The sequence below is a fragment of the Nomascus leucogenys genome, chromosome 18 (assembly GCF_006542625.1).
Source record: "Nomascus leucogenys isolate Asia chromosome 18, Asia_NLE_v1, whole genome shotgun sequence".
In the NCBI taxonomy this organism is placed as follows: domain Eukaryota; kingdom Metazoa; phylum Chordata; class Mammalia; order Primates; family Hylobatidae; genus Nomascus; species Nomascus leucogenys.
In genome coordinates this window covers 25,149,864-25,270,595 of record NC_044398.1, presented here as the reverse complement: position 1 = coordinate 25,270,595, position 120,732 = coordinate 25,149,864, and the positions used below count along the sequence as shown (strand labels likewise).

The following is a 120,732-nucleotide window of genomic DNA, read 5'->3' as shown; positions in this document are numbered from 1 at the left end:
GATCGTGGCTAAACAGGGGAATAATGGCAATTTTTTCCAGAGCTGAATTTAGTAAATAAATCTGAGTGCTTACATCCAAAGTCCTTTAGACCAAAGCTGCATTAGTAGGTAGTTACTACCTACCACAAGCAACTACTTTGTTTCCTCCACAGGGTAAGCAAAGTCCACTGAGACACAGTCCCTACTCTCAAGGCACTTAAAGTCAAGTGTGCGTAAAGATGCCAAGAACAGGGAGGGTCCAAAAGTTTACCCTACTTGCAAATTAACAAGTTGGCCTGCCATAGTTTCAGAGGCTCACAGATGCTAGCAGAAGACATGAGACGTATGGGTCAAGGACAAAAGACTCTGTTGTGGCACAGCAGGCAGTGTAAGCTTCATGTTTTGCCTCAATTCCCCCTGTCCTCTGCGTCCCTCAGGGGTGATGCAGAGCAGCTTAGGTGGATGCTGTACACACCATGCACTGGTGTCACAGGCCAAGGAACCCAAAGCTTACAAAACCACGTGTTTTAGAAGGAGTTGCTAACAAATCTGCCCAACCTTCATCCTGTGAAAGGAAAATATCTTGGGCCCCCAAGATCATTAAGCTAAAGGGAAAAGTCAAGCTGGGAACTGCTTAGGGCAAACCTGCCTCCCATTCTGTTCAAAGTCATCCTTCTGCTTACTGAGATAAATGCATATCTCATTGCCTCCTTTGGAGAGGCTAATCAGAAACTCATTGCAACCATTTGTCTCTCACCTACCTGTGACCTGGAAGCCCTCTCCCCACTTCGAGTTGTCCTGCCCTTCCTGACCACTTTAAGTTGTCCCGCCTTTCTTGACCGAACCAATGTTTATTTTACATATGTTGATTGATGTCTTATGTCTCCCTAGAATGTATAAAACCAAGCTGTGCTCTGATCACCTTGGTTACATGTCGTCAAGACCTCCTGAGGCTGTGTCAAGGTTAAGTGTCCTCAACCCCGGCAAAATAAACTTTCTTTTTTTTCTTTTTTTGAGACTGAGTTTCACTCTTGCCGCCCAGGCTGGAGTGCAATAGTACGATCTCTGCTCACTGCAACCTCTGCCTCCTGGGTTCAAGCAATTCTTCAGCCTCAGTCTCCGGAGTGGCTGGGATTACAGGTGTGCCACCACCATGCCCAGCTAATTTTTGTATTTTTAGTAGAGACGGCTGCTTTACTGTGTTGGCCAGGCTGCTCTCAAACTCCTGACTTCAGGTGATCCACCTGCCTTGGTCTCCCAAAGTGCTAGGATAACAGGCGTGAGCCACGGCCCTGGGTTTTTTTTTGTTTTTTGTGGGTTTTTTTTGAGACAGAGGAGATAGAGTTTCGCTCTTTCACCCACACTGCCACACTGGAGTGAAGTGGCACAATCTCAGCTCAATGCAACCTCCGTCTCCCAGGTTCAAGTGATTCTCCTGCTTCAGCCTCCCAAGTAGCTGGGATTACAGGCACCTGCCATCACACCCGGCTGATTTCTGTATTTTTAGTAGAGACGGGGTTTCACCATGTTGGCCAGGCTGCTCTCGAACTCCTGACCTCAGGTGATCCACCCACATCGGCCTCCCAAAGTTCTAGGATTATAAGCGTGAGCTACTATGCCTGACCTGGCAAAATAAACTTTCTAAATTCTCAAATATAAATTCTAAATTCTCAAATTTCTCAAATTTTCAGGATTCACAATCCCTGAGGGGGAGATTATTATACTGCTCAGGAAATAAAATCTTTTCTCTGCCCCAGAGAGAGATACTATCTTCCAAGGCTGTTTGCTAAGTAAACATCCTTGGAAAGATAGTCTGAAACAAAAGCTGCCGTAAGATGGGTAGAAACACCATGGAGAATTGGCCCCAACAAAGGATGGGGTATGGGAAAGACAAGCTCAAGATGTCACAAGTACAGTATTTTTGGGGGGAACAGGGTCTTGCTATGTTGCCCAGGCTGGTCTTGAACTCCTGACCTCAAGCAATCCTCCCATTTCAGCCTCCCAAGTAGCTGGATCACAAGTGTGAGCCACCACACTCGGCTCCTGCAAGTAGGGAGGTCATGCAGGGAGATCCAGCCCTAGACACACATTCCTCTTCCTGCCCCTGGCCTCTGTCCCACACTGGGAGGGGCACACCCTAGCCTGCACATCCAAGCTCTCTCCCCATCACATACATACCCTGCTTGACCACCCCAAGGGCTTAGGGGTGTGTCATTGGCAGTTCAGTCCATCTTCTGGAGGAGGGACCCTGGGGGAAAGTCCATGCAGGCCCCAGAAGCAGGCTCAAGATGGCTTCAAATAGGAATTCTGAGGTCTCCTGTATGCAGAGTTTGGTCTAGATATGGAGAGGGTGGGCATGGGCTCTGGTGGGCATGTTCCCTGGGCCCTGCAGGCTCCTCACCTCATAGGAATGGGCACAACTTGAGAAGGGTTCTGGTGGGGCCCTCCAAAGCATGAGACCCAGGGTGGCCCTCCAAAGCCTGAGACCCAGGGCAGGGGCCTTCCAAAACATGAGACCCAGGGGGGCCCTCCAAAACATGAGGCCCGGGGGAAGGGCCCCTCTTCCTAGGTTGAAGGGCAATACTAGGGCTAGGGACTGAGGATCTTCCTGTGATTGAAACATGTTAGGATGAAATGAGAGAGAGAGAGAGGACTGCAAGCTGGAGTTATGGTTAGAATGTGGGACACAGGGAGGCAAGATTTTGCCATGGCACATTCAAGGTGGTGAGCACCTGTAGAAGTGTGGAGTGAAGTGAAGCCCAGTGGAGCTGAGGTGATCAGGGCTTTAGCTGAGGCTAAGATGTTGAAGCTATGCATCCCCCCCACACACCCAGCAAACAGTGGTGGGGTCGGCACAGGTTATTGACAGAGGTACTGATGTCACCAGGGTGTTGCCAGGATAAGAGATGAGGAGGACAACGATGAGTCAGGTACCAAAGTCTTCAGGGGACATGGAGGTGTGACCAGGAAGCTGGCCATAAAGGATGGCAAGAAGTAAAGGATGGCAGAGCTGATGGCATGAACCTCAAAGCAGGTGATCTTATAGGAGGTGACGAGTGAAGAAAGTGGCCCTCTCCCAGCCCCAGTCCAGTCGTGGGGTGTGGGAGGGAGTCTTCCCTGGGCTCCAGTATCCATGGGGAAAGGTGAGGAGAGTGAAAGAGCATTCAGTGGTGCAGCTGAGAACTTAGGGTAGTTTGTTAACAACAGCACAGGCTTCTAGAGGGGCACAATGGGATGGGGTGAGGAGGGCAGCAGTGGAAGTTCAAACCAAGGAGAAGGAAGTGCAGACAAGACTGGGATAAAACTAGGAAGAGCAGAAATGAACAGACAAACTCATATTTTGGGGAGTTAGGGCCAACGGCCAGAGGTGAGGGGCATGCTAGGGTTCAATGGGCTCAAAAGTCAAGCCAGTGCCTGTGAAAATCCATTAAATCATGTATAAAGGACAGCGTGCCTGGTTTTGGGTATACAACCTCAGGCTGCCATTTTTAGCCACACTAAAGCATGAAAACCACTGATCTAGACTGTCTATCAAATCCTAGGAGTGACTGGGAGAAAGGAGCATTCTACAGCTTTCTAGATCACATTCAGGGTTAATCTGCTAGATTTAGTCTTTAATATACAATGTGATGATTAAAGCAGATAATGGAGTTATAGCTCAACAGTCAGGACACAAGTTAAGTACAAGCTTCATGCAGCTCCTCTCAACTGATATCCCAGTTTAACCATTCAGAGTTGATATAAAGTTTGATATAAAAGGACTTTCCTGCCGGGTGCGGTGGCTCACGCCTATAATACCAGCACTTTGGGAAGCCAAGGTGGGCAGATCACTTGAGATCAGGGGTTCGAGAACAGTCTGACCAACATGGTGAAACCCCATCTCTACTGAAAATACAAAAATTAGCTGGGCGTGGTGGCACGTGCCTGTAATCCCAGCTACTTGGGAGGCTGAGGCAGGAGAATTGCTTGAATCCAGGAGGTGGAGGTTGATGCTCCAAGATCGTGAGCCAAGTGAGCCAAGATTGTGCCACTGCACTCCAGCCTGGGCAACAAGAGCCAGACTCGGTCTCAATTTAAAAAGAAAAAAAAAAAAGGACTTTCCAGCCAGGCTCAGTGGCTCATGCCTGTAATCCCAAAACTTTGGAATGTCGAGGCGGGCAGATCACTTGACCTTAGGAGTTTGAGGCCAGCCTGGGCAACATGGCAAAACTCCATCTCTACCAAAAAATACAAAAAAATTAGCCGGATGTGGTGGCATGCACCTGTGCTCCCAGGTACTTGGGAGGCTGAGGTGGGAGGGTCGCTTGAGCCCAGGAGGCGAAGGTTGCAGTGAGCTGAGATCGCGCCATTGCACTCCAGCCTGGATGACAGAGTGAGACCCTGTCTCAAAAAAGAAAAAAAAAGGCTTTCCTATTCATTGTCCAGTCAGTAACCTGTGGCCTTGCTCAGAGTTCTGGTTGGAACACTGGTGAAACATTGTTTTGTTTCTTTAAAAAGCTCAGCGCAGCTGGGTGCAGTGGCTTACGCCTGTAATCCCAGCACTCTGGGAGGCCGAGGCAGGCAGATCACGAGGTCAGGAGTTCGAAACCAGCTTGACCAACATGGTGAAACCCCATCTCTACTAAAAATATAAAAATTAGCGGGCCGTGGTGGTGCACACCTATAATCCCAGCTACTTAGGAGGCTGAGGCAGGAGAATCGCTTGAACCTGGGAGGCGGAGGTTGCAGTGAGCTGAGATCACGCCATTGCTCTCCGGCCTGGGTAATAAGAGTGAAACTCCATCGCAAAAAAAAAAAAAAGCTCAGCACATTCTGTGGGAATGCTTAGCCCCAATAGTGGGGATAATGCAGAGGCTCCTGCTCAAGGATCTTCAGTGGCTCCCATTTACCCATAGGATAAGGTCCCTGACACAATGATGATGGAACCATGATCCTACCTTGCCTCTGTCACAGTCATGTTTCCCACCTGCCACCCGTGCCAATTCAGGTCACAGGCAATTCCTAAATCACGGTTTGTTTAGTGTCACTGCCATTGCTTATGCTCACTGTACCTAGAATGCCTCCTTGTCCCCACTGTTTTAAGTTAAATTCTCTGAATCCTTATAAAGCCCAGCTCAAATATACTCCCACCACAATTTTCTTCTGTCTTACCAGCTACAAGTTCATTTTATTTCCTCTGAAATTCTATGGAATTTGTTACCTTATAACATTTATTACATATTTTCTTTTTTTTTTTTAACTTTCTGAGTGAACATGATTAACACAATATTTTCGTTTTTCTTTTCTTCCTTTCCTTTTTATATTCTTTTTTCTTTTTTTCTTTTCTCTTTTATTTTTCAAAACAAATGCAGTGGCGCAATCTCGGCTCACTGCAGCCTTAACCTCCCAAGCTCAAGCAATCCTTTCACCTTAGCCTTCCAAGTAGCTGGGACTACAGGCATGTGTACCACCATACCTGGCTATTTTTCTTATTTTTGTAGAGACAGGGTCTCTCTATATTGTCCAGGCTGGTCTTGAACTCCTGGGCTCAAGTGATCCTCCTGCCTCGGCCTCTCAAAGTTCTGGGATTACAGGCATGAGCCACTATCCCCAGCCCACTTTTTTTTTATATTAAAAAAAACAAAAACCACAACTCTGCCTTCCCCATCAAGCTCTTTAATAGAATCTTGCCCTGCCCTGCCCTGCCCTGCCCTGCCCTTCCCTTCCCTCCTTTCTTTTTTTTGAGACAGAGTTTCACTCTTGTTGCCCAGGCTGGAGTGCAATGGCATGATCTCAGCTCACCGCAACCTCCTTCTCCCGGGTTCAAGTGATTCTCCTGCATCATCCTCCCAAGTAGCTGGGATTACAGGCATGTGCCACCACGCCCGGCTAATTTTGTGTTTTTAGTAGAGATGGGGTTTCTCCATGTTGGTCAGGCTGATCTCAAACTCCTGACCTCAGGAGATCCACCCGCCTCGGCCTCCAAAAGTACTGGGATTACAATTGTGAGCCTCCCGCGCCCGGCCGAGAATTGTTTCTTACTCAACTCTATCCCCACCACCCACCAAATATCTAATAATGATGACACTAGTCATGAATAATAAACACAATCAAAGTAGTCATGGCTAACACATATCAGGCACTTCCTTTGTGCCAGGCATTGCTCGAAACAATTCATGTGCTTTATTTAATTCTTTTTTTTTTTTAAGATGGAGTCTTGCTCTGTTGCCCAGGCTGGAGTGCAGTGGCACGATCTTGGCTCACTGCAACCTCTGACTCCCAGGTTCAAGTGAGTCTCCTGTCGCAGCCTCCCAAGTAGCTGGGATTACAGGCGCCCACCATCACGGCCGGCCTATTTAATGCTCATAACAACCCTATGAGACAGGTACCATTAAGCGTGAAACACAAGCTTACGGAGATTCACAGGCCTGGCTTGGGATGCATAGCTAGTTCTTCAAGAGCTAGAGACAGAATCTAAGCCAGCTCTCCCTGAGTGTGAGGCGCGTACTCTGAGCCACCACTTATACTGCCTCCTCATTGTCAAAGCCTTCCCCATGGAGCGTGACTAGTAATATTTATAGAACATTTAAAGAGTCCACTGCTTTGGACTGTTCCAGTCATGACTTGCATCCATTGACAGAGTTGTCTTCAAAATTCTTTCCTTTTAAATTAGTAGTGAGGACGGGAACTTCCACAATGAGGGTAAATTGGGCAGCAGGGAGGGGGCTTCTCCAAGACCTTTCACTGGGTCACCACTGAGAATGTCTCGTGACTCACATCCCACGGCTGCCTGAATCTACTATGTGGCTGCCCTGTGTCTCTGGGGCTGGTGTGGGAGGCAATGGAAGGAGGAAAAAGGGAGTGTTCTGAAGCCTGGGAAAGTCACACGGGCAATTTGGCTGGCAGCCGCCTGGACACTCAGTACAGAGGGAAGCTGATGAGGAGGCCAGAGGGACAAAGGGTCATTATTCTGGCTGTAGGAGTTTGGTCAGTTTGATACTGGGTGACCTACCATCTCTCCCACCAATTTGAGTTCTCCTAGAGCTTTGGTGGGAGGTAAAGCAATTGGATTTCAAATGAGTCACATCCTATGTCTGGAAACTGAGGCAGTGTCAGGGCTGGTTATGGCTGTAAGGACTGATCAGCCATGACTTTGAGGACCTTTGAGGGCCACCCTCTCGCTCCAATCCCCACTACACCCCACTGCGAGATGAACACAGCTCTGAGTACACGACTCCCCTTTTCAGAACCTCTCCATGAAGCAACCCACATACCAGGTAACATACAGGTTAAAGCTCTCCACGGCATGGCCTAAACTTAACTTTCTAAGCCAGCACAGCTTTGTTGAATAATTACACATGTCATTAATATAATTTACATATACAGAAAGAGCTCTGTGATCAAATAGGTTGGGGAAACTTTGGATTAAACCGAGATTAACCCATTTTGTAAGTGTAACTTCTCAGAGCCCCACTTTTGTGCAGGATGAGTCTCAGAATGCAATATGGCCCCAGTTTTTTACAGAAGGATCTTGAGAGACTAAAATGTATGCTGCATTAAATATCGTTCTCACCCTGAAATTTAACCAGTTCTTCCAAGCCCATTGTGGCAATCATAGAAAGGTGCTGTTCCGATCTGCTGTTGTGAGGAGCAGAGGGCTGACTGCTGCAGCTGCTGGGCTCTGGACATACTGATGCCAGGCAGGCTGCTCCCCGCCAAAGACCTGCACTCATGCAGGGCCATCCCTGCAAAACCCAGGACTCCTCTGACAGGCAGCTTTGGCTTGAGGATGACCTTTTGTCCTGGCTGAACTTTCTTAGAACTGTGTTGCCATCTGAGGCTCTTCCCACTTTATCTCCCCTCCTTCCTGTGTCACAATGTGCACACTTACACATAGACATATAGCTTGGAACATATATAAGCTCTGGAAAACTTTGTAATTTTGAGTTGGTCTGGTGATAATTTCCAGGCCTTTGCCCTGGTTGCAGAAATAAAAACTCTCTTCCTCCCTAGTTCATCTGCATCTTGTTATTGGGCCATGAGAAATAGCAGCCCAACCCTCAGTTTGGTCCAGGAACAAGAGGGTCTCACCATGTTGCCTGGTCTGGCTTCAAGGGATCCTCCCACTTCAGCTTCCCAATATGTTGGGATTACAGGCATGAGCCACCGCGCCCAGCCTGGTGGTGCTTGTTAAGCCCTGTTAAATACAACCTGGAAGGGCGGTTTGAGCAGTGAAAGCCTCAGACTCAAGTTCAGCAAAAGTAGAAAAAAATGGCAGAAAACCAAAGGAAGGAAATTCCAAAGGCTGGTGAGAGACAGTGTATCGATGAGGAAGCACAATGAGGACACACAGAATCCAGGCTTTCCTGGCCTTCTCCATTAGTGCAGCATGTCAGGCCACCTTGGTTTTAGAGTTTTCCCAAGGAGTCTGACTTGGCAAGGGAAACCACAGGTCAGGAGTGGTGGCTCCCAAACTAACCTGTTGCAGGTCTTTGTAGGAGGAAGCTACTGGAATTCTTAGATCTTCTGCCTATGTGTCTAGCTGTGGCCTGGCCTCTGGGGAGGCTCAGTTAAGGGCTTCACTCTGTCCCAGGAGCCCAGCATTGCTCTCAGAGGGGAGAAGAGGTTATTGTCACTTACTCCAACTCTTCCCAAAATCTCATTAGTTCTTGAAACCATAGCACCAGGACATTTTACTTCCAGCTGTAAGTCACAGCAGGAAGAAATGCCTATGGCCTTACTTTGGGGGCATAGCCCAGCCCTAAAGGCTTCCTTGCTCTTTTTTTTTTTTGAGACTGAGTCTTGCTCTATTGCCCAGACTGGAGTGCAGTGGCGTCATCTTGGTTCACTGCAACCTCCACCTCCTGGGTTCAAGCGATTCTCCTGCCTCAGCCTCCCAAGTAGCTGGGATTACAAGTGCCCGCCACCACACCCGGCTAATTTTTGTGTTTTTAGTAGAGACGGGGTTTCACCGTGTTGGCTAGGCTGGTCTCGAACTCCTGACCTCAAGTGATCTACCCGCCTCAGCCTCCCACAGTGCTGGGATTACAGGTGTGAGCCACCGCACTGGCCACCTCCTCACTCTTATAGGCAAGGGAACTCATGTGTAGCAAGGTCTCCTCCACAGGATCCTTCTGTTCTAACTGGATGATCCTCCATGACCAGTCTCTGTTTTTCTTCATTTAAGCCCTTATGTAACAGGAAAGTTCTATGTGTATGTGTATGTATACAGATGTGGGCTTTTGTGGTTGTAGTTTTTTTCGGGGGTTGGAGGAGGGGAAGGTAGGAGGAGTTCTTGTTGAGAGTTGAGGCTGCTGCCACAGCTGCCCTACAAGTAGAAAGCCACCGGGTTTAGGAAATTCAAATATAGAGGCCAAAATGTACCAGGGACGCCACCATCACCTCCAAAACAACATCAGTTTCTCTGCATTTCCAGCAATTTTATGAGACAAGCTACAAAGATACACCATTTAGATGAATCATTCTGCTCTCTGCAGTGCCAAGAACTTCAAGCATAGTTAATTCAGAATGACTAGGTCCAACTAACAAGAGTTGGTTTGTCTGAATCAAAGTATATTTAAAGAAACTCAGTTTTATTACCTTCAGGAATCTAGTGGAACTATGCTAATAAATTGCTCCTCTGTGTAGGTCTTAAGGGAAATATGTTTTAATGAACAGATGAGAATATTTCCTAATTCAGTCTATCCATTGTTTATATAGAAAGGGTTACTCATCAAGTGTTTAAGTCTACTTGAAATGCTTGCTCTTGTTTACAATCACAGTATTTTAGTTTAATGAACCCTGTGTTTATAAATGGTATAAAATAAACTATCCATCTTGTCATTCCCTCTAAATTGGTGAAGTCCCAACTGATGCCTCAATGGCTCTGTTAGCATAAAATCAAAAGTCATTGTACCAGCTGGGTACGGTGGCTCACACCTGTAATCCTAGCTCTTTGGGAGGCCGAGGTGGGAAGATCACTTGGGGCCAGGAATTTGAGACCAGCCTGGGCAACATAGTGAGACCTCATTTCTACAAAAAATAAACCAAATTATTTTTTGTGGGCATGTGCCTATGGTCCCAGCTACTTGGGAGGCTGAGGTGAAAAGGATCGCTTGGGCCCGGGAGGTCAAGGCTGCAGTGAACCATGATCACGCCACTGCACTCCAGCCTGGATGACAGAGGGAGATCCTGTCTCAAAAAAGAAAGAAAAACAAAAAAAACAAAACAAAAAAAAGAATCATTGTACCCATCACTCGAAAGAAACACTTAGCTTTTGCATGAGCTATTCTTCCAGCGGTGGAGGTTTGGGGATCCGGCCCTATTCTGTCATATTTTGTGACACACATTCTTTCTCCCTCCTTTCTATGAATGTTTATTAAGGAACTAGTAATGTGTCAGACACTGTGCTGGGGACTAAGTAACAGTCAACAATCTCACAGTCTAGAAAGGGAGACAGACACGAACAATGAGCAAGTATTGTAAAGTGCTATAGGTACAAGGATAGCTGTATGAACAGAGGACAGTGGGGTTAGAGGAGTCAGTTCACCCGGGGAGCTTCATGAAGGCTTCAGCATTGAATGGATTCTTAAAAATGGGGGATACGGCTGGGGGCGGTGGCTCATGCCTGTAATCCCCACACTTTGTGAGGCTGAGGCAGGTAGATCACCTGAGGTTAGGAGTTCGAGACCAGCCTGGCCAACGTGGTGAAACCCTGTCTTTACTAAAAATACAAAAAATTAGCCAGGCATGGTGGTGGGTGCCTGTAATCCCAGCTACTCAGGAGGCTGAGGCAGGAGAATCACTTGAGCCAGGGAGGTGAAGGTTGCAATGAGCAGAGATCGTGCCACTGCATTCATCTGGGCAACAGGAGCGAAACTCAGTCTCAAAAAAAAAAAAGTGGGGGGGAGGCTATAAGGCCGGGTGTGGTGGCTCACGCCTGTAATCCCAGCACTTTGGGAGGCTGAGTCAGGCAGATCACCTGAGGTCAGGAGTTCGAGACCAGTCTGGCCAACAGCCAAGATAGCACCACTGCATTCCAGCCTGGGTGACACAGGGAAACTCTAGTCTCAAAAAAAAAAAAAAAAAAAAAAAGGAGGATATATTTAGTTGCACCATGGGCTATTAAAAAAAGAGAGGATGCTCCAGGCACAGTGGCTCACGCCTGTAATCCCAGCACTTTGGGAGGCTGAGGTGGGCAGATCACGAGGTCAGGAGATAGAGACCAGCCTGGCAAACATGGTGAAACTCCGTCTCTACTATAAATACAAAAATTAGCTGGGCGTGGTGGCAGGCGCCTGTAGTCCCAGCTACTTGGGAGGCTGAGGCAGGAGAATCACTTGAACCCGGGTGGCGGAGGTTGCAGTGAGCTGAGATCGCGCCAACTGCACCCCTGGCTCAAGTGATTCTCCTGCCTCAGCCTCCTGAGTAGCTGGGATTACAGGCACCCACCACCATGCCTGTCACCAGCCTGGGTGACAGTGCAAGACTCTGTCTCAAAAAAAGGAGGATGTGTTTGGCAGACAGGGAGAGGAAGGGCAGCACATGAAGGAAAGGTGCTCGGGCCTGATACTGCAACTGCAAGTCATATTTAGCCAGCTGCAAACAATATGGCAAGAATGAAAATGGCAATGGATGGGATATTAGGGGAGAAGGTTCCCCAGCAAGACCAGGCTGGAGAGGTCAGCTAAGGCCCGATTGGAACCTATGCAAGACAGTGCCTGCTCAAGTTCTACCTCCTCATGAAATTAAAAGCATGAAATAAGACATAGATGCCCAGCTGTGGCTTAGCCCATATCCCCAGCCATGTCATGACCCATATATGCCCAGTCCAAGTCAAGGGAGAGCATGGGTTGGCTGTCCTCAGCACCAGACCCATATCACATCTAGAGTATCATATTTAGGGCCTCAGTGACAAATTAGGGGGCATTGATGAGGCAAAAGAGTAAATCTCATCCCTGTTACTCTGTCTGGGCCATAGGCAGATGTCTAAAAGTATGATTTCTGGCTGGGTGCAGTGGCTCACACCTATAATCCCAACACTTTGGGAGGCCAAGGCAGGGAGATCGCTTGAGCCCAAGAGTTTGAGACCAGACTGGGCCACAAAGTGAGACCCTTTCTCTAACAACAACAACAACAAAAATTTAAAAATTAGCTGCGTGGGCTGGACACAGTGGCTCACACCTGTAATCCCAGCACTTTGGGAGGCCGAGAAAGGTGGATCATGAGGTCAGGAGATCAAGACCAGCCTGGCCAACATGGTGAAACCCCATCTCTCCTACAAATACAAAAATTAGCTGGGCATGGTGATGTGCACCTGTAGTCCCAGCTACTTGGGAGGCTGAGGCAGGAGAATCGCTTGAACCCAGGAGGTGGAGGTTGCAGTGAGCCGAGATTGCACCACTGCACCCCAGCCTGGGTGACAGAGCGAGACTCTATCTCAAAAAAAAAAAATTAAATTAAATTTTTAAAAAATTAGCTGTGTGTGGTGGTGTGCACCTGTAGCCCCAGTTACTCAAGAGGCCGAGGTGGGAAGATGGCTTGATCCCAGGAAGTTGAGGCTGCAGTGAGCCATGATTGCACCACTGTACTCCAGCCTGGGTGACAGATCAAGTCCCTGTCTCAAAAAAAAAAAAAAAAATTGTGATTTCTCAATTGAAAAATGTAAAAATCATATGCATTGCTCCACTTAATTCCAGGCAAAGCCAAATGATGATGCACCAGTGAGTCACCAGTGAGATTGCATTTAAAATCCAGCAGCCTCAGAGCCAAGACCAGCCTTGTGTAAACAGAGTTCAGGGAGGAGTGAAGATAGTGGAGTGAGGCGTGCCGAAGCCAGCCGGCCTCTGGGCTCGGGGTGGGCTGACCTCTGGGGGGCCGAGTGCATCTGCTGGACTGAAGGCAGAGTAATTTTTTCATCTCATCCAGGAGAAGAAAGAAGATATGTAGCAGAGGAAAGGAACGGAACATTCTCCCTCCCTACCTTACACAGGGGAGTGGTCATCTACACTAAAGCAAAACTTCCTCATCATAGGAAGACCATTTTCCTTGACCTTTAGGTGATTTTATAGTCATCTCGAAAAGAAAACGAAACTCAACTCAGGACTTGATTGAACACAGAGAGTCCACTAGGATGCAGTATTCCTGCCCACTTCTCCAGGAAGAAAGAAGCAAATGACGTAGGTCTTTTGACATTGTTTGCTTAATTATAAAGAAATTATTTTGCAAGCTGAATACTGATGCTTTATTTGAAACAGGTGCTTAGTTGGTGGCATTTATGAATTCTTTACCTTTTGTTCCAAACCAAAAAACTAAATAAATAGCAAGTATTGGTGGGAAAAAAAAAGACTTTGCTGGGCGCAGTGGCTCATGCCTGTAATCCTAGCACTTTGGGAGGCCAAGGAGGGAGGATCACGAGGTCAGGAGATCGAGACTATCCTGGCCAACATGGTGAAACCCCGTCTCTACTAAAAATGCAAAAATTAGCTGGGCGTGATGGCATGCGCCTGTAGTCCCAGCTACTTGGGAGGCTGAGGCAGAAGAATTGTTTGAACCTGGGAGGCGGAGGTTGCAGTGAGCCGAGATCGCACCACTGCACTCCAGCCTGGGCGACGGAGCAAGACTCCGTCTCAAAAAAAAAAAAAAAAAAAAAAAAAGACTTCAAAACAGTGTGGAATTATGGAAATGGATGCCATCCAAGAAGACTGGAAAAATACAGTCTGACCTCTTTATGCAGTAGAGCTAGGCTTTTCAAGATACAGGAGACCAATGAGAAGGGTTTTTTTAGGCTGGACGCAGTGGCTCATGCCTGTAATCCCAGTACTTTGGGAGGCTGAGGCAGGCGGATCACCTGAGGTCAGGAGTTCGAGACCAGCCTGGCCAACATGGTGAAACCCCATCTCTACTAAAAATACAAAAATTAGTAATCCCAGCTACTTGGGAGGCTGACGCAGGAGAATCACTTGAACCTGGGAGGTGGAGGCTGCAGTGAGCCGAGATTGCATCACTGTACTCCAGACTGGGCAACAGAGTAAGACTCTATCTCAAAAAAAAAAAAAAAAAAAAAGAGAAGGGTTTTTTTGTTTGTTTGTTTTGAGACAGAGTTTCACTCTTGTCGCCCAGGCTGGAGTGCAATGTTGCGATCTCCGCTCACTGTGACCTCCGCCTCCCGAGTTCAAGAGATTATCCTGTCTCAGCCTCCCGAGTAGCCGGGATTACAGGCGCCTGCCACCACACCCAGCTAATATTTTGCATTTTTAACAGAGACGAGGTTTCACCGCATTGGCCAGGCCGGTCTCGAATTCCTGACCTCAGGTGATCCACCTGCCTCGGCCTCCCAAAGTGCTGGGATTATAGGTGTCAGCCACTGTGCCTGGCTTAATTTTTGTATTTTTAGTAGAGACGGGATTTCATCATATTGGTCAGGCTGGTCTCAAACTCCCGAACTCAGGTGATCCACCCGCCTTAGACTCCCAAAGTTCTCAGATTACAGGCGTGAGCCACCACACCTGGCCTCAAAGTACTTTTATAATATGAACTCAGTAGGTGCTTATAATATCCTTAAAATATGCTAATAGCAATGTTTAACATTTATAATAATAATATTTAACACTTTACATCCTTTGCATGTTATCCTCAGAATAACCCTATGAAGGTAAGTACTATAATCACCTCAAAACGGAGAGAAAGAGAGGTTACGTGATTGCCCAAGGTTACTCAGCCAGTAAGTGGAGGAGCCAAGATTTGAATCCAGGCACTTGGCTTCTGAGTCTGTGTCCTTAAACCACTATGCTATCTGCCTTCCAAATATTACCATGCATTATATCAAAGGAGGAAATTGAGACAGTGCAGTTTGGTGACTTGCCTGACCTCACACACAGTCCCATTACATCATGACTAAGAGACAGAACCCAGGTCTTCCCCTTGAAAGCCATGCCCCATTAGAGTGTGGGAGTTGAGATTAGCAGCCATTTCTACTTTAGATGGCTTTAATAGGAAGGATTGCAGAGGGTGAGGGGTTGAGTCCAGAGTGGGAGGCCAAAGGCTTGCTGATATTTGCCTTGAGAAGACAATGGCTACCTTTACATTTAGCAGCAGAGGGTGGATGAAGCTGTGTAAACGGGAGCTGCTTGGTGAGCTGACCTGGGAAGCCAGTCCACAGGACGGGGGCTTGGCAAAGGTTGGGCCAAGGGAGGTGATGCTCCCTGTGCCTCTCTATGAAGACACCCAGCAGCATATGGGGGAGAGGGCGCAAACACATTACACTGCCACCCCCCCAGACGCCATCTGCCCCCATTTCACTAATGTCCAGGAAAGGGCAAATTCACTCTCCCTGCTGCCTAGATCAGAAGCCCCGTCTCCTGCCTTCCTTTTGAAGCACTCCAAGAGAGAGCAGCTCCCAATTCCCACTGACCTATCAAGTGGGCTGAGGGCCACCTCCACCTCTGCCAAGCCCTGTTCCACCCAAGGCTTTGCCTCAGAGTCCCCTCGGATGCCACGGCTCAGATACTGGACCCACTCAGGAACTCTGGCTCAGAGAAGCAGGACTGTGCTCAAGGTGAGGCTCAGGGCTAGGCACTTCCCCACTGTGGGCAGGTAGGGGTTCCACTCGCTAGCTCTGGCCAATGAGAACAAACTATTTCATCAAGGCTAGGTCTCCTTCATTTCAGGGCCAGTGGCCTGATCATTTCAGATGTTTTCCCCCTCATTGTCCTTAGTGGTCTTTGCTAGGATTCAGAATACTGTCAAGTTGCTTTGTGAACTGGTGTGTTATCTGCCTCTAAATATCACGACAGAATGTGGTCGGCAGATCTAGTTCTGGCCAGTAGAGAAACCAGAGTTCAAAATGGAATAGGGGGAAAGATAAAACTGTTCCTATTCAGAAATGATGTGATTGTCTATGAAACACACTAACAAATCTACGAAAGAACTCCTAGAACATGACTTTGGCACTGTCACAGGATAAAAGGCCAGCAATTAAAAATCAATTGTATTTCTAGCCGGGCACGGTGGCTCATGCCTGTAATACTAGCATTTTGGGAGGCTAAGGCAGGTGGATCACTTGAGGTCAGAAATTCGAGACCAGCCTGGCCACCGTGGTGAAACCCCATCTCTACTAAAAATACAAAAACTCAGCCAGGTGTGGTGGCGCACACCTGTAGTCCCAGCTACTTGGGAGGCTGAGGCACAAGAATCACTTGAACCTAGGAGGCAGAGGTTGCATCGAGCCAAGATCACACCACTGCACTCCAGCCTGGGTGACAGAGCAAGACTTTGTCTAAAAAAAAAAAAAAAGGCCGGGCGCGGTGGCTCACGCTTGTAATCCCAGCACTTTGGGAGGCCGAGGTGGGCGGATCACGAGGTCAGGAGATCGAGACCACGCTGAAACCCCGTCTCTACTAAAAATACAAAAAAATTCGCCGGGCGTGGTGGTGGGCGCCTGTAGTCTCAGCTACCAGAGAGGCTGAGGCAGGAGAATGGCATGACCCCGGGAGGCAGAGCTTGCAGTGAGCCGAGATTGCGCAACTGCACTCCAGCCTGGGCGACAGAGCGAGACTCCGTCTCAAAAAAAAAAAAAAAAATTCTATTTCTGTACACTAAAAATGCACAATTAGATACCAAAATGAAAGGATAGGAGGGAGGAATAAAAAGCTAAGATGCTGGAAGTGATCATTTGTATGGAGATTACTAATTTACAGCGTTCAGTACTTTCACAACAGCCCAGGGGAGGGAGGAGGGAACCCAGGAGCTTGGGGAACACCTGCGTTTTCACTCCAGCTTGTTCTGAAATGCCTTTGGGGGACGCTGCGTCAAGCTGTGGGTGTTGGTGAAAGGCTCTTCAGGGGGTTCTGATCACTTCCTGAGGAAGAACCAGTCTGGGAGCTTCAGCCTCACCTGGGAACCTGTCAGAAATAAAAATTCCTCCCACTTAGGCGGAAGGTAGAGGTTAGCAATGTGTTTTAACAAGCTAGGTGATTCTGAAGCACACCTATTATGTTGTTCAAACCAGTGACTTCCTGTGACAAAGGCACAAAGGCTGCTGGAGGTTTGTGGCACCCTCTGCTGGTAACCAACAGCAAAGGTTGCCTTCTGAACCAAAAAAAGGATCTCATAACTCTAGTTTGTCAGCCTGTGCATTAAAAAAATAAAAAATTTAAGCAAAGAAAAGTTAAAAATCCTGCTTGCCGGCCAGGTGCGGTGGCTCACGCCTGTAATCTGAGCACTTTGGGAGGCCGAGGCGGGCGGATCATGAGGTCAGGAGATTGAGACCATCCTGGCTAACACGATGAAACCGCGTCTCTACTAAAAATACAAAAAATTAGCCGGGTGTGGTGGCAGGCGCCTGTAGTCCCAGCTACTCGGGAGGCTGAGGTAGAAGAATTGTTTGAACCTGGGAGGCGGAGTTTGCAGTGAGCCGAGATTGCGCCACTGCACTCCAGCCTGGGTGACAGAGCTCGAAGAAAAAAAAAAAAATCCTGCTTGCCATTCTATCCAGGGCTGCCTTGTCCCACTGCAGCACTTCTGAGATCACGCTGTATTTTCCTTTGGCTCTGCTGCAGCTTTCGTCTCCTTGAGCATCCTTCAATTCTTCCACGCTCCTAATAAAGCACCCAGAAGCATTTTATGAAACTTTCAAGGTCCAGGGCCAGGCAAACTGGCCTACACAGAAAGAGCTGGGTGGCGGAGGCCTTCTCTGCCTTGGCCTACACATGTCACTCCAGCTACAATGGAGATATGAGGTGGGGATGTGAGTCACTCCCCTGCACAAAACCCAAATCCGCCAGTGGCTTCCCGTGTCACTTGAAGCAAAGCTTAAGTTTTCACCAGGACCTTCAAGGATTGTAAGACTAGAGCCTAGCTACTTCTCTAAGTTCATGTTCAGTCACTTTTTTTTTTTTTTTTGAGATGGAGTTTTTATTCTGTCGCCCAGGTTGGAGTGCAGTGGCACGATCTTGGCTCACTGCAACCTCCGCCTCCCAGGTTCAAGCGATTCTCCTGCCTCAGCCTCCTAAGTAGCTGGGACTACAGGTGCCTGCCACCACACCTGGCTAATTTTTGTATTTTTAGTAAAGACAAGGTTTCACCATGTTGGCCAGGCTGGGCACGAACTCCTGACCTCAAGTGATCCACCCGCCTCAGCCTCCCGAAGTACTGGGATTACAGGCATGAGCCATGCGCCCGACCCACTATCAATGACTCTTCCACTTGTTTACTCTTAAACCAAACTCTTTATTGTTTGTAGAACATGCCAAGTCTGCTCCAGAGGCTTGTGCAATTGCTATTCCCTCTGCCCCACATGGCCTTCACTTCATCCAGGGCCTCTGCTCGAATGCCACCTCTGCAGAAGGACTTCCTTTAGTGCTATCTCAGTAGTGAGCATTCCCTGTCACTCTATCCTTTTAGCTGTTCTCTCTTTTTTTTTTTTGTCATAGCTGTTTGGGCTGCCTGAAGGCAATTTCTGCTAGCTAAATATCACCAGGAGCACACCTCAGTAAAACTAAGTTAGGTTTTGTTTTTGTTTTTTTTTGAGACAGACTTTCACTGTCCTCCAGGCTGGAGTGGAGTGCACGATCTTGGCTCACTGCAACCTGTCTCTCAGGTTCAAGTGATTCTCTTGCCTCAGCCTCCCAAGTAGCTGGGATTACAGGTGTGCACTATCATGCTCGACTAATTTTTGTATTCTTAGTAAGAGTCAGGGTTTCACCACGTTGGCAAGGGTGGTTTTGAACTCCTGACCTCAAATGATCCACCTGCCTCGGCCTCCCAAAGTGCTGCGATTATAGGTGTGAGCCACTGCACCCAGCCAAAGGTAGGTTTTTAATTAAACTTCCTACAGCGAGAAAGACTAAACACCTGGAGAAGGGAGGGGAATCTCAGTAAGACTGTTAGGTGGGGCTGGTACAGGATTTGGGCTTGTGTTAGGTGTTCTTAAGGAAGGTTTAGGAAAGCAACCAAGTAGGCTGCTGCTCTGGATTGAGTGCTTTCAGAAAGCTGGGGCAATTCGGAATCTTAATTCTTATGAAGGAACAAAGTAATAGTTGCCCGTGTTAATCAGGAGAGGGGTGTATGGCTATTTTTGTGGCTGCATGGTGTCTTTATTGCTGCTCAGGCATGATTACGAGTGAAGAGGATCCATTACAGCCAGGCAGGGTCCTCATCTGATGATGATATTCTATAGAATTGCTTATGTTCAGTAGGAGAATGCCACTGTACCCAGGTCAATTACTAGTTGACAACTGCCAGGAATGCTTTTTTTCTCTCTCTCTCTCTCATATATGTGTTTATTGTCTAGAAAGTAAGATTCCTGAAGGCCGGGGCTTTGTTTTGTTTACCACTGAACCACTAGCACTTAAACAGTGCCTGGCATAGAATAGGTACCCAATCAATGTTTAATAAATATTCTTTCAAAACATCTTCCATAGCTCCGATCCTACACATCTATAATGAAGCCCTCCACAGGTAAAGCTGGGTCTTTGGAATGTCTTCCAGGTGATGGTAGGGCCAAAAATAGCTACTGCAGGCAGACCAGTATCAACATTACTCTTTACAGAACTTTAAAAAGAGCAGCTGAGTCCTTTGGGCTTTCCCTTGAGCCAGACAGGACTTAGCCTCCTACAGGTGCTCAAGGAAGACAATGATCAGAAAAAAATGCTACTTTTGAATGGCAAGAGATGGCCAACGTAAAGACTATGTTAAAAATTAAACAGGAGAAACACTCCTCAATCTGCTAAATCATCTTCCTGGCTGGGCACAGTGGCTCATGCCTATAATCCTAGCATTTTGGAAGGCCGAGGTGGGAGGATCACTTGAGGCCATGAGTTCAAGATCAGCATGGTCAACATAGTGAGACCCCCATCTCCACACACATAAAAAGATTAAAAAGTATAATTTGAAAATCATCTTTCTTTTCCCCCTCAACATCTTATAGTCATATGGTCTTTAATAAGTCATAGTTGGCAGTTCAGTCTTCCAGAAAGTTTTGTATACCAACCAAGTTGTCACCACTCCACCAATTCCTTATCATTTTACTACTTTAAAAACATTTTTTTTTTTTTTTGGAGACGGAGTCTCGCTCTGTCGCCCAGGCTTGAGTACAGTGGCACAATCTCGGCTCACTGCAACCTCCACCTCCCGGGTTCAAGCAATTCTCCTGCCTCAGCCTCCCGAGTAGCTGGGACTACAGGTGCACGCCGCCACCCCAGCCAATTTTTTTATTTTAGTAGAGACGGGGTTTCACCATGTTGCCCAGGCTGGTCTCAAACTCCGGAGCTCAGGCAATCCGCCTGCCTCCCAAAGTGCTAGGATTACAGGCGTGAGCCACCGCGCCCTGCATCTTAAAAACACTTTTGGGCCGGGCACAGTGGCTTACGCCAGTAATCCCAGCACTTTGGGAGGCCGAGGCGGGCGGGTCACGATGTCAGGAGATTGAGACCATCCTAGCTAGCACAGTGAAAACCGTCCCTACTAAAAATACAAAAAATTAGCCGGGCGCGGTGGCGGGCGCCTGTGGTCCCAGCTGCTTGGGAGGCTGAGGCAGGAGAATGGCGTGAACCCGGGAGGCGGAGGTTGCAGTGAGCCGAGATCGCGCCACTGCACTCCAGCCTGCGCGACAGAGCGAGACTCCGTCTCAAAAAAAAAGAAAAAAGAAAAAACACTTTTGAAGATTACTTTTGTAGCTAGGGAATTTTTTTTTTTTTTTTTTGAGACGGAGTCTCGCTCTGTTGCCCAGGCTGGAGTGCAGTGGCGCGATCTCGGCTCACTGCAAGCTCCGCCTCCCGGGTTCACGCCATTCTCCTGCCTCAGCCTCTCCGAGTAGCTGGGACTACAGGCGCCGTAGCTAGGGAATTAAGATATCATTTTTAAAAATGTAAATTTAGACCAGGCGCAGTAGCTCACGCTTATAATCCCAGCACTTTGGGAGGCTGAGGCGGGTGGATCACCTGAGGTCAGGAGTTTGAGACCAGCCTGGCCAGCACGGTGAAACCCTGTCTGTACTAAAAATACAAAAATTAGCAGGGCGTGGTGGCAGGCTCCTATAATCTCAGCCACTTGGGAGGCTGAAGCAGGAGAATCACTTTAACCCGTGAGGCAGAGGTTGCAGTAAGCTGAGACCATACCATTGCACTCCAGCCTGGGCAACAAGAGCGAAACTCTGTCTCAAAAAACTAAATAAATAAAATCTATAAAATTGGCAAACATAAAAAAATTCTGTAATACATTGCTTTGGCAATGGTGTGGATTAAGCAATTCTCCTGCCTCGGCCTCCCGAGTAGCTGGGTCTATGAGGCGTGCACCACCACGCCCGGCTAATTTTTGTATTTTTAGTAGAGACGGGGTTTCACCATGTTGGCCAGGCTGGTCTCGATCTCCTAACCTCATGATCTGCCCGCCTTGGCCTCCCAAAGTGCTGGGATTATAGGCGTGAGCCACTGCACCCAGCTCCTCCTGCCTTGTTAAGATATATTAAGATATTCAATAATAGAAATACCCCCATCTAATCAGAACAGATTCCCACTTCAGTTAAACCTTCCCCAGAAGCTGTGTAACTCAAGCCCACATCCTATCCTTTCCAACACCTTCCCACTGAGATGCCCCACAACTCCCCATGGTGTGTACTCTCCATTATAACAAACAATAAACCCAACTTATTCAACTAAAGTGTGTCCTTCATCCTTGGCTGGAAGGCATTGGAACATGATAAGTGAAATAAGCAAGGTATGAAACCATGTGTATATGTACATATATATGTATATGCTACAATTGGAGTAAAATAATGTAAACATTTAAAATTAAAAAAATATGTTTGTAGGCCGGGCACAGTGGCTCATGCCTGTAATCCTAACACTTTGGGAGGCCGAGGCAGGCGGATCACCTGAGGTTGGGAGTTTGAGACCTGCCTGACCAACATGGAGAAACCGCATCTGTACTAAAAATACAAAATTAGCCGGGTGTGGTGGCGCATGCCTGTAATCCCAGCTACTCGGGAGGCTGAGGCAGAAGAATCGCCTGAACCTGGGAGGTGGAGACTGTGGTGAGCCGAGATCATGCCACTGCACTCCAGCCTAGGCAACAAAAGCGAAACTTCATCTCAAAACAAAACAGAAACAACAACCAAAAAAACCATCAGGTACAGACATTCACTTCATAATGTGACCCAGGGCTCCTAAGGTTGGAATATGAGCAGGTCTTGGTGGTTCCGTATTTCTGGCTCTCATGGGAGCCCTGTGAACTGAGGACATACGGCATTTAAATGTCATGCTACTCTACCAGAAGCCTTAAAACTATCATTTGGGCATCTTCAAAGTTCCAGCTGAAGGTGGCAACTGAGCTCCTCTGAGGCACTCTCTTACCTTAGCACCCTCATCTTAACATCTCCGTGAGCAAGGCTACAGTACTTTCATAAATTGGCCCTTAATACAACCTATGTGGTAGGCACTTTTTTCCACTTAAATAAGGTTAAGCGGAGGTTTGAAGAAAAACTTAATCATGTCAGAAACACAACTCATACCCAGGTCATCAGAGTCTAAACCCAGTGCATTTTCTACTCCACTAAGCTCCTTGAGGTCTCTTCTGGACTATTTTTTCCCAGAGTTCTCAAAAAGACTAGCTGGGCCAGCGCTACAGAGGCTACATATTAGCAGTGATCAAGAAGACAAGTTAAGTCGCGGATCAAGCTGATACGGTCCTGTACCTGTGACAATGCTTAGCATTCTAACTGCTCCACAGTTCTGGACTAAGTTCCACAGATTTAAAGTTGCAGAGCTCAATCATTTGCTTGTTTTTTTGGAGACAGGGTCTCACTTTGTCACCTAGGCTGGAGTGCAGTGGCATGATCTCGGCTCACTGCAGCCTTGACTTCCCAGGCTCAAGCAATCCTCCTGCCTCAGTCCCCCCAAGTAGCTGGGACTGCAGATGCGCACCACCACGCTTGGCTAATTTTTGTATTTTTTGTAGAGACGGGGTTTTGCCATGTTGCCCAGGCTGGTCTGGAATTCCTAGGCTCAAGCGATCAGCCTGCCTTGGCCTCCCAAAGAGCTAGGATTGCAGGCATGAGCCACTGCACCTGGCCAATCATTTGCAAAAACTAAAATTCATTATGTAAAAAACTGACCAGCTCCATTAATAATGCAAAGACATTTAAATAAGAAACTGCAATCCAACTTTCAAATGTTTTATTTTTAGTGTTTTTAAACATTTTAATACAACAAAGATATAAAATAATATATATTAGTTAAATCTGGATTTAATTTAGAATCAAGAATATTTACTTATGTACAAACACTGTGCTTCAAGGTATGGCTACCACAGGAACTTTCACATCTTCAAGTAATACTAGTTTCTCTGTGGATAGAGAGACATTTAGGTAGAATTCACAAAACAAAACATGTCCATTTTAGTCCACGCTAATTTTGCTTCCCCCATTAAGTACCAGTTTCCACTTTCTTTGTTCCATATCAGAAATACTTCATTTTTCTAATAATACATAGATCTTCTGAATAAAACTTAGTAAAACTGAACATTTTTAAGATGACGTTACTAATTGATAATATTGCTTGGCTATGTTCAATTCTCCAGACAACCCAGTCCTTCAGATTGAAAGAGACCTGAAGTAACAATGAAATTACCATAGTCTTCTTTCTCTTGCCGTATCAGGCACAAACTTTCCTTATGCTGAAACATGGAATACACTGAATAAAAAGTCCTTTGGTTAATTTAGGGTAGAATGTATTATAAAAACCAGAATAGCTGAAATATGGCTTACAGATTTCAGAGATATTTGTATAGAACTTGAAGCAAAGTAATTGGTCACATTTTAGTTATTTGAAATTGGTGGCATTACATCCGGGTGAGGTGATAAGGGGGTCCAAAACCTAGTTTCATACTAATTTTAGTCATATAAGTTACTCAAAGACAGGGAAAAGAAACAAAAAACCTACTCAGTCTCTTTCCGTTCTTATTAGTCACCTGAAGCATTCTGACCTTTGATGTTACTAACAATTCTCCTCGATAGCAGTATGGGGTAATTCAGGCTAAACTGCTTACAAACACAAACTGTTAAACTGTCAAGTTGGCATTAAAACTGACACCTTTGCTGGCTTAGAAACTGTCTAAATGAAACCAGTACTGTTTAAGAAAGCAATTGGACTATTCTACAAGAGAGCTTTCTTGTCTCAAATGCCTGAATACCTTAAAGAACTGGCAAATGACTATATTATCATTACCTTTAGTATGAAGAAAACTAAGTCTATAAAAGACTATCAAATAATTACATGTATTAAATTAGAGAGTTTAAAACAAGAATGTGGTTAACATTCTTAGGCAATTTAGATCTAGAATCCTTTAAAAAAGCTTACTATGAAATTAATGGTGAAACTGCCTTTTGTTGAATACAGTCAAAGCAGACTAGTGTTATAAATATGACTTTGTGAATAAATGAGTAATACTTTCCAAACAAATGTTTCTAAAACAGACTGTTTCTTATCAGCCATAAAAGAATCTGGTTCCTCTGTTTCCCATTTACAAATTATAGGATTTCTGGAATTCTTGGTAAAAACACACAGGCAGAGACAGGGCACGAAACACCGCTGCTCACAGAGTAAAGAGTTAGAATCCTTGCAGGTCTCTTGATCCAATGGGTTCTGGTCTGTCACTGACTTTTTCTTCTGAATAGCCCACATTATTATTTTATTTTATTTTGTTTTTTTGAGATGGAGTCTTGCTCTGTCGCCCAGACTGGAGTGTAGTGGCAGTATCTCGGCTCACTGCAACCTCCGCCTCCTGGGTTCAAGCGATTCTTCTGCCTCTGCCTCCCGAGTAGCTGGGACTACAGGCATGGGCGTGCACCACCATGCCCAGCTAATTTTTTTTTTTTTTTTTTTTTTTTTTTGAGATGGAGTCTCGCTCTGTTGCCCAGGCTGGAGTGCAGTGGCGCGATCTTGGCTCACTGCAAGCTCCACCTCCCGGGTTCATGCCATTCTCCTCCCTCAGCCTCCCGAATAGCTGGGACCACAGGCACCCGCCACCTCGCCCGGCTAATTTTTTGTATTTATTTTTTTTAGTAGAGACGGGGTTTCACCGTGTTAGCCAGGATGGTCTCTATCTCCTGACCTCGTGATCCGCCCGCCTTGGCCTCCCAAAGTGCTGGGATTACAGGCATGAGCCACCGCGCCTGGCCGACACCCGGCTAATTTTTATATTTTTGGTAGAGACGGAGTTTCACCATATTGGCCAGGCTGGTCTCGAACTCCTGACCTCGTGATCTGCCTGCCTCAGCCTCCTAAAGTGTTGGGATTATAGGCATAGTCCGCATTATTTAACTGACTGGTTCTAAGGATAAGTTCTGATTTCAAAGGATACAAACAAATAGAGCTAGAAGTTCTATTTTTGCCCTTGCAATTCTGGTCAGAGAACTATGGAGAGGATAGCCACATAAAGAATTCTTGCAGCACAGCCACGAAAGGTTTCCCCCAAATTATTTGGTGACAACAGCAAACCTGCCTCCTTCAAAACCTCTTACTCTCTACCAACTCTTCAATTACCCTTCAATAACATTACCCTACCTGGTCTTAAAAAAAAAAAAAAAGGAAAAGGAAAAAAAAGGCAACACTGCTCCCAGAAACACAGAAAATGCATTGAAGACTTGCAACATAACCCCCAGTTTGCATCCCCAAACCAAAAACCTTTTGGTTCCTTCCATACTAAAGTCTCCATGATGATTTAAGCCTTCACAAGTCTGCAACTATAGAACCAAATACAAGGTCAAAAAATATGTAGACCAAAGCCATGTAGCTTCTCTGCTTAGCCACATTCACAGATAAAATGTAAACATAAATACTATCTTCACTATGGTTTACATTTTAACCAGAAAAAGAAATGAAGACAAAATCTGGAAATTTCTGGACAAAACAAAAAGCAACTAAAATATAAATGTTTAAGTAAAACTGAAAATAAATTTGTCTCAATGTTTTCCAAGAAAGAGATGATTAATTTATGTAAACACTGCCTTATAATAGTTAAAACAATAAGTTATACCTAACTTACATTTTTCTCAAAACATATATGAGCAAGTGCAAGGCTGAAAAGTTATTTTACAATCCCCATTGCAGTCTGTTGTTAGGTACTCTCAATGTCAATAGCTCTGCAAAGTTAGTTGCATTTATTTTTCTATTTGGTCTTAGAATAGAATTTATATGAAGGAAAGAAGACTGAGGTTAATAGCTATTTAAGTTTTTGTTACTGATTGATTGAGACAGGGTCTCACTCTGTCACCAAGGCTGGAGTGCAGTGACATGATTACAGCTCACTGTAGCCTCAACCTCCTTGGGCTCAAGTGATCCTTCTGCCTCAGCCTCCCATGTAGCTGGGACCACAGGCATGCACCACCACGCCCAGCTAATTTTCTCAAAAACTTTTTGTGGGGACGAGGTCTCACTTTGTTGCCCAGGCTGGTCTCGTTTACCTGAGCTCAAGTGATCCTCCTGCCTTAGCCTCCCAAAGTGCTGCGATTACAGGCATTAGCCACTGCACCCAGTCTAACTTGTTTTTTTGTTTTTGTTTTTGTTTTTTTTTTGAGAAGGAGTCTCACTCTGTCACCTAGGCTGGAGTGCAGTGGAGTGATCTCAGCTCACTGCAACCTCCACCTCCTAGGTTCAAGTGTTTCTTGTGCCTCAGTCTCCCAAGTAGCTGGGATTACAAGTGCGTGCCACCATGCCCAGCTAATTTTTGTAGTTTTAGTAGAGATGAGGTTTCACCATACTGGCTAGGCTGATCTCGAACTCCTCACCTCAAGCAATCCGCCTGCCTTGGCCTCCCAAAGTGCTGGGATTACAGGCGTGAGCCATTGCACCCAGCCATGTTTTTAAGAGAATGGGTCTTGCTACGTTGCCCGGGCTGGAATGCAGTGGTTATTCATAGGCGTTATCATAACACATTCCAGCTTCTAACTCCTGGCCTCAAGCAATCCTCCTGCCTCAGCCTCCTCAGAAGCTGGGACTACAGCCTTGCACCACTGCACTCGGCTTAACATTTTAACATTAATGATGCCATAGAGTTTTTTGAACCCTTTCCCAAAAGCCAACATCAGTGCCTCCCTAGCTAAATTCAGTCTGTTCTGTCATGTAGAAAAATAACAGTAACTCATCTTTTGGCCTCAAGGGTCAAACCACTCTAACTGGCATAGGAAACATCCTTTACTTTCCATGATTATGCAACTTCTTTACATGAGATGTTGGCATTTTGTTCCTAGCATGTAACAGAATCAGCAATTTAAGATATCAGATTCTGAGGTGTGAGATTTAAAAGCATAAAAGTTGAATTGCCTTGCAGCATTTCTCAAGTGAGAAATAAAAAAATAATGTTCACAGCAGACACAAATTGGGGTCATTCAGCACTAGCTGAGACTTGTTTGCATAATTTCCTTCCTACCCAATTCATTCAGGCTCCTATGTAGCTTATACAGGGGTGGGAATATGACTCAAAGTGCAAAAATAAAATATTTCACCCAGATAAAGAAGGAGCAAGCTTCTGCTATGTGGCCTAATTGCAGGCCTCAGAATGCCAGCACCTTTTCTAAGTTTTTGTTTTAAAATGGAATGTAAAAACTACATAATTAATATCCCAAGCAGCTAAGCTCATTAGTTGGGAGTTTAAATTCCAATTCCATAACCATCCTACTGTCATAACTATTGTAAAAAATCATTAAAAATAAAGTAACAAATGTTATCATAGAGGTGAAATTATTTAAAGTACTAAATTTCTAGTGTTGTAAATAGCAGCTAAGTTATATCACTTCCTGACTGCCAAATTAAGACTAAATAGAAAGAATGTATATACACCATTATATTTAAAAGTAAAAAACAATGAAACTTTTTCATATCCAAGTATGTCTGAGACTGTTTACTTCCAACAGCCAAGAATGATAAATTTCAAAAACCAAAAAGTTATATTTTGCGTGCTGTAAGTTTCTTTTCAGGAGAAAACAATTCTTTGCATGCATACCTCCCTACTTAATGACATTAAGAACTTTATCTAACATCTGGTAAAACACTCCTATTTGGCTCATTAAATAACACCATTAAAAAGCATAAAATTGGACTGTCATCTAACAACTATAGCACAAAGAAGTTATTCTGGGTACCTATACCACCAACATTAAGCCCATTTATTTTTATGGATGCAGCCATTTTTCCCTCATGAATACTCACTGATGGTCACACTGAACCCTCAGAACAAAATAGGCACTGCATCTTTTGTTGCATCTTTGGTGAAATATGCCAGCCCTACATTTGCATTAATGAGGAGACCAATGGCATCCTAGCCAGTACTCTGTCACGTCATCTATGGCCTCTTTCATTCTCTTCTTATTTCAGGCATCCTGGTATGCTCAGTATATTTAAAGATGGTTCAGAAGGCGAAAACTGTTTGTCAGTAAAACAGATCATGTCCCATGGTTGCATTTTTTAAATTGAAACAGAGATTAGTCCAAAGAACAAGTACTGATCACTTGGTAGGGTTTCTTCTTCTAAAGGTAATAAGGAGCTTCAAAACATATTATTTCTTGACTAGAGCCCTACTGGAAATCAATGAAAATTCCTCAACCAGCAAACTGCTCAAGTTGACTTGTTTAAAGTTCAATAAGCAAATACTCAACAGGTAAGGGTACAGCCTGACTTCAATCACAACATTAAGTCTTCCTAAAGAGAAGGGGCAGAAAACATCTACTTAAGCTTTCTGTTCAAACAGCTACATAAGGACTCTTGATTGTTCTTTCTTGCTTTTTATAATCATAACTTCGCTCAGAACAGAAAACTTTACTTTGTCAACACATAAGCCAGGCATCTAAGAACAACCTAGGGGGAGAACGCAAAGTTACTCATTTTCAACAACTATTATATATTTAATCACAAATTCATTAGAAAGATAGTATTCATCCAATTAGTCTTTTCATTATTGCTGGTTTTGAAAATGGCCAACAATATTCATTAGGTACTGTGCCATTAACATTGCATTCAAAAAAAGAGAACATGGGAAACCAAATCCTTGCTCTCCTACTCTGCTGATATGCTCTGGTATTGGCTAGAGTATGGTAGTACAAAAAGAGTCTTGTTGTTATATAAAAAGCAATAAACACATCAATGGAATAATGTTCATGGGCAGCCAAGATGAAGAAGATTCCAAAGAGGTTGAGAACCCAGGATAAAGTGTGCAAGAAATTCCAGCTTCTTGGTGTATCTAGGAAAAGGACAGAAAGATCATTTTAAAGCTACATTCCTTCCAGTGCTTCTCAGTCACGTTTCTCAGGTCAGGCTGTTTTGCCATTCTTCACAGGATCTGACACCCTTCCCACAGCCTTCACTGCAGCTAGTTATCTAATATGCATAGAAGCACTAAAAAGATACTTACATTCGGTGACAAAGAAATTCAGCATAGTTAGGACGACTGTGTGGCCACTAAACATGTAATCTCCACATGTGTGAACGCCAGTCAGGGTCATACCAAAGCCACTCCAAATGGCAAAGGCTCGATGTAATTTCTCCCATACACTGCCGTATATCTACGAAGAAAAGTTATGAATTAGTGCTTCAAATGCTTAGGGAGGTGGGAACTTCCCAACATCCATTCCTATTGAAATTCAAATGCTGAATAACTTAGAAATAAGATCTAAGCCAAAGCAGCTAGGCCCTCAGTCTAACAAATTCCAGCCAGACTTCAAGAATGGGTGGGCAAAGCTTGGCTGTACTCAGAAATATTTTGGTAATTAAATGAAATCAGGCTGGGCGCAGTGGCTCATGCCTGTAATCCCAGCACTTTGGGAGGCTGAGGTGGGCGGATCACCTGATGTCAGGAGTTCAAGATCAGCCTGGCCAACATGGCGAAACCCCGACTCTACTAAAAATACAAAAATTAGCCAGGCAGGCCGGGCACGGTGGCTCACGCTTGTAATCCCAGCCCTTTGGGAGGCCGAGGCGGGCGGATCACGAGGTCAGGAGATCGAGACCACGGTGAAACCCCGTCTCTACTAAAAATACAAAAAATTAGCGGGCGTGGTGGCGGGCGCCTGTAGTCCCAGCTACTCGGAGAGGCTGAGGCAGGAGAATGGCGTGAACCCGGGAGGCGGAGCTTGCAGTGAGCCAAGATTGTGCCACTGCACTCCAGCCTGGGTGACAGGGCGAGACCCTGTCTCAAAAAAAAAAAAAAAAAAAAAAATTAGCCAGGCGTGGTGGTGCACACCTGTAATCCCAGCTACTAGGGAGGCTGAGGCAGGAGAATCACTTGAACCTGGGAGGTGGAGGTTGCAGGGAGCTGAGATTGCGCCACTGTACTCCAGCCTGGGCGACAGAGTAAGACTGTGTCTCAAAAAAATTAATTAATTAATTAAAAATAAATAAATAAATAAATGAAATCACTGTAACATGAACTCCTTTACTAGGAGTTCCTTTATAATAAAAAGTTCTCTATAACACAAAAACATCTCCAAGTTTTTAATCCTATCACAGTAGTAGTTGCTTGGCTATTCTTGCCAATAAGATGTAGGCTATGACAGACGGAGATCAATGTCTACCTTTCAACATCCACTCTCCTCTTCTTCACTGGTAACAGAATCTCAAATATATTGAGTCAGCAATGAATTCAGCCAAAATATTGCCTTTCCCAGCCTCGCTTGTAGCTAGGTGTGGCCACGTGACTAAGTTCTGTACAATAAGATCTAAGTAGAACTGTTAAGGGTTTCTGGGAAGGCTACTTATCAAGGTAAGAAACAACAGTTTTGAGGAAGTCTTTTCTAACTTTTTACCTTTCCTTCTTTTAGTCTACAACTCAGACTCATTCAACTGGAGGTGAAACTCCAGCAACCATCCTGGACCACAAAGGGCCTTGAGGATACAAGCCAAGTATTGGGATAGCAGACCAGAAAGACAGAATTATGGGGTTTTTTTGGATGACTTAGTAAAATTATCATACCAGACCTTGTGTACCTACCTTCAGACTCTTTTTTGAGAGAGAATAAACCATTGTGTGTTTATTAAACCATAGCCACTTTGAATTTCCAGTTATCAACAGCCAAACCTAATCCCAACTCTCACACATACGCCTAAAAAAGCAGTCCATTTTGAGGAAGACCTTGAGTGATAACTGCTTTACAAAAGAGGGACAGTCACTTAAAAAAAGAAAGGCATATTGCTGGGTGCGGTGGCTCATGCCTATAATCCCAGCACTTTGAGAGGCCGAGGTGGGTGGATCACCTGACGTCAGGAGTTCGAGACCAGCCTGACCAACATGGAGAAACCCGTCTCTACTAAAAGCACAAAAATTAGATGGGCGTGGTGGCACATGCCTGTAATCCCAGCTACTCAGGAGACTGAGGCAGGGAATGCCTTTTTGTGTGTGTGTGTTTTTTTTTTTTTTTTTTTTTTTTTTTTGAGACAGAGTCTTGCTCTGTCGCCCAGGCTAGAGTGCAGTGAGGCTAGAGTGCAGTGGCGTGATCTCTGCTCACTGCAAGTTCCACCTACCAGGTTCACGCCATTCTCCTGCCTCAGCCTCCCAAGTAACTGGGACTGCAGGCGCCCGCCACCTGCAGTGGCGGGAGGGGGAGGTTGTGGTGAGTGGAATTTGTGCCATCTCACTCCAGCCTGGGCAACAAGAGCAAAACTCCATCTCAAAAAAAAAAAAAAAAAGAGGCCATGCGCAGTGGCTCACGCCTGTAATCCCAGCACTTTGGGAGGCCGAGGCAGGTGGATCACAAGGTCAGGAGATCGAGACCATCCTGGCTAACACGGTGAAACCCCGTCTCTACTAAATATACAAAAAATTAGCCGGGCGTGGTGGCGGGCGCCTGCAGTCCCAGTTACTTGGGAGGCTGAGGCAGGAGAATGGCGTGAACCTGGTAGGTGGAACTTGCAGTGAGCAGAGATCACGCCACTGCACTCTAGCCTCACTGCACTCTAGCCTGGGCAACAGAGCAAGACTCTGTCTCAAAAAAAAAAAAAAAAAAAAAAAAAAAAACACACACACACACAAAAAGGCATACTAATATTATAATAATAATAAAATTTAATAATAACATAATAATGGTACAAAAAGGTGCTAAAATTTTATGTACATTTACTATGTGCAAGGCATGCTGCTAAGTGCTTTATATGTTACTGCATTTAATTTCCACAGCAATCCTATGAAGTGATTTAACTGTACAGATGAGGAAACTGGCTTAGAGAGGTCACATAGCTAGTAAGTAACACAGTCAGGATGTGAACCCAGGGAGCCCAATTCCAAAGCCCTATGTCTTAAAGATTCTATCAAATATGACCAAATAAACAACTTCATAGATATCACCATCTCATTAGGAATATCACCTGCTGATTATACACTGACCAGCTTTCCCTTTCTGCCTCATTTGAGAGAAAGAAAGGAAGAAGAATTTATTACTAGAGAGAAAGAAAGATAATACACATGGGTTTGGTTCTTCTGTGATCACTATGAACACGGGCTTAGAGATATTACTCTTGAGAAAGTAAAAAATCATGTAGTAAATAAACAGAAGAGACTGGTAGGAAAATGTCTCAACCAAGGATAGGAAACTAGTTATGCCAGTCAAAAGGCAGTTATCTCTCCATCCTTTCCCATCTTAAATATCTCATATATCCTTCCAAAAAATAAAAACCAAAACACAACAGAGCAGAATGAATAGTATGTTTTGACAAGAGAAGGTGTAGAAATATGCATTAAGTGTTTCTAAATTTCAAAAATAGGCATGTTCTTGGCTCTGTCCTCAAACCCCTTACTTCCGGGAATGCAATTTCAAGCAATTAATTTATTATAATGAAAGTACCTTATGGAATTCACTGTAAGGGATTTGATTTCTATTTATAACAATTACTGCAAATAATACGGGTCAATAAGTAGGTTATATTATAATTCAAAGCAATTAACAGTATTTAGGTCAGATTGGAGTAGAAATATCTATATATAACCAACTGATAAAAACAGTCATTAGAGACAGAAAAAGGGCTGTTTATACCATAGAAGGATGGTATCTAATTTATTTTTGCAGCATATGTTGCAGCCCTATGCACAGATATCCCTCTCGTCGGCGGCTGTCCTACAATTAAATCCCTTAGCTACAGAAAATTTTCTCTTTTCAGTGTAATAAGCTTATATTTTTCTTCTTTAAAATCTGTCCTGGCTGGGTGTTGTGGCTCATGCCTGTAATCCCAACACTTTGGGAGGGGAAGATGGAAAGAGCACTTGAAGTCAGGAGTTCGAGACCAGCCTGGGCAGCAAAGTGAAATCCTGTTTCTACAAAAAAAAAAATTAAAATTAGGCCAGGTGCGGTGGCTCACGCCTGTAATCCCAGCACTTTCGGAGGCCAAGGCGGGTGGATCATGAGGTCAGGAGTTCAAGACCAGCCTGGCCAAGATGGTGAAACCCCATCTCTACTGAAAATACAAAAATTAGCCGGGTGTGGTGGCGGGTGCCTGTGATCCCAGTTACTCGGGAGGCTGAGACAGGAGAATCCCTTGAACCTGGGAGGTGGAGGATGCAGTAAGCCAAGATCACGCCACCGCACTCTAGCCAGGGCAACAGAGAAAGACTCCATCTAAAAAAAAAAAAAAAAAAATTAGCTGGGTGTGGTGGCGTGTGCCTGTGGTCCCAGCTACTCAGGAGGCTGACGCAGGACTGCCTGAGACCAGGAATTTGAGGCTGACAGTGAGCTATGATCATGCCACTGTACTCTAGCCTGGGCGACAAAGCGAGAATCTGTCTTAAAAAACAATGACTAAAATACAATAAAATCTCCCCTAATCAACTAGAATACTATTTGGGTGAACCTCTTCATACCATGTACACAGCATACTATTTTGGAGAAACTGCACACACTATGCACAGAAACAAATTCAAAATAAATTAAACATGTAAAATATAAAAAATAAGAACATAAAAGCATCAGATATTACCTTTCATCAATCAGAATGGCACTGCTGGCAAGAGGGTGAGAGCTGACATGCATACATGTTGGCAGTAGTGAAAAACTCATCTTTTCAAGTGTGTATTTCAGCAATACATATCACTTTTTTTTTTTTTTTTTTTTTTTGAGATGGACTCTCGCTCTGTCACCCAGGCTGGAGTGCAGTGGTGTGATCTCAGCTCACTGCAACCTCTGCCTCCCAGGTTCAAGTGATTCTCCTGCCTCAGCCTCCCGAGTAGCTCAGATTACAGGTGCCCGCCACCATGCCCAGCTAATTATTTGTATTTTTAGTAGAGATGGGGTTTCATCATGTTGGCCAGCCTGGTCTTGAACTCCTGGCCTCAAGTGATCCGCCCACCTCGGACTCCCAAACTGCTGGGATTACAGGCATGAGCCACCTCGTCCAGCCCATATTATATTTTTTAATGTGCATGTCCTTTAATTCTATAATTTTACTTGCAATAATTTATCTTAAGGAGATAACTGAGTAAGTGCAAAAGCACAATGTACAAGAATGTTTACTATAGCACTGTTTATAAATAGTAAAATTTTGAAACAACCAAAATGTACATCATTTGGAGCCTGGTAGCCACAATGGAATACTGTTAAAAAGATGAATATGACCACATGTACTTCTTTAGAAAAAAGTAAACAACATACTATTAAATGAAAAATAGGCTAAAGAGTCTGGGCGCGGTGGCTCACGCCTGTAATCCCAACGCTTTGGGAGGCCAAGGTGGGCGGATCATGAGGTCAGGAGATGAAGACCGTCCTGGCTAACACGGTGAAACCCCGTCTCTACTAAAAATACAAAAAAATTAGCCGGGCATGGTGGTGGGCGCCTGTAGTCCCAGCTACTTGGGGACTACAGGAGAATGGCATGAACCTGGGAGGCAGAGCTTGCAGTGAGCTGAGATCACACCACTGCACTCCAGCCTGGGTGACACAGCAAGACTCCATCTCAAAAAAAGAAAGAAAAAGAAAACTAGGCTAAAGAACAATGTTTGCAATATAATCCTGTCTTGTTTAAAAAGTATCTATGAAAACTTATATGAAGGCCAGGCGCTGTGGCTCACGCCTGTAATCCCAACACTTTGGGAGGTCAAGGCGGGCCGATCACCTGAGGTCAGGAGTTCGAGACCAGCCTGGCCAACATGGAGAAACCCCGTCTCTACTAAAAATACAAAAAACAGCCAGGCATGATGGTCCCAGCTACTTGGGAGGCTGAGGCAGGAGAATGGCTTGAACCTGGGAAGCAGAGGTTGCAGTGAGCCAAGACTGCACCACACTACTCCAGCCTGGGCGACTGGGAAAGACTCCACCTCAAAACAAACAAACAAACAAAAAAAACAAAAAACAAAAAAACTTATATGAATGTGTAAGTATGCTTAACAATGGTCTGTGTGGCTATACGCACAACTGTTAACTGTATTAATTATAGGGTGTGGTAAAAAAGAATCAGGTGAATTTTTACTTTTTAATATATACATTTCTATATAATTTGAATTTTTATAATAAACATATAATTTTATAATTTGAAAAAATTACTTTTCCTTTTTGGAAAAAGAAAAAAAGACCTCAAAACAGCTTTTACCTTAAAAACAAAACATTTCCTTTACATGAAATCCTGTGTCATATCAACCCTTCCCCCTTTCTTACTGGTCAGTCTAAGCCTTCCTAATACCAGGAGAAAGTTTTGTCACCCTTTAGCTCAGGGGTATATTTTTAGCTCTTGATCTCCTTTGGCTGCTTAATCTTCCCTACTTCAGCTATGATACTGCAGTATAAGAAGTGAACTTGAATGCTGTTACAAACAACATTAAAATAATTACAAACGTGTTAACACATACATTTATTTGAATATGTAAGAACACAGAATTAAAGCATAGAGGCCTAGGAGAGTAGAGTTCTTTTGTCCAAATTTGTATATAATTTGGACAAAATTCTTTGCAAATCTGTATATAGATTTTAGCCAATTTTGTATATAAAGTACAGGCGATTTTCAGAGTCTTATTTTGTCCCCATCTGCATAATTTCTTCTCTCTATTTAACGAGAAGAGATGTCTACAGTACAGCAAAAGAAATCCACAAAATAAAAAATGAAAACCAAAAGTCAGCCATTATTTTGTTTATCTTAGAAAGAGTAAAGTTTAGAGTGTTGACTACGTTGTCAAACTGCAACTTTTTTTTTTTTGAGATGCAGATTCACTCTTGTTGCCCAGGCTAGAGTACAATGGTGCCACCTTGGCTCACTGCAACCTCCGCCTCTTGGGTTCAAGTGACTCTCATGCCTCAGCCTTCCGAGTACCTGGGATTACAGGTGCCCGTCACCATGCCCAGGTAATTTTCTGTATTTTTAGTAGATTGCACCATGTTGGCCACACTGGGTCTTTAACTCCTGATCTCAGGTGATCCACCCGCCTTGGCCTCCCAAAGTGCTGGGATTACAGGCGTGAGCCACCGCGCCCGGCCCTGCCTGGCAACATTTTTAAAGGAGTGAGGAGGACAGTGAAGGAACCAGAGCATGCCATATGAGAAACTTTTAAAATGCTGAGGATGGTGGGAAAGGGAAAATGCTAATTGAAAGAAAATTGTTTTCTTTCTTTCTTTGTTTCTGAGACAGAGTCTCGCTCTGTCGCCCAAGCTGGAGTGCAGTGGCACGATCTCGGCTCACTACAACCTCCGCCTCCCAGGTTCAAGCGATTCTCCTGCCTCAGCTTCCCGAGTAGCTGGGATTACAGGCGTCCACCACTGTGCCTGGCTAATTTTTGTATTTTTAGTAGAGAGGGGGTTTAACCATCTTGGCCAGGCTGGTCTCAAACTCCTGACTTCGTGATCCACCCGCCTTGGCCTCCCAAAGTGCTGGGATTACAGGCATGAGCCACTGCGCTCGGTCAAAAGAAACTTTTTTTTTTTTTTTTTTTGAGATAGAGTCTTGCTCTGTTGCCCAGACTGGAGTGCAGTGGCACGATCTTGGCTCACTGCAACCTCCACCTCCCGGGTTCAAGCAATTCTCTGCCTCAGCCTCCCGAGTAGCTGGGATTACAAGTGCCCACCACCACGCCCAACTAATTTTTGTATTTTTAGTAGAGACAGGGTTTCACCATCTTGGACCGGCTGGTCTTGAACTTCTGACCTCGTGATCCTCCCGCCTCGGCCTCCCAAAGTGCTGGGATTACAGGCATGAGCCACTGCCCCCGGCCGAAAGAAACTTGTTTTCTATAGCTCCATAGCATAAAACAAGTTTCAACAGAAATAACAGAGAGGTAGAATCTGGCTTAAGACTTTTACCAAATTATTTCTATAGTTTTTTTTTTATAGACATTGCAGATACTAAAAAGCACATTTTAATACTATAAGCAAAATTTTAGCCCTATTGCATATAGTGTGCCATCAACCCACCAAGAACAAGAATGATAAAGAAGGTAGCAGGCTACCTTTCCAGTACACTGCAGGTGTTGTCCTGGCACGGAGAGGGAGGTCACAAACATGGTAAAGCAGCGAAGCAAGAATACAGTTCCCATCAGACTACAGAGCCTTCGCAGAAGTATTGACCTGTAACAGATCAACCAAAAAGGGGGAAAGATCAGAAGAAAACAAACCAAAAAACCCCAGGCATCAAATATTTACTTCAAGGAAGAGCAAACAGAAAAATCACTAGACTCTTTGAAGAGGACAGAAATCTTAAAGACCATCAAAAGCATCATTGTCCAACAGAATTCTCTGCAATGATGGAAATGTTCCATATACTGTCCAAGAAGCTATTTATATACCATGTGGATCTTACGGACTTGAAATGTGGCCAGTATGACTGAGGAACTGAGTTTTAAATTTTATTTCATTTTAGTTAATTTAAATTTTGCCATAATGAACAATACAGACCTAAATTATAGAGCATCATTTCACTGATAAGAAAATATGGCTAAGAGTCCAAGTGTGGCAGTGCATGCCTGTAATCCCAGCTACTTGAGAGGCTGAGGCAGGAGAATCACTTGAACCCGGGAGGTGGAGGTTGTAGTGAGCTGAGATTGCACCATTGCACTCCAGCCTGGGCAACAATAGCGAAACTCCGTCTCAAAAAAAAAAAAAGAAAATATGGCTAAGAGAAAGTAAAAGAGTTATACAAGACAGAAGACAAGTAAGCCTGGTGTTAGTCCTATTACTGAAAATTGCTCTTAAATTATTTATAAGAAATAAAGTTGGCCGGGGATGGTGGCTCACACTTGTAATTGCAGCACTTTGGGAGGCCAAGGTGGGAGCACTGCTTAAGTCCAAAAGTTTGACAACAGCTTGGGCAACATAACCAGACCTCATCTCTACAAATAATTAAAAAATGAGCTGGATGTGGTGGTGCACACCTGTGATCCCAACTACTTGAGAGGCTGAGGTGGGAGGATTGCTTGGGCCTGGGAGTTGGAGGCTGCAGTGAGCTATGATTGTGCCACTGCACTCTAGCCTGGGTTACAGAATGAGACGTGTCTCAAAAACTAAAAATAAAAAACAAAAAAAAGGGGTAAAGTTAAACACCTGTGATTCCAGGGAATTTTTTGCTCATTAATAACACTGTCGGCTAGGTGCAGTGGCTCACGTCTATAATCCCAGAACTTTGGGAGACCAAGGCAGGAAGGAGGATCACTTGAGACCAGCCTGGGCAACACAGTAAGATCTTGTCTACAAAATTTAGTCAGGCATGTTGGTGTGTACCTGCAGTCCTAGGCTGAGGGGAGAGGACTGATTGAGCCTAGGAGGTCAAGGATGCAGTGAGCCACGATCATGTCACTGCGCTCTAGCCTGAGTGACAGGGAAAGACCGTATCTCAAACAAAACAAAAAAACCCATTGTAAATTAGTTAATGATAGTAGCTATCGAATACTCATTCTAACTTCTCTTAACTTAAACTTAAGCTATAAAACACTATGTTTTAAAAAAAATCTTTATATCAAGTATATATCAAATAAAAATTCTGAATAACTGTTACTTGGGTAATCATGAACTGTGACAACACCAGTACTGTTGGACTAAGATTCCTGAGGACAGGGACCATACATCACATATTTTTGAAATCATCCTCCCACCCTCAGAAAAAGCACTGAACACAAGGCTAGGTATGTTTCAAGCACTAGTGTGCACTCCTGAGATGGAGCCTAGGAATCTGCATTTTAACAAGCACCCAGGTGATTCTAATGAAAGTGGTACAAACACTTTGAGAAACACTTTCTTTGACTAAGTAAACATTAACACTTGGATTTAACGGGTTATCTCTATGCTTTGTTAAACCTACCAAGGTTTCCTGTAAAGTAAACTCCAGTTTTGAAGAGTAGATAAATTCAAATTCATGAGGTCTTGTGAAGCAAAGTTAACCAGAAAGCAGCAATGACACACATATTTTAAAACCACCTCTGGTTTTAAGCAATCCAGAATTTAAAATATTGCTGCAAAACAGGACAAAATGGGAGAGAATGAGGCTCAATGTGGCCTAAAAGTGTGATAAGAATAGTAACCAACAACCTTTCTTTTCACCTTCGGAACACTGAAATAACTGCTGCTTAGGACCTAAGGCTTATCAATGTGGTTTACCTCAAGCACTTCCTGGTGAGGAGAAAGGTCAAAACCTCGAGCAACTATCCTTGTTCCTCTCTCCAGTGTTCCAAAGACAACGGACAGCAGAAGCTACAATTTTTTTTTTTTAAGCAATCTCAAAAGCTCACATATCTACAATTTTTTTAAACCCCCTCAGGAGCTCTTATGCAATATCTACTAATTTTATCTTTAATTTTTTGCTTACAATGCCTTGTTTTTTTGCTTAAATCCACTAATTCTTCCTGCCCATTAAACTAGGAAAGGAGGCCCCCAGGCTTCCTTTTTTTAATTAAAAAAATTCTTCCTGGCTGACTGTGGGTACACTGCCTGTGAGTTAGCCCTGCTCCACAAGAAGCAGTAAAAGTAAATAAAATGAAAGTAAATAAATTCTTTCCTCTACATTTTTTGGTGAAAGTGCCAAGAAGCACTTTCCAATTTAGCAACTTCCTATACCATCTGAAGTAAACCACACAGACTATATGTACATGTTGTGCAAAATAATCTTTTTTTTTTTTTTTTTTTGGAGACAGGGTCTGGCTCTGTCACCCAGGCTGGAGTGCAGTGGCACAGTCACAGCTCACTGCAACCTTGACCTCCTGGGCTCAAGCAATCCTCCCACCTCAGCCTCCTGAGAAGCTGGGACTATAGGCATGTGCCACCACACCTGGTTAATCTTTAAATTTTTTGTAGAGACAGGGTCTCCTCATGTTTCCCAGGCTGGTCTTGAACACCCGGGCTCAAGCAATCCTCCTGCCTCAGCCTCCTAAAGTACTGGGGTTACAAGCATGTGCCACTGTGCCTGGCTAATAATCTTTTTCTTTTTTTTTTTTTTTTTTGAGACAGAGTCTCGCTCTGTCGCCCAGGCTGGAGTGCAGTGGCACAATCTCGGCTCACTGCAAGCTCTGCCTCCTGGGTTCACGCCATTCTCCTGCCTCAGCCTCCCAAGTTAGCTGGGACTACAGGCACCCACCACCACGCCCGGCTAATTTTTTTTGTATTTTTAGTAGAGACGGGGTTTCACCGTGTTAGCCAGGATGGTCTCAATTTCCTGACCTCGTGATCCGCCCGCCTTGGCCTCCCAAAGTGCTGGGATTACAGGTGTGAGCCACCGCGCCCAGCCAATAATCTCTTTTTTAATGGGCCTCCTGCAAGCAGAGAAAATTTCTTCCATCTAAACATGTGACCAAAGAATGTCCTTGGAAGAGTTTCTATCCTACAGAAAGTAACATTTCCAGTTTGTTTCTAAAGAAAGATAAGGCTTTCTTAGCTTTCTTTTTCTTTTTTTTTTTGAAACAGAGTTTCGCTCTTGTTGCGCAGGCTGTAGCGCAATGGCGTAATCTCAGCTCACCACAAGGTCTGATCCTGGGGTTCAAGCGAATTCTCCTGCCTCAGCCTCCCGAGTAGCTGGGATTACAGGCATGCGCCACCACGCCCAGCTAATTTTGTATTTTTAGTAGAGACAGGATTTCTCCATGTTGGTCAGGCTGGTCTCGAACTCCTAACCTCAGGTGATCCGCCTGCCTCAGCCTCCCAAAGTGCTGGGATTACAGGCGTGAGCCACCGTGCCCGGCCTCTTTTTTTAGATCAGAGATGATCACGATCAGCCATAGGGCATCTCTGATCTTTCCATGCAAAATGCATTCAGGATTATTACTAAATATCTAGATATTATCTTAGGCTGACTCTTACTGATCAAACTCAAAATCCTTTGTTAATAACTATGTCACAATGACCAGAGAAGGAAATTAACAAGGAAACTGCAAAGAGAAAGATAAGATTTTATGATCTTGATACAACAGTCAAAACATTTTCAGTCATTTAATGGAGTAATGAGGTACCTGTGCTTGTGAAGAAGAAGAACCAGGAGCCAAATATAGCACAGAATCATGCCACATACTTCTGTCATGGCAAAGGCCCACGGGATTCTAGGAACGCTGGAACAGAAAAAAATGATTTTGAATTGAAGAAGTATACATGTGAATGATGCTACCCTTTTCAGTAAGGTGCTCTTTTAATAATGACCTTAAAATTGGTTTTATATAACTTTTGACAGCAAATACCAGAAGAAAAAAAAAAAAAGAAGTGGCAACCCTTTTCTCCCATCCTATAGCACAGAGATCTGGATATAGGACTACCCACAAAGGACAATGGGAGAAAGGCCCATTTCTTGCATGAAGTGCTCTTTTCAGAGTGCAAACAATCAGGGTTTGAACTTGATGCTTTGTTGTTGTTGTTGTTGTTGTTGTTGTTCTTGAAACAGGGTCTTGTTCTGTCACCCAGGTTGCAGTACAGTGGCGCCATCACGGCTTACTGCAGCCTAGATAGCCCAGGGCTCAAGTGTTCCTCCCACCTCAGCCACCTAAGTGGCCGGGACTACAAGGCCCGTGAAACTATGCCTGGCTAACTTTTTGTGTTTTTTGTATGGGGTCTCACTTTGTTGCCCAGGCTGGTCTCAAACTCCTGAGCTCAAGTGATCCTCCCGTCTCAGACTTCCAAAGTGCTGAGATTACAGGTGTGAGCCACAGAGCCTGGCCCCTTGTTTTTGTTCTTCGTTTTACCTCTTTCTCTCTATCTTCCCTTGTTTTATAACCCTGGTTTTTTTTCTATTTTCAATTTGTCCCTTTTTCCTCCCCACCAAACAGCTCCTATGATTACCCACTAATAAAGGACAGGTCACTTTAAGAAAGAAAAAGGAGAGAGAGGGAGAGAAAAAGAAAGAGGCTGGGCATGGTGGATCACGCCTGTAATCCCAGTGCTTTGGGAGGCTGAGGTGGGCCAACTACTTGAACTCAGGAGTTGAGGAGACCAGCCTGGGCAACATGGTGAACAACCCCAACTCCCAGGTCTCTACGAAAAATACAAAAATTAGCCAGACGTGGTGCTGCGCGCCTGTAAGTCCGAGCTACTTGGAAGGCTGAGGTGGGAGGATGGCTTGAGCCTGGGAGGCAGAGGTTGCAGTGAGTCGAGGTTTCATCACTGCCTCCAGCCTAGGCGACAGAACCAGACCCTGTCTCAAAAAAAAAAAAAAAAAAAAAAAAGAGGAAAGAAGGGAGGGAGGGAGGGAGGGAAGGAGGGAGGAAGGGAGGAAGAAAGGAAGGGGAAGGAGACTGAAACGAATGAAATAGTCCAATAGGTCATCTCTGGGTGCCAGGATTATTGACAGTTCTTTTATTCTTTGTACATTTATACTAAAAACTTTTCTACAATGACATGTTAATTTTACAACTAGGGAAATAAAAGTATTTTAAAAAAAGAAAACATGGCTGGGCGCAGTGGCTCACGCCTATAATCCCAGCACTTTGGGAGGCCAAGGCGGGTGGATCACAAGGTCAGGAGTTCAAGACCAGCCTGGCCAACATGGTTAAACCCTGTCTCTACTAAAAATGCAAAAAAATTAGCCGGGCATGGTGGCAGGCACATGTAGTCCCAGCTACTTGGGAGGCTGAGGCAGAGAACTGCTTGAACCCGGGAGGTGGAGGTTGCAGTGAGCCGAGATCGTGCCACTGCACTCCAGCCTGGGCAACAGAGTGAGACTCTGTTTCAAAAAAAAATAAATAAATAAAACGAAAAAAAAATTCCTTTCTTGTACAACTTTTTGTAATTCTCTGGAGCTAATAAATTCTTCTTGTTTTTAGTTTGCTCTGTGTTTCCTGAGTGCTTATTACTAACTCATCCCCAAACTAGTCTATCAATTTCAATTTTTCCTCCAGGGCAATCTCTCCTAGAGCCTGCTCCCTTTTATTCCAATTTAGAATGGTTGTATTTTGCAATCCTCCTGCGTGGTTATTTCCTAGAATAAAATTAACTCTCATCTTGGCAATTCAGTTTTATTTTTTTTTTTGAGACGGAGTATCACTCGTGTTGCCCAGGCTGGAGTGCAATGGCGCGATCTCGGCTCACCGCAACCTCCGCCTCCTGGGTTCAAGCAACTCTCTTGCCTCAGCATCCAGAGTAGCTGGGATTACAGGCATGCGGCACCATGCCCGGCTAATTGTGTATTTTTAGTAGAGATGGGGTTTCCCCATGTTGGTCAGGCTGGTCTCGAAATCCTGACCTCAGGTCATCTGCCCGCCTCAGCCTCCCAAAGTGCTGGGATTACAGGCATAAGCCACGTGCCCGGCCTCACTTTTTTGAAACAGTCTCGCTTTGTCACCGAGGCTGGAGTGCAATGATGCCATCTTGGCTCATTGCAACCTCCACCTCCTGAGTTCAAGCAATTCTCCTGCCTCAGCCTCCCGAGTAGCTGGGATTACAGGTGCCCGCCACCACGCCCAGCTAATTATTGTATTTTTAGTAGAGAAAGGGTTTCACAATGTTGGCTAGGCTGGTCTTGAACTCCTGACCTCACGTGATCCACCTGCCTTGGCCTCCCAAAGTGCTAGCATTACAGGTGTGAACCATGGTGCCCGGACAATCCTGGAGGATTTTATTTTTTATTTTTTATGTATTTATTTTTTTGAGACGGAGTCTTGCTCTGTTGCCCAGGTTGGACTGTAGTGGCATGATTTTGGCTTACTGCAACTTCTGCCTCCTGGGTTCAAGCAATTCTCCCTGCCTCAGCCTCCCAAGTAGCTGGGATTATGGGCAACTGCCACCACGCCTGGTTAATTTTTGCATTTTTAGTAGAGATGGGGTTTTGCCATGTTGGCCAGGCTGGTCTCGAACTCCTGACCTCAGGTGACCCGGCCGCCTCGGCCTCCCAAAGTGCTCCCAAAGGATTACAGGTGTGAGCCACCACGCCCAGCCCCTGCTGGATTTTAAATCTCTACTTTCTTTTTTTTTTTTTTTCCAAAAGCTCTTTTTCTCTGAATTTTCTTTGGGCCTCTCATTACTGTCACATAGAATGCAACATCTCTTATTTCTCTTGAAAACATGAAGTTTTTTTTTTAAGTGTTCGTCTGCTCCCTATTTTGTGTTTTCCAATTTACTTTTTTTTTTCTGTTTGCGTTTATGTTTTTCTCAGACGTCTGGTTTCTTGACTGACCATTCATATTTGACAGTAAAGTACTAAAAAAGATGAGACATTCTGTGGGCATAGACTGAGCTTTGTCAAGCTTTGGGTTTCTCTGTGCACTCAGAGTGTGCAAAGATCTGGTTGATTAGATAAGGATATCCCAACCAGTTATTTGCAGTGTTTTTCTTCAGGTTTTCTAAGGAAAGGAATCTTACCCTTCTTGGACGACTGGGGTTGGGTAGGAGGGGAGATGAGAAATAAGTCTAGTTACTTAAGGAAGGGAGCTAGAAGTCTCTGTAATTGGTATATAGACTTTTAATGAATCCTCTTGAAAACATGGCAGCTCTGTTCTCATCTGGACATGGTATCCCTAAGTCAACAGTGCTTCATATTCAACTGCTCTGGAGAACAGACCACTAGTCTTCTGTCAGAGTAGAGCAGGTCTAAAAGCTTAAGTAGATTTTTTTTTTTTTTGAGACAGGGTCTCGCTCTGCTGCCCAGGCTGCAGTGCAGTGGCACGATCTCGGCTAACTGCAACCTCCACCTCCTGGGATCAAGCCATCTTCCTACCTCAGATTCCCCAGTACCTGGGACTACAGGCACACTCCACCATGCCTGGCTAATTTTTGTATTTTTTGTAGAGAAAGGGTTTCACCATGTTGCCCAGGCTTAAGGAGATTTTTAACCAATTCTCCCCTATTTAGCTCCTATCTGTACGTGGCCTTGAGTGATGCTTGGTACTTTCTGTTTTATGGGAGCTCTGAAATACAAATAAACTTACCTCTTGGGCAGGGCCACCTTCCACCAACCTCACAACAGATACTTAGCATTCTACTTTCCAAACTTTCATTATTAGCACTGTTTTTGCTTTCATGGGATTATACAGTTTCTTCACTCTTTTACTGCCATTTTAGTGGACTGTTGTGAGGAACCTGTCAAATGTGTATTCAATCCCTCATATTATTTTTGAGCTAAGCTTTTAAAATGCATTATACATAGATATGCCTTTTTTCTGGATACAATTTAATTTTCTTGGCCAGGCGTGGTAGCTCACACCTGTAATCCCAGCACTTTGGGAGGCCAAGGTGGGCGGATCACGAGGACAGGAGATCGAGACCATCCTGGCTAACACAGTGAAACCCCGTCCCTACTAAAAAATACAAAAAAAAAAATTAGCCTGGCGTGGTGGCGGGCGCCTGTAGTCCCAGCTACTTGGGAGGCTGAGGCAGGAGAATGGCATGAACCCAGGAGGCAGAGCTTGCAGTGAGCCGAGATCGTGCCACTGCACTCCAGCCTGGGCAACAGAGCAAGACCCCATCTCAAAAAAAAAAATTAATTTTCTTTAGTAATTTAGTGTCATCACTATGAACACTGATTATTACACTGTATATGGTAATGACCTCAGAGAGTACTGAGAAATGAAAGGCAGTTAAGCCCCAGATTGATGTAGTTTTTCCATTATTTATGTTTGCTTTTTATAGTGCTTTTGTTTCCTCCCTGGCTGTTATGGTTATCAGCTCTCACTTCTCACTGCTGTAGGTGGGCCTGCTTCTAGAAACATTCCTATCTGCTTCTAATTTTCTGTTTCTATGTGCTGAACATATTGGATTTGTGTAAAATAAGCTTCAGAAGCAGACCCTGAAACAAACATCAGTGTGAAAGTCAATTACAGGGAAATGTTCTCAAAGAAAACCCACAAGGTAGTGGGTTATGAGATTAGAAGGCAAGGAAGCAAAGCAAGGGTGAGACATCAAGCAAAGCCCTGTGGAGAACTCAGGAAAGGGTAACTTTGGCTCAGGCTTATGAGGAATTTGGGACAGTGTAGGTCCAATCTAAATGTCGTCCCAATTAGGGCAAAGAGAAATGAGTCACTGGTTAAAGACAGCTGCTGGTGGGAAGTAAATTTCCAAGTACTTTTTGGATTTCTCTTCAAGCAGGCAAAGTTGCTCCAGCAGCCCAAGAGCAGCCCTCCAGCAGAGACATATCTGCTGGATGTTGGGAGCATCCATGTGCAAGAAAATGGAAAAGAGATCTGAGGGGATACAGAAGGAACACTGACAGTATCTGCTACCATTCTCCAATGATTAAAGTTTAGATGTTTAAGACCATGGAGTTTTAGTGAGTGGCATATTAAGTAAAAAGAGTTAGGCAAAATTTGGTTTGAAATCCTCACTGCAAATTGATAATGTATGTCCCGCTGGGTGTGGTGGCTCACACATGTAATGCTAGCACTTTGGGAGGCCGAGGTGAGTGGATCTCTTGAGGTCAGGGGCTTGAGACCAGCCTGGCCAACATGATGAAACCCCGTCTCTACTAAAAATGCAAAAATTAGCTGGGTGTGGTGGTGTGCACCTGTAATTCCAGCTACTCAGGAGGCTGAGGCATGAGCACCGTTTGACCCAGGAGATGGAGGTTGCGGTGAGTTGAGATCGCACCACTGCACTCCAGCCTGGGCAACAGTGTGAGACTCTGTCTCAAAAAAAAAAAAGAAAAGAAAATATTTGTCTATACAAAACTTTGCACGTGAATGTTCATAGCAGCATTACTAATAGCCAAAAAAGTAGAAACAACACAAACACCTATCAACGGATAAATAGATAAACAAAATTGGTATATCCATACAATGGAATATTATTTGGTAATAAGAAGGAAGGTAGTGCTGATACATGCTACAGTATGGATGAATCTTGAAAATATTATGCTGAGTGACACAAAAAGACCTGATATTGTATGGTTCCACTTATATGAAATGTCCAGAATAGACAAATTCATAGAAACAAAGTAGATTAGTGGTTGCTAGGGTCTGGAGAAAGGAATGAATAGAGTATGACTGCTAATGGGTATTTCTTCCCAGAATGATGAAAATGTTCTGGAATTAGTGGTGATGGCTGTATAACTTTGTAAATACACTAAAAACCACTGAATTGTATACTTTATTATTATCATTTTTTATGAGAGAGTCTCGCTGTGTCAACCAGGCTGGAGTGCAGTGGCATGATCTCGGCTCACTGCAACCTCCACCTCCCAGGTTCAAGCAATTCTCCTGCCTCAGCCTCCTGAGTAGCTGAGATTACAGGCATGCACCACCATGCCTGGCTAATTTTGAATTTTTAGTAGAGATGGGGTTTCTCCATGTTGGTCAGGCTGGTCTTGAACTCCCGAGCTCAGGTGATCCGCCCGCCTCAGCCTCCCAAAGTGCTGGGATTATAGGCGTGAGACACCGTGCCTGGCCTTACTTCTTTAGCCTCATCCATATCAGTCCATGGTTCCTCATTATAACCACTCCCTTGCCACTTTTCCCTTCATTGTACTGCCTAGCAAAACTCAACCCTGCTTAAATCCAGTTCTCCACCTATTCCATACCTGTATCTGTTGTTGAATGAGGCTGGTAAAAACACACAATGCTAATATGACTACTAACCTCAAGGAGACCATTAAGTGCTGCTAATGCATTACACAAGTCTATTCACTCTCCTACTCTCCTAGATAGCTTATTTTATACATCTCATCCTTCCTCCTCAAGCCTCCATCCTCCTCTCCATTCTGTCTTTAAACAGAGAAAATAAAAACAATCAGGAGAGCATTTCCTTGTGCTCCACCATCACATATGGCAACCCTCCACCTGTTTTCCTATTTTCTACCTTCCCCTCTGTTATGAAGGAACAGCCCAAGGGCCTAAGGCCAGCCTCTCCCAGCCACAAGGTACCATTCCTTTTCATCTACTCAAGGGCACTATTCTAACATTGTACCCTCTCTTTCCTCTACCATCATTACCCCCCTACATTGAGTCATTCTTATTATTAATACAATAAACATACTATCATATAGCCAATCAAAAAACCAAAAACGAACAAACGCCCTCTTGACCTTAGATCCTTCCCCACTCCTGCCCAAGCTACAGCTCCCTTTCTCTGCTGCCCTTCCAGGAAAACTTGCCCCTACAGGAAAGACTTTGTCCCCAATTTCTCTGTTCCTATTCTCTCTCTCTCTCTCTCTCTCATCACTTCTTTGCCTAATTCTTTTAACTTGAAAAATTCTGATCCTACAAAAAAAGTTAAAAGAATCAACACTATATTCTTCACCTAAACTCATCATTTACAATAATTAACATTTTGCCACATTTGCTTGCTTTCATTCTTTCTATACATACCTACATACATATACATATATACTCTTTTCGGGGAAGTGAACCCCTCCCCGAAGGAAGTTGCAGACATTATGACACTTCTCCCCTTTGTTTCTCTAGGAACAAGGATATCCTCCTCATAACCTAATACACTATTACACCTAGGAAACTGTAACACTGATTTAGTATCATTATTTAACATGCAGTCCATATTCCAATTTTCCTAATTGTCCCCAAAATGTCCTGTATAGCATTATTTTTGTTTTCTTGATATAGGATCTAATTAAAGTTCACGTGGCTCTTGGTTGTCTCTTCAATTTCCCTTACATTTCCCCCTGGATTTTGCCTGCCATGACACTAACATTTTTAGAGTCCATGTCAGCTGTCTTGTAGAATGTTCCATGTTCTGGATTTGTCTGATTGTTTCTTCGTGATTAGATATAGGTTAAAGTTTTTCTTTTTTGGACAAGATGATTACATAGGTGATGCTGTGGACATCGCGTCCAATGCACATAATGTCTGTTTGTCCCACTGTGATGCTACATTTGATCATTTGGTTAAGGTGATGCATGTCAGATCTTGCCATTGTAAAGCTACCTCATTCCCTCTGTAATTAAGTAATAGGTGAGATGAAACTTTCAGATCATGTGAATAAGCTCCCCCTCAGTGGCCTTTCACCTAATAGATTTTATCATCTACTGATGACTTGCCTGAATATACTGGAGGAGGCAGAATAATCATGCTGTCCACATTTATTTGCTCGTATTATTCTTGAAGAGCTTCCCCTCTCACCCCACAATTTTTGTTTGCTTGGTCTCAGCCCTGGCCTAGTTCATTTTCATGAGGAATGGTATGTATTTATTTGTTTACTTACTTACTTACTGAGACAAACAAAAGGTCTCACTTTGTTGCCCAGGCTGGAGTGCAGTGGCATGATCACAGCTCACTACAGCCTTGATCTCTTGGGCTCAAGTGATCCTCCTGCCTCAGCCTCTGAAGTAGCTGGGACTGCAGGCATAAACCACCACACTTGGCTAATTTTTAATTTTTTGTAGAGACTGGATCTCACTATGTTGTCCAGGCTGGGCTAGAGCTCCTGGGCTCAAGCAATCCTCCCGCCTGGGTCTCCCAAAATGCTGGGATTACAGGAGTGAGCCACCATACCTGGCCTGGGAACAGTATTTTAAAACCATGATCTGTGTGCTCATAGTGCTATTGTTGCTGAGTTTTTCCTGCAAATCATTTTGTATCAGTTCACAGAAATTGTCTTCATTCTTTTCTATGATTAAATAGTATGCCACTGTATAGACGTATGATAGTCTATTCAACCAGCTTCCCATGGGTAAGCATTTAGATTATTTACAATATTTATAATTATTACAAACAATGTCACAACAAATACTGTTGTGCTGATGTTGTTTCATATTTGTGGAGTACCTTCATGTAAATTCCAATACATCTCACATTCTCTCCTGAACCTATTATAACCCATTTTTGCCCTTATTAACTCGTCATAGTCACTGATGACCAACATGTTGCTAAAGCCAATGGTCAATTATCCTCATCTTACTTGACCTCTCAGCAGCATTTGATACAACCAATTGTTCCTAACTTCTTAAAATACTTTTTTTTTTTTTTTTTGCTTGGCTTCTGGCATACTGTTCTCTCTCTCTGCCCATTCCCAAATCTTAGCCTAGATTTCTGTCTCTCTCAATCTCTCTGGACTTCTGCTCATATTTCCATCTCTTACTTGACATCTGATTTTCCTGTAAAACATATCTCAAACCTGACATGTCAAAAACCAAGCCCTTAATTTTCCCTCCAAGACAGCTCCTTCCACAGTTTTCTCATCTCTGTAAATGGCAACTCCATCTTTACAGATGCTCAGGTTAAAAATCTTGGAATAGGCTGGGGGTGGTAGCTCACACCTACAATCCCAGTGCTTTGGGAGGCAGAGATGGGAGGATCACTTGGGCCAAAAGTTTGAGACCAGCCTAGGCAACATAGCAAAACCCCATCTCTACAAAAGATCTAAGAATCAGGCAGGTGTGGTGGCACACACCTGTAGTCCTAGTGACACAGGAGGCTACAGAAGGAGATCACTTGAGCCTAGGAATTTGAGGTTACAGTGATCTATGAATGCACCACTAAACTCCAGCCTGGAGAACAGAGTGAGACCCTGTCTCAAAAACAAAAAGCAAAAAACAAAAAACATGTTGGAATAATATTTGATTTCTCTCTCTTAATTCATCAAATCCAAATTCATCAGCAAGTTCTGTTAGCTCTAATTTCAAAATATATATAGAATTTGACTCTTTCATACCACCTCTACCACTGTTCTCATCCAATCTAAAATTTTCTTTGTCTAGATGAATTTAATAAATTCTTAAATGATCTCTAGATCCCCACCCACACCCCCAGGGTATTCTCAATACAACAACTAGAATGACCTTTTAAAATAGAAGTTAGATCCCTCAACTCTTGTCCTCAGTACTTTCCAGTGGCTTCCCTTTTCATTTAGAATGAAAGCTGAAGTCCTTACAATGGTCCTCAAGTCCTTACACAACCTGGCTTCTTGTCTCCTCTCAGATCTGTTCATCTCTTACTGGTTGTTCCTTAAACCTGCCAGGAACACTCCCAGTTCAGATTTTTGCACCCAGCTGTTTCCTTTGCCTAAAGTACTATTTTCCCGAGACAGCCACATGATTTCTTCCTTACTTCCTTGTGGTCTTCTGTTTACAGCTGGAAAAACTGTATAGAAGGGGAGAGGAGATACATGGATATAACTTCTTATACAGCTTTCAATAAGTTCTCCTTACTTTGGAGAAATCTGCAATATAAACTGGGTTGGTTCTCAGTTTTCCCCATTGCTCAAATTTTATAATTAGGTTAATTTTGGGTTTGTCAATTGCCACTCATCCATCCGTCTCCCAACTTCCAAAAATAGTATGGCTGTTTTCTCCTATTTTATCCACTCCATCCTGTGGGCATACTTAAAAAACAAAAACAAAAAACTCTTTACTACAGTTCACCGGGCATGGTGGCTCACGCCTGTAATCCCTGTACTTTGGGAGGCCGAGGTGGGTGGATCATTTGAGGTCCAGAGTTCGAGACCAGCCTAGCCAACACAGTGAAACCTTGTCTCTACTAAAAATACAACAAAATTAGCTGGGCATGGTGGCACATGTCTGTAATCCCAGCTACTTGGGAGGCTGAGGCAGGAGAATAGCTTGAACCCGGGAGGCAGAGGTTGCAGTGAGCTGAGATTGTGTCACTGCACTCCAGCCTGGACTCTGTCACAAAACAACAAAAACGAAACAAAACAAAACCTCTTTACTATAGTTTCAGTTGAGGTTTGACAGGGAGCAAAATGAGATGTATACATTATTCTGGCATAGGAACATGGACATTTTAAATTCATTTCATTTTCAAATACAAATACTACATGGCAGTTTTATTTTACTTTATGTATTTATTTTTTTTTTGAGACAGTCTGGCTCTGACACCCAGGCTGGAGTGCGATGGCGCAATCTCAGCTCACTGCAACCTCTGCCTCCCAGGTTCAAGCAATTCTCCTGCCTCAGCCTCCTGAGTAGCTGAGATAATTACAGGTGTCCGCCACCACATCCAGATAGTTTTTGTATTTTAGTAGAGACGGGGTTTCACCGTGCTGGCCAGGCTGGTCTCGAATTCCTGACCTCAGGTGATCCCACCCGCCTCGCCCTCTCAAAGTGCTGGGATCACAGGTATGAGCCCTAACGCCCAGCAAAGGCACTTTTAGAAGGGCAAAATGTTTTATAAAAAACAAACAAGGGGCCAGGCGCGGTGGCTCATGCCTGTAATCCCAGCACTTTGGGAGGCTGAGGTGGGCGGATCATCTGAGGTCAGGAGTTCGAGACCAGCCTGACCGACATTGTGAAACCTTGTCTCTACTAAATATACAAAAATTAGCTGGTCGTGGTGGTGGGTGCCTGTAATCCCAGTTACTCGGGAGGCTGAGGCAGGAGAATCACTTGAACCCGGGAGGCAGAGGTTGCAGTGAGCTGAGATGGTGCCATTGTACTCCAGCCTAGGTGACAGAGCAAGACTCCATCTAAAAAACAAAAACAAAATCAAAAACTAACAAACAAGAAAGTAATACCCAAATTTTTAAAAGATTTAAAAATCAAAAATGTGAAAACAGTTCTGAGTACTTGTTTACTGTTTTATTATTGTTGTTGTTGTTGGAGACAGGCAGGGTCTCACTGTGCTGCCCAGGCTGGAGTGCAGTGGTGCAACTATAGCTCACTGTAACCTCGACCTGTTAGGCTCAAGTGATCCTCCCACCTTGGCCTCCTGAGTAGTTAGGACTACAGGCATGCGCCATCATGCTTGGCTAATTTTTAATTTTTTGGAGAGACAGGAGTCTTGCTATGTTGCAAGTCTTGAACTTGAAGGCTAGTCTTGAACTCCTGGACTCAAGCAATCCTCCCACCTGGGCCTCCCAAAGTGCTGGGATTACAGGCATGAGCCACCATGCCTGGCCCACTGTTCTATTCTTATTTTTCATGTTATACATATACTATATTTTTTATGTATTCAATATTTAATAAAACAGCATGCTATCACTGAATCCATTTGTCCTCTTTGTGATAGTTCCAATTCATTTGGTGATATGACACCATCAATATTTTTGAGAAAGCAGAACCCTATTCTTCATTTAAAAAAAAAAAAGGCAACCAAGTTCCATTTATTACAAATATCATTCCAGATACCCTCTTAAAATCTAAGGTACCTGGCCAAGCGCGTTGGCTCACGCCTGTAATCCCAGCCCTTTGGGAGGCCGAGGTGGGTGGACTGCCTGAAGTCAGGAGTTTGAGACCAGTCTGGCCAACATGGTGAAACCCCATCTCTACTAAAAATACAAAAAAAGTAGCCGGGCCTGGTGGCATGCTCCTGTAATCCCAGCTACTCGGGAGGCTGAGGCAGGGGAATGGCTTGAACCAGGGAGGTGGAGGTTGCAGTGAGCCAAGATCATACCACTGCACTCCAGCCTGGGTGACAGAGCGAGACTCTGTCTCAAAAAATCTAAAGTACCCAAGGAGCTATAACTACACAAAAATAAATTAAGCAGTCCAGGCCATGATGGTTCATGCCTGTAATCCCAACATTTTGAGAGGCCAAGGTGGGAGGATCGTTTAAGCCCAGGAGTTCGCCTAGCGTGGGCAACACGGTGGGACTCTATTTCTACAAAAAACTTAAAAATTAGCTGGGTATGGTGGAACATGTCTACAGTCCCAGTTTCCTGGGAGGCTGAGGTGGGAGGATTGCTTGAGTCCGGGAGGTTGAGACTGCAGCGAGCCATGGTCGTGCCACTGCATTCCAGCCTGGGTGACGGTGCAGTGTGAGACTGTCTCAAAATAAAAAATTAAATTAAAATTAAAATTAAATTAAATTGAAAAATTAAAAGAGCAGTGGTTTTTCTCACTCACCTAGGCTTAAGGCCTAATTTACTCTAAGTGAAAAAGGTAATTTCAAAGCATATCTTTTTATACCACCAGATAAAGCAAATGGAAAGTATACATCTACCACAATAAGAAACAATATAATTATCATAAATATAATATCATTGCTGTTAATTATAGCAACATCCTACAAACTTGCAACTAGAAACAAAACTTACCTGTCTAAGAATATATCTGGGAGTGGTGGATAGGTCTGCATGTCAGGCACTCGCTCATGGACTATAACCATAATGAAAGATGTAAATCCAAATACTATAAAAACATATATACAACTCAGTATAGTCTTCCAGTATTCTGGGTCCAATCTTTGAACAGAATGTTTGTTTTTACCATTCATGTACTGGTACTGATCAGAATTCAAGTCAGTTATGGGTCCATCACAGTCATGGGAAAGCTCCCCATTACAGAGCCAGTCTGTACTCTGAAGAGCACTGATGAAAGGGGTCATGGAACCCATGGGACTGTCACTGTTGTAGCCCATCTCTTCTAAAACATCAATATGTATTTTCTGCAATTTTCGGACTGAGAGCATTAACCTTTTAATGTCCCCTAAGACTTTGATTTCCAGAGGAGGAGACCGGAGATCATATTCAGTCAATGTTAGCAATGTGATTCCATCAAGTCGGTGCTTATTGCATAAAACGTCCACATATTCAAAAAAGCCTTCATCCTTCAGCCACACAGCTACATGCTTGGTAGTCCAGCGGCGAATGCAGAGCTGATTAGGACCTGCCATTTCTTCCTCCGCTGCCTGTCGAGAGAAAACAGGAAAACAAAACAAAAGCTTCAGTGTGTCCTAACAATTTCTTCAAAGACAAACACACTTAAATACACTAGAAACAGGCCAGGCGCAGTGGCTCATGCCTATAATCCCCAGCACTTTGGGAGGCTGAGTTGGGAGGATCACTTAAGCCCAGGAGTTCGAGACCAGTCCTGGCAACATAGCAAGACCCTATCTCTACCAAAAAAAAAAAAAAAAATTTTAGCCTGGGCATGGTGGGACACCTATAGTCTCAGCTACCTGGTAGGCTGAGGTGGGAGGATCACCTGAGTCTGGGAGGTCAAAGCTGCAGTGCGCCACAGTTGTGCCACTGCACTCCAGCCTGGGCAACAGAGGGAGATTGTCTCAAAGAAAAAAAAAAAAAAACCATATATATATATATATATGTAGAGAGAGAGAGAGAGATACACACACACACAGACGCACACATATGTATATACACACATGCACCCCAGAAACAGTAATTTACCTACACTATCCTATCGGTTTCTAGAGTAAAAGAAACAAAAATTATTCAATAATGAACGGTTTTCAATAGATGAACATACTAATAATTTTATGCATATGACTCCAACAGCAGAAGAAAATTTAATAACCAAACATTTTTACAGAAAGACATTTTACAAATGGCTTTTCCACTGCATGAGTCATAATTTAATTAAAAAGCCTACTCGAGAACTGAGAAAAATCCCATTTTAATACTTTTCATAAAATCAAGAAATATAGGAAGATTTGTTATATTTTTAAAAATCAAAGAAAAGAGAAAAAAAATCAAATTTCTGAAATCTCCATGTTCACGGAAAACGTTATCTCCCCACCTGGGGAAATAAACATAAAAGAAAGTAGATAACTGTAATTCCAGGGAACACTTTAGATTAAGCGTATTTCTAACTACTATACACATAATTATTTCTATAACAGATATGAAGCCTTTAAACTAGACATATATTTGAATCTCAATAATAACTCAGTTCTTTCTACAGCTTTGAATATTACATCATAGAACTGAATAGGGCATTTTATTCTTAAACTATCACGGACTTTAGCAATAAAATTTTTAAAAGAAAACTGTCATTTCCATGTACTCACAAATTTGATGACCCAGACTTTATACTGCAGAGTAAAAGGCCAATAATGTGATATGTTTTAAAAACTACCAATAATTTTTACTACTTTGATTTCACACAGCTCTATTTATGTTCTTCTTTTATTGTAAAACATTCAGTTACTTGGGCCTTCTCAGGTTTATAAAGTATATCAGATACATAGGAGACAAAGGCCTACATGGAAAAAAACACTATTTCTCAAAAGTACTTTCTCAACTATTAAAGCCTGTAGGTTTTCTGACACTTATTTCCTCCTGAGATAATTTTTAAAAAATGGTAGGCAAAATTTAAAGCATAAAAGAACAAAATGATACAACGAACACCTATGTGCCTATTTCCCAGCTTGAAAAAAAAAACTGTTCTAATACAAATGTTCTTTTTTAAAAATCTGCATATTAGTTATATGAGTTTGTTCCTTTTGTGAAAATTCATCAAGCTGTATAATTGTGACCTATACTTTTCTCTATATATGTTAGGTTAAACTTTATTTTCGAAGTCTTGAAAAACCAAACGAAACATCAATACAAATGAATATCCTTCTATCCTGAAGGACAAATGAATGAGGACAGCATCCTCTTCCTTTTCCCACAATGTAATAATTCTTGATTTGAGTGTTTATCATGGCCTTATAAATGCATTGTTGGCTATGAAAAACTTTCTGTGCTTCCTTACACCAAGCAAAGTTAAAAGCTGGTACTGCGGCTGGGCGTGGTGGCTCACGCCTGTAATCCCAGCACTTTGGGAGGCCAAGGTGGGTGGATCACAAGGTCAGGAGATCAAGACCATCCTGGCTAACAAGGTGAAACCCCATCTCTACTAAAAATACAAAAAATTAGCCGGGCGTGGCAGCGTGCACCTGTAGTCCCAGCTACTCGGGAGGCTGAGACAGGAGGATGGCATGAACCCGGGAGGCGGAGCTTGCAGTGAGCCGAGATTGTGCCATTGCACTCCAGCCTGGGCGACAGAGCGAGACTCTGTCTCAAAAAAAAAAAAAAAAAAAAAAAAAAAAGCTAGTATTGCTCTGCATTCTTTCCCTACCCACATAAACTCTTGCCAAGAAGACTTACAATCACTTGGCAAAGGCAGACACTAACTACATGAGCACTACTTGTATCATCAAAACTATTTAGAAAACAAGAAATAAGCTTGATAAAATCCACCCACAGATGAATGTCAGGGAAGTGTCAGTTAATCATTAAGTATTTATTTCTTTATTACTAAAAGCAATCGTAATTTTTGGAAGACTTAAGTCATATTTTGTTTCACAAAAGAACTTACATTATTGACTCACATAGTTTCCCTGTCTTTGAAAATTATTATAACATCCATTTACAAGGAGTCTGTATTTTTTACAAAGTTGTCTAATTCTTATGCATTATGGAATAACAAAAACTCTTAACTCTTTTTAGCTATAGCATATCATCACCACCTCAAATGTCAAAGAATTATGATTTATTCACTTTAACACATGGAACTTACAAATTTATTATATTATTTTATATCATTTATATCATATATACAATTCCACTAGAAATATGATTTTGCTGTTTTAGTTCACGTGGATAACTAGATGCTTTCACCCTACCTACTACTATACATACCTTCTTTTACCCAAGGTATCTCTGACTAAATTACTTCATCCTTGGATATCCAACAAGCACATGCTATAATCTCTGTAGCAGTTATGATATAGCAAATCTGAGAGACAAGTTTCCTTCACATAAAACAAAGCCAGCCGGGCGGTGGCTCATGCCTATCCCAGCACTTTGGGAGGCTGAGGCGGGTGGATCACGAGGTCACGAGTTCAAGACCAACCTGGCCAAGATGGTGAAACCCCGTCTCTACTAAAAATACAAAAAAACTACCCAGGCATGGTGGCGGGTGCCTGTAATCTCAGCTACTAGGGAAGCTGAGGCAGAGAACCGCTTGAACCTGGCAGACGGAGGTTGCAGTTAGTGGAGATCACGCCACAGCACTCCAGCCTGGGCGACAGAGTAAGACTCCGTCTCAAAAATTAAAAAAAATATATAAAAAAAATACAAGGCTAGATTTCTTCAGTCACATTATTTCTAGTCTGTTAACATTCCCCTTTCTCTAACAGCTTACCACCAATGGGTTCCATGTCACTCCCATTCTTGTAGCATTATTCGTTAGGACAGTTTCCTCTCATACTGTGTTCAAAACGATTCTTCTCTTCTTTTATATGTTTTTTTTTCCACTGTCTTAGCTCACCAGTTCTTTACAACCTCAATCAGGCTAACAGGCTCTGATGCTGACGTTTTAGCTGCTAGAAAATATGAGTTATACATGGAAGTCTCTTGGAAGTCTTTGAGCCTGCTGTGGGAATGCCCTACAAGCATGACACATTTCACTGTTCTGCTTTATCAGGTCAGTGCATGCCCTTTAATTGTATGCTACTATATAATAGTTAAGAGGCCCACACTAAATCACTACTTAGCTAACACTGTGAAAGCCTGCATGAGAGAGGTATATTAAAAGATGATAAAAAGCTTTAGGGCCTATTTAATATTTATGTTGTACCAAAGGAATTACAGGGAACAGGAGACTTTGAGTGACAAATATAAATTGATAAAATAAGGAAATTAGATTAGTAAATGTTTAAGAACTCAGCTTTTATCAATAATTAATACAAATAAATGATCTGTTAAAGCACATGTGCTTCTGACCAAGATTTACTAACAAGAACCAGATTTATCCTCTGACCTGAAACAACCAAAAAACAAACAAAATATATGGGAAAAAAAAGTTTCGGCCAGGTGCGGTGGCTCACGCCTGTAATCCTAGCACTTAGGGAGGCTGAGGTGGGCGGATCACTTGAGGTTGGGAGTTTGAGAACAGCCTGACCAACACGGAGAAACCCTGTCTCTACTAAAAATACAAAAAATTGGCTGGGTGTGGTGGCAGATACTTGTAATCCCAGCTACTTGGGAGGCTGAGGCAGAAGAATGGCTTGAACCCGGGAGATGGAGGTTGGGGTGAGTTGAGGTCACGCCATTGCACTCCAGCCTGGGCAACAAGAGCGAAACTCCGTCTCCAAAAAAAAAAAAAGTTTCAAGACACTGGACATCAGGAAAATCCCTGAGAGCCAGGAAACAAATAAGGTAAACCCTACTGCCCCAGGTTATGGCCTTGAGTTTCCCAGCCACAAGGGGCACAGAATGGGAAACTCATGTGAGGCCTGGCAGGCTCACTGAGTTGAAGAGATGGAGCTGAGAGTTTGGGGCAATCAAGATGGCTAGTGTTTATGGGGCACAATACTGGAGACGAGATACACAGACAAGAACTCCAGAGATCTGCAGGTCTCTCTTGAATATTTAGCTGAATGCCTATCAGCACATGTATGTAAGGAAACTAACCAAGACCAAGGAAAGACCACCCAAATGAATTCCCAGCACTCACATGAGGCCAAGAAAAGTACCTATTCCAAATAGCCAGACTGAAAAAAGGTCTCATGAACGGCTTTGGGTAGAGTACATAGAAAGATCTTGCCATAGTAGTGAGGCAAACTAACCCTAAGGCAGCAACTCTCAACTGGGGGCAATCCTCCCCACTTCCTGGAACATTTGGCAATGTCTGAAGACATTTTTTGGTTGTTACAACTTTGCGGGGAATGCTGTTAAACATTCTATAATGCACAGGACTATCCCCTCCCTCAACAAAGAATTATTCGGCCCCAAATGCCATGGTGCTGCTATTGAGAAACCCTACCCCTGACTAAACATGTCTCTGGGTTCATCCTAACAAATCTTAAAAGGAAGACTCAAAAGGATCAAACTCTGTTCAAGTAGTTGAACAGCATCCCACTAAAAGCTCAAGAATATTAATAGAAATACCAAAGTATCTAGAGCCCAACAATGAATTCATAATGTCCAACGATGAATTCATAATGTCCAACAATGAATTCACAATGTCTGGAATCTAGTCAAAGACTGTTAGGCATGCAAAGAAGCAGGAAAGTATCACTTGTAATGAGGAGAACAATCAATCAATCAAGAACTGACACATATAATAAAATTAGCAGATAAGGAAATTAACTCAGTTATGATAATTGTGTATTACACTTGTCCAAAAAGTTAAATGAAGAAATAGACACATAATGGCCAGGTGGTGGCTCACGCCTGTAATCCCTGCACTTTGGGAGGCAAGGCAGGAGGATCCCTTGTGGCCAGGAGTTCAAGACCAGCCTGAGCAACAAAGGGAGATGCCCCCTGCCCCTGCACCATCTCAACAAAAAAGGAAATAGATAGGTAAAAAAAAAGATTAACGCAACTCCAAGTTCTAGAGATAAAATGAAATAATCTGAGACGAAAAATACCCTGGGCTGGGCGCGGTGGCTCTCCCTTTCTTAGTCACCATAGGAGTGATATCCCATGATTACGTGGGATTACAGGTCCCTCCCATTATACAAAAGCATAGGTCATTAGGGGTCATTTTAGAATTCTGCATCTTGGCAGGGTGGGGTGGCTCCAGCCTGTAATCCCAGCACTTTGGGAGGCTGAGGCGGGCGGATCACGAGGTCAGGAGATCGAGACCACGGTGAAACCCCGTCTCTACTAAAAATACAAAAAATTAGCTGGGCCTGGTGGCGGGCGCCTGTAGTCCCAGCTACTCGGAGAGGCTGAGGCAGGAGAATGGCGTGAACCCGGGAGGCGGAGCTTGCAGTGAGCCGAGATCGCGCCACTGCACTCCAGCCTGGGTGACAGAGCGAGACTCCGTCTCAAAAAAAAAAAAAAAGAAAAATACCCTGGATGGGACTAACAGCTGCTGAGCCACTGCAGAAGGTAAGGGCAATAAATGTAACTAAGTAACAATAGAAACAATTCAAGGGCGCTGGTTGCAATCCCAACACTTTGGGAGGCTGAGGTGGGAGGATTGCTTAAGCCTATGAGTTCAAGACCTGCCTGGGCAACATAGTGAGACCTTGTCTCTATAAATAATTTTTTAAAATTAGCCAGGCATGGTTGCCCATGCTTGTAGTCCCAGCTACTCAGAGGCTCAGGCAAGAAGATCACCTGAGCCCAGGAATTCAAGGCTGCAGTGGACTGAGATCACGCCACTGCACTCCAGCCTGGGCAACAGAGCGAGAGCCTGTCTCAAAAAAAGAATGAAAAGAAAAGAAACTATTCAAAATAAAACACAGAAAAAAAAGAGAACTTTAAAAAAGAGAATATTATTCAGCCTTAAAAAGGAAGTTCTGACACATGCTACAACATAGATGAGCCTTAAAGACATTATACTAAGTGAAATAAGCTAGTCACAAAAGGACAAATACTGTATGATTCCACTTATATGAGGTAACTAGAGTAGTGAAATTCACAGAAACAGAAAGTAGAATGGTGGCTGTCAGGGACTGGGAGCAGGGAGAATGAGTCATTTTTTAATAGGTATAGAATTTCAGTTTGGGAAGATTTTTTAAAAGTTCTAAAGATGGATGGTGATAATGGTTGCACAACACAGTAAATGTACTTAATGCCACTGAACTATATAAAAAAATGATTTCAGCAGGGCGCAGTGGCTCACATCTGTAATCCCAGCACTTTGGGAGGCCGAGGTGGGTGGATCACGAGGTCAAGAGATGGAGACCATCCTGGCTAACAATGTGAAAACCCCGTCTACACTAAAAACACAAAAAAAGAGCCTGACATGGTGGTGGGCGCCTGCAATCCCAGCTACTCCGGAGGCTGAGGCAGGAGAATCGCTTGAACCCGGGTGGCAGAGGTTGCAGTGAGCCGAGATCGCACCACTGCACTTCAGCCTGGGTGACAGAGCGAGACTCCAACTCCAAAAAAAAAAAAAAAAAAGTTTAAATTATAAATTTTGTTGTATATATTTTACCACACACACAAGCACACCAAAGAAAGAACATCAGTGAGGGGTGGAACAACATCAAATGGCCTCCAAAAGACAAGAGAGAACAGAAAAAAATATTTGAAGTAACAATGGCCAAAAATTTTCCAAATTTGGTGAAAACCATAAACATGTGTATCCAAGAAGCTTAACAAACTCCAAAAATAAGAAACAAGAAGAAAGCTATACCAAGGCATATAAAAATCAAATTACTTAAAAACAGTGACAATGAGAAAATCTTAAAAGCAAAAAGAGAAAACAGACACATTAGGAACGAAGGTAAGAATGATGAAGAGATTTCTTACTGGGCACAAGCCAAGCTAGAATACAGCGAAACAACATATTTAAAGTATTGAAAGAAAAAAAAAGTCAACCTATAACTATATGCCCAGTGAAATATCATTCACAAGCAAAGGCAAATACTTGTTCAGACACACAAAAGCTGATTTCATCACCAGCAGACATGCACTACAAAAATTTAAGGTCCTTCAAGCAGAAAGAAAATGTTACCATACCAAAATATGAATCTACACAAAGAAATGAACACCAAAATGGTAGCCACATGCATAAATATATACATTTTTTCTTATTATTTAAGTTAGTTAGTTTATTTATTTATGAGACAGAGTCTCACTCTATCGCCCAGCCTGGAGTGCAGCGGCATGACCTCGGCTCACTGCAACCTCTGCCTCAGGGTTCAAGAGATTCTCCTGCCTCAGCCTCCCCAGTAGCTGGGATTATGGGCCCGTGCCACTGCACCAGGCTAATTTTTGTATTTTCAGTAGAGAGGAGGTTTCACCATGTTGGCCAGGCTGGTCTTGAACTCCTGACCTCAGGTAATCTGCCTGCCTCGGCCTCCCAAAGTGCTGGGAGGCACTGCACCGGGCCTTAAGTTTCTTTAAAAGATAATTTAGGCCAGGCGGTGGCTCATGCCTGTAATCCCAGCACTTTGGGAGGCCGAGGCGGGTGGATCACATGGTCAAGAGATCGAGACCATCCTGGCCAACATGGTGAAACCCTGTCTCTACTAAAAATACAAAAATTAGCTGGGCGTGGTGGAGCACGCCTATAGTCCCAGCTACTCGGGAGGCTGAGGCAGGAGAATCACTTGAACCCGGGAAGCGGAGGTTGCAGTGAGCCAAGATCGTGCCACTGCACTCCAGCCTGGTGGCAGAACAAGACTTCGTCTCAAAAAAAAAAAGATAATTTACTGTTTAAACAAAAAGCAATGTACTGTGGGATTTATCATACGTAAAACATAAGTTAACAATAGCACAAAGGTTGGGAGAAATGGAAATCCACTAATATCAGCTAAAATAATACCACCAAGAAGCTAAAGAGAAAATTAAACCCAAAGCAGAAGGAAATAATAATGATGAGGGCAGAATTCAATAACAAAGCCTAGGCATGTTGGCTCATGCCTGTAATCCCAGCACTTTGGGAGGCTGAGACAGGTGGACCACCTCAGGTCAGGAGTTTAAGACCAGCCTGGCTAACATGGTGAAACCCCATCTCTACTAAAAATATAAAAATTAGCCAGGTATGGTGGTGGGTGCCTACAATCCCAGGTACTAGGAAGGCTGAGGCAGGAGAATTGCTTGAACCCAGAAGGTGGAGGCTGCAGTGAGCCGCCTGGGCAATGGAGTGAGACTTTCTCAAAAACAAAAATAAAAATAAAATTTTTTCAAAAAGCAAGTGTAAGGAAAAAAAAAAGATGCAAGGCAAGACCGTCACTCTCACCACTTCTACAAAACATCAGAAGTTCTGGTCAGTGTAATACGATAAGAAAAAGAAGTAAAAGGCAGGCCAGGCATGGTGGCTCACGCCTGTAATCCCAGCATTTTGGGAGGCTGAGGCAAGTGGATCACAAGGTCAGGAGATCGAGACCATCCTGGCTAACACGGTGAAACCCCGTCTCTACTAAAAATACAAAAAATTAGCCAGGCGTGGTGGCAGGCGCCTGTAGTCCCAGCTACTCGGGAGGCTGAGGCAGAAGAATGGCATGAACCCAGGAGGCAGAGCTTGCAGTGGGTGGAGATCGCACCACTGCACTCCAGCCTGGGAGACAGAGCAAGACTCCGTCTCAAGGAAAAAAAAAAAAAAAAATGTAAAAGGCATACAGATTAAAAAGGAAGAAATAAAACTCTATTTGCTGACAACTTGTTATTTATGTTGAAAATTGAATAGACTATACCAAAAACAGTTACTAAAATAAGTCAGTTTAGCAAGATTGCTACATATAATATCGACAAACAAAAATCAATTGCCTTCCTTTCTTTCTTTTTTTTTTTCGAGACAGGGTGTCACTTTGTCACCCAGGTTGGAGTGCAGTGGCATGATCTCGGCTCACTGCAACCTCCACCTCCCAGGCTCAAGCCATTCTCTCACTTCAGCCTTCCAAGTAGCTGGGACCGCAGGTGCGTGCACACCACACTTGGCTAATTTTTAATATTTTTGGTAGAAACAGGGTTTCGCTATGTTGCCCAGACCCATCTCGAACTCCTGAGCTCAGGAGATTCACCTGCCTCAGCCTCCCAAAGTGTGGGATTACAGGCATGAGCTATCACACCCAGCCATCAATTGTATTTCCATATATTAGCAACAAACAATCAAAAATTAAAATGTATAAAATACCATTTATAATAGCATAAAAAATATGAAATACTCAGGGATAAATCTGACAAAACATGGGCAAGACCTATATGCTGAAAACAACAAAAAACACTGCTAAGACAAATACCTAAAAATAAGAAATGAGTAGGTCAGAAGAACCAATACTGTTAAGAGGACAATTTTCCCCAAACTTATCTGCACATTCAACCCAATTCCAATCAAAATCCCAACGGGCCTTTAATTTTGTAGATATTGATACATTTCATAAACAGCTGATTTAAAGACTTATTATACAACTACCTGTATTTGTTTTCTATTGCTTTGTAACAAATTACCATGAGCTTACTGACCACTCGAATTCTTTACTACGTGGCCTCCTCTTTTCCCGAAAATCAGCAGCTTCTTCTGTGTTGAATTCCCTTCCCTTGTACTTGGATTATTTCTCCAGGAAAAGCCCAGTCCCTTTTAAGGGTTTGTCTGATTAGATCAGGTCCACTGAGGATAATCTCCCTTTCTTAGTCACCATAGGAGTGATATCCCATGATCAGGTGGGATTACAAAGTCCCTCCCATTATACAAAAGTATAGGTCATTAGGGGTCATTTTAGAATTCTGCATCTTGGCAGGGCGGGGTGGCTCAAGCCTGTAATCCCAGCACTTTGGGAGGCAGAGGCGGGTGGATCACTTGGGGTTAGGAGTTCGAGACTAGCCTGGCCAATATGGCAAAACCCTGTGTCTACTAAAAACACAAAAATTAGCCCAGCTTGGTGGTGCTTGCCTGTAGTCCCAGCTAATCAGGAGGCTAAGGCAGGAGAATTGCTTGAACCTGGGGACTTCTGCCTATCTCAGTACTCAAATCAAGACAGTATTAACATAAATCAAGGAAACGGAATATAGAGTCCAGAAATAAACCTATACATGTATAGATATCTGATTTTCTACAAATGTGCAAAGGCAATTCAGTGGAGAAAACACAGTCTTTTCATTAAACGATGCTGGAACAAATGGATATCCATATGTAAAAACCTCAATTCATACTTCTACCACATATAAGAATTAACTGAAAATGGATCATAGACCTAACATAAAACCTAAGACTAGAAAATTTCTAGGAGAAAATCTTTCTGACCTGGGTTAGGTAAAGATCTCTTAGATGTGACACCAAAAACAAAATCCATATAAAAACAAATTGATGAATTGGTCTCCATTTCTCTAGGTCGGGGACAGAGGAAGGATTTTTAGGGTTTTTAGTCTGCAAGTTTCTGCATGGTTTGAATCTTTTATAATTAAGTCTCTCTATAATAAAAAGCCAAATATATAGAAGCAATATATATTCATTGAAGAACAGAAAATTTGAAAACTAATCCCTAGAGAATCGCTCCTTATAATTTGTTATATTTCTCACACACAAAATTTTCTATAAAAAGAAATCACATCATACATAATTCTGTATCATTTTGCTTAACATTATTGCATGAGTCCTCTCTAATGCTATTAAACATCTTTTGAAAAGATAGTTTTAAAACATTCCATTGTATGACTATACAATAATTTATCCATCTCCCCATTGTTAGCAATTGTTCACTATTTTATTATTATTATAAATGGCATTGCAGTGCTTTAGGTTAAATTTCTAGAAGTGGAATAACTGTATCAACAAATCTGATTTAAATACTAACTCTTATTACACCATTAAAGTGTGGTCCACCTTAAAAAGCATTTCATGCAAAGCTTGGTACTTGTCCAAAATGTTAATGGATGGTGATCCACGCCTAGAATTCCAGCACGTTGGAAGGCCAAGGCAGGCAGATCACTTGAGGTCAGGAGTTTGAGACCAGCCTGGCCAATGTTGTGAAACCCTGTCTGTATTAAAAATACAAAAAAAAAAAAAATCAGTCAGTCGTGGTGGTGCATGCCTGTAATCCCAGCTACTCAGGAGGCTGAGGCAGGAGAATCGTTTGAACCTGGGAGGCGGAGGTGGCAGTGAGCTGAGTTCACACCATTGCCCTCTAGCCTGGGCAACAAGAGTGAAACTCCGTCTCAAAAAAAAAAAAAGAAAAAGAAGAAATCACTTAAGCATCAAAGGTCAATACCTATCACGGTGCTCAGAGAACAGCCATTCCTGCAGAATCTGATTATCAATAGGAATTATTCAAACTTAGTTTTAAGTCACAAATAACAGATAAAAACACCTGACTGTTCTGAACAATATGAAATATCTTATCTTTTGGGTGACCTCTGGTTAGAATTTTTGAAAACTGTTTTTAAGAAGTGCAATTTTCAGCAAGTAAACGCTTTACTAGTAAATTTGTTTCTTTTCTCTCCAAACAAATTTAGTTCATACTAATTAGAGATTTCAGTAGCCTAAGAGCAAAAGAACTCAGTATATTTTCTATTATATTCTTATATCCATACTTGATGAAATGAAAAAAGCTTATCATAAACATAACAACCTTACATTTGGTACTCTTAAACATTAGCCCAGATACTCTTTAGTCAATGAGTCTTTAATGCATCCCATTAGAGTGACCCAAATCTCTTTACAATAATTTAAATAATCTAAATGTGTTCTACCACATTAAAACTGCAAATACCATAGCACAATCAGCCCATTAACTGCAAAAAGAGATAATGACTTTGTCCCCACCCTACCTCTCCAACTTATCAGCTGCAGGACATTCTCAATACTACTGGAAACGGTGACCTGACTAAAAGGAGCACTGCCATCTACGAATCACCTCTGACTCAGTGCCTGTGGCAGATATGATGAAGTAGCACTCAGTATCCTTTCTAGTCTCCCTCTAGTCATTTCCTCCTACTACAGAGTCTGAAAAGCTAATCATTATTCTTCAGGGTCCCTTGCAACTAGGATTCAAATGTGAATCAGGTTCAGCCAACTAGATGCTCATGAGATGCTCATGAGATGTGGAAAACAGATGGTGAAATGGGAGTTGTTTTACTGAAGTTTTGGCTATCCACAAGGATTATGGAAATGTTGGCCAAGTGCACATAATTCTCCAGTTTTCAGTCACTAACTTTGTAAGGGTCATGAAGCAGCTGCAGTTGTGGGGCAAGTAGTAGTGGTTTCCTAATACCTGCATAACAGATATATGCTCTTTTCTGTGTGTGTGGTTAACTATACATAAAATTTACCATTTTTACCATTTTAAGTGTTATAGTTCTGTTTCCTTAAATACATTCACAATGTTGCGCCACAATTACCACCATCCATCTCCAGAACTTCATCATCACTCCAAGCAAAAACCCTGTAACCATTAAGCAATAACTCACTATCCCCCTCACGCTCAGTCCCCGGTATCCTCTAATCTACATTCTGTTGCTATGAATTTCCCTACTCTAGATATTTCATATAAGTAGAATCAGGCAATATTCGTTCTTTTGTGTCTCGCTTATTTCACTTAGACTTCAAGGTTCATCTATGTCGTAGTGTATGTCAGAATTTTTTTTTCTTTTGAGACGGAGTCTCACTCTGTCACCCAGGCTGGAGTGCAGTGGCACGATCTCAGCTCGCTGCAAGCTCCGCCTCCCGGGTTCAAGCAATTCTCCTGCCTCAGCCTCCCAAATAGCTGGGACTACAGGCACCTGCCACCGCACCCAGCTAATTTTTGTATTTTTAGTAGAGGCAGGGTTTCACAATGTTGGCGAGGCTGGTCTCGAACTACTGACCTCAAATGATCCACCCACCTCAGCCTCCCAAAGTGCTGGGATTACAGGCATGAGTCACCATGCCCGGCCCAGAATTTTCCTTCTAAGGCTGAATAATATCCCCTTCTATGTATATATCACATTTTGTTTACACATTCATCCGTCCATGGACACTTAAGCTGCATTCATCTTCTGGCTATTGTGAATAATACTGCTTTGAACATAGGTAAACAAATATCTGTTCAAGTCCCTGCTTTTACTTCAGGTATATACCTAGAAGTGGAATTGCTGGCTTGTACAGTAATTCTGTTAAATTTTTTGAGGAGTCACCCTCTCATTTTCCACAGCAGCTGAACCATTTTACATTCCTACTAGAAATATGCACGAAGTGTTCTAATTTCTCTATATTCCTGCTAACACTTGTAATTTTCTGTTTTTTTTTCTTAATAGTAGCCATTTTATGACGTAAAGTAGTATTTCATTGTGATTTTGATTTGATTTCAGTAATGATTAGCCATGTTGAACATCTTTTCATATGCTTACTGGACCTTTGTATATTTTGCTTGGAGAAACACCTATTCAAGTCTTTTGCCTATATTTTTACTGGGTTTTTTTGGTATTGAGATGGCGTATTCTCAAACTCAGCCGTTTCATGTTGGCCTCCTAATGCCAACCTTCTGACTGTAGCAAAGGTAGCATTCCTCTGACAGGCCAATTTAAATATTGTAGTAGAAGTCATTCCTAGCCCAGACCAGAGAAGTTTCTCTCTCTTGCAAGTAAACCCTGACTGATTACCAAAGGCTCTTTAGTCCTCTGAATTGTTGTCTTTCAGAGCAAGCTAAGTACCTGAAGTTCAAGGCTTCAAGGTGTCTCATATAAGGTCCACATTCTGGTCCAATTCTAGGTAAGGCAAGGTAAGTTTATGTTTTTTTCCCTTAGTTTCCTGGGAAACTAAGCAGGATATGTTTTTCAGCTCTCTTCTCATTAACTGTATGTACTTTTGCATTCTTTGGAATGAATGACATGTTTTATTTCAAACAGCTATTCGATTATTTTTTCTCAACCAAGCACTTAGTGACAGAGGAAAAAGACTTGAATAGTAAAATAACCCATTAGTAACTTACACAAAACAAAAGCTCTGATCTGGCTACTTCATCTACTAAGTAGGTTCAACAGTAGTAAGAACATGAAAGCAGACAAGTACCATACTACAAATTAAAGAAAAAGAAAAGGGAGGAAAGGCAAAATGAGAGTGTATCTAGCCAAAAAAAAAAAAAGAAAAGAAAAGAAAAGAAGCACTTAGTGCAGCAGAAGACCTTAGTGGGTTTTTGTTAGGTTATTTTTGTTTTATTTTTAGGAAAGATGGTCAGAGTAACCAAGAAGATTACTAAGGCCTGTATGATTAGCACATGGTAGGTTCTTGATAAGCATTTATTAAATAAATGTGCAAAAAAAAAAGCAGCAATCAAAATAACAATTCATTCAATTCCCCAATGTCCTTCTAAACAAGATTTTTTTTTTTTTTTTTGAGACGGAGTCTTGCCCTGTCCCCCAGGCTGGAGTGTAGTGGCGCAATCTCAGCTCACTGCAAGCTCCGCCTCCCGGGTTCACGCCATTCTCCTGCCTCAGCCTCCCAAGTAGCTGGGACTACAGGCACCCGCCACCACGCCCAGCTAATTTTTTTGTATTTTTAGTAGAGACGGGGTTTCACCATGTTAGCCAGGATGGTCTCGATCTCCTGACCTCATGATCCGTCCACCTCGGCCTCTCAAAGTGCTGGGATTACAGGCATGAGCCACTGCGCCTGGCCTGTTATTTTATTTTAAATTCTGGGATACATGAGCACGACATGCAGGTTTGTTATATAGGTAAACATGTGCCATGGTGGTTTGCTGCACCTATCAACCCATCACCTAGGTATTAAGCCCTGCATGCATTAGCTATTTATCCTGATGTTCTCCCTCTCCTGGCTGCCCCCCGCTGACAGGCCCAGTGTGTGTTGTTCCCCTCCCTGTGTACATGTGCTCTCACTGTTCAGCTCCCACTAAATGCCATTTGTCCCAGCAATCCCATTACTGAGTATATACCCAAAGGAATATAAATCATTCCATTATAAAGATGCATGCACACATATGTTCACTGCAGCACTATTCACAACAGCAAAGACATGGAATCAACCCAAATGTCCATCAATGATAGACTGGATAAAGAAAATGTGGTACATATACACCATGGAATACTATGCAGCCATAAAAAGGAATGAGATCACGTTCTTTGCAGGGACATGGATGGAGCTAACTGTAATTTTGTACTTGCTGACCAACCTCTCTCCATCCACCTCTCCTATCCTTTCTCTCTAGCCTCTGATAACCACTATCCTACTTTCTACTTCTACACGATTAACTTGTTTTTAGATTCCATATATGAGTGAGATCACGTAGTATTTGTATTTCTGTGCCTGGCTAATTTCACTTAATATAATGTCCTCCAGATTCATCCATGTTGCTGCAAATAACAGGACTTCATTCTGTTTTGTGGCTGAATATGAATATGGTGCACGCGCACAGACACACACACATTTTCTCTATTTATCTGTAGACGGACACTTAGGTTGATTCCTTAGCTTGGCTATTATGAATACTGCTGCAATAAACATGAGAGTGCAGATATCTCTTCAACATCCTGATTTCATTTCCTTTGGATATATATCCAATAGAGAGATTGCTGGATCGTATGGTAGTTCTATTTCATTTTATTTTTTGAGACAGGGTCTCACTGTGTAACCCAGGCTGGAGTGCAGTGGTGTAGTCTTGGCCCGCTGCAACCACCACTTGCCAGGCTCAAGCAATCCTCCCACCTCAGCCTCCCAAGTAGCTGGGGCTATAGGCACGTGCCACCACGCCTGGCTAATTTTTGTATTTTTTTGTAGAGATGGGGTTTTGCCATGCTGCCCAGGCTGGTCTTGAACTCCTGAGCTCCAGCAATCTGCCTGCCTCAGCCTCCCAAAGTGCTGGGATTATAGGCGTGAGCCACCACACCCAGCCTCTGTTTTAATTTTTGAGGAACCTTCACAGTGTTTTCCATAATGGCTGTATTAATTTACATTTCTACCAACAGTCAATCAGGATCATTATAAACAAAATAAAAACCTGCCTTTTTCTTTCTTTATTGATTGACTGAGACAGACTCTTGCTCTGTTGCTCAGGCTGGAGTGCAGTAGTGTGATCACAGTTCACTGTAGCCTTGACCTCCCAGGCCCAAGGGATCTTCCTACCTCAGCCTCCTGAGTAGCTGGGACCACAGGTGTGTACCACCAAGCCCAGTTAGTTTTCTTATTTTTTGTAGAGATAGGGTCTCCCTAGGTTGCCCAGGCTGGTCTTGAACTCCTGGGCTCAAGTGATCCTCCTGCTCTGGCCTCTCAAAGTGCTGGGATTACAGCCGCGAGCCACCATAGCTGGCAAAAAAAATCTGCCTTTAGACAGCTGATTATTTGAGTCTTAAGAGTATACAGGAAATATTTTATTACACATTTCTCTTTATATTTTTATTATAATACTTTATTACAAATTCTTCACGGCTTCAGGGAGTTTTATATCCATAAATTTAAAATGTCCAACTGTCAAGAGATAACACAGGGTCACTAATTTGGTAAATTTACCAGGAATCAGGATCTGGTATTCACCCTTAGAGATCAAAACTCAACCCTGTCAGTTCCCCAGAGTTGGTCAAACCAAGAGAGACTAAAAGCAAACTCACAAGGTACTAATGGATAAACTAGAGCACCAATTCTAGACACTCAAGTGTCTAAAAAGAATGCTCAAGCATTATCTCAGGCACATCCTTTTATAATTCTGAAGTATCTAGGAGGCTGATTTAATAATCAAAACGCTACTTGTAGAGCAAGTAATCAGGGCAAAGAAAAACAGATCGTCTTGGGCAAAATCTAATCCAACTTCCTGTGAGACCTAACGTAACATCAGTGCCACAGAGCAGAGAGTACCTGTCTACAAAAGGTTGTTCACATCTCCCAGTTTCAGTCTCTCTCTCTCCTGGACAGTGTAGGATATAAAAAACCAATTCTCTTTGATGCCCCTTTGCATAGGCTTCCAAGGAAACTACATATACAAAGGTTTTCAACCCTGGCTATACATTATAATAATCTGAAATTTTAAAATGTACTTGTATCAATGTCCATGCCTCATCCTAGGACAACTGAATCAGAATCTCAGAAGAGACAGAAATTTTATATCTGCATTTTTTAAAAAGCTCCCCATGTGATTCGAATGCACAGTGAGGCTTGAGATGCCAAGATGTTTAGAGTATTTAAAGTCATCTAGAGAGTTAATATTGGTGTTGAAATTAAACCCCAAGAATTTGGACAACGAATTCAGTGTTCTTTCCACCACTTCATGCTGCTTTTCCTTGGAGCTAAAGGATGAGTTAATAATGCTATCAAGTTCTAACAGAGATTTAAAGATTTATTATAGATTTTTAAAAAATATTCTTACCATATTTTGGAGGCTCACTTATTTCTTTAATTATCAGAAATATAAAAATTGTAGATAAATTTGATCAGTTATTTATTTTTATTTTTTTTATTATACTTTAGGTTTTAGGGTACATGTGCACAATGTGCAGGTTTGTTACATATGTATCCATGTGCCATGTTGATTTCCTGCACCCATTAACTTGTCATTTAGCATTAGGTATATCTCCTAATGCTGTCCCTCCCCCCTCCCCCCACCCCACAACAGTCCCCGGAGTGTGATGTTCCCCTTCTTGTGTCCATGAGTTCTCATCGTTCAATTCCCACCTATGAGTGAGAACATGCGGTGTTTGGTTTTTTGTCTTTGCGATAGTTTACTGAGAATGATGTTTTCCAGTTTCATCCATGTCCCTACAAAGGACACGAACTCATCATTTTTTATGGCTGCATAGTATTCCATGGTGTATATGTGCCACATTTTCTTAATCCAGTCTATCGTTGTTGGACATTTGGGTTGGTTCCAACTCTTTGCTATTGTGAATAGTGCCGCAATAAACATACGTGTGCATGTGTCTTTACAGCAGCATGATTTATAGTCCTTTGGGTATATACCCAGTAATGGGATGGCTGGGTCAAATGGTATTTCTAGTTCTAGATCCCTGAGGAATCGCCACACTGACTTCCACAATGGTTGAACTAGTTTACAGTCCCACCAACAGTATAAAAGTGTTCCTATTTCTCCACATCCTCTCCAGCACCTGTTGTTTCCTGCTTTTTTAATGATGGCCATTCTAACTGGTGTGAGATGGTATCTCACTGTGGTTTTGATTTGCATTTCTCTGATGGCCAGTGATGATGAGCATTTCTTCATGTGTTTTTTGGCTGCATAAATGTCTTCTTTTGAGAAGTGTCTGTTCATGTCCTTTGCCCACTTTTTGATGGGGTTGTTTGTTTTTTTCTTGTAAATTTGTTCGAGTTCATTGTAGATTCTGGATATTAGCCCTTTGTCAGATGAGTAGGTTGCAAAAATTTTCTCCCATTCTGTAGGTTGCCTGTTCATTCTGATGGTAGTTTCTTTCGCTGTGCAGAAGCTCTTTAGTTTAATGAGATCCCATTTGTCAATTTTGGCTTTTGTTGCCATTGCTTTTGGTGTTTTAGACATGAAGTCCTTGCCCACGCCTAGAGCCCTCAGAAATGATGCCGCATATCTACAACTATCTGATCTTTGACAAACCTATGGGGAAAGGATTCCCTATTTAATAAGTGGTGCTGGGAAAACTGGCTAGCCATATGTAGAAAGCTGAAACTGGATCCCTTCCTTACACCTTATACAAAAATTAATTCAAGATGGATTAAAGACTTAAATGTTAGACCTAAAACCATTAAAATCCTACAAGAAAACCTAGGTGATCAGTTATTTTTAATAATCAAAGTTCTGTTTTCTGGCTATTAGATTTTGGTATTATAGACAGATTCTAAGCTTCTAATTAGTATACGTTTTAATATAAAATAACCTATAATTTTTCTTTCTCTTTTTTTTTTTTTTTTTTGAGATGGAGTCTCGCTTTGTCGCTCAGGCTGGAGTGCAGTGGCACGATCTCGGCTCACTGCAAGCTCCGCCTCCCAGGTTCACGCCATTCTCTTGCCTCAGCCTCCCGAGTAGCTGGGATTACAGGCATCCACCACCACGCCCAGCTAATTTTTTGTATTTTTTAGTAGAGATGGGGTTTCACCGTGTTAGCCAGGATGGTCTCGATCTCCTGACCTTGTGATCCACCCACCTCGGCCTCCCAAAGTGCTGGGATTACAGGTGTGAGCCACCGCGCCTGGCAATTTTTCTTAATATTATATATCTGCAGTCAACACTAGAGCGTGATTTTTATTTTCAGACAGTTCTGTGTATATGCTTAAACTATATTTTATTCAACCTTATTATGTAGTAATTAGTAGAGGCAACAAGCCAACATCAAATCAAGATGTAATAGATGAAATAAGATGTGTGCAAAGGCACCTCAAAGACTCAATGTTATACAAACCAGAAGCAGAGAACAAGCAGAATTAGAATGGATGATCACATAGTGCTCTGCAAGCCTCAGATTAAATAATACTATAAAATGAGGAGGGAAAGAAAGGGATAACAGAAGGAAACTAACATTTATGAATACTACTACAGGTTAGATCCTGCAGTGTGATTTCATGTGTGATCTCATTTCCTAATTATAACAACTCCTGCTTGATCTTTGCCTAGTTGTTTTGAGGGTTCTGCCTGCCTGGACTTCTGTTTTATATTTTCTACCTCTTGAGTCTTCCAAGCTCTCTTCAAAGTAATAGATAATAAAATAAATATAAAACAATAACAGCAGCAGCAGCTACATTTGTTGAATGCTCAGGCACTATTCTGAGCACCTTATCTTTATAGTACTATTTAATCCTCACAGCACTTTTACGAGGTAGACAGTACTATTATCTTCATTTTACACATGAGACAATGAAGGCACAGAAAAGTTAAGTGAAGTGACCAAGGTCCTACTTGAAATTGTTCGAGCCAGGATTCAAATTTGGGATTCAAACATTTTGCCAGATTTGCTTTACACAAATTATTTAAATTATCATAATTTAAATTATTTGAAGTCACCTAGGGAGTTAATATTGATGCTGAAATTAAACTCCAAGAATTTTGACAACAAATTCAGTACTCTTTCCACCGCTTCATGCTGCTTTTCCTTGGAGCTAAAGGATGGGTTGAAAATAAAGCTACTAAATCCTACCAGAGATTTAAAGAATGATCATAGTGGGTTTTTTTGTTTTGTTTTTGTTTTTGTTTTTTTGAGATGGAGTTTCGCTCTTGTTGCCCAGGTTGGAGTGCAATGGCATGATCTCGGCTCACCACAACCTCCGCCTCCTGGGTTCAAGCAATTCTCCTGCCTCAGCCTCCCGAGTAGCTGGGATTAGAGGCATGCACCACCAAGCCCGGCTAATTTTTTTTTTTGTATTTTTAGTAGAGACGGGGTTTCTCCATGTTGGTCAGGCTGGTCTCGAACTCCTGACCTCAGGTGATCTGCCTGCCTTGGCCTCCCAAAGTGCTGGGATTACAGGCGTGAGTCACCGTGCCTGGCTGATCATAGGTTTTTTTTTAAGCATTTGTATCTTATTTTGAAGATATTGCTTAACTGTTTAATACGAAGACATTATGACATTCATCATAAATATTTTGGCATCCAGTTGTTATTCATCTTCTAATAATAATGACAACTTCCTAAATAAGTACAATACACATTACCACACTTAAGAAAATTAACCATAATATCGCCCCTAATTGTCCTTCAAATTTATCTTATTTCTGTTTCCTCCAAAAATCAGGATTCAATTTAGGTTCATGTATTACACTTGGTCATGATATCTTGCTAGTGTCTTTTAGTCTAGAACAGTGCCCTAGCTCTTGTTTCTTTTTAGGGGGAGAAGACGAGTTCAGGGTAGTTCTTTGTAGAATAACCTATATTCTAGATTTACCTAGTTGTTTATTTCCTCTACTCTTAACCACTATACTATGATGTCAAGGGTTAAGATCACAGCTAAACCTAACACAAATCTCTAATCATACGTATTCATATAACTACTCAGATGGCTTTGGGGTGTTTCTTAAAACATTAATGGCTTTGTTACGTATCTAAGGCTGTATAAACAAACCATTTTCTACTGTCCCTAAGATTATATAACTTCTTCTTCCTACATAGATGACAAATTCAAATCTAAAGATGCCAAATGAAACCAGCTAATCATTTTAACTTTATTATTTTTATTTATTTATTATTTTTTTTTTTTTGAGATGGAGTCTTGCTCTGTCGCCCAGGCTGGAGTGCAGTGGTGCGATCTCGGCTCACTGCAAGCTCCGCCTCCCAGGTTCACACCATTCTCCTGCCTCAGCCTCCCAAGTAGCTGGGACTACAGGCACCCACCACCACGCCCGGCTAATTTTTTGTATTTTTAGTAGAGACGGGGTTTCACTATGTTAGCCAGGATGGTCTCGATCTCCTGACCTCATGATCCGCCCGCCTCGGCCTCCCAAAGTGCTGGGATTACAGGCGTGAGCCACCGCGCCCGGCCATCATTTTAACTTTAAAGAAGTCCAGGCCGGGTGCGGTGGCTCGCACCTGTAATTCCAGCACTTTGGGAGGCCGAAGCGGGAGGATCATGAGGTCAGGAGATTGAGAGCCTCCTGGCCAACATAGTGAAACACTGTCTCTATTAAAAATACAAAAATTATCTGGGTGTGGTGGTGCGTGCCTGTAATTCCAGCTACTTGGGAGGCTGAGGCAGGAGAATCACTTGAACCAGGGAGTTGGAGGTTGCAGTGAGCCGAGATCATGCCACTGCACTCCAGCCTGGCGACAGAGCAAGACTGTCTCAAAACAAACAAAAAAACTCAGAAGTCCAAAAGAGTCACTTGAGCTGGGGACTTCCAGGCTATAGTGAGCTATTACTGCACCTGGGCAACAGAGCAAGACCTAGTCTTTAAAAAAAAAGAAGAAGAAGAAGAAGAAGAGGAAGTACAAAGAAGATATAACAAGTATCTTTAGAATTAGAAGAAAAGCACACTGGAAAAAAGAGCCAGTTGAGATGGTTTTTTTTAGGTGATTCAGAATACAGAAAGAAGTATGGAGGAAAAGTAGGGCTTCTATATTATGAAAGTGTCAACTTTTGTTAAAAGACCCTTTTGCAGAAGAAGTAATACATTTTTGTCAGTATGTGTCTGAAATTTTGCTATTTAGGCACTAAAACCAATTATATGCACATATTAATAATGTAATACAAACAGCTGGATAAAAAAGCAAATCTTTTCATTTCAGGCTTGTAACTATACACTTCCTTTAATTTGTAATCACCCCAGGGCACCAGCCCAGTATCACTGTGTACCACTTCTAATCAATAATTCCCTTCCTCACCCCCTGCTGCCCACCCCATGGTAACCACAAACCTATCTTCGTGATAATCCCTTGTTTTTCTTTATAGCTTTACTACCTAAGCATCTATCCATAAATAATACAGTTTAATTTTCCCTGCATTTGTACTTTATATGAATGGCATAATACCATATGTATTCTTTTAATCTTACATAAACGTAGATTTCAGAATTCACCTGTTATTAAAAATATCTAAGCTGGGTGTGGTGGCTCATTTCTGTAATCCCAACACTTTGGGAGGCGAACGCAGGAGAACTGCTTCAGCGAAGTTCAAGACCAGCCTGGGCAACATATGGAGACCTTGTTTCTATTAAAATTTAAAAAAACAGAAGGGCGGGTGCAGTGGCTCATGCCTGTAATCCTAGCACTGTTGGAGGCCGAGGCAGGTGGATCACTTGAGGTCAGGAGTTCCAGACCAGCCTAGCCAACATGGTGAAATGCTGTCTCTACTAAAAATACAAAAATTAGCTGGGCATGGTAGCACGCGCCTGTAATCCCAGCCACTCGGGAGGAGAATTGCTTGAACCTGGGAGGCGGAGGTTGCAATGAGCCGAGATCGCGCCACTGCACTCCAGCCTAGGTGACAGCGACTCTGTCTCAAAAAAAAAAAAAAAAAAATTAAAGAAGGAAAAAAAAATCAGAACCAGATTAATTTTAGAGGGCTGTTAAAACAGTTTTAAGGTTCAAAATAATACAGGAAACGTTAAATAGTCATTTTAATTTGTCAGTGAAGACCGGTAAAGGGTTTATCACCTAGGAAGAGTTAACTGCACTGAATGGGAAAGTATATTCAACCAGAACAAATAAAATGTGTTACTGTATCCTTCAAAGGAAATACAGTGAACAAAAGTACATGTTGTTCCTTGGCATGAACTAGTTAATCCTTTCTGAGTTAAAATGTCTCAGGAGGACTTGTTTATTTAACATTTACATGCTGAATACTGTCTGTCATGTAACTGGGATTATCAGCTATCCATTCAACACCTAGTTAAAATAGTAGGAAGCAGACAGGACGTACAGCTAGAGGATATGTGATGTCAGCAGAGTGTTATTCCTTAAAAAGAATGTACACCCTAACTCTCAAACTCAAGTTCTGAACCGAGTTCAGGGCATTTTCAGAAAGTAACAATAAATTAGCTAACATTCATGGCATTTACAATGTCTGAGGAACTGTTCTGTTTGACTTATATGCCCAAATAATCCTCACAACTATATAAAGTAGGTACTATTAATTTCCTCATTTTATAGATGTGACAACTGATATAAATGGGTTAAGTTCCCCAAGATCAACTTGTACTAGCAAGTAGTACAGAGAACTGTTCAACCTAGGCAATCTCATTTTAAAGTTCATATTCTTACCCATGACAATATACTGCCTCACATGAACTGAGGGCTCTTGTACTTCTGCAAGAGCTAAATGTCATATATAAAATAATAAATATTTTCTAGCTATCAGCAGAAGAATGTACCAAAGTTACATTACATAACGAAGATTTTTTTTTTCTTTTTGAGCCAGAGTCTCGCTCTGTGCCCAGGCTGGAGTGCGGTGGCGCGATCTCAGCTTATTGCAACCTCTGCCTCCCAGGTTCAAGCGATTCTCCTGTCTCAGCCTCCCAAGTAGCTGGGACTACAGGCACAAGCCGCCTCTCTCTGCTAATTTTTGTATTTTTTAATAGAGACAAGGTTTCACCATGCTGGCCAGGCTGGTCTCGAACCGTTGACCTCAGGTGGTCTACCCGCCTCGGCTTTCCAAAGTGCTGGGATTACAGGTGTGAGCCACTGTGCCGGGCCTAATGAAGACTTTCTGAATCACAATTTTGCACTGTTCAGTCTCAAACATTTACCAAGTGTCTACTATATAGAGATGCCAGATACTAAAGCACTGAGGATACAATCAGGCCAACCCGGTGGCTCAGGCCTGTAATCTCAGCACTTTGGGAAACCAAGGCCAGAGGATTGTTTGAGCCTAGGAGTTTAAAATTAGCCTGGGCAACATAGGGAGACCTCATCCCTACAAAAAAAAAAAAAATTAGCCAGCGTGGTGGCATGTGCCTATAGTCCCAGGTCCTCAGGAGGCCAAGGTAGGAAGACCACTTGCGCCTAGGAGGTTATGGCTGCAGTGAGCTATGATCATGCCATTGTACTCCAGTCTGGATGACAGAGCAAGATACTGTCCCAAAAAAAAAAAAAAAAAAAAAAGCAAAAGCACTCATATGTTACATTTATTCCTCTATTAAATATTTACTGTACACATACTGTATGAAGGGTATTACACTAGGCAATGTGGCATTTATCCAAATGAATCTGAATCAGATCCTGCTTTCAATGATTCTACAGTCTAGACAGGGATATTAAAGAGTCATAATTAGTTCACTCAAAGCTCAAAAGACTAATAAAGTGGATACTTATCAAATTTGCTAAAAATTAGAAAGTTAAAGTAGTTGGAAAAGAGAAGTTATTTCCAGTTGGTAAAATCAGAAAAGAGTTCTTGGAAGTGACTTTTGAGCTCAGCCTTAAAGGAGTGGTAAAATTATGTGGATAGAGATGAATAAAGTACAATAGCAAAAATTTAAAAATAAATAAATAGATCAATAAATAAAAATAAAAGTATACTAGCAGAGGAAATTGCATGACCAAAGTATGAAGGCAGGAAACAGTGGTGAACCATCAGTATGTAAAAGGCACAGGGGAATAATAGGATAAAAAGTTGAAAATATAAACTGGGGCCAGATGATGAAAACCTTTTTGTTTTTGTTTTTAGTATAATCTCCATTTTATCTTTTTCCAGAAGATAGTTTTTCTTCAGTCCTTAAGGAATCGGCTCCTTATGTGGACTTTGGTGGAGGTCATGGGGCAGCACTCAAAAGTCTGAATCAGGTGGACATGTTTGGTCCTTGCAGGCTTCACAAGTTCGATTCTTGACTACCTTTCTGTGAATGGCCCAACTCATGTAGTTACATAGCTTCACATACAGCTTTGGAAGCACATAGGTGCCCAAGGTACTTGTTTCAGAAATGTCCCTGATAGCTATGGGCTCGACTATGTTTCAAATAATGAACTTTTTTTTTTTTTCCTTTTTTTGAGACAGGGTCTCACTATGTCACCCAGGCTGGAGTGCAGTGGCACAAACTTGGCTCACTGCAACCTTTGCCTCCTGGGCTCAAGTGATCCTTCCACCTAAGCCTCCCAAGTAGCTGGGACCACAGGTGTGCACCACAATGCTGGGCTAATTTTTGTACTTTTTTTTTTTTTGTAGCGATAGGGCTTTGCCATGTTGCCCAGGCTGGTCTCAAACTCCTGGGCTCAAGCGATCCTCCCGTCTCAGCCTCCCAAAATGCTGGGATTACAGGTGTGAACCACCACACCCAGCCTCAAATGATGAACTTCTTAATAGGCTTGTCCCTGGGCATACATCATGCACAGTTTATGCAGCAAATAGGCTGCATAAGGCAGTAGCCCTTTTAGACACAGTTGTTCCTTCATGGAAACGAGGACCTGAGAGAGCCATGGAAACCTTTATCAAGTTAAAAACATTCTACACACAATGGGATTCTCTGCAGATATCTGAAAAAGAGGATGACATAATCAGAGTGGGTTTTAGAAAGAATAATTGGCTGGGTGTGGTGGCTCATACCTATAATCCTAGCACTCTGGTAGCTGGAGGCGGGAGGATCACTTGAGGCCAGGAGTTCAAGACCAGCCTGGGCAACATGGTGAAACCCCATCTCTGTAAACAAACAAACAAACAAACAAAAACAAACAAAGAACTAATTAGCTGGCTGTGCTGGCATGTGCTTATACTTGCAACTACTTATGAAGGTGAGGTGGGAGGATGGCTTGCGCCTGGGAGGTTGAGGCTGCAGTAAGCCATGACTGTGCCATTGCATTCCAGCCTGAGTGACAGAGCGAGACCCTATCTTAGGAAAAAAAAAAAAAAGGAAAGAAAAAAAGAAAGAATAATTGTCTTAAGAGTGTAAAACAGATTGTGAAACAGGATGGAATATAATGACAGACATGAAGACAGAATGAAGGAAACAGCTTCTAAAAAGTAGAGGAACAGAAGAAGAGAGAGCTACTCTTCACTAAGTGTACCGTTTTGCTCTCTAGATTTTTCTGACAGGTACTTTTTTTTTTTGAGATGGAGTCTCGTTCTGTCACCCAGGCTGGAGTGCAATGGTACCATCTCGGCTCACTGCAATCTCCACCTCCCGGGTTGAAGCAATTCTCCCACCTCAGCCTTCCAAGTAGCTGGAACTACAGGCGTGTGCCACGACGCCTGGCTAATTTTCGTATTTTTAGTAGAGACAGGGTTTCACCACGTTGACCAGACTGCTCTCGAACTCCTGACCTCAAGTGATCTGCCCGTCTTGGCCTCCCAAAGTGCTGGGATTACAGGCATAAGCCACGGTGCCTGGCCTCTGACAGGTACATTTTAAAAAATAAATGGATTTCTGCTTGCAGGAAGATGGAGTAGACATACTTTTTCCTATAACTCTATGGACATTATATATAAAATAAACATAAGAAGACTCTGAGAAATGAAGAGGAAGGCTGACTGGCCAGGCACCTTGGGACCCAAGGAACAACACAGTAGTGAGCTCTTTGGGTGTTTTGTTTGTTTATTTTGCCACATATATCCCAAAGTGGATACTAGAGAAGCTAGCAACCTGGAAATGTCAAAGGTGCAGATAAAAAAAGCTCCAAGAAAAACCAAAAGACCAGCTGGGTGTGGTGGCTCATGCCTGTAATCCCAGCACTTTGAGAGGCTGAGGCGGGCAGATCGCCGGAGCTGAAAAGTTTGAGACCACCCTGGGCAACATGGTGAAACTCCGTCTCTACTAAAATACAAAAAATTACCTGGGCATGGTGGCGCGTGCCTGTAGTCCCAGCTACTCTGAGGCTGAGTAACTACTCTGAGGCTGAGGCTAGAGAGTTGCTTGAGCCCTGGAGGCAGAGGTTGCAGTGAGCCGAGATCATGCCACTGCACTCCAACCTGGGAGAGAGTGAGACTCCACCTCAAAAAAAAAAAGAAAGGAAAACCTAAAGTATAATAATAAAATAAAATAAAAAATAAATAAATAAAAAAAGAAAAAAGAAAAAAGAAAAATTCATTAGGCAGAGTATCAAAGTCCTACAAATCCCATCCTCAAGTGATAGCCACTAATAACCATTTGAGAATATATAACCCTGGATCTCCCTGTTAAATTATAATAAACATTTATGTCCATTAAAAAAAAAAAAAAGAAAGGAAGAAAAGAAAAACCAAAGGACTAGAAAAAGAGACAGCCTAGCAAGACGTATGACTTTTAGACAGTAACCCACTCTATTCTAGCCAAACACCACATAAAAAAACCAGCCCCCTTTCCACTCCCACCCTCACCAGGAAAGGCCAAATGGAGAGCCTTGATTTTTAAGCCTGTCGGGTTATAATCCGGCCATATCTCTCTCCACACCAGGGTGGTATCAGAGAAGACCAAGTAGGGAGCTGGGATTGTCATTATTGTCTAGCAGTAACAAGTCTCTCCCCCTCTCTTAACATGCTGTCAGAGGAGACCATTTGGGGAGCTTGGACTTCAAACCCAAACAGCACTTATGAGGCACCCCTCCTGCTCCTTGCAGAGGTACTACCAGAGGAAACCTGCTGGAGAGTCAGGACTAACACCACTCAGTGGTAAATCAGAGGTAACAAAGCCACCCACAACCCTCATCTCCTTTACCCGCCCAACCCCCTGCACAGGGTGGGGTTGGGTGAGATGGGGTGGGAAGCAAGTATGAGGTGTCCATTTCCTTCCCAGCAAGCAAGGTACAAAACCTAACCCTTCTCCACCTGGCACTATGGAGATGGTGCCCGTAGAACACTACAATAGGAAGGGCCAATATCCCTCACGAATATAGATGCAAAAATACTTAACAAAATATTAGCAAACAGAATTCAGCAATATATAAAATTAATTATATATCATGACCAAATAGGGTTTATTCCAGGGACGCAAGGCTGGTTCAATATTTGAAAATCAAACAATGTAACTCACCATGTTAACCAGCTAAAGGAGAAAAAACACAGGAGCATATAAATAAAAAAAGCATCTAACAAAATTTTTATCGCAAATACCCATTTATAATACAAATTGTCAGAAAACTGCTAACAGAGGAGGATTTTTTGGGGAAGGGGTAAGAGACAGGGTCTTGCTATGTTGCCCAGGCTAAACTCCGCGGCTCAAGCATCCATCCATGTCAGCCTCCCAAAGTGCTGGGGTGCTGGGTTTACAGGCAAGAGCCACAGTGCCCAGCCAAGAAATTTGTGTGTGTGTGTGTGCAAGACAGAGTCTCCCTCTATCATTCAGGCTGGAGTGCAGTGGCATAATCTCAGCTCACTGCAACCTCTGCCTCCAGGGTTCAAGTGATTCTCATGCCTCAGCCTCCCAAGTAGCTGGGATTACTGGTGCCCCCACCACACTCGGCTAATTTTTCTTTTTTTTTTTTTCTGGAGACAGGGTTTTGCCATGTTGGCCAAGCTGGTCTCGAATGCCTGACCTCAGGTGATCTGCCTGCCTCAGCCTCCCAAAGTGCTGAGATTACAGGTGTGAGCCACTGCGCCCAGCCTATAATTACTTCAAAATACAAACTGAAAAAATTTTAAAAGAAGCACAATGCCCTAAAAAATAGCAAATATGGCATATGTGTATATTTTTAAATAAATAAATATCAAACTAGTAATATTTACTCCTTGGATGGGCCCTTTCACTGTCTACATTAAAAATTTCTAAAATTTCTATATTCTATACAATAAGAATGTAATACTTATATTCAGAGAAAAGGTTTTTTTAAGAAAATGATGTGATATGATTTTGAAAAAAGAAAATGAAAAATGAAAGTATTATTTTTCACTGTTTGAAGCAAATCTCATTTAAGCAGATATAAATAGAAAATTAAGAAAGTCACTGGGCATGGTGGCTTACTCCTATAATCCCAGCACTTTGGGAGGCCAAAGAGGGTGGATCACTTGAAGTCAGGAGTTCAAGACCAGCCTGGCCAACATGGTGAAATGCTGTCTCTATTAAAAAAACAAAAATTAGCTGGACATAGTGGTGGATGCCTATAATCCTAGCTACTTGGGAGGCTGAGGCAGGAGAATCGCTTGAACCTGGGAGGCAGAGGTTGCAGTGAGCCAAGATCACACCACTGCACTCCAGCCTGGGCGACAAAGTGAGACTCCAACAAAAAAAAAAAGAAAATTAAGAAAGTCAATTAAATTCAATTATTAACCCATATATGCATATACACACTAAGTATATGCATGAGGCAACCAGCAAAACCAGGAAGTCCAAGAAAAGATCTGATTCAGTTCCACGACCCATTAACAGTGTGATGTTGGAAACAGCTTAACCTTTATCTCATAAGGGATCCAGAGATTACAAACAGAAAGTAATTTGAAACATTAAACATGTTGTGTTTTGTAAATCAGGATGACAGAGTTCTTAGGTTAGAAATGGAAGTGACCTGAGAGATCTAGTACAATTCCTCAATTTACAGCTGAAGAAACTAAGGCCAGAGAGTTAAACAAGCTTCAGATAAATAAGCTATTCACCAACAGCATCTGATATACAGCCCAGAAAGTAACAGTACTGGCTCTAGAATTAAACTGCCTAGGTTCAAATTGTGGATTTACCACTCATAGTTATGTGACCCTGCAGAAGTTACATAACTTTCTTGGGCCTCACTGTCTTTATCTGTAAAATGAGGAGAATTCCTACTTCATAGGCTTGTTGTGAAGATTACATGGAATAATACATGTAATGCACTTACAATAATGCACTTATAATAATGCTTAGCAAATAGAAACTGCTCAATAGGCCGGGTGTGGTGGCTCCCGCCTATAATCCCACCACTTTGGGAGGCCGAAGTGGGTATATCACTTGAGGTTAAGAGTTCAAGACAAGCCTGGTCAACATAAAACCCCACCTCTACTAAAAATACAAAAATTAGCCAGGTGTGGTGGTGCACGTCAGTAGTCCCAGCTACTTGGGAGGCAGAGGCAAGAGAATCGCTTGAACCTGAGAGGCGGAGGCTGCAGTGAGCTGAGATTGCACCACTGCACTCCAGCCTAGGTAACAGAGTGAGATTTCATCTCAAAAAAAAAAAAAAGATGGAAATTACTTTTCAACCTAACAACAATGTAATTAAGCTACATAAACTGAGAAACAATAATACAAAATAGAGGTTCTAGTTACTCAATGCATTGCTCTACACATCAATATGCACTGCTCATATAAAGACTTAATATAAAATTTAACTATTAAATAAATATTTCCACAGGAGCATACCACTCACCAACATTTTAAAAAGTATGTCGCCAGTCGGGCGCGGTGGCTCACGTCTGTAATCCCAGCACTTTGGGAGGCCGAGGCAGGCGGATCACGAGGTCAGGAGCTTGAGACCATCCTGGCGAACACGGTGAAACTCAGCCTCTACTAAAAATACAAAAAATCAGCTGGGCATGGTGGTGGGCGCCTGTAATCCCAGCTATGGGAGGCTGAGGCAGGAGAATGGCATGAATCCGGGAAGCGGAGCTTGTGGTGAGCTGAGATCGCGCCACTGCACTCCAGCCTGGGCAATAGAGCGAGACTCCATTTCAAAAATAAATAAAATAAAATAAAATAAAATAAAAAGTATGTCAGTGATGTAACTGATTACTGTTGATACCTAAAAGCACTTCTGTACAGTTTGGGAATTGGGAAACTTCCTAAAGTGATAGGCACTAAAAACTAGAAAGACACAGCTATTCCACTGGGCTTAATTATACCAACACACAAGAGACCGAAATGGCCTCTAATCTATCACTGGACAATCTTTACTTTTTTTGAGACAGTGTCTCACTCTGTCGCCCAGGCTGGAGTGCAGTGGTACAATATCGGCTCACTGCAACCTCCACCTCCCAGGTTAAACCGATTCCCTTGCCTCAGCTTACCAGGTAGCTGGGATTACAGATGCGCGCCACCACGCCCAGCTAATGTTTTTGTATTTTTAGTAGAGACAGGGTTTCACCATGTTGGCCAAGCTGGTCTTGAACTCCTGACCTCAGGCAATCCACCTGCCTCGGCCTCCCAAGGTGCTGGGATTACAGGCCTGAATCACCGTGTCTAGCTAACAATATTTAAAATACAGAGGATATACCAACAAAATGAAACCTTTACAATATCTTACTTTTACAGAACCAACGTCCATGTTCAGATGGTGATTACAGTGACTTAAACATGCTGGATTTTTCTTGTAGTTTCACTTCTCACGTGTGCGCACATGTGTGTGCATGTGTGTACAGAAAATAATCAAAAATATTGGGAGTACAACCAGCTGAAGCAACTGTCCTCTATTCTAAATTCTGTGATTGTATTTAAAAGCTCCACATTAAAATGTCCCTAAAGGAATTCACAACTGATAAAACTTGACTCATAAATACAATATGTGCTATTTGTATAAATTATTATTGATGCACACCTGTAATCCCAGCACTTTGGGAAGCCAAGGTCGGCAGGAGTTTGAGACCAGCCTGACCAACATGGAGAAACCCCATCTCTACTAAAAATACAAAAAAATTAGCTGGGCATGGTGGCGCATGCCTGTAATCCCAGCTACTCAGGAGGCTGAGGCAGGAGAATTACTTGAACCCAGGAGGCGGAGGTTGCAGCGAACTGAGATCGCACCATTGCACTCCAGCCTCAGTAACAAGAGCGAAACTCCATCTCAAATTAAAAAAAAAAAAGAAATTATTACTGATTTAGTTTACAAAATTTAAAAGTTAAACAGTTTCCAAATGATGTATAAAACGTAAAAAAATTAAGATCCATATCCCAAGACAAACGCTGAGGAAAAGACTTAAAAAATTATATAAAGCTAGAGTTAATAAATTTTCCTTAGGGCAATTATATATTATAGATGCACTGAAGCTAAAATACAGCTAAATCAAATACATTTAGCTTATCTAATATCCACATAATAAAGACTACACATTTGCAGATCCATAAACCAGAACATAAAAACAATTCTTATGAAAGCAAAAAGCCTAAACTATGATGTAGAAGAATAAGGTTTAATTTGGGCATTTATGGCCAAACTTTGTGATTAATAACTCTGTAGTTTATAGTATTTGGGATTATTCAACTTTTTTCCATCCCATTTTAAAATTTTTACCATAAATGAAAACATTTTCATTGAGCAAACAAAAACTACTCTTTTCTCTTTATACTTACAGAAAGATATTTTTCTTTTTCTTTTTTGAGATGGAGTCTTGCTCTGTCACCCAGGCTGGAATGCAGCGGCGTGATCTCAGCCCACTGCAGCCTCAGCCTCCCAGGTTCAAGCAATTCTCCTGCCTCTGCCTCCCAAGTAGCTGGGACTACAGGGGCGCACCACCACACCTGGCTAATTTTTATATTTTTAGTAGAGACAGCATTTCACCATGTTGGCCAGGCTGGTCTCAAACTCCTGATCTCAAGTGATCTGCCTGCCTCACCCTCCCAAAGTGCTGGGATTACAGGCGCAAGCCACTGCGCCCAGCCTATTTTGCATTTTCTTAGTAAGCACAGGGTATTGTTTCCAAAACATCGATAAAATCTGCAATAATTACAAAACAGTTTCAAAGACCTTGCACTAATTCCTACCATCTATTTTGAAACTCTTTAGCAGCGATTTTCTGTTTTGTTATGTCCCACTTCTGAGCAGTAGAATTTAGGGCAGCACCTTTAAAGAATTAAATTCCCTCCTCAGTTACATCATCATTCTCTTGGTCTTTTTTGCTGCTCTAACCATGAACTCTTATAATTTTACTCAAAAAAAGTTGTCATATATACCAAATAACACAATCTTTTTCTGGCTCCAAATAGCCTTTAAACTAACTTCTACTACCAGGCTGCATCAAATTATCTACACCAAATCCAGAGCTGTCTCCCCTCAATGAATAAGAATCTGACAGATATTACCATCCATTTTATATCCTCAGTTATACCAAAAGTTTTTACACGATGATAGGACTTTGGTGATAAATTTGGTAAAGGGTTCCTGACCTGGCTGCAATGCCACAGCAAACCAGTAAAGAAGCCAAGCATCTAAAATTCTAATTTTTATTCTAACCAGGCTAGCAGTTTAACATATCAATTTGGTAAAATCTTTTTCGTTTGTTCGTTTTTTGAGACGGCATTTCACTCTTGTCACCCAGGCTGGAACAATGGCGCAATCTCGGCTCACTGCAACCTCTGCCTCCTGGGATCGAGCAATTCTCCTGCCTCAGCCTCCCAAGTAGCTGGGATTACAGGCACGTGCCACGTGCCACCACACCCAGCTAATTTTTTTGCATTTTTAGCAGAGAAAAGGTTTCACCATGTTGGCCAGGGTGGTCTTGAACTCCTGACCTCAAGTGATCCACCCACCTTGGCCTCCCAAAGTGCTGGGATTACAGGTGTGAGCCATCACGCCCACCCTTTTTTTTTTTTTTTTTAAAAGATAGGGCCTCACTCTTTACCCAGGCTGGAGTGCAGTGGCGCAATCACAGCTTACTGCAGCTTTGACCTCCTGGGCTCAGGTGATCCTCCCACCTCTGCCTCCTGAGTTCTGGGACTATAGGTGCACACCACCGTGCCCGGCTAATTTTTTGTATTTTTAGTAGAGATGAGGTCTCACTATGTTGCTCAGGCTGGTCTCAAACTCCTGGGCTCAAGGGATCCACCCACCTCAGCTTCCCAAAGTGCTGGGATTACATGCATGAGTCACCCCATCCAGCTGGTAAAACCTTTATTTTTAAATATGCTACACTGGCAGGCCGCGGTGGCTCACGCCTGTAAACCTAACACTTTGGGAGGCCAAGGTGGGTGGATGCCTTGAGCTGAGGAGTTCAAAACCAGCCTGAGCAACACAGTGAGACCTCGTCTCTACTAAAAACACAAAAAATTAGCCGAGCATGGTGGCACGCGCCTGTAATCCCAGCTACTGGGGAGGCTGAGGTGGGAGAACTGCTTGAACCCGGGAGGCGAAGGTTGCTATGAACTGACATCACGTCACTGCACCAGGCCTCGGCAACAGAGTGAGACTCTGTCTCTAAATAAATAAATAAATAAATAAATAAATATGCTACATCCAAAATCTAATCAATATAATGGAAAATGAGAAACTGGCTCAAGACTTCAAACTCCATTAAATATTGTGAAAATGGATTGGATTTGGAGCCAAATTTTAATGTATGGTTTTGAAAATCTCTGGCTTTCATGCCAATATTATACTGATGGATCTGACATCAATTCCACTTAATCTCAAAGTTCCAAACTAAAACAGATTTGCAAGTATTTCCAAAAACTCAGTGTTACCAGTTAACCTATAGGAAGGCCCTAAATTAGCAGAATCCATGGTTTTCACCTCCAACTAGAATTTATCTGTCAAAAATTTCAAGATAACAGAACAAGTATCAAGATAACAGATACTCATGTTACTACCTCTCTTGTCCTCTGCCACAACTCATAAGCTTAACTAAACACACATCAAAAATTTAAGACACTCACACCTGTAATCCTAGCACTTTGGGAGGCTAAGGTGGGAGGACTGCTTGAGGCCAGGAGTTCTAAACCAGGCTGGTCAACATAGCTGATACCCCAACTCTACAAAAGAAAAATTTAAAAAATTTGCCAGGTGTGGTGGCACACACCTATAGTCCCAGCTACTCAGAAAGCTGAGGCAGGAGGACTGCTTGAGCCCAGGAGTTCAAGGCTGCATGAGCCATGATCGCGCTACTGTACTCCAGCATGGGAGACAGAGTGAGACCCTATCTTTAAAAAAAAAAAAAAAAAAAACCAAAAAACGTTTAGACAAATATATAGTTCACTGCCCTGCCCCGTAACACTCTTTTCTGAGGTACATATCATAAAACATTGTTTTGTGGTGAAACTATTATAACCAAGTTTTTCTTAGTTAATAGTCTTTTTTTTTTTCTTTTTTTGAGACGGAGTCTCACTCTGTTGCCCAGGCTGGAGTGCAGTGGCGCGATCTCCACTCACTGCAAGCTCCGCTTCTCAGGTTCATGCCATTCTCCTGCCTCAGCCTCCTGAGTAGCTGGGACTACAGGTGCCTGCCACCAGGCCCGGCTAATTTTTTTGTATTTTTAGTAGAAACTGGGTTTCACCGTGTTCGCCAAGATGGTCTTGATCTCCTGACCTCATGATCTGCCCGCCTTGGCCTCCCAAAGTGCTGGGATTACAGGCGTGAGCCACCATGCCCGCAGTATGTTACATTCTATATTATTGTGAGGACCCAGTAACAGAACATTTCAATACGGAAACATGAAGTCACTAAACTCAGCTAAAGGTTAGGCTTCAGATCTGTGATGATGGTGCTGTGTGTATGGGAGGAGGGGGTACAGGAATATTCACATCACAGGTCTCTTACAAATCCATACCCACACATTCATATGGCAAATTACCAGGAAGCAACAGCGGTAGCATGTAAACACCGATCTGTTTTCCCAGTGTGCCTGGCCCATGCTCTCCTATTTTTAGTTAACATCTTGATTTCTCAAGGCCAAGAAAACCACAAGACCTAAAGTAAGCATCACTGTCCTGATGATATCTGTTATCAAATGGCTTTCTCTGTTCTTGCCCTACTATTAACCCCTCAATGTGTTACATCATACCCTTAGAGCAAAACAAAAACAAGAACAAAAACTGGTTCCAAAAGAATTCCCAAAATCACATGTAAGCAAGTATTAAAGATATGGCATTTTGCAAATAAGTAACTCTTTATTTGTAAACAAATATAAATACATGAGACATGTGAAAATAATCAAGGCTCTCCCCTGTCATCTCTGCAAATAAGTAAAACATTTAATCTGGGAATGAAACAGTATAGTCCTCTTCTATAACCTAAATCCCTTAAAAGAATTACAATTAGCTCATACTGTATTTTTTCACCAAATACCACAATCATTCAAAAGAGCTTCATAGGTAATTTAGCAGAATATGGAATTGTATTCATATACAAATCAGTTTGATGTCTAAAGAGAATCAAAGCTACAGAAGCTTTAAAATTAAAAAGTGAATTCAATCTTAGTTCACTAACAATCCACTGACATATGAAAAATGAAGGGGGTAGAATCTGAAGACAGGAAAGATTTCCATCCATAAATTAACAGGCATGCTAGGTACACCCAACAATTAACACCATATATTACATCAGGCCTGGAAGTAAAAATCTTCAAAGAATAGCTCGTTAACATGGCATTCTTATAAAACAATAATAATACTATTCATGGAAACATCTGTGATTTAAGTTTCTCAAAAAAAGTGTTCAAATTTCAATTCTTAGAAAAGCCATGAAAATGTCTTCATCAGTAACAGCAAAGTTTTGAAGAAGTATTGAGGATCTAATGATTAACAAAATAAAGAAAAAGTTTACAAGCAACTGTGCAATGTGAATAAGCTTTTGCAGAAGGGGGGTTATGCTACTGAAATCAAAACTGATTTACCTAAATATGTCTGCATATTCTGCCATCGCAGTCATGATGGCTTCTTCTGCCTTAGAGAAACTGATTTTTTTTTTTTTTTTTTTTTGAGACATATCACTCTGTCGCCCAGGCTGGAGTGCAGTGATGTGATCTCAGCTCACAACCTCTGCTTCCCGGGTTCAAGAGATTCTCCTGCCTCAGCCTCCTGAGTAGCTGGGTTTACAGGCGTGAGCCACCACACCTAGTTAATTCTTTTTATAGTATTAGTAGAGATGAGGTTTTACCATGTTGGCCAAGCCGGTCTTGAACTCCTGACCTCAAGTGATCTGCCTGCTTCGGCCTCCCGAAGTGGTGGGATTACAGGAGTAAGCCACCACACCTAGCCTAAAACTTATTTTCTTTATTCAGTGGGTGTGAGAACTGACAATGGGAAACAAAAATTAAAAAACTATTAGACATGCTAATACGCTAATTGTACAACTCCATCTAACAGTTTCTCTTTAATTTTTTTTTTTTTTGAGACGGAGTCTCTCTGTCGCCCAGGCTGGAGTGCAGTGGCGCGATCTCGGCTCACTGCAAACTCCGCCTCCCCGGTTCACGCCATTCTCCTGCCTCAGCCTCCCGAGTAGCTGGGACTACAGGCGCCCGCCACCGCGCCTGGCTAATTTTTTGTATTTTTAGTAAAGACGGGATTTCACTCTGGTCTCGATCTCCTGACCTCGTCATCCACCCGCCTCGGCCTCCCAAAGTGCTGGGATTACAGGCGTGAGCCACCGCGCCCGGCGTTTCTCTTTAATTTTGCAATAACATTAAGCTGTAATCTTAATAGAGTTCTTACACTGCAATTCAGCAAATTTTTACATGCCATGACTTTTATTCAGAACTAAGTATGAAGATAAGGTCTCCAGAGGATCTCACTCTAGAGATAAAACCAACAAACAGTAATATTACATAAACTTCAACTGAAGATAATTTGTATTAAGTTAAAGAAAAGGGAATTAATACTTTAACAATCTCAGCATTTTTAGCTAAGAATTCACATATCCTTTGAAGACACAATTACTATTCCACTGTGCATCTGAGGGTATGTCACATAGCCCATACACATAAACTAATTTAAAAGCTGTTGCCAATCAAATTATCATCTCATGAAGATTAAACAGTAGATATCCATTTAGATTTAATCAAGCATTTAGAAAATGCTTGATGCTAACAAAAATTAGCCAGGAGTGGTGGCGCCCACCTGCAGTCCCAGCTACTCCCAGCTACTTGGGAGGCTGAGGTGGGAGGATCACTTAAGCCTGGGCAACACAACGAATCTCTGTCTCAAAAAAAAAAAAAAAAAAGAAAAGAAAAGAAAAGAAAGAAGAGAAAAGAAATGGCCAACAACTTTACAAACCTATAATCACATAAAAAGTTGTAAAACATATGAGACGTGGCTAAAGTCAAACAAAGACTTCATGGAACCATGTTATGACTTAACAATCACAAAAGGAAGTGAATTTATCTATACTAAAGTGAATATAAATATTGCAATCATTCTTTTTCTGGCATAATTATGTTTTGGAACTATGTCTTCTATAAAAAGCATCTGTGTACCCACCTGTCCCAGTTGTGTTGGCTGCCAACTACAAGCATCCTCTGTCCTTATTTTTCCAAATCACTCTACTAAAAATACTATTCACACAATACCTGCAAAATAGTATTTCAATATTGGTTTTGCCAATCAGTCAAAGGTACCTCTCCAATTTTCAAGAGATAACTCCAATCCTGGGGTTATCAGTGAGAGGAAGATTTGGTATTGCGCCTAGACTGTGGCAAGTTCACTGTGCCCCCTTAACCCAGAAACTTGCATTGACCATATATTTACTATGTGGCAAAAACATGTGTCAGCTTAAAACTTTGAAAGCAGAACCAGTCCATGTTGAGTATGTGTAAAATCCGAGTGTCCAAATTCTTGTTTCAAGTTTAATTTTTAAACTGAGTATCCAAAGTCTTGTTTCAAGTTTTTAAAACGTAAAGGTAATGTAGTAAATCTTTTTTAGGATCTTAACATGTCTGGTATTTAAACTTATTTACGAAAAAAATACAATGAAAAAAAGGACACCCTGTCAATAAATCCAAATGATATCTTCATTTTCAGAATCACGTCTTTCACTATCTCCTTCAAACATCACTTCCTCTCCACTACTTCCCCCAGTCCTTTAGGCAAATCAGTGATTCATTCACACCGCCCCTTCCACCCAAGATTCTTAAAAGGATCCACTGTGCACGAACGAGAAAGCCCCACGATCCAAGTACATTGCCCTAGTGATCTTTGATGTTTTAAAAGGCACCTGTAAAAATGCCAAAGCCCAAAATTAGGTCCCCAAGGGCTCCTTTTCTTTCTTGACCACACTTCTCTTTTTCAATGCCTCCCTCACCCCTTGAGGCCAGACGATTTCCCATCCAATAGCCCTCCTCCTTCTAGTCAAACCTAAATCCTGCCCTCTATCACCACCAGCCCCACCCGGGGTGGGGGGCGGGGGGGTATAAGGGGGCTCCAGTCCCAGCCCCGATCGCCCTCCCTCGCCCTGGGAAGGGAACACCGGCCCAGGTCTTGCTCCTCTGACTCCTCACCCCCGCTGCCAAACCCAGAGCATCTCTTCCTCCGGGTCCACATTCCCGCAGGACCTTCGATCTTCTTCCCCCACTGCGCAGCTTCCAAAAGCCCCCAAGCTCTGGGCTCTTCAAGCCTCCCCCTCCCGCCCCTTCCCTCTCGTTCCTCGGCCTCCACTTACCCCTCAGCCTCAGGCCCTCGGTTCGACAACCTCCATTTCCTTCAGATTCCATTCCAGAGCTGACTATCCCGGCTCCCTCAACCGTCTCCCCGGGGCTCCTGCAGGTCGCAGTCCCTCGGCAGCCCCCGGCTCCATCCCAGACTCCCCACTCACCCTTGGCAGCAGGCGCCCCCCAAGCTCCCCTCTCCTCAGCCTCAGCTCCCGCTCACCTCCGCAGTCCGAGTTGGGCTCCCCGGACCCACCTCCGAGTCGGCGTCCGAGCCGCCGTCGGAGTCCGGGGCCCTCCCCGCCTCGCCGGAGTGAAGCGCCTCAAGCGGCGGGGGCGGAGCCCGGGGCGGGGAGCCGGAGTGGAGACGGGGGCGGTGGCGGCTGCGCGCAGGCATCGTCCCGGCCGCCGTCACCGCCGCGCCGGCAGCTGCTCGGAGCCGAACCGGAACTGCTTCGGGAGGCGGGGCCCTACCGGCCGGGGACGGGGTTCTACCGGCAGGGGGCGGGGCCCACACTGGAAAAGACGCGAGGCTCGAGATGGGCCCGAGAGGAGAACCGAGATGCTGCCGCGGGGGAGCCCGAGGGCGCATGCGTCGTGCCGGAGGCCAAAGCGAGAGGAGGAAGCGGGGCTAGCGGAGCGGGGGGGCCTGTGGGATTAGTAAATGGGGTTAGGGCCTAGAAGAAGGTAATCCGAATTCCTCTGGAGAGAGCCAGCTCTTCTCCAATAGCCAGCCCCCAATGATCATTGTTACAATTTATTGCCCATTTACTCTTTGACAGTGTCTATGCCAAATGCCATATAAACATCTCATTTAATCCTTGTGTTAAGGCTGGGAGCAGAGGCTCACGTCTGTAATCCCAGCATTTTGGGAGGCTGAGGCGGGATCACCTGAGGTCAGGAGTTCGAGACTAGCCTGGCCAGCATGGTGAAACCTCGTCTCTACTAAAAATACAAAAATTAGCCGGGCGTGGTGGCGCATACCTGTAATCCCAGCTACTCGGGAGGCTGAGGCAGAAGAATCGCTTGAACCCGGGAGGTGGAGATTGCAATGAGCTGAGATCACGCCATTGCACTCCAGCCTGGAGGACAAGAGCAAAACTCCATCTCAAAAAAAAAAATATCCTAGTGCTAATTCTGCAAGGGGGATCGTATAGCACAGAAAGGTAAGGAAACATATTGTCTGACATATTGCAAACTGATATTCTAACCCAAATCTCTCTAACATCAGATCCTGTATTTTCCTCACTCCACCATTCTGCGCCACCCTGAGGGAAGGTCTCCTCCCAAGCCAGGTCTAGCATTGGCATAAACCAAGTCCAAACCCAGCTGTAACGTGGACACGAGCCCCTCCTTGGCCTTGCCTCCCCACACAGTGCCGGGCCGACTTCAATGGTTCTGAATGGATGGACATGAGTGTAGACTGCTTCCATGGGATGCCCTGGTGTGGCCTTTCCCTTTGAACTGGTCTTAAGGCCAAGGGCAGCTGGGAACCTCCCCACTGCAGCTCATACCCTTCCCAGCTCCATCAGGGCCACTGAGAAGTCACATGAGAGAGGGTGAGACATCTCATCTCTTTTGCTGATAACCAGCTCTGGCAGAAGGACAGGTTGACCTTTCTCGGTTTCTATTTTGGGACCCAAAGCCCTTATAGGCAGAGGAATCTCCCTCCCACCCTCAAAATGTTTCTGATGACAGTTAGCCCCTTTGGCTCTCAAAGTCTAGGGCAACACTCACCTCCCTTCTCCCCATTTGACATACAAGGCCCTCTTTAGCCTTATTTTCTGAGAAGTTAGCCATCTTCATTACAGGACCATTGTTCAAACTTTCCCCCATTGGCCCGGCATGGTGGCTCACACCTGTAATCCCAGTACTTTGGGAGGCCGAGGCAGGCTGATCACTTGAGGTAGGAGTTCAAGACCAGTCAGACCAACACGGCAAAACCCCGTCTCTACTAAAAACACAAAAATTAGTGTGGCATGGTGGCGCATGCCTGTAATCCCAGCTACTCAGGAGGCTAAAGCAGGAGAATCACTTGAATCCAGGAGGTGGTAGTGGCAGTGAGCCAAGATGATGCCACTGCACTCCAGCCTGGGTGACAGAGTGAGACCCTGTCTAAAACAAAACAAAAAACAAAAAAAAACAAACACCTTCCCCCTCCCCCCATGAAACTTGGGGGCACCCTTTAAAGGAAGCTCTCCATGTCTCTTACCCATATTTCTCTGACTCTACAACTCAGAAAACTGTCCCTGACCTCCACAATTCAGACATCCAATCCAGCTCCTACCCAATTTGTGGCCCACCTAGACTATACACTTCTTTCAGTTCTTTCTATCATTCATCCTTGGAACCAGCCACCTCCTCTGCACCCTGGATCTCTACTTTAACTCAGTCCTCAGAACCTAATAGCCTTAGGCAGGGCTCTACATCTACTAATTCCACAGATGTTTCTAAGCACCTACTATGTGTCAGACCCAGCACGTCCTTTGTTTCATTTAATCCTCAAATTCTCTGAGGTAGGTGTGATTATCCTTACTTTACAGATGAAGAAATTGAGGTTCAGGGTGGTAGCTGACTTGCAGAGGTCTCTCTGATTCCGTGTTCTCATGGAGTTTGGGGGTGGGGGCAGGCTTGGGCAGGAAAAGGTCTTGTCTGCTCCGGAGGTCCCTGTGACCTGCTGAGTCACTTGCTCCTGTCACCTGTCCCTGTCAATCTCTGGGAAGAAGAAATGACACTGGAGAGGCAGAGAGGAGTGACCGCAGAGGCAGAGGGGTGGGCGGGCTGGCCCATGGCTGAGACCTCTGTCCCAGAGCTGGGGGCAGAGGACAAAGCCACGCCTTGCCCCAGCATCCTGGAGCTGGAGGAGCTCCTGAGGGCGGGGAAGTCTTCTTGCAGCCGCGTGGACGAAGTTTGGCCCAACCTTTTCATAGGAGATGCGTGAGTGGTAGCTGGCCAAGGGATATGGGGGTGGGGACGTGGAGAGGCAGTTCTTGGTCGCTTTACCAGACACAGGAGGGTGGAAACAAGGAGAAATAGCTCTGCTCTGACCATCCCAGGCCAGGGACCTTCTCCAGGACCCCTGGGGGTGCTGAGGACAGTGCAGTGACCAGGTATGGCCACCAGGGAGAGAAGGGACTTCGCCTGCCTGAAAGCAGGGAGTCTCCCAGGAGTCCCGGGAAACATTTCCAGGACAACTGTCAAGGGTAGAGGCAGAGGCCTAGGAAATCGTATTTGGGGCATGAGATAAGGTAGACAGAGAGCCCCCTGTTTCTGGGCCCAGCCTCCCTCCTTTGGATACAGACAATGGAGAAGCCTGACTGAAGGTGAATCAGAGAAGGTGTTGCCTCTAAACATTTGTAGGTTAGAAGCAGGTATGAGGTAGTAGCCAGTAGAGGACGGATGTGCGTGGGAGGACATGGGGCAAGAAGGGAGGTGCAGCCAGGTTCCAGGGCTGAAGCAATCCCTTCCTTCCTGTCCTGGCCAAGGCAGGGGCAGATTGACTGAGGAAGCAAAGAGGGTCTAAAGATCCCCTGACACACACACACACCACCGGCTCTGCCACCAGAAAGTGCGGGGCTCTGGGTATGGGGCTGTGGAGTCAGATCCCACGTGGAGCTTGCTGGGGTTGGACTCTCTTTGGACCCTAATGGCTCAGTACCTCTGCAGCAGCGGGCCAGGCAAAGCCTCCCTCCTGGTCCCATGGCTTGGCCAGCATCAAGTGCCCTTCCTGCCCTCCCCAGGGCCACGGCAAACAACCGCTTTGAGCTGTGGAAGCTGGGCATCACCCACGTGCTGAACGCCGCCCATGGGGGCCTCTACTGTCAGGGCGGCCCTGACTTCTACGGCAGCAGTGTGAGCTACCTGGGGGTGCCAGCCCACGACCTCCCTGATTTTGACATCAGTGCCTACTTCTCCTCTGCGGCTGACTTCATCCACCGTGCCCTCAACACGCCTGGGGGTAGGACTTGGGGTCCAAGCCCATATCCCATCTTGCTCATTCATGGGGAGGATGCCTCATTTCCTCTCAGTCATCAGTGCCCTCCCATCCCTGTTTTTAAAAAATCCTCTGCTTAGGCCGGGTGCGGTGGCTTAGGCTTGTAATCCTAGCACTTTGGGAGGCCAAGGTGGGTAGATCACCTGAGGTCAGGAGTTCAAGACCAGCCTGGCCAACATGGTGAAACCTCGTTTCTACTAAAAATACAAATATTAGCCGGGCATGGTGGCACGCACCTATAATCTCAGCTACTCAGGAGGCTGAGGCAGGAGAATTGCTTGAACATGGGGGGCAGAGGTGGCAGTGAGCTGAGATCATGCCACTTCACTCTAGCCTGGGCAAAAGGGCGAAACTCCATCCCCCCCACTCCAAAAAAAAGTCCTCTGCTTAGTGCTCCAGCATTTTATCGAACCCTGTTCCTTCCCAGATGGGGAAACTGAGGCCTGGAATACAAGGTCATGCCATGAGTTGGGAACAACCCTGAGGCTGAAAGCCATTTCTCCCAAACAGCAGAATAGCTCTTTCTCTGCAACACTCAACTTTGGGAAAGCACCATTTGGTACCTAGATATCTACCCCAAAGTATTTTTTTCTTCCTTTTTTTTTTTTTTTTTTTTTCTGAGACAGAGTCTCAGTGCTACCCAAGCTGGAGTGCAGTGGCGCGATCTCTGCTCCTCCACCTCCTGGGTTCAACCTCTGCCTCCGGACTTCAAGCAATTCTCGTGCCTCAGCCTCCCAAGTAGCTGGGACTACAGGCATCCACCACCACACCCGGCTAATTTTTGTATTTTAGTAGAGACGGGGTTTCACCATGTTGATGAGGCTGGTCTCGAACTCCTAACCTCAAGTGATCTGTCTGCCTCGGCCTCCCAAAGTGCTGGGATTATAGGCATGAGCCACCGCAACTGGCCCCCAAAGTACTTTTAACTAGAAAAGAAATATATCTTCAAATACTCAGGATACAGCATAGGAGCCCAGGGAAGCTGGTGTCCCGGCTTTGTGTCCATCCTAGAAGACAGCTGTATCCCTTGCTGTGTGACCCTGGGCAAGCCAGTGTCCCTCTCTGGACTTCAGTTTCCTCATCTATGTGACAGGAATGACAAGATTACAGCTCACATGACTTTTTAGTATCCAACGCACTTTGACATTCTTCTGTTATTTATCCATTCATTCACCAGCTATTTACTGAGTATCCACTATGTGCCTGGCACTGAGCTAAATACTGGGAATCCAGACTGTAAGAAGCAGGGTCCCTGCCCTCTTGGAACTGGTGGAAAGACAGCCAAATTGTGAATAGTATAGTGAGAGCTACTCATAAAAGTGGGCCAGTGTGGAGGGCTCTGGGAGCACACGGCGGGGGTTCTGAGCCCAGAGGATCAGGAAGATGGGGGGACTTCCCTCTACAAAAGTATCCATGGGTCATATCCAAAAAAGATGAGCTGCTTTGTGATTCAAGCAATACTTTGAGCGGTCAAGAAAGCTTGTGGAGGAAGCCATGTCTCAGCTGAAACTTGGGGGATGAGTAGTAGAAGTTAGTCAGACCGAGACCAGGGGAAATGATTTGCAGGTATTTGGAATAGCATGTGGTAAGGCTGGAGGTCAGAAACCATGGCAGCCTCAAGGAACTGCAAGTTCCTCCATGTTTCTCGAGCTGAAGGTGGGGAGGGACAATCTGAGATGAGGCAACGGGGGCCAGCTCTTGAAGGGTCTTACAAGCTATGTTAAAAAGGTTTGGAGGCCAGGAGCGGTGGCTCACACCTGTAATCCCAACAGTTTGGGAGGCCAAGGTGGGAGAATCACTTAAGTTCAGGAGTTCAAGACCAGCCTGGGCAACATAGTGAGACTTTGTCTCTACTAAAAAAAAAAAAAAAAAAAAGAAAAGAAAAAAGAAATTTGGACCCCATCCCAAGGGTAGGCAGACAGGTGTTGATTTACCCATTTTACCGATCAGGAAACTGAGGTCCGTAAAGGCTGAGTGACTTGCTCAGGATCACAGAGTGCACCCAAGGCAGGGTCAGGAAAGGAACTTGGGTCCCCATCCCAGCCCATGGGTGGGTCAGTGTGTGGGACAGGGTTTTTCACCAGGATGTCTTCCTCAGCCAAGGTCCTGGTGCACTGTGTGGTGGGTGTGAGCCGTTCCGCCACACTGGTCCTGGCCTACCTCATGCTGCACCAGCGGCTGTCCCTGCGCCAGGCGGTGATCACCGTGAGGCAGCACCGATGGGTCTTCCCCAACCGAGGCTTCCTGCACCAGCTGTGCAGGCTGGACCAGCAACTGCGGGGTGCCGGCCAGAGCTGAGGGGCCAGGTGAGGCCTCAGGGGGCGAAGCTGGATGTGGTTGGCAGGAAGAGGCCAGGTGAGGGCCTGGGCTGCAGACATAGGATTGGAGCCTTCCAGGATTGGTTGGCAGGGCTGTGTGTGGCTGGGAGTGAGGATTAAAGGGGGCCTGGCCCTCTCCCCAAACTGCTGGGTTCCCTTAACCTACCCAAGGTCTCACCCAAGGGCCTGGCCTAGGCAATTCTCCTGTAGGACCCCCAACCCATCTCCCCCATCCCACCTGTATCCTTCAGACCCCAAAGAGAAGAGGGGGACTAGGATGCGAGGGTGTGGAAAGCAAAAAATGGAAGAGGGGAGACTTTCCTACCTGGTCTTGGGGCCAACCTGTCCTGCCTCAGCTGAAAGCCTGTGGGGGCTCCCCTAAATCTCACTGAGGCATCTGCACAGCCAGCCTGGACCCTCCCGAACCTCCACATCCCCTTCCCCCTAGGTCTGGACCCCAGGTACAGTGCCACAGAGAAAACCTTCCAGGCTTAGCTAATTCTCATCAGTGAGCTAAGGCCAGGCCTCCACGGTGGCTCCCCACCCAGCAGGGCCTGCCTCCACCTCTGCTTCCCCTATAACTCCTTCCCTGTCTCGCCTCAAGCCTGTCTTTGGCTGTCCCTACCACCCCATGCCACAGACGGGTTGCCATTTAGGGGTGGGTGACTGGCCTGGGCATGCTTGGGAGCTGGAACAGCAGCAGCTTTTTCCTCCCAGAAACCTCCCAGGGCAGGGCCTGACTCTCTCCCTGCCTCCCACCCCTAAGAGCAGTTCCTGTCTCTGAAGGCATAGCCAGCCCAAGCAGAAGGGAGGCCCTTCAGCAGCATCGACCCCTTCCCACATGCTGGCTGGAGGATAAGCATCTTGAGGAGGAGGATTAGGGAAGGATCAGGGGCTAAGTTTAGAGTTTGGGGGTGAGCGTGATAAGCAACTTTGGGTTATAGCTGGGCTTGAGATTGGCCTGCGGCCAAGCTGTGGCATGGAGCTCTGTGGGTAGAAGGTCTGAAGGGGGCATGTTTCCCGTGGAATGGCAAATTCTCTGCCTGCTCTCTCTCCTCTAGACAGGACCCAGGAACCTGGCAGAGCAGCAGATCTCGGAGCATGCCCAGTCACCCTTCTCCCTCAGCCTGGGGCCTTAGGCTCCCTGACCTCTGACCTCAGCATCTTTCCCATCAGGCAGCCGACTTTGGGGGAGTTGGATAGGCAGGGGTATAGCATTGCACAATTCATGGAGGTGTCATCCACCAAACTGTGCAACTGGAGGCCCCAGGAGTTATGCAGTGTGCAGCCTGTGCAGCCGTACAGAGCAGCTCTGGGTCCGGGGACTCTGAAAGATAAGGGGCCCATGGGGAGAGGTCATCTCTGTCCCTAAACCATGGATACCAAATCTACCTCCTCATCTCTCCCAGCAGCTGCACTCACTTGACCTTATGCACAGGGCTCAAGCCAGAAGCAGGTTTAGGTGACAGCTCTTATCCCTGCCCCAACAAGTCCCAGCCAGCCTGGGCCTTGGTTCACCTGCCTGTAACACAGAGGTCATCTCTCTTCCAGAGCTGGTCCTTACTCCCTGCCATGGGCCTCTGCCACTTTGCCACCCTGGCACTGGTCCTGCTGGTGCTGCTGGAGGCTCTGGCCCAGGCGGACACACAGAAGATGGTGGAAGCCCAGCGTGGGGTCCGCCCTAGAGCCTGCTACGCCATCTGGCTCCTCCTGGCGCCTGCACCCCCTCTCAGCCACTGTCTTCAGTCTCCACAGGTGGGAGTGGGCTCCCCTCTCAGCCAAGCCCTCAGGCTTCTTGGCCAGGGACCCCAAGTTCCCTGGGAAAGTGGGGAGGGGAGGAGAGAGGAAGGGGGTTCCAGGTATTTGTGATAGCTGTTGGCCACAGCTGTCTCCAGCAGCTCCCCTCAGGGCTCAGAGAGTCCCAGGAGGGGCTGAGCCTTAGCTCCCTGGAGCTCAGACCTCAGAGACCCAGTGCAGATATGGCTGCAGGCATGGGTGTGCCCTGTTCCCACCATCTGGGAGTACAAGTGGGGAGTAGTATCAAGGTATGGGTGTATGACAAAGGTCGGTGGATGACAGAGAAGGTTTCTAATAGGCCTAATTGAAGGTCCCAGCTGACCACAGTTAGCATGGGGAGAGACCTTAAAGACCATCTCTCTGGCCTCAGGGGACAGTGGGGCCTGGGTGTCCCTGCCTTTTGGGTTGGGGGAGGAGCTTGGCAGAGGGTGGGAGTGGCCCTGGACACACTGCTTCTGCCTGCAGCCCAGGGCTGTCTGAAGACCTGCTCTACACCTGTGTCTGTGTGTGGGCCTGCGCCGCTTCCCTCAGCCTGAGTCTTCTAGGTCTTTATCCTGGACCTGTCCCATCAGCCTTGGCCCCTAACTGAGGGCCCCTGGACCTGGGTCCTGCTGTTGGCAATGCCACCACTTTACATGTGATTTTTGGCTAGTCTCTTCACTGTCCTCCTCCACAGAACATCCTTCCGGCTTGAACTTCCTGCCCTTCTTCTATAATACCCTTGAAGGCCAAGGGAGAGGGTCTCACTCCAGTTGCCTAGGCTGGAGTGCAATGGCATGGTCAGGGATTAGGGCTCACTGCAGCCTTCACTTTGGGGGCTCAGGTGATTCTCCCACCTCAGCTTCCCGAGTAGAAGGGACTACAAGTGTGTGCCACCACAACCAGCTAAATTTTTTTTTTTTTTTTTTTTTGAGACGGAGTTTCGCTCGTTGCCAAGGCTGGAGTGCAATGGTGTGATCTCAGCTCACCGCAACCCCCGCTTCCTGGGTTCAAATGATTCTCCTGCCTCAGGCTCCTGAGTAGCTGGGATTACAGGCATGCGCCACCATGCCCCGCTAATTTTGTATTTTTAGCAGAGACAGGTTATCTCCATGTTGGTCAGGCTGGTCTCGAACTCCCGACCTCAGGTGATCCGCCCACCTTGGCTTCCCAAAGTGCTAGGATTACAGGCGTGAGCCACCGCGACCATCCCAACTCGCTAATTTTTTTTGTACTTTTAGTAGAGACAGGGTCTGGCTATATTGCCTAGACTGGTCTTGAACTCCTGGGCTCAAGCAATCCTCCCACCTCAGCCTCCCAAAGTGTCAGGATTATAGGGGTTAGCCACTGCATCCGGCCAAGGGACATTTTAAAATGGTTTATTTGATCTTCCTTCTCCCACAATCTTTTTTTTTTTTTCTTTTTTTTTGAGACGGAGTCTCGCCCTGTCACCCAGGCTGGAGTGCAGTGGCGCGATCTCGGCTCACTGCAAGCTCTGCCTCCCGGGTTCACGCCATTCTCCTGCCTCAGCCTCCTGAGTAGCTGGGACTACAGGCGCCCACCACCACGCCCGGTTAATTTTTTTGTATTTTTAGTAGAGACGGGGTTTCACCATGTTAGCCAGGAGGGTCTCGATCTCCTGACCTCGTGATCCACCTGCCTCGGTCTCCCAAAGTGCTGGGATTATAGGTGTGAGCTACCACGCCTGGCCCCTTCTCCCACTGTCAACATACATGTACACAATATGCCACAGTCAGACCTGGGCTGAGCTGCCTTGATTCTTAGCAGTGCTGGAACGGAGGCCTGGGCCTGGAGGGAAAGGTGCCTGACTGGGCTTGGCACTGGCCATGCCATGGAACCAGTGAACAAGTTGGGAGTGGCAGGGGAGGCTGGAAGAGGGGAGTAGACAGCATGCTTTATAATTAAACTCAAATCAAAAAATAGAAACAGCATCAAGTGTGCGGAGACAGGCGGCTGAAAGCCGGCAGCACAAACTGCCCGTCAGAGAAGTGCACAGCCCAGGCCAGATACTCCCACAGGTGGGTGAGTGCCCCTAATTTGGGGGGGTAGGGTGTGGTCCCTGAGCATGCTTAGTAATGAGGGCCAGTACACTTGTGCCTGTGTGGGGAGGGGTGGGGTTTGGGTTGGGTAGAGAACCGACTGGGTCAGAGATGAAGGCGCAGACAAAGTATAATAGAGTCAGAGAGACCTGGGCTTGAATCCTGACTCCCACATCAATTGGCTGTGTGACTCTGGGTATGTTGCTTAACCTCTCTGAGTCTCGGTTTCCTCATCTATAAAATGGGGATGATAATATTACCTGCTCCATAAAGGCACTGTGAGGATTCAATGAGAAAATGTAAGCGCCTAGCTCTGTCTGGCACATAGTACATCCATGATGAGTGCGAAATATAACAATTATTGCTGGACAGAGAAAGAAACATCAAGAAATACAGAGAGAGAAGAAATCTCACTGTCCCATGGGGAAGTTACCCTCTGCATAGGATATGGCTGGGGCTGGAAAGGGTAAGAGTAATTATAGTAGTGATAATAATAGTAAGACGTGCCATTTATTGGGCATCTACCATGAGACAGACCCTGTGGGAGGTGCTTTACATTAATTATTACATGGAATTCTCACAGCAGCCCCACTGAAGAAACTGGCTCAGTGAAGACAAGACCACATAGCTGCAAGTACCAGACCTGAGATTTCTGCCCAGGTCTGCCCTCCCCAAGACCCGCAGGCTGAGCGCAGAGACCCCCAGCTGTTCCCCCTGGCAGCCACACACCACCCTTCTGCAGGCCTTCTCCCCACACTCCTCACTGGTCCTGCCCTGAGATCTCCAGCCCCACATGGCCTGTGGCCACACTCCTGTCTGGCCTCCCTGGAGTGGAGTCAGAAAGGATGGGCAGGAAGAAAGTCCAGGGGACTATCTGAAACTGCAGCTGAGAGGTGGATGGCAAACAGCTGCCCCCTGCTCCAAGGAAGCCTGTGCCTCTGCCTGATGTCATGGGCACACAGAGCAGTGTCATGGGAGGCTGCAAAGGCACATGAGCTTCCTGGGGGAAGATGGGAGACAGAGGCAAACGGGGGAGTGACCCAGGGAGGAGAGATGCAAACACAGAAAACAAGTGCATGGACTTGCAAACAGCAGCAGCACAGGAGCAGCCAGGAAAAGCCCTGCCTACAGAGGCAGCTGCTCTGCTGAGTGGGGGAGGCAGGAAGGGGGTGAGGAGGAGCACAGGACCAGGGAGAGAAGGAAGGCTGCAGGGAGTGGGAGGGGAGCCCGGCCGGGCCCTGGCCTTGCTGGGCATTGGGCCTGTGCTTCACCTGGCTGGGGACGAGGAGACATGGCAGGTAGTGTCAGGCAGGGCCCTCCAAAGACCAAGTCTCGGGTCTCAGAAACCAGCGGAGCTGCCACAACCACCGACTTCCCTTCCTTGGGAGGGCCTGAGGCTTAAAGGACGAGTCCCTGGGCGGGTGGCTGGGCCTGACTCTGACTGATGGGATGGGCTGGGTCCCAGTGGGTTAGAACGGACAGGTGGGGCAACATCCTGAGCATCGGGAGTGAGGCATTAGGTGGAGCCTGACCGGGGATAGCGCTAAGTCCAGGAGAGAGCCCCGTTCTTCAGACCTGGGCCTAGGTCCCCTCGGAGGCAGAGGCATGCACTGTGGCCTACCAGCCCGCAAATCCTTGACCCCTCTGGAGCCTCCTGGGGGTGGAGCCTGGCTGCCTGCTCCCTGGCAAGGCTGGGCTGTGAGACACCCATTGGCCACCAGGGGGCAGCCTCACCCCATGCCAAGCTCCACAGGCCCTGAGCCCGGAGCCTGTCCCACTTCCCAAAGCCCCATCTCCCGCCTGGGGTGGTGCAGCCCCACCTGATAGCTCCAGACCAGTGTGGCTGTTGGACTCCCCTGGGGCCTGGGGGCTTCCCCGACTCCACCACACTACACTGCCCTCTGCCCTGCAGTGACCGCACATCCAGACACTCCTCTCTCATTCTCGGGTCAGACCCCCAGAGCATCCTGAAAGTTAAGTCCAGGATCCCTAGCATGGGAAGATAAACTGTGGTCCAGATGGGGGCAAAGACTTGCTTGTGGCCACAGAATGAGTTGTGGCAGAGTCCTGGGGGAGCCAGGCTCTCCTCCCTGCCTCAGAAGTTCTCTTCCCACCTCTTCAGGTGGCCTCCCATCTTCATGGGGGGTTATAGAACCAATGGTCTTCAATCCCAAAGAGATACCAAGCAGAGAGGAGGCCTGGGGGCTTAGAGGGACCGAAGGGCCCACTGCAGTCCACAAGGCCTCAGTCGGCTCTCAGGCCCCACCCCCATGGGCGCCCCAGCCAGCACCTGGAATTCTAGCCGCTTCACAGTGTTTGTGTTCTGGGCGGAACCCGCCTAGCCCTGTTCTGCTCAGGCAGAGTCCTGCCCCTGCACCCACTCCCCCATTCCCAGCCCCAGACCATGCCCCAGGTAGGTGGCAGGCCACTCAGCCGCCTGGAGAGGTCACAGTGGGGGATGAGGAGGACAGCTGGGTCTTCACTTCCGCCTTGCCCGACAGCCCCCCACTGGGTGAGCCGGGCCAAGCTGGCAGCCTCCTGGGTGCCCGTTTCTTTTTCTGGTCCTGGCACTGCCTACCAAAGGGAAAAGATGTTCTTCCCAGTATGCACCTTCCCTAGTCACTGGTCCAGGGGATCAGGGGCAGTTAGCAAAGGCAGGATCCCTTCTCCAACACGGCACCAGGCCCATATTCTGGTGCCGCTGAAAATCCAGCTCCGCAGGGTCCCTGACTCCTTCAGCCAGCAGATGCCTGAAACAAGCTACACGACCCAGGTGGGGCCTGACATCCAGCACTGGCCTGAGTCGTGGGGGTAAGGAGGAAAACCCGGGGCCTATAGGCAGGTGTGTGGCTCAGCAGCACCAGGCTCCCTTGAGGAAACAGATGGGTTAGTGACCACTCTCTGGAGGCCCCAAAGATGGTAACTGAAAGGCTTGGGGATGGACTAAAACCCCAGCCTTGCTACTCATGAGCCGTATGGCTTTGGGCATCACTTTTAAAACATTCTGAGCTTCAGCTTCCTCCTGGGTAAAATAGGAACAGACATCCCACGAGTGAGACATCAGGCTTTTTGTTGTTGTCGAGATGGAGTCTCACTCTGTTGCCCAGGCTGGAGTGTAGTGGTGTGATCTCGGCTCACTGCAACCTCTGCCTCACAGGTTCAAGAGGTTCTCCTGCCTCAGCCTCCCTAGTAGCTGGGACTACAGGAGTGGACCATCACACGTGGCTAATTTTTGTATTTTCGGTAGAGACAGGATTTTGCCACATTGGCCAGGCTGGTCTCGAACTCCTGACCTCAGTTGATCTGCCTGCCTCAGCCTCCCAAAGTGCTGGGATTACAGGTGTGAGCCACTGTGCCCAGCCAGGGGCATCAGTCAGGCTTATAAGAGGCATTAGCTCATTCCATATGGAGATGCTAACAAATACCAGTTCACAGTCCTGGCCTCTTACCTGGAGATGGGCTCTGATCTCCAAGCCCCTGAAAGTGGGAGGGGACGGGGGTCTGAGGATGAGTACTGGAAGTAGCAGGTGAGGGGGCTTGAGATGAGCTGCTTAGGTTGGTGGTGGGGGCTTCCTGGGTGCCCTGAGAGCCACAGCCATCTGGGGCTTTCATCCCTACAAAGTCCAAGCTGACTTAGGGGTGAGATCTGCACTGACTAGTGCCACAAACAGGGAACTCCAAGGGCCCCTTGGCCAAAGCTTCATACATCTGCAGCTTAGCAGAGGGCAGGAGAGAGGTCTGCCCAGCTCCATAGCAGTGACAAAGGATTGATTCCCTTGTTCCCTGGGGAAGGGTTCTAGGCCTTAGCCCCAGCTGAGCTTGTTAATACCTCATGTGAAATAGCTGAGGCCCCTCCTGCAGCATCCCTGTGGCACCTGGGCACTGCACCATGGGCTTCCCCATCAGCTGGATCCACCCTCTGGGAGCCTGCCTCCAGCCACTGCGGTGTCCACTGTGTTCCAGGATGGACTTACTGCAGAAGCAGGACCTCCGGAGGCCCAAGATCCACAGGGCAGTCCGGGCATCTCCCTACCAGCCGCCCACGTTGGCTTCACTGCAGCGCTTGCTATGGGTCCGTCAGGCTGCCACACTGAACCATATCGACGAGGTCTGGCCCAGCCTCTTCCTGGGAGATGCGTGAGTAAGACCCACATTAGGAGTGGGGGTGGCAGAAGGGTGTGAGGTTCACACGGGAATGGGGGCATGAGCCTCTCCCAGAGCCCTCCAGGGCAGAGGTGGCACCCTTGCCTCCCACCGTCTCTTTCCCTGTGTTTCTTTCATTTTATATTATTACTGCTTTTAACTGTGGAACTAGAATACACATAAGAAAAGTGCACAGGGCTGGGTGCGGTGGCTCACGCCTGTAATCCCAGCACTTTGGGAGGCCAAGACAGGTGGATCACTTGAGGTCAGAAGTTCGAGACCAGCCTGGCCAACATGGTGAAACCTCATCTCTACTAAAAATACAAAAAACTAGCCAGGTGTGGTGGTGGATGCCTGTAATCACAGCTACTCAGGAAGCTGAGGCAGGAGAATCACTTGAATCCGGGAGACAGAGGTTGCAGTGAGCTGAGATCGTGCCACTGCACTCCAGCCTGGACAATAAGAGTGAAACTCTTGTCTCAAACAAAGAAAAACAAAGGAAAAAGGAAATGTGCACAGAGCATGTATGAACAGCTTCATCACCCAGTGAAGAAAAAGGATATTACTTGTCTCCCAGAAAACCCTACTGAATCTTTCTCATTATCACTTTTCTATTCTCTGTGGTTAATCACTATCTGTTGAATTAATTATTTTCTGTAAAGTTTTGCCACCTATATATCTAAACAGTGTAGTTAGTTTCACCTGTTGTTTAAAATGATATGAGTGGAATCATGTTGTGTGTGTTTTGTGCCTGGGATCATTTGCTCAAATTTGTGAGTCACCCACGTTGTTATGTGTACCTGCAGTTCATTCATGTTTTCACTGCTGGAGATTTCATCATATGATTATGCCACAGTTTATCCATTTTACTGAATATGGACATTTGAATTGTTTCCACTTTTTGACTACTATGAACAGTGATCCTAGTAGTATTTCATTTTAAAATTTTTATTTATTTATTTAGAGACAAGGCCTCTCTCTGTTGCCTAGGCTGGAGTGCAGCGATTATCATCATTCACTGCAACCTCAAATTCCTAGGCTCAGCAATTCTCCTGCCTCAGCCTCTCAAGTAGCTGGGAATACAGGTTTGCACCACCACACCTAGCTAATTTTTCTTTTTTTCTTTTTTTTGAGGCGGGGTCTCACTCTGCCACCCAGGCTGGAGTATAGTAGTGCAATCTCCACTCACTGCAGCCTCAACCTCCCAGGCTCAGGTGATTCTCCCACCTCAGCCTCCGAAGTAGCTGGGACTACTGGCATATGCCACCATGCCTGGCTAATTTTTGCATTGTTTGTAGAGATAAGGTTTTGTCATGTTGCCCAGGCTGGTCTCTAACCCTGAGCTCAATCAATCCTCCCGCCTTGGTCTCCCAAAGTGTTGGGATTATAGGCATGAGCCACAGTGCCTGGCCTGAAAAGGAGTCTTTTTTTGTTTTGTTTTGTTTTGTTTTTTTTGAGATGGAGTCTAGCTCTGTTGCCTAGGCTGGAGTGCAGTGGCCCAATCTTGGCTCACTGCAACCTCTGCCTCCTGGGTTTAAGTGATTCTCCTGACTCAGTCTTCCGAGTAGCTGGGACTACAGGTGCCCACCACCATGCCTGGCTAATTTTTGTATTTTTAGTAGAGATGGGGTGTCACCATGTTGGCCAGGCTGGTCTCAAACTCCTGACCTCAAGTGATCTGCCCACCTCGGTCTCCCAAAGTGCTGGGATTATAGGCATGAGCCACTGCACCCAGCCCGAAAAGGAGTCTTAACCTCCAACAGGAGGAGCCCCTTCACCCTGGGCCAATTTGCAGGCTCTTATCTCTACCCTTGGTGGGCGGTGGGCGGGGGTGTTTGCAAACTTCAACCCAGCCAGAGCTGCCACAGTGAGATCAACCTTCACTCTCCTAACCCCTTGTGCCCTCTCCTCCAGGTACGCAGCCCGGGACAAGAGCAAGCTGATGCAGCTGGGAATCACCCACGTTGTGAATGCCGCTGCGGGCAAGTTCCAGGTGGACACAGGTGCCAAGTTCTACCGTGGAATGTCCCTGGAGTACTATGGCATCGAGGCGGATGACAACCCCTTCTTCGACCTCAGTGTCTACTTTCTGCCTGTTGGTCGATACATCCGAGCTGCCCTCAGTGTTCCCCAAGGTGCACTTCTGGGTCAGGCATGGTGGAGAGTGCTTTAGGACTCTCCATTATTCCAGTAGCACTGGTGGGTGGGAGTCCAGAGAGACAAACCCTTTCAGCAACCCTCCCACTCCATGGGGAAAATAGCTACTACCATTCAGTGAGTGTCCCCTTCAGGGACACCCTGGAGGCTAGCAATCGCAGACATAACTAAGATCCAGTGTGGTCATCAGCATCCCTCCATAAGAGGCCAGGCACTGGACAGAAGGTATAGGACCCAGCGAAGCTCTTGAGCGGGCTCCTCTAAGATGAGGCCTTGGCATAGAGCTGCAGGGGCAGGCCAGAGGGCAGAACTCAGGGGAAAGGGAGGTAGGTGGACACCCCCTATAATCTGATGCAAACCCAGGGACCTCAGGAATTCAGTAAACCCCCTTCCCCTGGCCCAGAGTTGCAAAAGATGCCTGAGGAAGCACCTGGACTGGAAGAACGAAATCCCGGCTGCTAACCTAAACCCTGCCTCTGACTTGCTCTGTGACTTTGAGCCAGCCTCCTCTCCTTGGGCTTCAGTTGCCCCATTTGACAGAGTAGACAGTGTCAGTATTCCAGGATACTGTAGAGGATGGCCATGGGTGTCTCTTCTTCCCAAAGAGGTGGGTGGTTCCAGGGCACGTAGCTGATGCTAAGTTGGTTCTCCCTACAGGCCGCGTGCTGGTACACTGTGCCATGGGGGTAAGCCGCTCTGCCACACTTGTCCTGGCCTTCCTCATGATCTACGAGAACATGACGCTGGTAGAGGCCATCCAGACGGTGCAGGCCCACCGCAATATCTGCCCTAACTCAGGCTTCCTCCGGCAGCTCCAGGTTCTGGACAACCGACTGGGGCGGGAGACGGGGCGGTTCTGATCTGGCAGGCGGCCAGGATCCCTGACCCTTGGCCCAACCCCACCAGCCTGGCCCTGGGAGCAGCAGGCTCTGCTGTTTCTAGTGACCCTGAGATGTAAACAGCAAGTGGGGGCTGAGGCAGAGGCAGGGATAGCTGGGTGATGACCTCTTAGCAGGTGGATTTTCCTGACCCAATCCAGTGATTCTTTATGCAAAAGTGAGTTCAGTCCATCTCTATAATAAAATATTCATCGTCATAAAGACAGGTGATCTTTTGGTGGTCTGTGGGGCAATGGCTTACTCTCGGGATGGTCACAAGGTTCCAGATGGCTTGCCAACTCTTATTCAGTGGGATGGCAGCCTTGGGGAGGAGTACAGGTGGGAATAATTCGTGATATCTGCCTTGGTGCAGGAGGAAGGTTTGGGGGTACAAGTGTGAGGATTAGAAAACCTCATCCTCATCTTGTCCTCCTCGTACCCTCACCCAAGAGTTAGGTTGTCTGATAAAGACCCAAGTTCAATGCATCACCATTCTCTCCATGCCCATCCTACCCAAGGCTGAATATCAAAATTTACTGTCCACTAGTAGCATCTCTTGAAACCCGTCAGTCTTTTCATTGGCACTCTGCTTTCAAATGGACTGCTTAAAATTAGACACCTAACAAATTAAAGCATTAAACAAGAGGATGATGTGGTTGGGAAGGAGACATACCAGAAATACTAGGCAAAGGACAGTTATATGATGGAACAAAACAGCTCTGAGTTTTTCAGTTCTTAGCTTAGCACAACATAAAATAAAATAAAGAAAGGCCCCCGTCCCAGGTTCCTCACCTGTAAAATACATCATAAAAACCCAAGGTATTTATGGGGTTTAAATGGGCAGCTTTCCTCTACCTCTCTGGCTGCTCTTAGTGAGGTCTTCCCTCCTCTGTTTGTTTGTGTGTGTGTTTGGGGTTTCTGGTTGTTTTGAGACAGGGTCTCACTCTGTGGCCCAGGCTGGAGTGCAGTGGTGCAGTCAGCTCACTGCAGTCTTGATTTCCACACCCCAGCTCGAGCAATCCTTTCATCTCAGCCTCCCAAGTAGCTGGGACCACAGGCGTGAGCCACCACACCCAGTTAATTTTTAAATTTTTTTGTAGAGATGAGGTCTCACTATGTTGTCCAGGTTGCTCTTGAACTCCTGGGCTCAAGTGATTCTCCTGCTTCAGTCTTCCAAAGTGCTGGGATTACAGGTGTGAGCCACTGTGCCTGGCCCCTTGCCTCCTTTGGCTGGCCCTTCGATATCAAGGTTTCTCAGAGTTCCATCCTCTGCCTCCTCTCTCCTGCAGTGTTTCTGCTCTCCCAGTTCTCTGCAACACTTGGTCCCAATCCCACATTGCTGTTGGCTGCCTCAGGTGCTCTCTGGGTCTTTTACAGAGGATATACATATGTCTTAGGTGGAGGATGGCGGGAGGGGTGGTGCTGCCCTGTCCAGCTTAGTCACAGGGCCCAGCCCCCTCCTGGCAGGTGCAAACACTCCTGGGCTCCCCACCCTAGGAATGGAAGACTGTTCTCAATTCATCCTGGGGTGGATGGAGTCTATGATTCTCTGGAGCAGACAAACCCAGTCTCAGCTCAGTAGCCCCACCTGCCCATTCCCAATTCCCTTGGATCCCTCTTCCAACTGACAACTCAATGCTTATTGCTGTTTCTTGCTCATGCACCATCAGTGGGACCCAAGATAGACGCCAGAAGCCAGTCATCCCCATCTGAGTATGGGCAGCCTGCCCCTGCTGGCTGGGGTGGATGCACTGAGGCTGGGACAGAGCCACACTCTGGGCCTGGGGCTTGGGTTCCAGGAGGTCACCTTCTTGGGGCTCTGTGGATTGGGTGCAGAATCTGGGGCTGCAGGGGGAGACTGAAGGAAGCCATGAGGAGGCAGGTGGAGGGGAAGCCAAACATTCCCCAAGTACTGAGGAAATCGAGGCCAAGCTCCAGGCTGGTACCTCCTCTGGGATGCCTTCCTGCCTGCCACACTCACCCAGGGAAGCCTGTAATAACATATCTTCCTCTTCTATAGAGCAGCCTTGTGAAAGAAGTGGCGTATTGTGAGGAGCACCACTTTGGAGCCAGACTCTTTGGGTTCAAATCCTACTTCTGCCCCTTGTCAGTTGTATGACCTCAGTTAATCTCTCCATACCTCAGTTTCTCTATCCATAACAAGGGATTAATGACAGCCACCACATAGGATTGCTGTAAGGGTTAAGTGGGGCATATAGAAAGTGCTTTGCACAATATGTGGTGAGTTCCCAGAAATGGTAGCTGCGGCTGGGTGCAGTGCTTCATGCCTGTAATCCCAGCACTTTGGGAGGCCGAGGCAGGAGGATCGCCTGAGCCCAAGAGTTCGAGACCAGCTTGGGCAACATGGCAAGACCCCATGTCACTTATAAAAATAATAAAATACATAAATAAATGATAGCTGTGATCAATCATCGTCACAGCACATAGTGCTGGGGCTCCAGTCTTGGACTGAAAGCTGGCAGCATTCTCAGTGCACTGAACGAATGGATGAATGAGTAAAAATTAGCTGACTTAAAGGCAACGTGGTATCCTGGATTGGATCCTGGGGTTTTTTTTGTTTGCTTTTTGTTTTGAGACAGAGTCTTGCTCTGTCGCCCAGAGTGGAGTACAGTGGCACAATCTAGGCTCACTGCAACCTCTGCCTCCCAGGTTCAAGTGATTCTCCTGCCTCAGCCTTCCGAGTAGCTGGGATTACAGGCGCCTGCCATCATGCCTGGCTATTTTTTGTATTTTTAGTAGGAACAGGGTTTCACTATGTTGGCCAGGCTGGTCTTGAACTCCTGACCTCAGGTGATCCGCCCACCTCAGCCTCCCAACATGCTGGGATTACAGGTGTGAGCCACTGCGCCCAGCATATTATTTATTTATTTATTATTTATTTATTATTTTTTAGTAGAGACAGGGTTTCACCATGTTGGTCAGGCTGGTCTCGAACTCCTGACCTCAAATGATCTGCCTGCCTCAGCCTCCCAAAGTGCTGAGATTACGGGAGTGAGCCACTGCACCTGGACTTGGATTGGATCCTGGAACAGAAAAAGGACATAAGTGGAAAAACTGTTGAAATCTGAATAAAGTTTGTGGTTTAGTTAATAGTGTTATAGTAATATTAATTTATTTGATAAAGGTAGCAAGGTTATGTAAGAAGCTAACATCAGAGAAAGCTGAGTGGATATACAACAAATGTCTCTGCTAGCTTTGTAAATTTGCTGTAAATCTAAAATTATTTCAAAAATAAAAAAATAGCTGACAATTACCAACTGCTTTGCATATGCCGGGCACTGTGCCAAGTTCTTTAGATACATAATTTTTTTTTTCAAATTTCATCCATAATGTTTTATGTCTTTTGAAAACACACGAATCAGAGCCCAGGAGCTATAGGCTACAGTGAGCCAAGCTGTGACTGCACCACTGCAGTCCAGCCTGGGCGACAGAGTGGGACCCTGTCTCTAAAAAAGAAAAAAAAAAATCACGTATCAAATACAGCAAAATGTTAAGATTTGACCATATTTATGGAGTTGTGGGAATATAGGTGTTTATTATATGATTTTTTATATTTTAAAAAATATTTCATCACTTTAAAAATTAAAAATAATTAAATCTACTAACTTCTAAATTAGGAACATCCTACTCTGTATTTAGGTTTGGAAACCATCAAGTCAAATGGATTTTAGGAAGTATTCTGGGCTGGGCGCAGTGGCTCACGCCTGTAATCCCAGCACTTTGGGAGGCCGAGGCAGGTGGATCACTTGAGGTCAAGAGTTGGAGACCAGCTGGCCAACACGGTGAAACTCTATCTCTACTAAAAATACAAAAATTAGCGGGGTGTGGTGGCACATATCTGTAGTTCCAGCTACTCGGGAGGCTGAGACACAAGAATCACTTGAACCTGGGAGGCAAAGGCTGCAGTGAGCCAAGATTGCGCCACTGTACTCCAGCCTGGGTGATAGAGCGAGACTCTGTCTCCAAAAAATAAATAAATACAAATAAAACTTTAAAGAGGCTATATTACAAATAATCTTGCTTAAGAAAAAAGATAATGATGACTCAGTTGGTAGTATTTAGATAAAGTAACCGTGTTGAAGAGAAGCTAAGCCAGTGAGTCATACTCTCCATCATTTCTTTCACTCCTCACAAACCTGTAGGGTGGGTCGTGTGAACACCATTTTATGGATGAGAACACGGGCCCAGGGAGATTAGGCCAGAACAGCAGCTAGTATTGATTGAGAACTTTATTATCTACCTGTGCCTTAGTCAGTCAGGCTAAGCCAATGACTCTGACAGCCCCAAAACCTGAGTGACCTAAACTCATCAACACTTTATTTATTGATTGATATTTTTATTTTTGAGATAGCGACTCACTCTGTTGCCCAGGCTGGAGTGCAGTGGTACGATCACAGCTCACTGCAGCCTCAACTTTCTGGGCTCAAGGGGTCCTCCCACCTCAGCTCCCAAGTAGTTGGGACCACAGGCACATGCAGCCACCACGCCCAGCTGATTTTTTGTAGAGATGGGGTCTCCCTATGTTACCACTCTGTTCCCAAACTCCTGGGCTCAAGCGATCCTCCTGCCTTGGCCTCCCAAAGTGCTGGGATGACAGGCATGAGCCACCACACCTGGCCAGGCCATGCTTTATTTTTTATTCACAACACAGGTTGATGGAGGGCCAGGAGAGTAAGCATGGAGGAATGAATGCCCCTCAAGTTCCATGGGCCAGAACCAGTCACATGGCCACACCTAACTGCAGGGGAAGCCAGGAAATAGTCTAGGGTGGTGCCCAAGAAGAAGAGGAAACTGCAGATATTGATGATCATGAGCTTTCTACAGCGGGCATTAAAAAAAACAAAAATAGGCTTTGTGGACCCCACCGCCACTGCCAGGAGCCCTGTACTATCAGCCATGGTTAACCCCACAGTGTTCTTTGACATCGCCGCGAGCCCTTAGGCTGTGTCTCCTTCGAGCTGTTTGCAGACAAAGTTTCAAAGACAGCAGAAAACTTTCGTGCTCTGAGCACTGGAGAGAAAGGATTTGGTTGTAAGGGTTCCTGCTTTCACAGAATTATTCCAGGGTTTATGTGTCAGGGTGGTGACTTCACACGCCGTAATGGCACTGGTGGCAAGTCCATCTACTGGGACAAATTTGATGACGAGAACTTCATCCTAAAGCATACAGATCCTGGCATCTTGTCCATGGCAAATGCTGGGCCCAGCACAAACGGTTCCCAGTTTTTCATCTGCATTGCCAAGACTGAGTAGTTGGATGGCAAGCATGTGGTCTTTGGCAAGGCGAAAGAAGGCATGAATATTGTGGAGGCCATGGAGGGTCCAGGAATGGCAAGACCAGCAAGAAGATCACCATTGCTGACTGTGGACAACTCTAATAAGTTTGACTTGTGTTTTATCTTAACCTCCAGACCATTCCTTCTGTAACTCAGAGAGCACCCTTCCACCCGATTTGCTCGCAGTATCTTAGAATCTTAGTGCTCTCGCTGCAGTTCCCTTTGGGTGCCATGTTTTCCTTGTTCCCTTCCATGCCCAGCTGGATTGCAGAGTTAAGTTGATGATTATGAAATAAAAACTAAATGCCAAAAAAAAAACAAAATATATACATACACATACGTATAATTTATAATTTTTACATTTGTATTAATTTAGAAATTATATATATGTATATATAATTAAACTCTCATAAACCCTAAGAGGTAGATATTGTTGTTATTCCCATTTTACAGATAAGAAAACTGAGGCTTAAAGAGCTTAAGAAAACCTTCTCAGGTTGCTTAGCTAGCAGGGTAGAATCATACTACCAACTCAGTCAGTGAACCTGTATTCTTAAACACTTTGTGAGCCTCCATTCTGGATTGGCCTTAGTGACTTGCTGGCCAGGAGAATGCAGCAGAAGCAGCATTCTGGGGCTTCTGAGGCTGTCATAAGACACTTTGCATCTTCTGCCCGGGTCACTTGGAATGTGCTCTCTGGGAATCCTAAGCCACCCTGTAGAAGTCGCCCTGCGCCCCACTCTGCCATGCTGGAGTGGTCATGGGTAGGCCAACTGGTTGACAGCCTCACTGAGCCCAGACACTAGACATTTGAGTGACCCTTTCTTGGTCACTCCAGACCAGCACATCTGCCAGCAAAATACCACAGAGTGACCTCTGTCAATGCCACATGGAACAGCAAAATTGTTTACTGAACCCTCCTGAATTACTGACCTAAAATGAGATATCAGAAAATGCTCTTGTTTGGAGTCACTAAGTTTTGGGGTAGTTTGTTACACATCAATGGGTAACCAGCACAGGGGCAGAGCCAGGTCTGACCAGCAGCCCTGGCTTGTAGCCACTTTATTAACCTCCAGAGGAGTGTGTGAGTGAGGAAGGGACAGGGCGGTCACATCCATCCCCCCGGTGCTGAGTGCATGGAGATGAGAGGCCCTGTGTCTACAAGGGAATGAAGATGGCAGTAGAGCTCCACTGGATACCAGGGAAGATGTTAGGGGCCCAAGGGGGATATTGGTGGCAAAGGCCTTGAGATGGGGAGGGTGGAGAGGCTACCAGAAAGAGAATCTTTCCCTGCTCCTCATCCACACCCCTAGCTCTTTCCTAAGCTCCAGCCATCCTACCTTCCTCCCAGGACAATAAACTCCTGCTGAGAGGCCCGAGACCTCCTTCCTGCCCTTGGCAAGGCCTCCTGGGGGTTCTGCTGCCCTCTAGCTCAGAGCCAGTCCTTGATGGCTGCCTCCTCTGCTTTCTGCCCTGGGGTGGGGAGGGCAGTTGCAGCGTGGACTCTGTAGCCAGGGAGGCCTTGGGGGAAACTTGGTTGGGGAAAACTCAAGGGGAACTGGCCCACCCCATGACATCCTCCCCAGGTACTACCCTCCCTACCAAGCAGGAGGAACTGCCACCATTATTCTCCTTTGCCTCAGATCACTCTGCTTTTCTCAGCTCATTCCCCCAGGTGTCTGCATTCATCTCCTCATCTGTGCTTCCTGAGCCGTATGATGTCAGGTCAGCCTGGTCTCTCTCCTTGGGAGCTGCTAGCACTTCCCCTCCTCTGAGATTTTCTGCACTCCGGCTGCTACTTCAAGCCTTCCATCAGCCTGTTCTTCCCCCACCCCCACCCTCCCACTACCTCCTCAGAACCCTTTCCCTTTCACACCTGTGCAGGTGTTCGGGCTTTGCCTCCTGGACCCTCTGAGCCTGTGATGGGGCTCCTGGGACCCATGACTAGGACCCCGTCAGACTAGGCTTGTGGGCTCCAGCTTAGTGATAGTGATTGCTAGGACCATCCTGACTTGGACAGTGATTGTGAGGGAGAGCCCAGGATCAGGAGCACATTTGAAAAGGAGTGCTGGAGAAGGCATCACTTCACTTGAGTGATGAACTTGCAGGCAGCAGTGCTAAGGGGGAAGCTTGGGAGTGGGGTGAAGGGGCTCTTCCAGTTCCTTTTCAGCCATGCCACATGAATATGAATGAGCACTCTGTCCAGCCTGTGCAAGGCACTCATCGTGCCAGCACCCCTTTCTGAGGGATTCTTGGCCTCACAAACTCTTTACAGGGTGGATCTGTTGTCCTAGCCAGAGATGGCTGCATTAGGATGAGCCCTGTTAAAAAAAAAAAAAATTATTGATGCTTGTTAAAGCACAGAAAGGAAGATTTCAGGACCACCGAGATGGGTATGGGGACCACGACAGTGGCATTTTGCAGTGGGAAGAAGAGATTGGGCTCAACTCTGTTTTTTTTTTTTTTTTTTTTTTGAGACGGAGTCTTGCTCTGTCACCCAAGCTGGAGTGCAGTGGCACGATCTTGGCTCACTGCAAGCTCCACCTCCCAGGTTCACGCCATTCTTCTGCCTCAGCCTCCCGAGTAGCTGGGACTACAGGTGCCTGCCACCACGCTTGGCGAATTTTTTCTATTTTTAGTAGAGATGGGGTTTCACCGTGTTAGCTAGGATGGTCTCGATCTCCTGACCTTGTGATCCGCCCTCCTCGGCCTCCCAAAGTGCTGGGATTACAGGTGTGAGCCACCGTGCCTGGCCGGGCTCAACTCTGAATACGGCATGGGAAAGTGGGAATTTATAGACAAGGAGAGGGGTAGAGTTAGTGGAAGGAAAGTTACCAAGAGGAAATATCAGGGATAAGAGGGATTTTGGCTAAACCAGCCTAATAGGATTTTTGCTGAAAACAGACCAGGATGGCTCGATATCACCTGAAGAAGGGTGGAGGAGAAGAAACCTGATCAGATATGCAGGGGAGCGGGGGCAGGGAGGAGTTCCTGATATACTGACTTAGTGGGGTTGTTGCTAAAACTCGATTTTACCAGGAAGTGCACAGGTGGGCCTAGGAGAAGGTTCGGGAGCCTGACTGAAGTTTGGTCAAGCCAAGAATCTTTGTCTGGAGCTGGATAGCAACTTCTACTTGCCTCCCAATATTTATTCTCCCCTTTACTTTGGCAAAGAGCCTCGAGTGTTAGCTGGGTGGCCATGAACCCAGCTAAAGTAGAACATCTCCCAGCCTCCTTGCAGGTAAGTGTGACCAAGTGACTACATTCTGGCAGATGAAATGTAAGTGGAATTCTTGTGTGGAACT

At 44.9% G+C, this 120,732-nt stretch overlaps 2 protein-coding genes, 1 long non-coding RNA gene and 1 pseudogene across 10 annotated transcripts; 3 read left to right on the top strand and 1 right to left on the bottom strand.

Annotated features, from left to right (window-relative positions):
- The first annotated feature begins 8,103 nt into the window (after positions 1–8,103).
- Positions 8,104–25,540, top strand: LOC115831243. Its single transcript, XR_004026769.1, has 2 exons — positions 8,104–8,138; positions 25,261–25,540. It is a non-coding gene; the product is annotated as an uncharacterized LOC115831243 (long non-coding RNA).
- A 3,296-nt stretch (positions 25,541–28,836) lies between these two features.
- On the bottom strand, positions 28,837–95,235 carry SAMD8 (sterile alpha motif domain containing 8). Its single transcript, XM_030798625.1, has 6 exons — positions 95,029–95,235; positions 54,239–54,831; positions 41,335–41,430; positions 37,354–37,471; positions 29,359–29,509; positions 28,837–29,187 (listed from the first exon to the last, which is right to left on the bottom strand). Exons 1-6 carry the CDS (start codon positions 95,200–95,202, stop codon positions 28,883–28,885), a joined length of 1,437 nt encoding a protein of 478 aa, XP_030654485.1. The 5' UTR covers positions 95,203–95,235; the 3' UTR covers positions 28,837–28,882.
- A 2,297-nt stretch (positions 95,236–97,532) lies between these two features.
- DUSP13 (dual specificity phosphatase 13) lies at positions 97,533–112,357 on the top strand. 8 transcript variants are annotated; one of them, XM_012502895.2, is made up of 8 exons: positions 97,557–97,742; positions 98,546–98,763; positions 100,898–101,105; positions 102,669–102,872; positions 104,838–104,932; positions 108,917–109,090; positions 111,011–111,231; positions 111,911–112,164. In XM_012502895.2, the coding sequence occupies exons 3-8, from the start codon at positions 101,019–101,021 to the stop codon at positions 112,111–112,113; spliced, it is 984 nt and encodes a 327-aa protein (XP_012358349.1). In that variant the 5' UTR covers positions 97,557–97,742; positions 98,546–98,763; positions 100,898–101,018; the 3' UTR covers positions 112,114–112,164. The 8 variants fall into 8 exon arrangements, with proteins under 8 accessions (XP_003271327.1, XP_003271326.1, XP_003271330.1 ...); XM_003271279.3 differs by lacking the exon at positions 100,898–101,105 and having other exon boundaries at positions 97,533–97,742; positions 98,472–98,763; positions 111,911–112,123; XM_003271278.3 differs by lacking the exon at positions 100,898–101,105 and having other exon boundaries at positions 97,539–97,742; positions 111,911–112,353.
- Positions 112,358–117,048: 4,691 nt separating this feature from the next.
- On the top strand, positions 117,049–117,529 carry LOC100586172 (annotated as a pseudogene).
- Positions 117,530–120,732: the final 3,203 nt, after the last annotated feature.

Coding starts and splice junctions, on each gene's coding strand:
- SAMD8 (XM_030798625.1), bottom strand. CDS start 95,202: ATGCCTGCGCGCAGCCGCCACCGCCCCCGTCTCCACTCCGGCTCCCCG. Junction 41,431..54,238: donor CCAGATATATTCTTAGACAG/GTAAGTTTTGTT, acceptor TTTCTGTTCCAG/CGTTCCTAGAATCCCGTGGG. Junction 37,472..41,334: donor CTTCTTCTTCACAAGCACAG/GTACCTCATTAC, acceptor GATCTGTTACAG/GTCAATACTTCTGCGAAGGC.
- DUSP13 (XM_030798624.1), top strand. CDS start 107,358: ATGCCCCAGGTAGGTGGCAGGCCACTCAGCCGCCTGGAGAGGTCACAG. Junction 109,091..111,010: donor AGCCTCTTCCTGGGAGATGC/GTGAGTAAGACC, acceptor CCTCTCCTCCAG/GTACGCAGCCCGGGACAAGA. Junction 111,232..111,910: donor TGCCCTCAGTGTTCCCCAAG/GTGCACTTCTGG, acceptor TTCTCCCTACAG/GCCGCGTGCTGGTACACTGT.